General features: G+C 31.9%; 5 protein-coding genes and 1 pseudogene across 8 annotated transcripts in view; 4 read left to right on the forward strand and 2 right to left on the reverse strand.

Annotated features, from left to right (window-relative positions):
• Positions 1–3871, forward strand: part of LOC134724914 (suppressor of SWI4 1 homolog) — an 11731-nt gene extending 7860 nt beyond the window's left edge. The window contains exons 7-10 of the mRNA XM_063588271.1: positions 1–78; positions 704–858; positions 1587–1643; positions 3495–3871. The exon at positions 1–78 is cut by the window's left edge and continues 66 nt beyond it. Of these exons, the coding sequence (XP_063444341.1) occupies positions 1–78; positions 704–858; positions 1587–1643; positions 3495–3856 (652 nt within the window). The 3' untranslated portion in view covers positions 3857–3871. The remainder of the gene's footprint in view (positions 79–703; positions 859–1586; positions 1644–3494) is intronic.
• Positions 3872–12581: 8710 nt separating this feature from the next.
• On the reverse strand, positions 12582–16947 carry LOC134724915 (uncharacterized). Its single transcript, XM_063588272.1, has 2 exons — positions 16797–16947; positions 12582–15519 (listed from the first exon to the last, which is right to left on the reverse strand). The coding sequence occupies exon 2, from the start codon at positions 15509–15511 to the stop codon at positions 13934–13936; it is 1578 nt and encodes a 525-aa protein (XP_063444342.1). The 5' UTR covers positions 15512–15519; positions 16797–16947; the 3' UTR covers positions 12582–13933.
• Positions 16948–37832: 20885 nt separating this feature from the next.
• LOC134724916 (annexin A7-like) lies at positions 37833–59896 on the reverse strand. 2 transcript variants are annotated; one of them, XM_063588273.1, is made up of 16 exons: positions 59744–59896; positions 56203–56218; positions 55292–55520; positions 54900–54979; positions 54428–54523; positions 53943–53993; positions 49877–49981; positions 46017–46269; positions 44543–44637; positions 43199–43312; positions 42464–42554; positions 41752–41852; positions 41165–41416; positions 40600–40675; positions 39704–39816; positions 37833–38429 (listed from the first exon to the last, which is right to left on the reverse strand). In XM_063588273.1, exons 2-16 carry the CDS (start codon positions 56215–56217, stop codon positions 38304–38306), a joined length of 1797 nt encoding a protein of 598 aa, XP_063444343.1. In that variant the 5' UTR covers position 56218; positions 59744–59896; the 3' UTR covers positions 37833–38303. The 2 variants fall into 2 exon arrangements, with proteins under 2 accessions (XP_063444343.1, XP_063444344.1); XM_063588274.1 differs by lacking the exon at positions 59744–59896 and adding an exon at positions 58538–58600.
• Positions 59897–62852: 2956 nt separating this feature from the next.
• LOC134724917 (annexin A5-like) lies at positions 62853–86448 on the forward strand. Its single transcript, XM_063588275.1, has 15 exons — positions 62853–62936; positions 66596–66635; positions 69040–69127; positions 70059–70126; positions 71153–71242; positions 72377–72511; positions 73496–73766; positions 77214–77308; positions 79547–79660; positions 80827–80914; positions 81334–81434; positions 82185–82454; positions 83249–83324; positions 83966–84078; positions 85334–86448. Exons 2-15 carry the CDS (start codon positions 66606–66608, stop codon positions 85457–85459), a joined length of 1665 nt encoding a protein of 554 aa, XP_063444345.1. The 5' UTR covers positions 62853–62936; positions 66596–66605; the 3' UTR covers positions 85460–86448.
• A 3131-nt stretch (positions 86449–89579) lies between these two features.
• On the forward strand, positions 89580–115583 carry LOC134726342 (annexin A7-like; annotated as a pseudogene).
• Positions 115584–123204: 7621 nt separating this feature from the next.
• LOC134724919 (uncharacterized) lies at positions 123205–135097 on the forward strand. Of its 3 annotated transcripts, none has more exons than XM_063588276.1 (7): positions 123205–123269; positions 126610–126822; positions 128121–128350; positions 129421–129562; positions 130515–130655; positions 132227–132637; positions 134459–135097. In XM_063588276.1, exons 2-7 carry the CDS (start codon positions 126612–126614, stop codon positions 134761–134763), a joined length of 1440 nt encoding a protein of 479 aa, XP_063444346.1. In that variant the 5' UTR covers positions 123205–123269; positions 126610–126611; the 3' UTR covers positions 134764–135097. The 3 variants fall into 3 exon arrangements, with proteins under 3 accessions (XP_063444346.1, XP_063444348.1, XP_063444347.1); XM_063588278.1 differs by having other exon boundaries at positions 130521–130655; XM_063588277.1 differs by having other exon boundaries at positions 123243–123290.
• Positions 135098–144179: the final 9082 nt, after the last annotated feature.

A 144179-nucleotide genomic window follows, 5' to 3' on the forward strand; every position in this document is an offset into this window, starting at 1 on the left:
AGAAGTTATGTTTCATGAATTTATTGAGAAGACTGGTGATGAGGTTAAACAATTGAAAGCTCTGAGAGAAAAGAAAAGGTTTGTTTTGACGCAGAAACATGTCTAAATCAGAACCATTTAGGCTGAAAATATCAGCTGTGTTAGACAGGTGTTTTGTTAACACTGTTAACTGTTATAGCCATGGACATTTTTTTCCTAGAATTATTTACTATAGATACTCTCATGATCATTTCAAAGAAAATCCTCAGAAACATGCAAAAGAATTTTCTATAAATTTTTTGTGAAGAATGTCATGCTGTGTGGATTCAGTAGAATGTGTCCCTGTGCTTGTAGTGTATGCCCATATATTTTTACAGTTAGGGTTTTTTTGCTTGTGAGAGAGCTATCTACTTTTTCTATTATCATTATAAATGTTTTATCTTTTATGCTGTGTTTTTGGTCTCTCGTGGAGAGTTTTCTCAATGGCAATCATACCACATCTTTTTTTTTATATTAGCAATAATTTTTGGGTTAATTTAGTTGCAACTTGAAACTAAATGCATTAAATATATCCTTGTTTAGTAGTGTTACAATGATAACTTAACTAAACTTCATGGCTTCATTGAAATTGTCCTTGGCAAATATTTATTTTTTTAATTCTTGCAGGACAATTTATTACTTGATAACATATTACATTAATGACAGTGCACGATTTATTTTTCAGAAAGTTGAAAGAAATTAGGAAAAAGAAACAAGAAGAAAATGTGAAAAAGAAGCAAGATGAAAAAGAGGCTAATAAGGTGAAATCGTTGGAAGGAATGAAGAAAAGTGATGATGAGGAGGAAAGTACAGACGAGGAGAAGGAGAAAGTTGAAAATGGTATGTATTCTGTATTACGCAATTGACGGCTAGACCACATTTTGTTTCTGACGTCTGTGCTGTCAAGTTGTAGGGAAATTGTTATAAGGTCACATAGGCAACAGAGAATTCGCAAAATGGTCGGTCTTGTCGGTCAAAATGAGGCTCCTACCAGTATTTTGAAAGCTTGTGGCGGTCCCGATGACAGCCGTTGTTTTTGTGAACTCGGACAAGACATATTTCAAAGTTAACTGTTAAGGAGGTGTTGGAGAATTAGTTCATAGTCTTCCTTCAACAAAATGCAAATACATATTTTGGTATGATTGCTAAGAAGACAACTGTCCAATGGAAACACTAATTCAAAATTGAAAACAACAAAAGGTCATTGCTCAAATATGAAAACAATCAAAATACATAGAACAGTATTGGAAAAACAACATAGTTAAATTACTGAGTGACATAAACCCTACTGAAACATGTAAAACTGGGGGTTGTCTTAGGTGCTCCGGAATGGTTAGCTTATTTTGCTCCACTAAGGCACATGTTGTGTAGTTGCTCATGTAAGTACAAACCCAGCAAGTTAAGAAAGAAAAATGCATAGCATACGAAAAAGATAGAAGAGGTAGTATGAGCAAAAAACATGTGTTTGTTTTAGAAAAAATGTTGTCAAACTAATCTGAAAACCAATTTAGTCAGCATGTTAAGTTTATAAATTTGCAGTTATAAGACATAATTTTTTATATTTTTAGACCGTGATGATGATAGAGAGTACTACAAACAGGAAGTAGGTGTGGAACCTGATGCAGGTATGATAATCAACAAAAAAACATATTCGTTTATCGCTATTTTATGAAAATTTCTGTTGATCTTACTTGATAATTTCCTTTTTCACCACAGTAGAGTGATGTGAAAAGTAATTGCTAGATACTAAGGGCATATATGTGGATTTGTCAATGAAATTTTCAATGTCGTCAAGGTTTAAAATAGCGAATACTCTGTACCAGCTCAAGCTAGAAAATTAATCTTGATGCGATGACTAATGGCAATCCATAAAATATATCAATTTCAATTGTATATCAGGTTATCTTTGGATCAGTTTTTGGCAGATTGTTAAATAAAAAAGAGGTACTTACCTTTTAGTTGTGTTCAGTGGCCATGTTTTGTGACCTTTTACGTCGCAATTAAATGGACCGTGAAATGATAGAGAGCAGTAACTTTCTTCACATTCCCAATTTTGGGTACTGTCGATTCAAAAATTTCTTTGTGGACAGAACAATTTTTAAAATTTCATGAAATACTTTGTACAAATTATAATATATGGATAAGAAATATGAGTTTCAGTTTTTACATAAAAAATCATTTTCTATTCATTCCAATTTAATGGAAAGGGAAACAATCGCAACAAATCTGAATTAAACAGTTTAGATACTTTTTTGTTTTAAATGACTGACTACATTTGAGACAAAGAGCCCACAGAACCAAATACAAAAATACATCTGCTACTATCGAAAACCAAAACAGCTGTGCTCTTGGTCAGTAAATGTTACTCAGTACTTGGAATACAAAATTTTGGTTGAATTCTGAGTCTTCAGTACTATAATTGTACTGGAAACTTTTATCACCATAACCATAAGGCCTTATCAAAGGCTTAGCTTATTACAACCTAATTACAGGAGAATAAGATATAACAAATTTCTGACATGACTTCTACATCTGTCTTACATGATTTAGCTCTTAGATTAATGGAAATAAATATGTTTCATCTATGTTATACATGTTATAAAGTGTCTTTCACCATTTCAGATTGTAAAATAGCAGAACACTAATAAAAATATACAATTTTTATTAAAAAAATAAATTAATCATTCATATTACTTTTTATCTAGGGAAGGATATTATAAGTTTTAACTGTTTAAAAAAGATACACAATATCCTGAATATTTTAGGATTAATTTATGTCAGCTTTGCCATACAAGGAGAGATTACTCAGATAAATTTTCCTTCATTAATTTACCTTCTGTAGCAAGAAAATCAGTCCCTTGACCGTAATTTGAAATTCTATTTTCTGAAATATTACAGAATTATTTTCTCATATTTTATCTTAAAAATCTGTGGTTTGGTTTTCTTTCTATTATACAAAATTGGTTTTTCAATCTATAATATATGCTAAAAAGTAAAATGACAAAAATAATGAACTTCAAGGAAAATTCAAAACAGAAAGTCCCTAATCAAATGGCAAAATCAAAAGCTCAAACACATCAAACGAACGAACAACAACTATCATATTCCTGACTTGGTACAGGCATTTTCTTTGTGAGATGATGGTGGATTGAACATGGACAGTCGTATCATAATCCATTATAGATTGTACAACAATAAAAGGATTCCTTATTTTTATTATTATGAAATTTTTATAATAGGAATTACTTACCATATCAGAGAATCTGAATTTATCAATGATTGTAAAGGTTTTATTGTTATACATTTAGTATGGTGATTAATGCTTTTGTGATGTGCTGTTTGTCTTTTCATCTTGGTCATTCCCAAGTCAATTACTGCTAACTATCATCTTATGCTTTTAGGCCATTCCTAATTAAAGGTGAAATTAGTTGATTATATATAAGATATTCTGATCATTTCTTTTATAATACTTTCAGAGTTGTTTCCAAAAGCACGAGCCCAAAAGAGAAATAGATCTCATTCAAGACCTAATGATAAAACTAAAAGATTCAAGAAAGATACAGAAAAAGATTTTACAAATCGTAAAGAGAAAGATTTTACCAATCGAAAAGGGAAAGATTTTAATAATCGCAAAGAGAAGGATTTTGATAATCGTAAAGACATAAAATCAAATTTCAAAGGAAACAAGTTTTCTAAAGGAAATTCAAAGGACAAATTGAAATCTGGGAAAGGTTTTTCAAAGGACAAAATGTATGGAAAGGACAAGAAATTTTCAAACAAAGGTTCATTTGCAGGGAGGGGCAAAGAGAAAAAGACAGGTTTTCGAAAGAAAAAATAAAGTTTTGATGATGTATTATTTACTTTTTCTTGTAAAGAATTCTACAATCCATCATTTGATAATGCTGCAGTAAATTCATAAATATTGCAAGGTTTTTATTAGTGCAAATAATGCAACTGGATGAATATGCCAATATAATAAAAACTTAAGTGCAAAATCTAAAGCTCAAAAACACATCAAACAAATGGATAACAACTGTCATATTCCTTACTTGGCACAGGCATTTTCTTATGTAGAAAATAGTGGATTGAACCTGGTTTTATAGCTAGAAAAACTTCTCACTTGTAAGACAGTCACATTAAAGTTTCATATTTTGACAACAATGTGTGAACAAAACAAATACAGCAGTCAACATTGTGTTATAATCTTTAATTACCTAAAAAAAAATATATGTAACACAGAAGCACAAAATTGCATAAGTAACAAGCATATTAGAAAAAATTAAAGACAAGAATACACAAATTTACCATAGTACAATAACACAATGACGGGATGTATAAGTACAGAGCCAAGTCATATATGTAACAAAGAAATATTAAAAGGCATATAGACAAAGCACATAGCAAAAATGAAAGATAAGCAACAAAAATGTTTTACAAAAGCACAATAACATAATGTATAAGAACAGAGCCATGCTATGTGTATCAAAGTAACACTAAAAGGCATATATAGACAAAGCACATAAGCAAAAATAAAAGACAAGAATACGAGAATATCATAAAAAATAAAGACAGGATGTACAAGTACCACAAGTATCTTAATCACAATAAAAACAAACAAATTTTCAACAAAGTAGTAAATTTCATTATGTATTCTACTTCTTTCTTCAATATAAATTTGGTAGTGATTTAGCAAAAGAAGACCACAATAAATACTTAAGATACAGTTCACAAACAAGAATGTATCCATAATACACGGATGCGCCCCTCACACTATCATTTTCCATGTTCAGTGAACCGTGAAATTGGGGTCAAAATTTTAATTTCGCATTTAAATTTGACAGACCATGTCATAGGGAACATATGTACTTAGTTTCAAGTTGATTGGACTTCAACTTCATCAAAAACTACCTTGACAAAAACTTTAATCTGAACTTCACACTATATGTACCATTTTCTATGTTCAGTGGACCATGAAATTGGGGTAAACACTTCAATTTGGCACTAAAATTAGAAAGATCATACCATAAGGAACATATGTACTAAGTTAAAAGTTGATTGGACTTCAACTTCATCAAAAACTACCTTGACTAAAAACTTTAACCTGAATCCAGACGAACGGACATACAGAGGGACGGATGGACGTACTGACCAGAAAACAAATGCCCTTCTACTAATGTAGGTGGGGCATAAAAAGCATGCAATATGAATATTTCTGAACGATGACGTCTTTCGGGTGAAATTTCAACTGATTCACTCTTGATGTAGTAATGATGCAGAATCACAATTCATAAAGCTCCTCACTTTTACCTTCAGTTTCTGTTTAGTAGTTCGAAAAGGTGATTTCATTTTTAAGCCATATTCAAATATGAATATCAATGATGATAAGGAATAAACTGAACTCATTGGATCTAAGCATTATCTTGCTAAATCATTAAAAATGTCTTAAAGGTGCTACCAATGTATTGCTTGGACATTTATAGTAATAATATTCAAAGCTTGAGCTATTTGATAATAGATTGTACACATCCATTGAATGGTAAGTAAGTTTCAAATATGTACTTTCAGAAGAAATATATAAAACCCATCTTTACAAAATGAAATTAAATTGATGTGATGTAAATTAAACAACATGACCAACACTTGTTTTGATGCAAGATAATGAGAGATAGATAGTTCACAAGTCAGATCTTTGGCGCTCTAAAACCAGTTTCAATTCACCATTTTCTACATTTTAAAATGCCTGTGGCAAGTCAGGAATATGACAGTTGTCCATTCGTTTGAAGTGTTTTATCCGGTTTCAATTTTCATTGGAGTTCAGTATTTTTATGATTTTACTTGTTAAAATTTCGATAAAGCACACATCTTAAATAAAACAAACAAACATTTAGGATTCAGTGACTTAACAACAGAGTCTTGACTAGTGTTAGAAATAAGCTGATTCCTATATCTTTCTATGACCCATATTGCTAGGCTAGCTACAATACGAACAAAAGGTGGGTAATATTCTGGGATCTTTTAATTATTTTGCGGAATATTCCTGCCAATAAACATTAGCACAACAACAATAGTAACAAGACTTAATACAATAATTAATCCAGAAATGTTACAAAATTGCACCCCACTTGATCTTGCTATTATGACTGCATAATGACTTGATATAGTTCATTTTATAATCCAATAATTAAATTTCATTATGTATTCTATTTCTTTCTTCGATATAAATCTGTTAGTGATTTAGCAAAAGAACACAACAATAAATACTTAATGGTGTTTTAACATTAAGAACACAGAAGATACTGTCCTATAGCAAAATGATTATAAGGTGGACTGACCGGAAGCAAGATATAGTGTGCGTTTAATTTGTTGAGGTGTTATACACAAACATTTCGTTCGAAATTAAAATTTCACATGAGACATCTAGTGTGTAAGCTGTCCTTTTTTAGTTTATCTTCACTAGGACTCCACAACTACCAAATAAAACCAAAATACAAATACTTACGACACTGATTTGATAAAACATATAACTAAAATGCTAACAATGTATGGTACATATGGAGTTTTAATTGACCGAGGGTATCACCAGCCCAGTAGTCAACGCTTCTGTGCTGACATATAATCATTGATATTGTCATATTTATAGATTAACTGTTAACAAAACTTTTTAATTTTTAAAATACCAAGGCTTTTTCTATCTCAGGAAAAGATTATCTTATAAGTTGTATTTGGTAAAACTTTTAATAATTTTGGTCCTCAACGCTCTTCAACTTCGTACTTCATTTGGTCTATTTATTTGTTTTTGGTTTTTGAATTCGAGCGGCATTGGTGAGTCTGTGTAGATGAAACGCACGTCTGTCGTGAATACAAAGTTTAATCCTTGTATCTATGATGAGTTTGTCAACAGCAACTCCTGAAATGTGAATGGTTGCAATCCTTGATGATAGGCAGCACTCATTACCTGAACTGCCACAACATCATAAGAAAGATCAAGGTATCTTTTTAACCCAAAGAATATTTCATTGCACATAAATCACTCGGTCATGTTGGTTTCATGGAATTGTCAATGAAGGTTAAACTTTAGAAGGTCTAGTTAGTGTTAACAAATTGATAGTGTTAAGGGCAAACTAACTTAACTTTATTGGCTCTGTTTATTTATCTTATAGAAAGTATTTTTGAATGCAGATGTAAGTCCAAAGCACTATTCATCAGTTGCGCTCACATAAAAAAAAACAATGAAAGCCAAGGATATTTAACTACCTGAATGATTTAGGACCTTATTGACCGCTCATGACACACAAAGAATCTCAACATCCTCCTAGGGTCAACTTTGCATGAACTTGGAACCTTTGGTTTCTAAATACTTCATATATTTATCCTATATGATGGCGTGAGTCAAATATTTTAAATGAACTTTTGAATTTTCATCGGAGTTCAGTATTTTTGTGATTTTACTTTTTGATACGAAATTGCTTATTTCGTTTGTGTTGTAGTAATTGTTGTATCATAATCTATAAACAAACAAAATTGATAAAATAAGAAGACTAATCTGGGGTTCGATGGTATTTTGGATAAATAATTCTTCAATTGCTTGCCAAAATCAGACTTAAAGATTGCAGCTTGAATAAAAAAATTCCCGAGGCACATACGCATAATGGGAATGGATTGTCTTCTTGCACATGTGTAATAAATGTACGTGTAGGCGTAGGAATTTTTGGCGCCAAATAATTAGGTTGTTAAGTGACTGTTTTATATAGTTAATTCTAGCCTGTACTTCGTACTGTGATCGCAGAATGAATTTCTATATAAGTTGGACACTTTATTTACTACTAAATTTCAAGTTTGTGACCAACAACAGAAAGAATTTGGGACGCACAGTTCAACAATATTCACAATGATCAACAGACAGTTACAAATTTCAGAGGAAATGTTGTGAAATCAATATAAATTCAACCAGTAAGTGTCTGTCGTGTTGAAAGAAGCAGAATTAAGCTGTAATCTAGCCAAAAGACCCATCTGCCGCGAGGGCTAAACAGAAGACATCTGAAGATATTGAACTTTTAACATGTTTAAATTATCGAAAAAAATAGTAAAGATGGCAGACTCTTCAGGAGGTGGGTGGAAATTGGTCTAGGAGTATATCGTAAATCGAGTTTGGCGGACAATTCAGAAGATGACAGAACAATATTTCGAGCACAAAACAGAGCGGAAAGGAAGATCAAAGCAGACAGAGTACAGAGGAGATCCAGCGCTGACCCTTATGTAAATCCAGCGAGATCCAGTGGAAGCAGAGATAGACAGACAGTATTAAGGAAGCCTGGTGTTTGTTATAATTGTTACAAGCCTGGTCATTGGCAAAATGAGTGTCCTGAAAAGAAACGACCAAAGTGTTGTAATTTAGCTTTGGGTTTGATATAAAATCAAATTTTAAGTTAGAACGGGGAAGTCGTTTATTGAATTTGAATTCTGCTCACAAAGAGGTAAACGAAACCATGGTCAATTGTGTTAACGGTTCGGTCAGTTATGCAGTCCTGGAGCTAGTCAACAACAGAAGTTTGTGTTGTGTTTTTCTTTAAATAGTTTACTTTATATGTTTAAAGTGGAAAGAAGACTAGTCGATTCAAAAAATATGTAATGATTTTATTATATCTTCAGAAACGACTTATATACCTATATGGAGTTATTTTCTTTCAGAACTTCAGGTCATTCTTTTTCAGAATCAACCCGGACGATACCATGTTTCAATGGTATATGCTCCAAGGCATAAAATGATGACCTGTGTAAGGTCATTATTTTCCTGGATTAACATGCAATCTATGATTTACTTCAACATTTTATTCGTCTTATAGTTTTTTGGTGCCGATTTGGATATTTATTTTCTAAAGTTCAACCGATGATAGATGTAAAAGAAACCGTCATTGGAGACCCGCAATTTAATTTTAGAAACAAATAACGTGAAGTTTTGTTGATTTATCGCTATAATAATTATAAAGAAACATTATCATATAGGTCAGATGAATTTTAATGTCGACTTTCATAAAATAAATCCAGATTTAACATATTCGTGTGTAAGATTTTGAAAATCTTATTGAGTCAAACTGAATAGGTTGATTGCTTAACGTCCAGTGGCAAATATTTCATGCATGTTCAGAACGATACACACTGAATAGGAAATCATACTGTGACCTACATGTATTTATATTCGTCTTCGTGTCAGTTCGTAACTTTTTTAAATTTATGTATACCTTTTACTCTATCAAATGATCAACTAATAAAATAATCTTATATTCTATTGAATAACACGAATGGGTCGGCGCGGAGGGTATATACTTGTATCCTGATTATCTTTTAATAAAATGTATTGCTGTTCGAAAGACAATCTTTCTGAATTTTTCATTCGATTCAAGTAAAATGGTTAAATAAATAACAACTTTTCCGCGATAGAAATAACATAACAAAACGAGAAAAAAACACATACCCCTCCCCATTTTCCATAAGCTAAGTGATACAATAAATAACTTACAATGTGTCTTGTATTTGTCATACACCGTTATCGGATGGTAACAATACATTTGTGTCTTACTTCATGCAGTTACAGTAATATTTTTATTGTGTATGGATAATAATTTTTAAAAGGTTTATATCTAGAGTTTTATTTCACATTTTAAATGAGCCGTAGGGCGTATTAAATCTGAACGCATTAGAAAGGAATATCCCACTTTAGTGTTGTCGGTAAAAAAGGATACTTAATTTTACAAATCTTTATAAAATTAATATTTTTTGACGGCATATAAGTCAGATAATGCATATTTTAAGGTTTTTCTTGTCGTAGAACACACCTCGGGGTGTCAGGATTGTTCAAAGAAAGACCTCCCTCCGGTCGGTCTTTCATTTGATCAATCCTGTCACCCCTCGGTGTGTTCTACGACAAGAAAAACCTTAAAATATGCATTATCTATAACATAATGTTGTCAGAACACAAAACATATAGATTAAAATGAATAGCTGTAAATGTAGATAAATTTGAGAATATTATCATGATGTCAAATATCAAAATTAAAGTGAAAACTTGGTTCACAGTTTTCATGGTTACTATGGCGAACTGCTTTCGAATAACAACCAGTAGCCACTTCCGACAACTCCGTTTTGAAGGATTTCTAAATCATTTACGAAAATTTAATTATCTAGATAAATCGATGATGTTTTTGCGTTCATGGTCCAATTCAATTGCGAGTGATTGTTGTGACGTCATGCTGCTTTGCTAAATTCAGGAACGTTTCTGTCTTTATATACACAGAGACAGAATATGGTATTGTATGCCTCTGGTAAAGACCACGAACATCACTCAAACTGACCTTTAAATTGTTTTACATTTGTCATTACGGGACCTTTCAAGCTGACAAGCGGTATGAGCTTTGCTCTTCGTTCATGGCCTTACGGTGACTTATATAGTTGTTAATACTGTGGCATACACAAAATTTAGAAGATAGTAATCAAAATGGTAAAACATACTATAAAGAGTAACAATTGATCATTATGCTGAAGTTTTGAACGGTCAGTTCCTTATTGACATCATAAATAGTTGCTGATTTTTGAGTTTTTTTAAACAAATTATCGGCAATCTTATTGGAACGAACTGTGCGCCCTTTCTTGCCGACTATTTCCTTTTTTCATATGAGTCAGAGTTTTTCATAGTATCAAAGAAGTCAGATCATATACATTCACATTAATAATGTTCTTTCCATTAACAATCAAATCATCTCTGATTAGGTTGCATTAGTATACTGTTTCCTCAAAAACTACAAATTATAAAGAAACCGCAGTCACGGCTGCATCCGCCTTTTTTTTTATAGACCTATACCTCTAATTTGACATGAGCGGTCATCTCAGTACTAAATCTATGACAAAAAAACTAATGATGAGTAGAAGGTTGATGAACTGCTCTGTCTATATAATGTACCTTTTTGTTTTTCTTTGTTGACATTTGTTTGTTTTATGGAGAATAAGATTTTAACAATGTGGACTGCTGCACCCTTATATTTTGTCTGTTAGTTTTGTTCACACATTGCTGTCAATACAAAGGAATGTCATACATCTGACATACAAGTGAGAGGTTTGGCTAGCTATGAGACCAGGTTTAAATCTACCATTTTCTACATGAGGAAAAGCATATACTAAGTCAGCAGGAATATAATATCAAAAAGAAAAAGTGATAAGATTGCCAATGAGACAACTCTCCACAATAGACCAACACGACACAGAAATTAACAACTAAAGGTCACCGTACGGCCTTCATCAATGAGCAAAGCCCATACCACATAGTGATATGAGTTCGTTTCCAGTAGTTTGGTATGATGTAGCTTTTCATTGTGCCATTTAAGAAGGAACTTTCTAATTTGAATTTTCCTTGGAGTATTTTTTATCAGAAGAAACACCAGCAGTTTGATCAGAAGAAACACCCGCATAGCTAGATAATACAATTAATCATCTAATTACTACTACAATTTAATATTAATCAGTATTATAATTTTCACTGTTATTAATATAAGTTAGATAAATCATACAAATCTAATCTTGAATTTCATCCGAATTCTTTCTTAATTTTCGGAACACGTTTTAGAAATTTAAATGTTACGTCACTTTGGGCGTTGCATTGACAATGGCTAACAAGGTTGTGATTTTGTAATGTTTTCGTTTTAATTCTTAAGCTAGTCACCACTTCAGTTATTTCATGTATGTCTATTATTTGGTCATTTCATAAAATTTATTGTTTGCAGAACTATGTGTTATTCTTGATAATAATGATGTTTTTTGTCCAAGGCGGATAACCCTGGCCTCACAACTTTTTAAAATTTTTGTTCCTCAGCGATCTTCAACCTTGTAGTTGTTAGGGCTTTCAATGTTTTTACATCTGAACATAGTTTTGTGTGGACGTAGCACCCGTTTGGCGTATGAAAATATGTTTTAACCTGTAACTTTTTGGTGGCTTTTATTCGTTTGTTTCTCTGTCCTACATTTTCTCCCATTTATCTGTTTATTTATTGTAACCCTGTCGTGTAATGTTGTCATTTTAAAGTTATTATTAACACTGCCATTGAAACGGGAGGTTTGGCTTGCCACAAAACCAGGTTCAACCCAGATTTTTTTCATAAAATACCCTGAACCAAGTCAGGAAAATGGCCATCGTTATATTTTCGTGTATGTGTGTGTTACATTTCGGTGTTGTGTCTCTGTTGTGTTGTAGTTCTCTTATATTTGATGCGTTTCTCTCAGTTTTAGTTTATAACCCGGATTTTTTGTTCTCTATTGATTAATGAATTTTGAACAGAGGTATACTACTGTAGCCTTTATTTGTCCTTTAATTTTTAACATCCTTTGTTTCCAAATATTCGACATAGAGCGTTCCTGAGGATATTAAAACAAGAATAGCTATTCGGACGCATGAAATTCATAAAGTGTTGTTTCAAATTTTAATACATAATTCTTCATATTTAAGAAAATGCTATCAATTCTTGGGCCTACTTGGTCCAAAACCATACTTTATGTCTTTAAAATAAATAAATAAATAAATAAGTAAAAAAATTACAAAGTATACCAAGATTCGTGAATAAAATCAGGAATAGATAATTTTTGATAAGATCTCATTTTCAGGATGATTATGAGTTCACAATAAGTGCATTTATTTAAAAACATAAACAAAGGATGTTTCAGATAACTGTTTCCTTATATAGAAACATCATTTAAAAAATAAGCTTCCTTTTACATAGAATAACAAAAAGCGTTATGGTTTCAATTTATATATCAAGCATAACAATTTCCGCCTTGATAGGCCAAATGTGCGGTACAGTTGATTCTAAACAGTTAGTAAATAAACTCATCATAGACATAGGACCGAAATTTGGGTTTTTCTACCTCAGAAATACATTACCTTAGCTGTTTTTGGCAAAAATGTTTAAAAATTTTTGGTCCTCAATGCTCTACAACATCGTTTTTTTTTTCTTTTTTAATAAGCATTTATTCCTGCGTCACTGATGAGTCTTTTGTAGACAAAACGCGTGTCTGGCACAAACATCAAATATAAATTTCAATCCTGGTATCTATGATGCGTTTATTTAATTGCAATATTGTGTTTCATTTTTCTTTTGACAATTGTATAACAATTGAACGGGAAGTATTCAACAGTGATATAATATCGCAAGAATAAAACGACAAAATTCTTAGTAATTCAGTTGACAAATACATGACATTTAATACATGTTATAATATTGATAGGTTGCAATTTGTAAATACAGCTGTTTCATAAACCATGCCTCTTTTGGGGAGATATATAATATTCAAAGGAATTTTGTATCTTTTTACGTACTGGTTCCCAGATATGATCTCTACGTTTCATCTCAAAGAGACATAACTTGGGGAATGTTATCAGTATAAATGTACGTGAAAGGCGGTGGAATTAAATTATGAGTAGGACATAAAGTGTAGGGAGGAGTAGTACAGAATTTTATTATAAGTTTTAAATCTTAAAAGTTCGGGGCATATAGTTGTTAGAAGTATGCCACACAGCCATATGTTTTCACCTTTGAATAATAAAGAAGTGCATATTAACCTTCCATTCTAGAATATAATTGTTTACGAAACTTCTTAGTAGAAGTGCATGACACAGTTTGAGTCTCAAATGGAGTTCGTTTTAGGAATTGCACTGTCTACATTTACAGAAATGCAACCTAATAATTCATATCTATTGCAATGAACGAACACAAAAATGTAACGTGTTATATCTTTTGCCTTTTCACATGGAATGTCCATACTGTTTGCACGATAATGAACTGTCTGTAGAATCGCTTCCAATCATTTAAGTTGAAAAATGGAAATAAAGATAAAACATTTCGTGTGACGAGATTCCTTTAGTCACTATTAACATTTACCCAGATTTATAAAGACCATACAATGAAATAAAACATTCAAATTTGAAAAATATTACAAAAGGAAACCAGAATTGTCGTACTTTTTGAATATTCGCATACAAAACTGTATTGTAAAGACTGTTTTTGTATAGGAACTGTGCAACGAAAAATGTATCTGAAAACCAGAAACCTAGATGCACAAGACTTAAAAACAGGCACATAAAACGAATAGATGTTTTTCCATTGACAGATATTATTCTATATTTTTTCATTTGCAAAATGTATACAGTTTGAAAGTAGTATGCCACTATGCGTATTAAACCTTTGATAGTCAAAATAATTCGATAACTCGTAACCAATGCGAAAATATGAGCCATCAAATGCATCGCGTAATACCCAACGGTTGCAAGAAAACTTAATATCAACATAATATCTCCTACAGAACAGGAATCATCCGAACTTCTGGGCTTACACTGATTTGACATAATATGAAAACATCGGACTACAACAATGATTAATAGTGCGTGTTCTGCAATGTTCACCAAAATTGACAAAAGCACAAAATCCAACTTGATAAGAGCAACTGTTTCCATAAATTCTAATACCAATCGAGGAGATATAAACAATGCTCCTAAAGCTATTGTACTGTACTTTGTCCTGGCACTGGAAACTAAAGTCCTTGACATTGTCGTGACCTGTTGTTGATCTCCACTTTGTAATAAAGGTGTTAACTCAGTATTGACATACAGCTCGTCATTATCATCGTCGTCAAGATTTCTGAATACATGTGATCGCATTTGTGGCCACATTTCAGAAATGAAAATTAACGATAAGAGAGAGTATTCTAAACGCATTGGATCTAAGAACGGATTTGCTAAATCAGGGTAATCTTCAAGTGATGTCTCTGACTTTCTATGATGGCACCGAGAAATATTGGAATGGCTATGAGAGCTAGAGTTGTTAGATAAAAAGTCGTAACCATGCGCAGAATGATAAATCCAATTGGAGAAGTTAGCTACTACAAGCATGATAAGCCCATAAAATGTGAATAGTGAACGCCTGAACTCTTGCTTTGAAAAAAGATATATAAAAAATAATTGTACCGTATGAAACATCACTGATGCGAAATCAAATAAAACTGCCTGTCCGACACTATCATTTGGACGTAAATATACTTTACATTTGACATGTACCGCTAATTTTATAATTCGATAAATGACACACCCGAAGCAAAATAAACATAAAAACTTCAGTCGAAGAGATTTTGTAGCATTTGCTACACTGCTGTTGATATTTTGTCGACTTCTTTGTTTCTCTCTACATCCTACTGCAAGGCATGACACAATGCCACAGAAATTTAAAACGATAAGAAATGGGCGTGCTACATCTAAAGCCCTTTCGTTATTTTGTTGAATACCGACGGCTGTGAGCATAATCTCTGCTACAATTATAACAGAACTTGATAAAATGGTCAAACCGGAAATCCTTCCGTCATGCATGAGCTTTCCATTTGATCTCCCTGCTACAACGTTTCCTGCAGTTAAAGGAAGCACAAAGGCAGCTCTAAATATGGATTTTATGGCATCCATTTTCATTTGCTCTCCTTAAAAGAAAATAACATTTAATTTAACTGATGATTAGTTATAAACAATATGATTTGTATATACCTGTTTTAACCAATTTAATGACACTTTTGTCACAGTGCTACAGGTTCAAAAGAGGACCATTAGCGGATCTCAACCTGTGTCCCTGCATGCAATTGATATAATTCACATGTTTATGAAGAATTTGGTATAACAGATCATTCCCCTTCATTGAATCCAAAACAACTTTAAAGAAACTGTTCCTTGTACAATGAGTTAATGAGCGAAACTTCGAATTTTCGGCTTAAACGACAGTTGCTGCACATTAGATGTTAAATTGCTTACTGCTCAACATAATGAGATTGAAAAACCAAATTTAAAATATTCCCTACCATGACAGCAAAGACATAAGTTCTCTACACAAGGTCTTTCCTGCATACTGGCGGTCGTCTTCGAGCGGTAAATAAACTTGCTTTCGCTTTTTGGAACGCCAGTAATTATTTAATTTCTCTGCTTGAAGCTAATTTTCAAAAAACATTTGTTAAATTGCCACGATTAATAATTTCATAGCGGATTGCCTGCACAATTAACAAAAAAAGTTTCGATGTAGTATTTCGTCAAGCATGAATTAAAGGAGATAGCAGGTTCAAAAAACCTTAAGGGTTGATACCCAAGAAAGTAAAGATGTGGAAAGACACGTGTTTCGTCTACAAAATAGGTACAAAAGATACCAAAGGGACAGTCAAACTCATAAATCGAAAATAAACTGACAACGTCATTGCTAAAAAAAAGTTCATCGGTAATGTTATAAATTAACAAACAAACCTGACATCTCAAAACAAATAAAAATATTCATAAAAAGAATCATATAGGCACATCATGTGTAAATCTTGTACATTAATTTTTGAACATTTTACATGAAAACTTCCGTTTATCATATATTAAATAGTTATCAAAGGTACCAGGATTGCAATTTAATACGTCAGACGTGCGGTTTGTCTACATAAGACCCATCAGTGACGCTCAGAGCAAAACACTGGAACCGCTTTGGCATTTAGGCCCCTTACCGAGGTACGGGCGTACACGTAAAATTGATCTAGCTACGCCACTGCTGATCGTTTTCTTTGGATAAACTGTAACTTAATTATATATTTTGACATTGACCTGCCAAAACAATAAATAATTTTCACATAATATTATTTAATAAATCTATCAAATACAATGTATTGATAAATTATGTTGATGATGTAAAATGAAAGTTGAAACAAAATCATGCAATAAAAAAGGCAACACTTACAACCACTGTTCCTATAGTCAAGTGTAGCTGGTAAGCCAGACCTATGTATATTGCATCTTAAGAATAAAACACTTTTAAACTGTTTAAAGTCGTTTATCGTTTCGGTTATATCTTCCTTGTAAAAACCAGAGGCGTTTATTAACAGTTTTGATGTATTAGCTTACACACTAAATTTATTCAAGTTCATACGAGGAAATAATATAAAACATTAAACCTGAAAATCTGTTCATGTATCTAACATGTCTAAGGTATATAAGATTTATTTTTCTTCTCTTCTATAATCAATAGAATTGACTGCGTTATATCATGAATAGAAATACAAAATACTCTTAGGATTACTTTAATTTAAACTGAATTATTAGAAATAAAAATAAGATTTCGTAGATTTGAATAGTTTTTCGGGATGTGCTTTCATCGGGAACGCCCAAAAACAACTAGTAAGGATAGATAGTTTAACAAGTCAGGAGTTATGATATTACCAAACAAGTTCGGTAATGAAAACCCGAATCCAGCTACACAGATTCATGGTGTTGGAATTGTTGTTATTCAAGTAAAATAAGACAAACATATGGTGTACCTGAACTTGATAATATAAGAAGTGCATTTCTCAAATGTATCTAACTTTACTATGAGATGTTGTATATGAAAATTTTATAAATTAACATGAATGAAAATGTTTTGTCGCAATATCACGAAATTAAGTCTTATTATTGAAGATTGAAAAAGTATTTTGACCTATAAATAGAAGACTCATAAAAATACCAGGCTTGTAATTGTACTAGAACACACCCGCGAAATCGCGGGCATTCAGAGCGTATTTGAAAGGATGTAAAGTGTTGTAGGAAGAATTTTGTAAAAGAGTTAATGACTTGAGAATTTTTAACCCTCCTCCTTTATTTCCAAAATTCCCATTTTTTGTTTTCTATTAATTTCATTATTCTCATATTACATTTAGTGTACATGTATTATGAACATTCCAGTCAGGAGCCTGTAATTCAGTGGTTCAGTGATATTTGTTTTTCGTTCATTTTTTTAACATAAATAAGGCTGTTAGTTTTCTCATTTGAATTGTTTTACATTGTCATTTCGGGGCCTTTTATATCAGACTATGCAGTATCGGCTTTTGCTTATTATCGAAGGCCGTAAGGTGACCTTTAAATGTTAATTTCGGTGTCATTTTGGTCTCTTATGGAGAGCTGTCTCATTGGCATTCATACCACATTTTTTTTTTTGTAAAACATTTAGCGACTTGAGAATTCAGAAAAAGTATCAAAAGTCATAGGTAATTTGGGACAGGATAATTGTTTTTCTAGCCCGGCTCCTCCTTTTGTCGAGCCTTCGACTTTAGTCGAAAAAGCGAGACTAAGCGATCCTACTTTCCGTCGTCGTCGGCGTCGTCGTCGGCGGCGTCCACAAATATTCACTCTGTGGTTAAAGTTTTTGAAATTTTAATAACTTTCTTAAACTGTACTGGATTTCTACCAAACTTGGACAGAAGCTTGTTTATGATTATAAGATAGTATCCAGAAGTAAATTTTGTGAAAATAAAATTCCATTTTTTCCATATTTTCTTATAAATGGACTTAGTTTTTTTCTGCGGAGAAACATTATATTCAGTCTGTGGTTTAAGTTTTTAAAATTTTAATAACTTTCTTAAACTATCCTGGGTTTGTACCAAACTTAGACAGAAGCTTATTTATGATCATAAGATAGTATCCAGAAGTAAATTTTGTAAAAAAATAAATCCATTTTTTCCGTATATTATTTTTAAATGGACTTAGTTTTTCTGCGGGGAAACATTACATTCACTCTGTGGTTAATTTTTTTTAAATTTTAATAACTTTCTTTAACTATCCTGGGTTTGTACCAAACTTGGACAGAAGCTTATTTATGATCATAAGATAGTATCCAGAAGTAAATTTTGTAAAAAAATCCATTTTTTCCGTATTTTACTTTTAAATGGACTTAGTTTTTCTTCCAGTTAACATTACAATGTACATACAGTCTGCAGTTAAAGTTTTCAAAACATTTATTAGATTCATTAACTATCCTAGATTTTTACCAAACATGGACAGAAGCTTCTTACTAGTTTCAAGAGGAATATTTTTATTGATTTTTTTCCTCAAATTTTGTTGAGCCTGCGATTTACAGCAAAAGTAGGCGAGACACTGGGTTCCGCGGAACCCTTACAAATTTTTTCACAAAAAAATCCTTTGTTTTTTGTTTGTTCTCTACTAATTTCAATGACACATAAATAATTTTAGCGCTTATCTGTATATTATGAACATTCATTAAAGGCCGGGTCGGGGCAGAGGCGGATTTAGGGGGCCCGCCCCCCTCCCCTTTTCTGGAAAATAATTGCTTATATAGGGAATCACTGAAGCATGACCGGTGCGGGCCCCCTCTTAGGCAGTCAACTGGTCCCTTCTGGATCCGCCACTGCGGAGGGGCCCTGATCCCAATATCCCGGGCTTAAAAACATGAAATCCCGAGGTTCTGAATTTATTATACAAATTAAATATCTCGACATCCCGAAATTTGAAAAAAAGAAATCCCGGATCCCGAAATGGTCAATCCTGAAATTTCGATCTTAAAAACACCCGTTCCAGACGTCCTGAAAGTGTATTTTCTTTTTACAGTCAATTCTCAGTTTAATAATTGATCCACAGCGGTCATTGATATATTATTCAGACCCTCTCTATTAAATAAACCCTAGCTGTGACTGCCGTGGATAGTAAACTTGAAAATGATGTCAGACAGAAAATACACTTTATTCGTAGTATATGTATTTGTTTCAAAGTAAAAAGAAAAACGCAAACCGGAAGTCTTATCTGACTTTAATTTCGTCCAATGAAGGATATAAGACAGAAAATACACTGTATTCGTTCAAAGTATACAGAAAAACGCAAACCGGAAGTCTAATTTGACTTAAAATTTCGCCCAATGACGGAAACATATCCGGACGTATTTTTTCTCGTTTTTCACCCAAAATAACTCAATCTGAATAATCATATGAATGGATGACAAATGCGATTATGCACTGTACCCATAGGACACAGAGGCATGATGATTAATTTATTGTGGAAAGAAGAGATGAGGTCTTCTCGTTTAATAGTATAGATTCGCCATAACCGGCGTCATTTCGTATAAAAAAAAGTCTTAACATCTGCACTCGACAAATAAAAGTAAAGGTCAAATAAAGCAAACATTTAAAGAGCGTTTAGAACCTAATTATCCTTATATTCTCCCTCACTACGTTCGTCCGAATATAAAGTAATTAATATTCTATGGCCTTAACAAAGAACAAACGACATAAAGTAGGTGTGCTACTCGCTATAACCTTTAATTCTATATAATACAACAATGTATGTACCACATACAAACATTATAACAATAATATCATAATTCCAATTACAAATTCACATAAAATCAACCGTGAATACACGTGTCTACTTTAGGCTATAGCGAGAGTCGATGGTCAGAAAGATGACCGCACGGGTTTTAAGTGCGGACAAATGGTCACATGTCATGAATATTCATGAACTACTTACGTACGACGAACTAAATTTTATTAAAGATTTGGACAAAAAATGTTCTGTCTAACAATTAAAATATTAAAACCAGTTAATTTATAAATATGTTTGATTCTTATCAAAGATTACCTTCTTCAACGTCAATTAAAGTGACTACTACTTGGCCAGTAATACCCTTTATAATACCTTCAAAGGCAGTGGCATCGACCCGTTGGTGGTTAAAAAATACTGATCAAAGATGTCAAACTTATAATTCTGAACGCTATAGACGCACGTTTGGTTAACAACAGACTCAATAGGGAAAAAGGTTTAAGAGCACTGTGGACCAAAAATTACCAATGGTTTTGACAAATAGAGCAAAAGTAAACTATTCCTGGTGTACACAATCATTAGTATTTTGAATAACTCACGTAAACAGAGATAACGATTTTTTAAATTTGATTTTGTTTATGTTTCTGTTGGGTTCTTTTTTGGTCAGTTTGTTGCTTTGTCATTGTAATTTGACGTTTACTCCATGAAGTTTATTAAGATTTTCTTACCTGAAAACAAATCAAATGATTAAATCCCATATTGTAAGAAACAGTAGTTGTACATTGAAAATTTAAAAATTAGGCATAGCTGGTGTTGAAAATTAAGTGAACATCTAGTATTAATTCGATTTATGCTTAGTCTGTCCTAGATACAAAATATATCAATCAAGTAAAAAATGATAATTACTTCAATTAGAAATATTCGTGTCATCGGTAACACAATTATTCCATGATAGTTTCACTTAGTACATTTTCTAATGATGAATTTCTTACTCAGAAACAATAAATAGTTGTCAAAGGTACCAGGATTATAGTTTTATACGCCAGACACACGTTTCGTTTATATAAGACTTATCATTGACGCTCAAATCAAATTAAATAGTTTTAAAGCCGGTTGAAGAGCATTGAGGACCCAAAATTCCATATAGTTGTGCCAAATAATGCATAGGTTATATATGTCTGGGATAAGAAAATCCTATGTTTTTCGAAACAATCGAGATTTTGTAAACAGAAATTTTAAAAAAATTACAATATAAACTTCCCTATAAATTATAGCATAAGAAAAACAAAATATTTAATCTTGTTTTAGCTGGGAGATATACACACTATATGTAGGTGCTACAGGGAAGATGCTACATAGCAATGTAACATTTGTTTTCAAAGCAACTGACCTCGTTGTCAATTTCTAAATGCATGTCAATATACCCTACTGTATATTTGATATTCTTTATTTAAAATTACGTAGGATGGAAAATGCAATCGACATAAGTCATCAAACCTCAAAAACAGTGACAGAACATCATCTTTATAACAAATAGAAAAGTAATAGGAGTATGCTAGTTTCTTTTCATTCTTCCTGAGAGACTCATGAGAGCAGCCTTCTTCATAAGCATAAAGGTTAGTCATCAAGTCCTCGGGAATTGTTTTTATTTATAAATAACAAGAATGTGTCCACAGTACACGGATGCCCCACTCGCACTATCATTTTCTATGTTTACCTTGGAATAAATTCTCTTATTTGGCATTACAATTAGAATGATCTTATCAAAGGGAGCATATATACTAAGTTTCAAGTTGATTGGACTTCAACTTCATCAAAATACCTCGACTTTAACCTGAAGTGTAACAGACGGACGAACGAACAGACGAACGGACGCACAGACCAGAAAACATAATGCCCCTCTACTATCGTAGGTGGGGCATAAAAACAACCTTCCTTGAATAATTTGATTTGCAGAAAGTTTTGTATGAATCTAAATTGTCTTTACACATTCTCATATACCATTTTTATCACTTTCAAGAGAACATATTCATTAAACCTAACCGGTCTCTAGACGCAACCAGTTGGGTTCAATTATATAAGTTGATGCTGGCTTATTTTACTTTTTCCATTTATTTTTACTACTAGTGACAATCATTTAGAAAGCCCAAATCAGTCAAATTCACACATGTGAAATCATACAAAGCCAATGTTTTTCAGAGGTACGGTCCAAAAAATTATAAATTTCCATAGATTTCCTATCACTTAAAATAGGACCACTTTATCATTACTTATTTTGATGAAAATAAATTTCATTTTAACCCTACCGCAAATAAAGGACCGATTTTGGCCTCAAATTTCAGGTTCATATGACGAAAGATTATGACCACTTCTTAAACACTTTTAAAGTGTCTATTCCATTTGAATCAATTAGTTTATGTGAAAGATTTTAACTGATTTTGTCATTAAAAACGACTTGATTCACGCTCAAATATGAAAAATCTACAAAATATGCCGAAAAATTACACTTTTCAGATGGTTTTCGTCAAAAATGAAAGTGGCCGCATCCGTGTTCATCCTCAATCTTTATATATGTTTTATATTATTATAAAATAAAACTTACATTTTAATATTTAAGGATGAACATGAATGCGGCCACTTTGTGAAACGAAAACTGTCTTAATGGTCCTAGTACCTGATATATGTGCATTGTATTGTCCAAAACAGCCCATATTTATGTAGCAGAAGCATCTGACTGTACAATAAATAACTAAAAGTTTACATCTTAACAATTTTGTAAAACTGCTATATTTTGGGGCCAAAAATGGGTCTAACTTGACCTACAATTTTTGCTAATTTTACAAAACTAGGATTGAAAAAAGTCGGGCAAAGATGATCTATGTGGGTCTTTAGTAACGTTTTCAAGGTCCAAAACCTTTCCAATTATACATTGAACAGCATAATTTCCTACTACATTGAATGCAGCAATAATTTCTGACACTAAACACTAAACTCCAAAACACACAAATGAACTAAAATAAAACAAACAAGGCTAGTCAAGTACTAAAGGCTCCTGTCTTGAGACAGGCCCACAAATGCAGCAGGGTTAATATAAAAAAGAAAATGTGGTATGATTGCCAATGAGACAACTACTTACACAAGACCAAAATGACACAGACATTACCAACTATAGGTCACTGTACGGCCTTCAACAATGAGCAAAGCCCATACCCCTTTGTCAGCTATAAAAGACCTTAATAAGACAATGTAAAACAATTCAAACGAGAAAACTGATGACCTTATTTATGTAAAAAAATGTGTAAGGGTTCCGCGGAACCCAGTGTCACGCCTACTTTTGCTGTAACTCTAAGGCTCAACAACAATGAGGAAGAAAATCAATAAAAATATTCCTCTTGATACTATCTTTTGATTGTAAGAAGCTTCTGTCCAAGTTTGGTAAAAATTTCAGGATAAATTTTGAATCGAATAAATGTTTTAAAAACTTTAACTGCAGACTGTATGTAATGTTAACTGGAAGAAAAACTAAGTCCATTTATAAGTAAAATACAGATACACAGGTACCAAATATTAACAAAATTTCCTTTCTAGATACTAGCTTTTGATCATAAACAAGCTTCTGTCCAAGTTTGGTACAAATTTAAAATAGTATAAGAAAGTCATTAAATTTTTAAATTTTTTAACCACAGAGTGAATGTGTTGTTTGCTGGCAGAAAACCTAAGTCCATTTAAAAGTATATTACAGATTTTTTTTTACTTCTGGATACTATCTTATGATCATAAACAAGCTTTGGTACAAACCCAGGATAGTTAAAGAAAGTTATTAAAATATTAAAAACTTTAACCACAGAGTGAACGTAATGTTTCCCCGCAGAAAAACTAAGTCCATTTATAAATAAAATACAGAAAAAATGGAATTTTATTTTTACAAAATTTACTTCTAGGTACTATCTTATGATCTTAAACAAGCTTCTGTCTAAGTTTGGTTGAAATCCAGTATACTTTGAGAAAGATATTCAAATTTTAAAAACTTTAACCACAGAGTGAATGTAATGTTTCCCCGCAGAAAAACTAAGTCCATTTATAAATAAAATACAGAAAAAATGGAATTTTATTTTTACAAAATTTACTTCTGGATACTATCTTATGATCCTAAACAAGCTTCTGTCAAAGTTTGGAGGAAATCCAGCATAGTTTAAGAAAGTTATTAAAATTTCAAAAACTTTAACCACAGAGTGAATATTTGTGGATGCCGCCGACGACGACGGAATGTAGGATCGCTTAGTCTCGCTTTTTCGACTAAAGTCGAAGGCTCGACAAAAATGAACAAAAAACAAATATGTAACTCATAAACAAACGACAACAACTGAATTATAGGCTCCTGACTTGGGGCAGGCACATACATATATAATGTGGCGGGGTTAAACATGTTGGGAGGATCGCAACCCTCCCCTAACCTGGGACAGTAGTATAATAGTACAACATAAGAACGAACTATAAAAATTTGTTGAAAAAGGCTTAAGTCATCAGATGGACAAAAATACAAGTAACCTTTAAATTTATAGTTTGCTATGTGGTATTGGGTTGTTTTTCATTTGTTGAAGACCTTACAGTGAACTAGAGATGCTAACCTTTTACATTGTTAGTGGTGCAGAATTGGTTCTCATTGGGAATCATACCGCGTCTTTTTATTTTTATATTAATACACTCTTTTGTTATTTAAGCAAGGAATATACGAACAACTAAAACAATGTTAAGATCTATTTTATTAAGTCAATTGTAGAATAATTTTCAAACTTCATTCATAAATCAAGAAATTGTAAAAAACAAATCAGTTCTCAAATGAATCAATGTACCCTTTGTTAAATGCAATATACCAAATTATGAAATTGTCTAGCATGCATAAGAGTCTAAATTTGACATTTCATATAAAGAGTAATTTGGACAATTGATATATTTTACTATTGCTAGTAAAAGTGAAGTGAAAATTTATAAAATATGTTTATACTTCTTTTTCAAATTAATTCATTATAGACCTACACCAATCTGATACAAGACAACATGAAATAAGAGGGTTAGTAAAATAAAGAAAATATTGCTACTTTTTATATCACAAAAAAGGTGTTAAAAATATAATGCAATTATTTATATCACAAAAATGTATCACAGTTTAACATATCACATAAACTAACCTAAATAAAGGAATAATATTATGACAAACAGGAAATACAATATTCCATTGAGGTATAATTACGTGTTAAGGATCATAGCCGTTAAGGGAAGATAAATCAATTAAATGCTATAAAATCATAGTACACATGGACGGAATGTATAAATACAGAAAGTATACTGTGTATCCGTATATTTATGTCACCCGATCGACAATGTCGGGTGACATATTGCTTTTCCTCTGTTTCTTTTTCTGTATTATTATTATTATTATACTTCCACCTATTTTGTCCGGTAGGTTTTTTGGAGTGAAATGGAACCAATCTTAATGATAGTTCACTATAAGGTGGAACACAAAATTTCGGATTGCAGTAGGGTCTAAGACCATAAAAAATGGCTGCCGTTACCATGGAAACGGAACAATTGTGAAAAATTCCAGTTTTTGTTTTTGGTGAATAATTTGGAGATGCTTAAACTCAGAATCATTATATTTTAATACAATGGAGCTGCCAGCCATATCCTGGTTTTGGATGATTTTGGCAATCATTGGAACTACTATGTTGCCATGGAAACTACACCAAAAATTTCAAAAATATGAAAATGCTCCAATTGTTTTGAAACTTTAACATAACGATGAGCAACTTTGATAGACAAGGAATTTGGCTTTGGAATTTCCAAAATGGCTGCCGTAACCATGGAAACAATGCAAAAAGGTCAAAATGCTCCAAAAATGTCTGGGTTTGGGGAATAACTTTGATATGCTTGAACTTAAAATCATAAAATTTCTATACAATGTAGTTGTCCACTATATACAGGTTTTGAATGATTTTTACAATCATTGGAACTACTATGTTACCATGGATACAGGATCAAATATTTCAAAAATTTCAAAATGCTTCAAAATTGATGAAACTTAATATGATTGGTGACTGGCAAGTCTGGATGAGACTTTTGGAGTTGGAATTTTCAAAATGGCCACCGTTGCCTTGGAAACTGCAAAAATGTCAAATATTTTCAAAATGCTCCAAACTTAATGAAACTTAATATTATTGTTGACTGGCATGTATAGATGAGACTTTTGACTTTGGAATTTTCAAAATGGCTGCTGTTGCCATGGAACCAGAAGAAATGTGAAACTTTTGACATTGCTCAAAATGAACTGAACAGTTACAGAAAGATATATTGTAATGCGTTGATCTGCATTCACTGTTAAATTGTTTTCAAAAGGATGCCGCTTAGTGGCAATAGGGGAAGGGTGACATCCGCTATTGCTTGCAATGGCAATTCTAGTTATGTCACCCGATCGACAATGTCGGGTGACATATTGTTATTCCTCCGTTTCTTTGTTATTATGTCACCCGATCGACAATGTCGGGTGACATATTGCTTTTCCTCTGTTTCTTTTTCTGTATTATTATTATTATTATTATTATACTTCCACCTATTTTGTCCGGCATGTTTTTTGGAGTGAAATGGAACCAATCTTAATGATAGTCCACTATAAGGTGGAACACAAAATTTCGGATTGCTGTAGGGTCTAAAACCATAAAAAATGGCTGCCGTTTCCATGGAAACATAACAATTGTGAAAAATTCCAATTTTTGGTTTTGGTGAATATTTTGGAGATGCTTGAACTCGGAATCATAATATTTTAATACAATGGAGGTGCCGGCCATATACTGGTTTTGGATGATTTTGGCAATCATTGGAACTACTATGTTGCCATGGAAACCACACCAAAAATTTCAAAAATATGAAAATGCTCCAATTGTTTTGAAACTTTAACATAACGATGAGCAACTTTGATAGATAAGGAATTTGGCGTTGGAATTTCCAAAATGGCTGCCGTTACCATGGAAACAATGCAAAAAGGTCAAAATGCTCCAAAAACGTCTGGGTTTGGTGAATAACTTTGTTATCCTTGAACCTAAAATCATAAAATTTCTATGCAATGTAGTTGTCCACTATATACAGGTTTTGTATGATTTTGACAATCATTGGAACTACTATGTTACCATGGATACAGGATCAAAAATTTCAAAAATTGTAAAATGGTCCAAAATTGATGAAACTTAATAGGATTGTCGACTGGCAAGTCTGGATGAGACTTTTGGAGTTGGAATTTCCAAAATGGCCACCGTTGCCATGGAAACTGCAGAAATGTCAAATATTTTCAAAATCCTCCGAACTTAATGAAACTTAATATTATTGTTAACTAACATGTACAGATGAGACTTTCGACTTTGGAATTTTCAAAATGGCTGCCGTTGCCATGGAAACAGTAGAAATATGAAACTTTTAACAATGCTCTAAATGTACTGAAAATTTACAGAAAAGATATATTGCAATTTATAGATCTGCTTAATTTACTGTTAAATTGTTTTGAGATGGCTGCCGCTTAGGGGCAATAAGGGAAGGGTGACATCCGCTATTGCTTGCAATGGCAATTCTAGTTATGGCACCCTCAACGGAGTTGGGGTGACATATTGTTATTGTTCCGTTCTTTTTGTTCTTATTTTTATTTTTATTCTTCCACACATTTTGTCCATACTATTTCTCGGAATTGGTCAAACCCATGTTGATGGAACTATACCATAATATGAACCGCCATGTGAAGTTGTGCAAGAGACATTGGAATGGTAAAAAATGGCCGCCGTTACCATGGAAACTGAACAAATGTGAAAAAATCCAGTTTTTTGTTTTGGTGAACTATTTGGATACTATTTAACTCAGAATCATTATATTTTAATACAATGTAGGTGCCCACTATATACAGGTGTTGGATGATTTTGGCACTCATTGGAACTACTATGTTGCCATGGAAACTACTCCAAAAAATTCAAAAATCTCAAAATGTTCCAAACTTAATGAAACTTCACAGTAATGATGAGCAACATTGGAAGATGTGGAATTTGGCGTTGGAATTTCAAAAATCGCTGCTGTTACCATGGAAACAATGCAAAAAGGTCAAAACTTTGAATTTTCACAGAACATTCTAGAACATCAATGTTTAATTTATTCTAGAGACATTAAATGGTATATGATTGTGGAGGGAAGAAATTGCAGCGGGGGTTTGACTTTGGAATATTCAAAATGGCCGCCGTTACCATGGAAACAGCAAAAATACAAAAAACTTCAAAATGCTTCAAATTTATTGAAACTTATAACAAATGTTCCTCAGCTAATGTAGACTTGACTTTTGAGTTTGGAATTTCCAAAATGGCCGCCGTAACCATGGCTACCACTCAACTGGCAATAGGGAAAGGGTGCCATCCGCTATTGCTTGCAATCGCAAATCTAGTTATGTCACCCGATCGACAATGTCGGGTGACATATTGTTATTCCTCCGTTTCTTTGTTATTATTATTCTTATTCTTCCAATGATTTTTGTCCGGCAGCTTTTTTGGAGACAATGGAACCTGACTCTTGATGATAGTTAACTATAATGAGGAACAAAAAATTTCGGGTTGCAGTGGGTCTTAAGACCAAAAAAAATGGCTGCCGTTACCATGGAAACGGAACAATTGTGAAAAATTCCAGTTTTTGTTTTTGGTGAATAATTTGGAGATACTTAAACTCAGAATCATTATATTTTGATACAATGAAGGTGCCAGGCATATACTGGTTTTGGGTGATTTTGGTCATTATTGGAACTACTATGTTGCCATGGAAACTACACCAAAAATTTCAAAAATATGAAAATGCTCCAATTCATTTGAAACTTTAGTATAACGATGAGCAACTTTAGTAGATGTGGAAATTGGCGTTGGAATTTCAAAAATGTCTGCCGTTTCCATGGAAACAGGGCAAAAATGGTAAAAACGCTTTAAAAACCATTAAAAGTTGCATTTACTTCCTTAAAATGGTAGGTCAAATCCATTGAAACTCTGATGGTATGTTCCCTCCCATGTACCAATGTGGTATCTGCCATTAGAAATTTGGAATGGTATCTGTTACCATAGAAACCAGCCAAAATGTCAAAAATTTTAAAAATTTCAAAATGCTCAAAAAGTAATGAAACTTAAAAGGATTGTTGACTTTCAAGTCTGCATCCAACTTTTGAAGTTGGAATTTCCAAAATGGCCACCGTTGCCTATCTGCCATTAGAAATTTGGAATGGTATCTGTTACCATAGAAACCAGCCAAAATGTCAAAAATTTTAAAAATTTCAAAATGCTCAAAAAGTAATGAAACTTAAAAGGATTGTTGACTTTCAAGTCTGCATCCAACTTTTGAAGTTGGAATTTCCAAAATGGCCACCGTTGCCATGGAAACTGCAGAAATGTCAAAAATGTTCAAAATGCTCCAAACTTAATGAAACTTAATATTATTGTCAACTGACATGTATAGATGAGACTTTTGACTTTAGAATTTTCAAAATGGCTGCCGTTGCCATGGAAACAGCAGAAATGTGACACTTTTGTCAACGCACTTATTGTACTGAAAATTTACAGAAAGATATATCGCAATTCATAGATCTGCATTCACTGTTTAGATGTTTCAAAATGGCTGCCACTTAGTTGCAATGGGGGGAAGGGTGACATCCGCTATTGCTTGCAATGGCAATTCTAGTTATTATTCTTATTCTTCCAATGATTTTTGTCCGGCAGCTTTTTTGGAGACAATGAAACCTGACTCTTGATGATAGTGAACTATAATGAGGAACAAAAAATTTCGGGTTGCAGTGGGTCTGAAGACCATTAAAAATGGCTGCCGTTACCATGGAAACGGAACAAATGTGAAAAATTCCACTTTTTGGTTTTGGTTAATTATTTGGAGATGCTTATACTTAGAATCATTATATTTTGATACATTGTAGGTGCCCACTATATACTTCTTTTGGATGATTTTTGGCACTCATTGGAACAACTATGTTGCCATGGAAACCACACCAAAAATTTCCAAAATATCAAAATGCTCCAAATTTTATGAAACTTCACAGTAATGATGAGCAACATGGGAAGAGGTGAAATTTGGCGTTGGAATTTCGAAAATGTCTACCGTTACCATGGAAACAATGCAAAAATGGTAAAAATGCTTCAAAAACCTTAAAAAGTGGCAATTACTCTCTTAAAATGGTAGGTCAAATCCATTGAAACTCTGATGGTATCTTCCTTCCCATGAACCAATGTGGTATCTGCCACTAAAATTTTGGAAAAGTCTTTGTTACCATAGTAACCAACCAAAATGTCAAAAATTTCCAAAATTTCAAAATGCTCCAAAATTGATGAAACCTAATATGATTGTTGACTGTCAGGTCTGCATGAGATTTTTGAAGTTGGAATTTCCAAAATGGCTACCGTTGCCATGGAAACTGCAGATATGTCAAATATTTCACAAATTTCAAAATGCTCCAAAATTGATGAAATTTAATATGATTGGTAAATGGCAAGTCTGGATGAGACTTTTGGAGTTGGAATTTCCAAAATGGCCACCGTTGCCATGGAAACTGCAGAAATGTCAAAAATTTTCAAAATCCTCCAAACTTAATGAAACTTGATATTTGTGTTAACTGGCAGGTAAAGATGAGACTTTTGACTTTGAAATTTTCAAAATGGCTGCCGTTGCCATGGAAACAGCAGAATTTGAAATGATTCAAAATGCTCTGAATGTACTGAAAATTTACATAAACGTGTATTGCCATGAATATATATGCATTCACTGTTCAACAATTTTGAAATGGCTGCCGCTTAGTGGCAATTAGGGGAAGGGTGACATCCGCTATTGCTTGCAATGGCAATTCTAGTTATGTCACCCGATCGACAATGTCGGGTGACATATTGCTTTTCTTATGTTTCTTTGTTATGGCACCCTCAACGGAGTTGGGGTGACGTATTGTTATTCTACGTTTCTTTTTTTCTTATTATGTCACCCGATCGACAATGTCGGGTGACATGTTGTTATTCCTCCGTTTCTTTGTTATTATGGCACCCTCAACGGAGTTGGGGTGACATATTGTTATTGTTCGTTTCTTTTTTTTCTTATTATTTTTATTATTTTTATTCTTCCACACTTTTTGTCCAAGACAGTTCTCGGAATTGGATGGACCAATCTTGATGGAACTATGCTATAATGTTGTCCACCATGTGAAGTTGTGCACCTGACTTTGGAATGTGCAAGATGGCCGCGGTTACCATGGAAACTCAAAAAATGTAAAAAAAAATAAAAATTCCAACTCTTTCGTTATAAGAGCCAACCTTATGAAACTTTTTGCAAATGTTGGTGGTGGGGCCCCGAGGTTCCAACAATACTTAGAAATTCCGAAATGGCTGCCATTGCCATGGAAACAGGCGAAATGTTTAACATAGAACATTCCAGAACATCTACGTTAAATTTATTCCAGAGACATTTTATGTTAAATGATGGTATATAATTATGGTGAGAACAAATTGCAGGAACAGGTTGACTTTGGAATTTTCAAAATGGCCGCCGTTACCATGGAAACAGCCAAAATACGAAAAACTTCAAAATGCTTCAAATTTATTGAAACTTATAACAAATGTTGCTTAGCTAATGTAGACTTGACTTTTGAGTTTGGAATTTCCAAAATGGCCGCCGTTACCATGGCAACCGCTCACCTGGCAATAAGGAAAGGGTGCCATCCGCTATTGCTTGCAATCGCAAATCTAGTTATTATTATATTTATTCTTCCACACTTTTTTGTCCATACTATTTCTCCGAATTAGCTTCAAAAATATTGATGAAACTATACCATAATGTAGACCACCACATTCTATAGTGCAGTGGGGTATGGCACCATCAAGATGGCTACCGTTGCCATGGAAACGAAACAAATGTGAAAAAATCCCGTTTTTTGTTTTGGTGAACTATTTGGATAGGCTTTAACTCAGAATCATTATATTTTAATACAATGTAGGTGCCCACTATATACAGGTGTTGGATGATTTTGGCACTCATTGGAACTACTATGTTGCCATGGAAACAACACCAAAAATTTCAAAAATCTCAAAATGTTCCAAACTTAATGAAACTTCACAGTAACGATGAGCAACATTGGAAGATGTGGAATTTGGCGTTGGAATTTCCAAAATATCTGTTGTTACCATGGAAACAATGCAAAAAGGTCAAAACTTTGAATTTTCACAGAACATTCCAGAACATCAATGTTAAATTTGTTCTAGAGACATTAAATGATATATTGGTATGCCTACATGTTATGACCATATTAGGAAATTCCAAAATGGCCGCCATTGCCATGGAAACTGGACAAAAGTTTAACATTGACCCTACGGGAAAATACACTTAAGCTGCATTTTTTAAAAAAAATATAACAACAATTCCACGTAATCAGGAGTATGTGCACGTAATGCTGTACTGCTAACATGTACTAGAATATGCTAGAATAAAAATATGTATTTTATTTAACGTGCTTCTTTTCTATACAAAAATCGCGCTTTTCAGAGAAAATCGCCACCGAGATAACGAGAAACACTCAGAGTACAAATTACTGACATTTCTGCACTTGCGTTAAAGTACATATCCGTGAATGACACACCTGTTAAAATCTACACATTAGCTGAAATCAATCGATAAACATGTATTTTAATTGTACACGATAAGTTACATGTATTGTGTGATACGCGAGCTATTGAAGAATAAATTGAACAGTTAGTACGCCGCTCCGTCAATATATACACGTGTTGTCTGTCCAAGGTCCCCTCTAGAAAGAATATTAATATGCTAAGTCCACGATAATATACTTCAGTATCACGTGACACCACCTTCCTACTTGCGCGCGTGTCTAATTTTAGATTTAAAAGGATTCCCAAACTATGTATAGAACTGAAATGTATTCTACGGAAGAGAAAAAAAAAAGGGGGGGGGGGTGTAAAGAAATTGTCATGTATAACAGATATGTCATTTGACTTTTGTACACTCATAAGTGTTGATGCTACTGTGACAATGTGCAGTACGGGGTGCCATCCTCAGCTATTGCTAGCAATAGCAAATCTAGTTATTATTCTTATTCTTCCAATGATTTTTGTCCGGCAGCTTTTTTGGAGACAATGAAACCTGACTCTTGATTATAGTAAACTATAATGAGGAACAAAAAATTTCGAGTTGCAGTGGGTCTGAAGACCATTAAAAATGGCTGCCGTTACCATGGAAACGGAACAAATGTGAAAAATTCCACTTTTTGGTTTTGGTTAATTATTTGGAGATGCTTATACTTAGAATCATTATATTTTAATACAATGTAGGTGGCGGCCATAGACTGCATTTGGAGGATTTTGGCAATCATTGGAACTACTATGTTGCCATGGAAACTACACCAAAAATGTCAAAAATATGAAAATGCTCCAATTCTTTTGAAACTTTAGCATAACGATGAGCAACTTTAGTAGATGTGGAAATTGGCGTTGGAATTTCCAAAATATCTGCCGTTTCCATGGAAACAGGGCAAAAATAGTAAAAACGCTTTAAAAACCATTAAAAATGGCATTTACTTCCTTAAAATGGTAGGTCAAATCCATTGAAACTCTGATGGTATGGTCCCTCCCATGTACCAATGTGGTATCTGCCATTAGAAATTTGGAATGGTATCTGTTACCATAGAAACCAGCCAAAATGTAAAAAAATTCAAAAATTTCAAAATGCTCAAAAAGTATTGAAACTTAATAGGATTGTTGACTGGCAAGTCTGGATGAGACTTTTGAAGTCGGAATTTCCAAAATGGCCACCGTTGCCATGGAAACAGCAGAAATGTGAAATTTTTCAAAACGCACTGAATGTACTGAAAATTTTCAAAAAAAGGTATTGCCATGAATATATGTGCATTCACTGTTTAACAATTTCGAAATGGCTGCTGCTTAGTGGCAATTGGGGGAAGGGTGACATCCGCTATTGCTTGCAATGGCAATTCTAGTTATGGCACCCTCAACGGAGTTGGGGTGACATATTGTTATTGTTCCGTTCTTTTTGTTCTTATTTTTATTTTTATTCTTCCACACATTTTGTCCATACTATTTCTCGGAATTGGTCAAACCCATGTTGATGGAACTATACCATAATATGAACCGCCATGTGAAGTTGTGCAAGAGACATTGGAATGGTAAAAAATGGCCGCCGTTACCATGGAAACTGAACAAATGTGAAAAAATCCAGTTTTTTGTTTTGGTGAACTATTTGGATACTATTTAACTCAGAATCATTATATTTTAATACAATGTAGGTGCCCACTATATACAGGTGTTGGATGATTTTGGCACTCATTGGAACTACTATGTTGCCATGGAAACTACTCCAAAAAATTCAAAAATCTCAAAATGTTCCAAACTTAATGAAACTTCACAGTAATGATGAGCAACATTGGAAGATGTGGAATTTGGCGTTGGAATTTCAAAAATCGCTGCTGTTACCATGGAAACAATGCAAAAAGGTCAAAACTTTGAATTTTCACAGAACATTCTAGAACATCAATGTTTAATTTATTCTAGAGACATTAAATGGTATATGATTGTGGAGGGAAGAAATTGCAGCGGGGGTTTGACTTTGGAATATTCAAAATGGCCGCCGTTACCATGGAAACAGCAAAAATACAAAAAACTTCAAAATGCTTCAAATTTATTGAAACTTATAACAAATGTTCCTCAGCTAATGTAGACTTGACTTTTGAGTTTGGAATTTCCAAAATGGCCGCCGTAACCATGGCTACCACTCAACTGGCAATAGGGAAAGGGTGCCATCCGCTATTGCTTGCAATCGCAAATCTAGTTATTTTTATTTTTCTTCCACGCTTTTTGTCCAGTCCATATCTTGGCACTGTATGCTCCAATGGTGATGGAACTATACCATAATGTTACCCAGCATACGAAGTTTTGCGAACTGGGTATGGCACCGTCAAGATGGCTGCCGTTACCATGGAAACGAAACAAATGTGAAAAAATCCAGTTTTTTGTTTTGGTGAACTATTTCAATACTATTTAACTCAGAATCATTATATTTTAAAACAATGTAGGTGCCCACTATATACAGGTGTTGTATGATTTTGGCACTCATTGGAACTACTATGTTGCCATGGAAACAACTCCAAAAAATTCAAAAATCTCAAAATGTTCCAAACTTAATGAAACTTCACAGTAACGATGAGCAACATTGGAAGATGTGGAATTTGGCGTTGGAATTTCCAAAATCGCTCTTGTTACCATGGAAACAATGCAAAAAGGTCAAAACTTTGAATTTTCACAGAACATTCTAGAACATCAATGTTTAATTTATTCTAGAGACATTAAATGGTATATGATTGTGGAGGGAAAAAATTGCAGCGGGGGTTTGACTTTGGAATATTCAAAATGGCCGCCGTTACCATGGAAACAGCAAAAATACAAAAAACTTCAAAATGCTTCAAATTTATTGAAACTTATAACAAATGTTGCTCAGCTAATGTTAACTTGACTTTTGAGTTTGGAATTTCCAAAATGGCCACCGTTACCATGGCTACCGCTCACCTGGCAATAGGGGAAGGGTGCCATCCGCTATTGCTTGCAATGGCAAATCTAGTTATTATTATTATTCTTCCACCTTTTTTTGTCCGTCAGCTTTTTTGGAGTAAAATAGAACCAATCTTAATGATAGTTCACCATAGGGTGGAACTAAAAATTTCGGGTTGCAGGTGGGTCTAAGACCATAAAAAATGGCTGCCGTTTCCATGGAAACAGAACAATTGTGAAAAATTCCAGTTTTTGGTTTTTGTGAATAATTTGGAGATGCTTGAACTCAGAATCATCATATTTTAATACAATGGAGGTGCCAGCCATACACTGGTTTTGGATGATTTTGGCAATCATTGGAACCACTATGTTGCCATGGAAACTACTCCAAAAATTTCAAAAATATGAAAATGCTCCAATTTTTTGGAAACTGTAGCATAACGATGAGCAACTTTGGTAGATGTGGAATTTGGCGTTGGAATTTTCAAAATGTCTGCCGTTTCCATGGAAACAATGCAAAAAGGTCAAAATGCTCCAAAAACTTCCAGGTTTGGTAAATAACTTTGGTATGCTTGAACATGAAAGAATAAAATTTTTACACAATATAGTTGTCTACTATATACAGGTTTTGTATGATTTTGACAATCATTGGAACTACTATGTTACCATGGATACAGGATCAAAAATTTCAAAAATTTCAAAATGCTTCAAAATTGATGAAACTTAATATGATTGGTGACTGGCAAGTCTGGATGAGACTTTTGGAGTTGGAATTTTCAAAATGGCCACCGTTGCCATGGAAACTGCAAAAATGTCAAATATTTTCAAAATGCTCCAAACTTAATGAAACTTAATATTATTGTTGACTGGCATGTATAGATGAGACTTTTGACTTTGGAATTTTCAAAATGGCTGCTGTTGCCATGGAAACAGAAGAAATGTGAAACTTTTGACATTGCTCAAAATGAACTGAACAGTTACAGAAAGATATATTGTAATGCGTTGATCTGCATTCACTGTTAAATTGTTTTCAAAAGGATGCCGCTTAGTGGCAATAGGGGAAGGGTGACATCCGCTATTGCTTGCAATGGCAATTCTAGTTATTATTCTTATTCTTCCAATGATTTTTGTCCGGCAGCTTTTTTGGAGACAATGAAACCTGACTCTTGATGATAGTGAACTATAATGAGGAACAAAAAATTTCGGGTTGCAGTGGGTCTGAAGACCATTAAAAATGGCTGCCGTTACCATGGAAACGGAACAAATGTGAAAAATTCCACTTTTTGGTTTTGGTTAATTATTTGGAGATGCTTATACTTAGAATCATTATATTTTGATACATTGTAGGTGCCCACTATATACTTCTTTTGGATGATTTTTGGCACTCATTGGAACTACTATGTTGCCATGGAAACCACACCAAAAATTTCCAAAATATCAAAATGCTCCAAATTTTATGAAACTTCACAGTAATGATGAGCAACATGGGAAGAGGTGAAATTTGGCGTTGGAATTTCAAAAATGTCTACCGTTACCATGGAAACAATGCAAAAATGGTAAAAATGCTTCAAAAACCTTAAAAAGTGGCATTTACTCTCTTAAAATGGTAGGTCAAATCCATTGAAACTCTGATGGTATATTCCCTCCCATGAACCAATGTGGTATCTGCCACTAAAATTTTGGAAAAGTCTTTGTTACCATAGAAACCAACCAAAATGTCAAAAATTTCTAAAATTTCAAAATGCTCCAAAATTGATCAAACCTAATAGGATTGTTGACTGTTAGGTCTGCATGAGATTTTTGAAGTTGGAATTTCCAAAATGGCTACCGTTGCCATGGAAACTGCAGAAATGTCAAATATTTTCAAAATACTCAAAACTTAATGAAATTTAGTATTATTGTTAACTGGCATGTACAGATGAGACTTAAATGAACTCAAAATTTACAAAAAGATATATCGCAATTCATAGATCTGTATTCACTGTTTTATTATTTTGAAATGGCTACCGCTTAGTGGCAATGGGGGAAGGGTGACATCCGCTATTGCTTGCAATGGCAATTCTAGTTATTATTTCTTTTTCTTATCACAGATGCATGGAGGGAATATTTAACAATAGCAACATGGACAGGATAGCAAACAACAATTTTAAAGCAAATATGACAGAAAAAATAACCTTTTCTATCTTATTGCACAGAAATCATTGTACAACATGAATACACTAAATGTGTATGCTCTTGACAAAAAAGATGCAGATACTTGCACATATGCATATCTGCAATATAAATTCAAGTACCCTACATCCAATAAAAAAAATTGGAATGCTGTATTTAGGCCAAGCAAAATCGGTTAGATCTTAGATTCAACGAATGCTCTTTTTCAAAATTCACTACTAAAAATTATATATTGGTTTAAAAAATTGTTTACCAGGAAATAAAAGTCAATAAATAAAAATTCTAATATGCAACAGAGCAGATACAGTGTTGAATAAGTGTCAAGAAAATAGTTAAGAACACAACAGAATATGTCTTTTAGCTAACATTTAGTATTAATCTTTGCCAACAACAGCCTGCAGTAATTTTCTGTAGTCTCCAGAGCAATCATCCTGCAACCATTTCCATAAAGTCTGTTTGTTATTTTCCAAGAAATGCTTTTTGATCTGAACCATATCAATCTGAAAAGATATAGTTTATATAAAGGATAATAATAGGATTAAATTACATTGTTAAATATGAAAATTACTTTTTAAAAAAAATTATTTTGTACAAAATGATAAGAACAAGCTATTTCAGCAAAAGTGACATTGTAATTTATTATCTATTGCAAACTTATTTATATAAACAGCTGTCTAAAAAACTCTTGGCACTAGACAAATGTAACCAAATGTGTAGACTGTATTTCTAGCAATGCATTTATATTACTGTTGATCATGTTTGTGGAAAGTAAGGATACTATTCCTGAGAATGACAGAAATAAATCAAAAATTTGTCCTTGGGACACAGATGATGCCCCTACATGCATGTAATGTCAATAATGGTAAGTGATGACAACCAAATTCTAACTTAACCTGAGTTATGTAATAATTTGTGCTACACATAGTTTTCATAACATTTAATTTGATTGAGGCAAATTTAAGTTAAAGAACAGAAACAAATATTCAGCAGTGTTTTCTGTTTGTAAAGGGCATAACTCTAGAACAGTAAAAGTAATGCAGCCCAAATCAGAACTGTGTCTGTGCTTTGTGGTAATAAGCATTGTGTTCATATTGCTTAAAACACCCTCTGGTGATAGCAGGAGCATGAAAAAGCTATATTATCTCCATTTGGAAACTCTTTATTCACTCTCAAAGGGAATTATAACTAAATTTGGTCATATAAACTCTGATAAAACCAAGAACTAGTCATTGTTTATTGTTATACTGTAGATTTATTCAATTTTGTGGGAACTGATTTCCATGGATTGAGCAAACAAAAATCAGTTTACATGGATACTTGATGTGGTGGTGCCAGTCTTCAAACAAGACTATAACCATTATGTACTTCAAATACTTATAAATCCACAAACTCGATGAAATTTGGTTACCAACAAAAAATTACAATCTACAGTATGTAATTCTTTTCTATTAAATTGACAGTTTTATGGTTTGGTCATGTGATAATATTTTAAAATAAGACACATTTCATAAGATAATTTTTTAAATGCATTGTCCAAAAACAGTCTTCGGCCATTTTGATTTGTTTTCTAAATTTGCAAAAGGAATTGTCATTTCAGCATTTTATCTATATGCTTTCCATTCCTTTATTATGATCAAAACGACCATGATTATGGCTGAAATGTGGAAATCTTTGGCTGCAGTATTTAATTCTACTGCCCAAAGATCATTGTATCTACCATTAGTACTATTGGTTCCATAGAAGAAATATTAGCAACTTTTACCCCTGTACTTACCTCACTTCTGGATGTAATAATTCTGATCAGACGGTTGTCCTTGGTTCCTAGACCTTTCATTGAAGATGTTAATTCATCTGCAAAGAACCTTGGACGACACTTAATATTTTTCACTGAAATTAGAAACAAAAGATGAATAAGAATTTCAACACAAACAGTAAAACCAGTCTTAATTTGACTCGCTGCATCAGAACTACTTCTAGCCATGTTTTCTTCCAAAGCGTCTGTTTTGTCTTTTTTGTGATAAGTGCAGATCTAATGAGTGCAGCCTTTTAATACTGATTTTGAGTTTGTTCTAAATTGTGCAGTAATTGCCCTTTTCAAATTTAGGCGGAGGATTTAACCCCAGCACATTCTTTATGTGCTTGTCAAAAGCCAGCACTTGTAATCCAATAGTGGTTGGTTTAGGTTTTCCATTATTCTTTTCTGTTCCTTGGTATTTATTGAAGCAAGGCATATAGACATGACTTTTGAATTAATTCATTTTTCACTAGTCAGGGGTCATTATAAGGTTAAAATTATCTATGCAACTGTCATATAAGTTAGAGGTTTAGCTAGCTATAAAACCAGGTTTAATCCACCATTTTTTGGTCATAAGAAAATACCTGTAGCAAGTCATGAATATGACAGTCGTTTTCCATTAGTTTGATTTGTTTGAGCTTTGGATTTTGGCAATTGATTACAGACTTCTTGTTTTGAATTTTCTGGAGTCTGGTATTTTTGTTATTCAATTTTTAGGTTTCAGATTTGTTAAATGACTGTCCTACGATGACCTGTCAATGATTCTTTTTCTATTGTGGATTTACGGATTTAAACCTAAATTGACAAATTTTCACATAGCCTGAAAAATAATGCTTCTTATATTCATACTTAAATAATGTAATACTATATCATACCAATAGATAGAAGTCCTCTTTCAAAGTCCCCAGATGTTTCACGGCTGACAGAATTTTCAATATCTCTCTGAGTAATCTGAAACAAAATGGTAATGATACAATTAAACTATGGGTAAATTTAAGTAGTTTAATACTGTGGATTTTTTTGTGACAATCAAAACTTCATATTTTCATACCAAAAAGAAAACATCTACTTGAAAATATGAGCTGGCGTTGAAAACATGCACATTTTATGTAAATAGAACACAAATTAAAACTATCAAGGTTTCTGCCCCAACACATAAATGAAATTGAGAAAGGAAACAGAAAATGTGTATCTTTGGTTAGCTTACTTGTTAGCTGAACCGTCAAATCATTATTAGGTAAGGTATACTACCCTCCTTTTGAAGTAGTCTTGTCCTACAAACAGAAAGATTGGTTATCTGTCTGACTAGTCTACTCTCAAAGGAGGGTAGTTTTTCCTAACCTAATAATGACTTCACAGTTCAGCTAGTATGCAAGCTAACCAAAAATATTACCTTTACCTACACACTCTGAATGCAATTGGCTGTAAAACATTAAATACCTTCACATATTCATTGTATGTAGCCCTAAGCTGGTAATAATCTCTACAGGCAAAGATCCGAACAAAAGTTTCCTCGTCAGTACCCCATCTGTCTTCTCCTGCTTTGAAGAGGTTTTTAGCATCAGCTTTGGCTCTTTTGATGTCACACAACTTATCAAAGTTGACCTCAAACATTCCTGTTGGAGTACCATCAGACATTATTTCTTCTACTGCATCCCTTAGTTTCTCTTCTGAAATGTGAGATCTGTTACCCTACAATGGAATTAATAAATAAATTAGATACTTCTTATCGTGGTATACGACCTACATGAATACTTCTTTTTTCACCTACCTTTGGATATGTAAACATCTTATTTCTATAATAACTTGTCTAGATATATTCAAATTATGAAAAAAGAATTTTCAATTTTATTGATGTCACAGTGTTGTCTAATGATAATCATTCAAGCATTTTCTTAACTAAATAACTGATGTACAGAGACTAAAAATAAACAAATGATTTAATGCAAAATTAGAAGTATTGCAACCAAAGCTTGCAAAAAAAGTGTTCCATACTTCAACAGCAGACCCCACACTTTTTTTCTTACCTGAGCAGCAGACACTAAAAGTCTTTTGAAGTCTCCACTGCAGTCATTTTCAATATCTTTATCAATCAGACCTTTAGCTTTCTTTGAGTTTGGACTGGCAACTATAAAAACAAACACAGCATATAAGTACATTACCATAAAAAATATTTATGAAATATAAGTAAAACTCTGATGGTAAAGCCTTTAATGATCTCATAGATTTTTTTCTAGGAACAGCACTGGATTTGATACTAATGAATTACTCTCTATGGTTTTTGGATATGAAATATTTCAATTTTTAAAAGACATATGATATAAAATATTTTCAAACGAGTAAAATCCCTTATTTGGCATATGGCCAGAGAAGACAGTTATTTTGTAGTGCATTCCTTTTAGACAATAAACTCAAATTGAGAAAATTGAAATTACTCTATCTGAAAAAAGTTTTTTTTACAGTGAAGTGTACTACTTTTGGGACAAATAATATCAAAATTATAGAAAGGTCTACCAGTTCAAACTAAAAATTCGTTTTGGCAGCTTCAGACATACTAATCGTTGACCTTTTTCTAACTGGACCAAATCACTATACTTAACATTAATTTTTTCAACATGTAATTTCATCTCCACTCTTAATCATTATTCTAAGCTTGGTCACTGCTTGCAAGTGCTGATCGAGATTTGAAGTTAACCAAGTTTGTTATTTTCAATTTATAACATATTAACAGTATCCTACCATCATTATAACAATCTCTGATTGCCTTTATCTGTGGGTTAGTTCTGGTCAAAAGTATTTCCATCAGAGCTCTTTCATCTGTACCTGGTCCCTATCAAAATATACACAATAATGTATGTATTGACAGAAAATACACATGCACATCATAGTGGGTGTCACTAGTAACAGGAACATAATCTGCTTATTCTTCTATCGCACTTGAGATCATTGTCAGTTTTAAGCTGCTTAAATTTAGCTTTTAACAAATAAAAGGACCATGTGTAACATGTCAATGTTGTCTCTAATAACAGAGGAACACAAACTGCTTACCAATCTGTAGCACCTGAGATCATTGCCAAGTTATGGCCATTTAATTTTAGTTGACATTATGTCATTTTTGTTTTGGGGTGGTCTATTTTTTTTTTTATTGTTCTATTCATTATCTTCATATTCTTTGAATGACAACTTTGCACTATAAAAAGCCAAAATTGCAATTGAATTTCAAATATCAAATGTGTATGTGTCATTGAAAATATGCTTCTTCCATTCTAAGTACTTCATGGTTTATTGCCTGCAGGTAATACAAGCTAATCTTCATTTCATCATACTGAACCAAATAAATATATCTTAAAAAGCCCTGATACATCTATACAATGAAACCTATGTATTTATCGATCAGTCACCAATGTATGTAAAAATCATGTGTAATATTGACTTTGACTCCTATCAGAAACCATACAGAAAGCTGCCACTTACATAAATAGCTTCCTTAATTGCCCAAGCATCGTACTCTGCAGGTGGGACAAACAAGGCTAACACTGCTGTCTCAAAGTTAAATGATAAATCTCCTTTCAAATCTTTAATCAAATCCTACAAAAAATATAAAAAATATGAAAAACTGCTTTCAAAAAATCTGGTTCATGTCATAAAAGGGAATGTATGTGTGGAATTATTAAGAAACTAATATTTCACCCCGATCTGGCAAAGTAGATATTGACTCTTTTTTCATATAATTTTAAAAAAAATTATACATCCCTGGGTTAAAAAAGTTTGGGTTTGAAGGTTCCTGATAAATTAAATCCAACAAGAATGTGTCCATAGTACACGGATGCCCCACTCACACTATCATTTTCCACGTTCAGTGAACCATGAAATTGGGGTCAAAACTTTAATTTGGAATTAAAATTAGAAAGATGAAATCATAGGGAACATGTGTACTAAGTTTCAAGTTGATTGGACTTCAACTTCATCATAAACTACCTTGACCAAAAACTTTAACCTTAAGCAGGACGAACAGACGGACGGACGAACAGATGCACAGACCAGAAAACACAATGCTCTACTATTGTAGGTGTGGCATAAAAATACACTTCAACATCACAGAATTTATAGAAAGTGCTTTATTCATTGATCATGATGATGTTGTCAGCATATCTTAGAAAGTCTATAACACAATGTTGACTGCTGTAACGCAATTTTGAAAATTTTACCTATTGTGTCTGTTTATTTTTCTCACACATTATTTTTAATCATGTTAATATATAAATGTCATACAAGTGAGAGGTTTAGCTAGCTATAAAACAGGTTTAATCCACATTTTACTACATAAGGAAATGCCTGTACAAAGTCAGGAATATATGGCAGTTGTTTTGCCATTCATTGATGTGAATGAGCTTTTGATTTTGACATTTGATAAAGGACTTTTGGTTTTGAATTTTTCTAGGAATTAAGTATTTTTGCTATTTTACTTTTTGATTGTTTTCACAAATGTATAACAGAGTAAAGATACTCTAGCTGTGGTACACATCTAATCTTATCAAAGTTTTGTAGAAATGAAACTTTTTGAAATATATGTCAATCCAACTCAGTACTTAAATTTCAATAGTGCCACATGTGGAGCAGGATCTGCTTACCCTTCTGGAGCAACTGAGATCACCCCCAGTTTGTGATGGGGTTCCTGTTGCTTAGTATTTAGTTTTCTATATTGTGTTTTGTGTACTATTGTTTGTTTGTTTGTCTTTTTCTTTTTAGCCATTGTCAGCTAGTTTATTTTTAACTTTTGTGTTTGAATGTCCTTCTGGTATCTTTTGCTTATCTTACCCTTCCATAAGCTGTTTTGAAATTTTTCTTCAGTTCTTGTCTCTGAACATTACATCTGGTTGCAATAACATGGATGATAGCGTCTTCATTTGTACCTGTTAAATATTAATATTTCAAATTCAATGTTTTGCCTGCCAACAGCTTCACAGCAAAACACAAGAATGTGTCCATAGTAAACAAATGCCTCAATCGCACTTTCTATGTATAGTGGACCATGAAATTTTGGTCAAAACTCTAATTTGGCATTTAAATTAGAGAGATCATATCATATGGAACAATGTGTACTAAGTTTCAAGTTGATTGGACTTCAACTTCATCAAACACAGATGAACGGACACACAAACAGACCAGAAAACATAATGCCCATAAATGGGAGCCTGTGTCGCTCACCTTGGTCTATGTGAATATTCAACAAAGGACACAGATGGATTCGTGACAAAATTGTGTTTTGGTGATGGTGATGTGTTTGAAGATCTTACTTTACTGAACATTCTTGCTGTGTACAATTATCCCTATCTATAATGATTGGCCCAGTAGTTTCAGTGGAAAATGTTAGTAAAAATTTACTAATTTTATGAAAATTGTTAAAAATTGACTATAAAGGGCAATAACTCCTAAAGGGGTCAACTGACCATTTTGGTCCTGTTGACTTATTTGTAAATCTTACTTTGCTGAACATTTTTGCTGTTTACAGTTTATCTCTATCTATAATAATATTCAAGATAATAACCAAAAACAGCAAAATTTCCTTAAAATTACCAATTCAGGGGCAGCAACCTAACAACCAGTTGTCCAATCCATCTGAAAATTTCAGGGCAGATAAATCTTGACCTGATAAACGGTTTTTGAGTTATAAACCAAAAACTGCGTTTTACCCCTATGTTCTATTTATAGCCATGACGGCCATCTTGGTTGGTTGGCAGGGTCACCAGACACAATTTTCAAACTAGATACCCCAATGATGATTGTGGCCAAGTTTGATTTTATTTGGCACAGTAGTTTCAGAGGAGAAGATTTTTGTAAAAGTTAACGACGACGGACGACAGACGACGGACGCTAAGTGATGAGAAAAGCTCACTTGGCCCTTCGGGCCAGGTGAGCTTAAAATAGATGGCAGCTGATTGGGGAAATATAGTTTACAATTGTAAGTAACAGTTTTATTAATATTTAGTAGTAATTAAAATGTATACACTTCTATTTAATATATAGGATTAAATCCCCTTTAAGTCTTTGATAAAATGCAAGACAAATTAACAACCCTAACTAGTCCCAGGATTGAGGATTGATTTTTGGTGTTTGAATGCCACTATCAGTACAATTGGCTATTTGGAAACCAGAATGCCTGGAGAGAACCACACCCTTAGATTAACAGGCTAGTGGAACAGTAGTTTAGCTTCTTGGACAGTTCAGACACATATCCTTCCCCTGTTCCAGAAGGATTCAAATTTACTACTTGAAAATAAAAAAATCGTACCCCATCCTTTGAGGGCATCTCTCAAATATTCACAATCAAGCTCTGGGTCCCATTTTAGTGGTTCATCTTTATTGAATTCATATCCGTTTTTTTCTGTGTTAAATTGTAACACTGGATCATCTTCTGTATAGAATGGATATCCTACGACTGTTCCACTTGTGACGTCTAAGGTACCAGATCTATCAATACGTCTCAATAACTCAGCTATATAGATAGCCTTAACTCTCTCCTTAATCTCCTCTTCAGTGGGTCCCTATAACATAAAAGACTGTGTTTATTAACAGTTGAAAAAAAAAATCAAAAATTTATGCTCATTATATATCTTTTATCTTTAATGCAGAAAAATGGCTGTATTCTGTTTGTAAATCAAAGAAAATATACAAATGGTGTTGATTCTAGATATTTGAGGCAGCAAGTTTAATATCTTGAAATTGTGAAAGATCCATTTTTAAGGAATTAAATCTAACATCATTCAATTCCTTATTAATTTTACTACATGAATATGTAACTTTTATTCATTAGCTGTTCAGGGTCAGGCAAGGTTTCGTGTTGAAGGCCGTACTTTGACCTATAATAGTTTACTTTAATAAAATTTAGATTTGACAGTTTACATTGATGAATATATACAGAGCCAGTAAATAAACAATAAAATTCATGAATTTTTAATTACCAAAAATGCATAATACTCAACATTTAAACTTTATAACAAAATCAAGAACTGTTGTGTATAACAATGAAACTTAACATTCAACAAACTCAAGAAAGTTATAAATACCCTGGTTTTAGCTACGTGCCTGGCATAAAACTTAAAAACAAACACCATCATATTTATTCTATATTAAAAGTTGACAGAAAATAATACAGAAAAGAGAAATCTTTAAATATTTCATTAATAAAAGCGATGCTTAGTAATAGGAATAACTAAAGATTAAAATACAATATTAATGGTAAACCTTTTAGTAGAAAATGTAACCTTAAAAAAAGCTGTGCTGTTTGTAAGCTTTAGTGTCAATTTCAAGTTGTTCATTTCCTTCATTCGAAGTCGAAGACTATGGAAGTAAATCCAGAAAGAAAATCCGGGTAGATGGAACTCTTAAGCTCATGCAGTCGTCTAAGGGATGGAAAACCCCTACAGAATAACCCGACCCTTCACGTAGAAGGTTTTGCTTGGGGTTAAGGACCCTAACAAATAAAAAACTTAACAGCAACGAAGAATGCTGCCCCACACGCCAATGGGCGTAATGGGCAGTAAGTAAGTAAGTATTTCCTTCATTCACTCACAGGACATTGATTATGAAAGATAATACTATTTGATCATAAAAGCAATAAATATCATTTATATGTAATGGCATAAATATTAAAATCAACTGAGTTTTTTCAAATTATCTGGAAAATCCTCAATGTTCTAAATCAATTTTGAAAAAAAAAATAAACAAAAATGTGTCTTAAGAACACGGATGCCCCATCCGCACTATCATTTTCTATGTTCAGTGGACCGTGAAAATGGGATAAAATCTTTAATTTGGCATTTAAATTAGAAAGATCATATCATAGGAAACATGTGTACTATTAAAGTTTCAAGTTGATTGGACTTCAACATAATCAAAACTACCTTGACCAAAAACTTTGACCTTAAGTGGGACAGACAAACGAACGGACAGACAAATGGACGAACAAACAATTGACCAGAAAAAATAATGCCAATAAATGGGGCATAAACATGAAAAAAAAATCCTGATTTTTTTTTAGGGTGAATTTTTTCCATGCAGGTATTAGTAACTAATCCAAGATACTGGCACAGAGCATTTCATTCATAAAACATTATTCAGTACATTATTTGTGCTAAAAACAGACAATCTAGAATTTCCAATGGTTGATTTCTGAGTCTGAGTTATCGAGTATGATGATTGTACTCTAATGTTTATTGACTGTAAGCTCTGATCTTAACTATGAGCTAAATTTGAGCAGCTATATATATAAATACATGCATTCAGCTAGAAGATTAATATTCTTAAACTTTCCTTTTTATGAATTTTATGGTAAAGTAAACATATATACTGTGGATTCATTAATATTTGTGGGATACCAATTTTCAGGGATTTCGTGGTTAAATGTGAACCACAAATTTAAATGTTCAACGAGGTACAAAACTTCAATAGGCTTGTATGCAGACTTTGGAAAAGCCAGGAAATCTAACTCAAACCAGGAAAATTGTTGTCCACGAAAATAAATGAATCCACAGTACACTAAGAAGTAGTCACACATCTTCCTACACTTAAGGAAAAGAAGTAGTCACACATCTTCTTACACTTAATGAAAAGAAGTAGTCACACATCTTCTTACACTTAAGGAAAAGTTGCAAAAAGTAGTTCCTTGTCTAAATAGGGTTTAATAAAGCCATGAAAGAGTTATTGGATCATTAGGTCTGGATTTTTTTTTAAATTGAGAGAGGAGGCTTAAAGTGCCCAGAAATATTGTCCCTACACTTACATGACTTATCTTATTTTAAATAATTTGATATAATAAGTTAGCGGTCATGACTACAACAACTGGTATTTGGAATTGTTTACAGTGAATAAATCCTAATATAATTAAAAACATCAGATATAGAAACCCGATACACAAAATTTTGTTGTTGCCTAATATTTGGATATTCATATTCTTGTTGTTGCCTTATGTGGATATTCATAACTATTTTGTGTCTTCCAATATGAGGGAAACATATGAGAAGAATAATCTGCTAGCTGAAGTTCTATATTGTACAATACATGCTATACTTACTGATCTTCCCTGGAAACCAATCAATAAATAATTAAATATTGTGTCTAAATAAAACTTAAATAAAACTTTAGTTACTGCAAGTAAAAAAAAAATCAGGGTGTGTAACATCAAGATCCTTGCTTATAGTCAAATACAAACATATATTGTTCTAGAATTATCTTAATCTGATTTGTAGTTAACTCAGTTTTTCTAACTTCCCAGGACCAAATCAAATATGTGCACAACTGATGCTGAAGAAGAATCTCAGGCCACGTTTTTTTTAATTTGTTGGTTTACAGATTTTACAGATGAAAAAGTCGGGTCGGTCAGTCGGGGAAAAAAGAAATAAAATATCCTTCAAGACGGAAAAATATCCAAATAAATATATATTTCATCTTTCTAACAATATGTTTGTTATGCTATTTTAACATCATTTCTTAGATTTTAGTAAAAACGTCGTACGAAAATAAGTTTCAACACACGTGTCAAAAACCTAATAGACTCGTCCACTGAAAAAATGAGAATATTGGGTTAATCTGTTGTCATTCATTCCCGTTTTTTATCCAAATGGATATATTTTTATTATCTATGAAACAAGAAAATTCCAAATGATTATTCAATATTCAGTACTTTAACTTGATGTCTTTCTGAACATGATCCACCTGTCCACATTTGGACAAGTCTATTTCTATCAGATGATACATCTTACAGAATGATGACAAATACGGGAAACGAACTTATTGTGTAATTGGTTTTAAACACAGGTTTCGTTTCGCAAAACTTTTTGCGCAAACGACATTTCAAGGTCAGTCATAATTGATTTGTCTATTTTTAGAAATGTAAGCTGGAAGTTTATTTTTCACTACAGAAATGTTATCAATTCTGTTAGTGATTACTGCATTTCATTTCATAAAAAAAAGAATATTTTAATTATTTTTTAGGGATAATGCATTTGTAAGGGTCGGCGGAAATCAAAAAAAGCATGGAAAGTTCATTTTATTTTTATTCTGGTAATCGGCAAAATCAGGTTGGCAGATCCATAAACCAACAAATTAAAAAATCATGGCCTCACATATTAATATAATTCAGATTTGACTTACACTATTTCCTTCTTCTTCATCCTCTTCTTCTTCATCATCTTCCTCCTCCTCCTCTTCCTCTTCCTCATCATCATCGTCCCTCCTTTTCCTCCTCCTCCTTCTTCCCTTTTAAATAAAGTTATTATATAACTGTATAATGCAGACAATATCATCTTTTTTTCTTCCCATAACCTCTTACTGCTCTTACTAACTTAAATGAAATTTTCATTCTATTTATTTCCAGATTAACACGTCCTTGTATTTTTACCTTTACCTTGTTTTATTTTTCTTTTAAATTTGTCAAGGATATTTATAAGCTAATAATAATACTTTACTGTGCCTATCCAATAAGCTTTGTGGTAGTGAATTACCTATTGCCTGACCAGTTTAAAAAATTGTCAATACAATTTGTCCATTTAAATTGTACAATAGGTATTGTGAGAGCTATAATCAACAGGTGGTCATTTAACTACCTGTAGATTTATTTACCTGGTTTGTTTTTGACAGAGCTAATTTAAATGAATGATACATGTAGCTAGCTTGCTTTCCTCATGTTTAATGTCCTGAATGAACTATTCTATTTAGGTATGGGACATTTTACATTAAATAATTACATTAGATGTAAGTTTCATTATAATACGCTATTCTGATTGGCTAACATGTTATTCCGTAAACAATTGCATCAGACAATAACATTTATCATGCATGATGACACGAGGTCCCACAAAAAAGTGCACAGGTGATTTAAATAAAAATGGATAAAAATCGTGTTTTCACGATTTTAGCTAAAAAAATGTAATTATAAGTATTGAATACTTCTTTTTGAAACTTTATAGGGTTGTAAAAGCGTTGACCGTGCGTACATTTTTAGAATGAAGCGCTTCCGCGCTTCATACAAAATGTACTTCGGTCAACGCTTTTACCACCCAATAAATTTACAAAAAGAAGCATTCAATTCTTAAATACAATATTTGTTCTTTTTAATAAAGATATTTATTGTAAATTTATTCATTTTGCTTACAATCACAAATAAATCATTGCTGGTATATCCCACTTTCATAATGAAGAATAAAGCATTGAAATTTCTATTCACTAAGCCATTTGTACTTTTTTTGATGTATTGAAAATAAATTTTTAACAGTTATTCCAATTGAAGTAGATCCTGAATATTAAATGAAACTCAGCATCACTACTATTCCATTTCAGGAATCTTACTGTCATTATCCCATCACCTTTGAGGTATTTAAATACCTATTGCCTGACCAGAATACAAAATTGTCAACACAACTTGTCCATTTAAATTGTACTATAGGTATTGTGAGAGCTCATCAACAGGTGGTCATTTAACTACCCAGTAAAAAAATCTTCACTATTTCTAAAAGGTAAAATTTATATGACCGATAGCTAGCTTGCTTTCCTCATGCATCATGACCAATGTCCTGAATAGACTATATATAGAAAATATATCCCATTAGAAAACACTACGCCACACATAATTCATCTTGTAGAATTATTCACAAATAGATGGGCTTATATCCAAAAAAGTCCATTTCACAAACACTTTAATTCCATTCAGGAATCAAAAACTTAAAATACATCCCACATTAAAAACACCATGAAGCAAACATATATCTCCTTTTTTATAAACTAAATCCACTGATTGAAATTTCCATCTTGACTATTTAGAGACACAAAAAGAAATTGCTTAAAATGTCCCATATCTAAATAGAATAGTCTATTCAGGACATTGGTCATGATGCATGAGGAAAGCAAGCTAGCTATCGGTCATATAAATTTTACCTTTTAGAAATAGTGAAGATTTTTTTACTGGGTAGTTAAATGACCACCTGTTGATGAGCTCTCACAATACCTATTGTACAATTTAAATGGACAAATTGTGTTGACAATTTTTTATTCTGGTCAGGCAATAGGTATTTAAATACCTCAAAGGTGATGGGATAATGACAGTAATAAGATATCATGTCCATACTTTACAAAGTTTACCCAGATGATAAAGCCAGAACCAAAGTTTTGACATATTATGCTAAACATTTTTGTATCGCATGAAAATTGAATATTAACATGAACATAGTTATTTTCCCACTCTTATTGGTTTTTATTTTAAAAGAATTCCAAATGATTTTTTCTCTAGTAGCCAGATGATAAAGATATAAAATTCAAAGTAATTTTTGTTGATTATGAGATACTAAACCCCTAACGGGAAGGATTGTGCCTGATGTTCATATGATAAAATCATAATCTTTTAGTCAGTTTAATTGAAGTCTGGAGATGGCATGTCAGTTAACTGCTAGTAGTTTGTTGTTATTTATGTATTATTGTCATTTTGTTTATTTTCTTTGGTTACATTTTCAGACATCAGACTCGGACTTCTCTTGATATGAATTTTAATGTGCGTATTGTTATGCGTTTACTTTTCTACATTGGTTAGAGGTATAGGGGGAGGGTTGAGATCTCACAAACATGTTTAACCCCGCCGCATTTTTGCGCCTGTCCCAAGTCAGGAGCCTCTGGCCTTTGTTAGTCTTGTATTATTTTAATTTTAGTTTCTTGTGTACAATTTGGAAATTAGTATGGCGTTCATTATCACTGAACTAGTATATATTTGTTTAGGGTCCAGCTGAAGGACGCCTCCGGGTACGGGAATTTCTCGCTTCATTGAAGACCTGTTGGTGACCTTCTGCTGTTGTTTTTCTATTTGGTTGGGTTGTTGTCTCTTTGACACATTCCCCATTTCCATTCTCAATTTTATCTTAATTCAATTCGTTGAGATTTGCACGTTTATTTCATTTTCTTCCCATTTACAATTGCTTACTTGATACAGGCAAAATTGTTATTTACAGGAACTAATTAATATACACTTTTCATTTTTATTTCATTTGTATGAGGCACTGCATTTTATTTTTGTTAATATCCAAAATTCACTTCATATGTTATTTGGCCTTCTTAACCTATTTCATTTGGGTGTCAGTGATGAGTCATTTTCATAGATGCGTGTCTGATGTACAAATTATTATATACTCCTTGTATCTTTGATGATTTGATTTATGTTACAGTGACTTGACTGTTAGCGTTGCTCTCCACCAATTGCAACTAATTCAAAATTTTAACCAAATTGCAATTTGTTTTATTAAACTAAATTGTTCAACTAGTCAGAATATTGAACAAATTGTTCAGTCAAAATGTGAAAGTGTAAGGTGATAAAATAAAATATACTTACAATCCTATAAGACTTTAACTCCACTTTAATGATATTGTGACAAAATTAGTTTACCAGTTTGTATGGTTATATTATAGTCATTTCCATGCTGAAGGGGAACTGTTTATTTTGAATTGCTATAAAATTGTCCAAACTAAGTTTTTATATAGTTTTTCTTTCTAAAAGTATTCTATATTCATAAGAACCAGATATCATTTTAAATAAAACATCATAAATTCAGTAAAATATGTGTGAAATAACAATATGCTATTGATAAGTTTTCATGGGGAGATAACCTAAAATATCATTCTTTTGAATAAAGACTTTTTTGAAAGAAAAGTTATTATCTCCCCAATGGAAACATCCTACAAACATATATTGCAATTTTACACATATTTTACTGAATATGAAATGTTTTAATTCACATAATGTCTGATTCTTATAAAAATAGAATACTTTAAGAAAGAAAAACTACATGAAAGCTTAGTTTGGACAATTTAATAGCAATTCAAAATAAACAGTTCCCCTTCAGCATGGAAATGACTATAATATAACTATACAAACTGATAAACAAATTTTGTCACAACATCATTAAAGTGGAGTTAAAGTCTTATAGGATTGTAAGTATGATTTATTTTATCACATTGCACTTTCGTGACTTGGCTGTGGTTTTCTACAGCAGTTGGGTCGAATTTCTGACCAGTTGAACAATTTGATTTTATAAAACAATTTGCAATTTGATCAAAATTTTAAATGAGTTGCAATTGGTGGAACACTAACAGTCTAGTCACTGTAATGAAGATAAGCACTTTTTTTCTTCTCTTCCCTTTAAAGATTTCTCTTAGCAATGCCGGGTTTCAATATACTCACCTTTTTTCCTTTCCTTCCCTTCTTTGGGACACCATACTGCATTTCTACTTGCTAAAATGGGAAAATATATTGATCTAATAATTGGTTTTTACATTTTCAGTTAAACATTATAATTGAATAATATTTCCCACTTTAAGACAGCATTTTTTGTCAGAGATCTAAAATATTAAAGAATAGATGACATTCCTTATTCTAACACGTCAAAATAAAATACAGATGACCAAAATTCAAAAATCTAATTTTTCTGGACAAGTCTGGAATCAAATAAATAAAATAGTTATATAAGATAAGGTATGAATTTGCAATGGTATAGGTCTTGCAAAAATAAAAATCCTTATTTAAAATTTTTATCACATCATTTTTTTGCAGCAATTAACAGCATATACAGATATTGCAACAGTAATTTATCCCTAGTTAGCCCATTCTTCAAAAAATATAAAAAAAATAAAATCACCAAAATTTTCCTAATTAACAATAAAACTTACTTGTCTCATCATCTGCTGCATCTGTTGGTGCATAGTTGCCATTTGTGAGTCAATCCCATTTTGGTAAACACTGGGAGGAGCTGGAGGCGGAGCTACCTATTTAATGAAAAAAAACTCCATCAGTATTTTGTTTTGATATACAATTGGCCTTATAAGGCATGCAAAACTAACCATTTTACTTAATTTCTTAGTAAATTTAATCAAATTTGTATTATTTTTCTTCACATCAAATTTTAAATTTGCCTTTACATTAAAGCTGAAAAAAATGTTAATAACCAGTCACATGACTGTTTGAAATTCAGGTCCACAAGATAGTTGCTTTTGATGCCCAAGAGAGGCGAAGTGACAGAATTTGCCTTCAAGTGAAATTAGCCTTTGAATTTCAATGATATTTTTTGAAATTGCATTTTGACTATGCTTGTGAAAATATTACCCAGAATGCTTCCCTGGTTCCAAGTAACAAATATTTTACCTGTTGATGACCAGCATACATTGACTGGCAGTTTGATGCAGCTGTGAAATTACCATATCCATTGCTATTGGTATAACCACCTGTAAAAATACATAAGCATTTAAATGAGTATTTTTTAGCTTTGAGCAGAAAAGGATTCAAATGGATTCTGATTGCAACTCATTTCAGCATGTTCAGTGTCTACTTTATTAAAATTAAACTTAATTACTTCGAATTCATGTCAGCCATTTTGAAAAAAATGAAAATGTATCCAAAAGATACAGATTGTGATAAACATGATAAAGCATAACTATTATCATAAGGATATGAGATTGTCTAATTTTTCACTGAAATGCTCCTTGGTTCTGATATATCTTTTCAAAATTTGGACGCTGCGGTCTTTGCATTCTTACTTTGATAACCATGTTGTCCTCCAGGGGGTGGTGCAGATCCAGTTTGGTACCCTCCTCCATATCCACCATACGGGGAAGCGTTGACATTATAGGCATTTCCATACCCCCCACCATATCCTCCTCCGGGGTAGGCTGGTTGACCATATCCTCCTCCTGGTGGTGGTGGGGGTCCTCCTCCGAAGCCACCCCCACCAAAACCAAAACCACCACCTCCTCCTGGGTAATTACTCTAAAATACACAATGAATTATTACTGCTATCTGTGGTTCCTTAATAAAATGTATGTGTTGGATACCCTTTTTTGTGGATTTTGTGGGTACAGATGAAACATGAATTTAAATGTTATACAAATTTTCTGAAGACTCATAAAATGCAACGAATTTGGCAAAACTACAAAATCATATATCCACAAAATGCAAACTTTACTTTATCCACAGAAATTGGTACACACTTAAAAAAAGATCTACAGTCAGAGAGACACTTTGGTTTGAAGGACAGCTTTTCATAAACATTCACATTCAATTAATCATCTTCTGCAATATTACACTATATTGTACATGTTGTATCATGACTATTACTATGTAAATGTACTATAACTATAAGACCCAGAAATGCTGTTTACTGTATCCTACATGTACATGTATATTGCTGTGGAGTACTTGTGCCTGCTACTGGATCCTTATTGTGTAAATCTTTTATTAAAGTAAATCACCAAGTTCATGTGGTGCCGTAATTTAGTTGAATCTAACTAATTTCTCTGCCTTTTTTATTTTTCTTGATATATTTGGAAAACCTTTCATTTTGGACATTTAGATATTAACTTGTTAAATTACCATTCACACCATTTTAACATGACTAATAATTTGCACAAATTTTTTCAGTCTACAATTAATTTCTTTAAATATAACTTACCTGATAAAATGCCATTCTGAAAAGAATAAATAAAGTATGTTTATTATCATGATTATTATAAGTCAAAAACTTTATCTTTAGCTAAGATATAATATCTAACTCAGACATCGTGGCATCAAATTTGCTGCAAGGTTTTGTTTATTGACATCAATTTTAAATACAGTACAAATTTCGCGAAAGCCATCCCATTAAACTCCAAACACCAAGTTTTTTCCTGGTGTCACACCAGGAAAATCGGACATCCCTCCCTAAATTCTCGGAGAAATTTGGGAGGATTCCCTCTGACTTCTGTTACCTTAAAACTCAGGTGACCTTTCTGGATAACCGTGGGAAAATTCATTCAGGGTTTAAATTTGCTTTGGAATGAATGACATTTGTATGACTTAAGTTTGAGGCTCTTGAAGGTCCTTTTACAATTGATTAACCGAGTCTAAAATATAATCCTTTTATGTTTTATGAATAAACGAACAGCAGCCTTTTATTTTTACGTCTCTCAGTCAACACAGGACATAAACCTGGGCATTATTTATACTTCCATACATCATGTACATGTAGTCAACAATATACATTAATGGTAAATGAAAACAGGGTGCATGTCGTTCAGTTCCTGATGGGGGTTGGTAAAGATTTAGATCCTCTATGAAAATGTGTATAGATTGTGAAATTCCAATCCACATTTTTTGTTACATATTTTTTTCTGATATTTTCTTGTAAAACACGATATAATTTCATTTTATTATTATAGTATAAATTGTTGAAAAACTTCTTTTTTTATTTTGACAAGGACTTTTAACGGGCAGTTAAATACAGATTGGGCCAATCTAATCCAATTTTATTTAAAAAAATAAGAGATATTAACAGATAAACATTACACATGATTTGTTTTTCTTCATATAATTAAATTAGCGAAAAACTATATGAATTAAGTTTTCTATCTTAGTACATTAAACTTTTGATGTTGTCCCTTATTTCTTACTCGTTAAATAAGGGGGATGCTGATTGTGTACGTCATCATAAAAGCATGTATTCGACTTTTTTAAACTTTTCTCTTTCAAATGTCTGTAACTGGATTAGAATTTATTTTTTAACCAAATTTCCAATTGTCATGGAGATCTCTGCAGTATATATGTCAAATGAATTCATACTATGCATGTTTTTTCAATGAAAATGTGACATCATAATCTATTCTTAATACATGTAGCACAAAAATTCACAGATCCAGGATAATTTTTGAGAAGTCCAGTAATAATATTTAAAATCACTGAACATGCTGAAGACGTCTTGAGATTTGAAAGGCTACATGTATTTTCATGATTTTATTTTTGTAAAACAATGGCTTTATCGTTATGAAAGTGCAGGACGATGTCAAAGTAAAAAACTAAATTAGCCTTTCAAGAGTATAATGAGTCCATATTCATCAGGGACACAATTTCGCTGTTTTATGATTTAAATGGTGTAAAAACTTCAAAGGATGCATGGCTGGAATGGAAGACATATACCGGTAAATGAAATTATATATAAAATAATGATAATTTTTTTAAAACTAAGACAAAACTGCGGCACCTACTGAAAAAGACTGAAAATGGACAACGATTTTCAGCCAATTTCCTGAGGAAAAAACAAGAATTCAAAGAAGTATTTCTGAGTAATTCTTAGACTGAATGCCCTAAATTTCAGTTCTTAAAACAACTTTGAAATGTCTGCTATTCATCTATAATGAAATTGATTTGATCAATGTTGTTTAAAGTTGTGGTTATTTGGTTTTAAATAGGTGTGTAAAAACGACGAATATGTGTCCCCCATTGACAAAAAATCAGTAAATTTGAAACACCCTTTAATCTAACTTTTCAGATGATTTATACTCAAACAAACACGTTTTCAAGCTTAAGAATATTTTGCTTTTGAAGTTATCTTCATATAGAAATATCAGTATACTTCAAAAACATTAAAACCTGAACATGAACTGTTAGAAAACATGAAAAGATGTAACGAAAATGAGCACTCCACTCTACATGTAATAATTTGGACAATTTTGAGTAATTTGAGATCTATAAAAATGCAGCTGTTTTAGCCAAAAGAATTCCCTAGTCCAAATAATTATGACATCTGACTCCGTAGGAAGGCGTCCCAGAAAAAGACAGTAGCCTTTAAAAATACCAGACTCATGATTAATAAATTATAAATATTGGACTAAGCAGTCTATAAAGGCCTTTTTGGACTGACAGAAGCTAGCATCGCTTAAACAGAAATACGAATAAACTGATGCAATTATTTAAAAAAAAAAAAGTTATGTGAGAATGTTATTCATGACGATAAATATTGAATATCAGCTTACATAGGATTTGGCCGGTCTACAGGTGCGAGTGTTCTTGGAAACCAGTAAACACAGGAAGTGACGGTTGAAGTCTTAATCTATTATGCGCTTAAATTAAAACATTCTAAAAAAAGAGTCGTTACCTCGAAATCGGATTGTTTCGATAATCAATGACATATTTATTTAGTATATTTACAAGTATCGTTTATATAAATATACAAAGTTGATGTCTATGCTTTGGCGCAAACTTTGGAAAAAATTGATATGTCTAGTTCATGTCTTCAGTGGCAGCATCTTTCTTGTGCAAAATTGATGAAAGAAAGCACCAAAAGCAAAGCCTGGTTTTGAAATACTGGACAAAAAATTTGATGTATTTGAATGTAAATTTTTATTGCAAAATTATAATAGGATATTTATGTTTGAAGATTTATGTCGATTTTTTAAATGGGTTTTGCATATTTTGCTATTGTGTATTATATATATATTCATTGGCGGATCCAAAACGGAACCCCCCTTTTTGTTTGGCCAATGCATTTGAATGGGGACATATAGCTGGAACCCCCTTTGTCCTTGGTTGGGAACCCCCTTTTTTAAATGGCTGGATCCGCCCCATATATTTTAAATATCTATTTTAATAATTATATAGACAATAGACAATATTTTATTCGCACAGCTTGGCACATTTACATTAAATGGTTATGGCATACAAAATTAAGACAATAAACTGACAACAAGTTTAATTGATTATAATTATCTTAGAGTGACAGTGGTATTCACAGCGAAGAAGACAAAGGCTATAAATATCAACAGTAAACACATTATTAATGTTCATAAACAATTAAAAAAGAACACAAACAAAAATTAGGTTGCATGTTAAATTATATTTATGCCTTGTAAAGGTTTTCGACCAACGGAAAATAAAACATATTTTTAAAAGACATTCCTGCAAACAAAATATTTTGAATGAGAGAATAAACATTCTGTACGTATTCAATTGATATTGAACCGGCAATGCATACATAGAGACTAATGATACATTGTAACAAGACTAATAATACATTGTAACAAGACAAATGCACTCAGCTGCATAATCTACAAATTGGAAGGGGCCTATTTTCAAATTTATTTACAAAATAGATATTGGAAGATGTGGTGTGATTGCCCAAGAGACAACTTTTTATCCAAATAACAATTTAAAAAACGGATAAAAGACAAAAATCTGCTTACATGTTTGCTGTGCAAGGCTGCCAAACTTCTCTGAACGAATTTTAACACAACAATAAATGCAGCTAATTTAAATAACTTTAGTACAATTGACCCTGTTCTTAGACGGATATAGACATGTCATTACAATAAAAGATTAAATGACCTAGTCGAGCACAAACTAGTCTCATATACCATTTCGAAATAAACCCAGTTCTGTATTGCGTCAATTTACTTATGTTTATGTTGCGTCACGCCGCAACAAGAATGTCTCTAGATCTATATGACGTATTGATTTCTTTAAATAGCCAGTCTTATTGTGTTAAAAAGAAATTTTAAATAATGCACTAAAGAGTGTATTTGGGGAAGTAATAACTTTAAGTTGGGGCCCAAAAGAAAGGATTTTAATTGAAAAATTCTATCACAATTAAGTTGGGCTAAGATTGTTAAACTCAAATGTTTTTCTAATACTGAGGCATGCACCTGTCTCTATTCAGTGGACTTCTCTCCTCAGTTTTGACATTTATTTGGTTCTGTAACTTTCCGTTTAAGACCAAGACGTATATTCTATTTTGTATGCCCCATCTACGATAATAGAAGGTCATTATGTTTTCTGGTCTGTGCGTCTGTTCGTTCGTTCGTCCGTCCGTATGTCCTGCTTCAGGTCACAGTAAAGTTTTTGGTCAAGGTATTTTTTGATGACGTTGCTGTCTGAACAACTTGAAACTTAGTACAGATGTTCACTATGATATAATCTTTCAAAGGCGAATTTGTTACAGAAAAACTGGTTTTAGTTTTAGGTTTTAGTTTAAAACTGGTTTTGATTGGTTTTGGTTTGGGTTTCAAAACTGGTTTTGGTTGAGATATATTTTAACAAATGTAAAGTTTATCTAAAAAACATTATGTAATAACTACTTGGGCATAGTCGAGTTCAAACTGCGTTGGTCTCTTCTGTACATCTCCAGAATTTCTTTTGGTGAAGAATAAAAAAAATGAATTTGGACCTCTTCTGAAGATATTCTACAGAAGATCAATAAAATATAAATTTTGTTATGTTCGATGACATGAAACTGAGACAAGTGCCTGGGACAAGTGCCTGTGAAAATGACTGATCAAAAACTGAGGTCATCTTAGTTAATCCATATTTTTTCAAGTAACTGAAGTGATTATTTTTGTATAAAGCAAAGATCTCAGAAAGTTCTCAAAATCATTTTTCCCTGATGGTACTAGAAGAAAATATTCTAGCCTAACTATTATTTCTTATACAAAAAATAGATGGTCAAAACCTTTGCACTACGACTTTTGAAAGTCTTTTATTGTATATGAATGTATATGTAAGGATATAACGTACAGCAGACGCTTCAGTCAGGGGGAACAATATTTATTTCAGTACCACTTGCAGCTAGCTTTGAACAAACTTCTAATAATTTCAAATATTTTTAGTTGCATGCGTTGAGTCTATTGTCTTAATGTTAGTTGGTCGGTTTCGTTTCTTTTTGTAACTACTGTTTCACTTTTAGGGAAGATTGAGTGCTTTGTACATGTTTAAACCTGCCAATTCTGTATATATGTGCCTGTCCAAAGTCAGGAGCCTGTGAGTCAGTGGTTGTCGTTTGTTACTGTGTTCGTTCACTTTATTTTGTACATTAATTGGGGTTTTAGTTTTCTCCTTTGAATGATTTTACATTTGTGATTTCTGATTATGTTATAGCCGACTATGTGGTATGAGCTTTGCTTATTGTTGAGGGCTGTATGGTGACCTATGCTGTGTCATTTGGTCTCTTTACAAACTTGTCTCCTTGTTCACTTTATTTTGTACATTAATTGGGCTTTTAGTTTTCTCCTTTGAATGATTTTACATTTGTGATTTCTGATTATGTTATAGCCGACTATGTGGTATGAGCTTTGCTTATTGTTGAGGGCTGTATGGTGACCTATGCTGTGTCATTTGGTCTCTTTAAAGACTTGTCTCCTTGGCAATCATACAACATCTTCGTTATAAAATCAACCCCTGCCATATTCTTTATGAACCTGTTTAGTGGTTGTCGTTGGTTCATGTCTCAACTCATATTTGATATTTTGTAAATTGTTTTGTTTTGTATTGTTAGGCCGTTAGATTTTTCATTTGAATGTTTCTTTTTCATGGCCTTTTATAGACGACTTTTAAAAACAGTATCTGGTTTTGTCATTGTTGAAGGCCTTATATCCCCCGAGGGTATCATCAGCTCAGTAGTCAGTGCTTCGGTACTGCCATGATTTAACAATCTTTACTAAATACTAATTTCTAAATACTAATTTCAATACCAAAAAAAAAGATTTTTATCCCAATTTCACGGTCCATTGAACATAGAAAACGGTAGTGCGAGTGGGGCATTCGTGTACCATGGACACATTCTTGTTTATCTTAGTTTATGGTTTATTTTTAATGATACTAATTAGAATCAAATTCAAGATTAACATGGTTCCATACAAAGGCACAAGTTTGTCTCTCAATTATATACATTTATATAAAGTATAAAGGTATTATTTTTTTAAAGACAAGCCGAGCCCGTGGTTCCATTTGGCAGTGGCAATTTTATATCATCTGTGGTTTTAAAAGTGTTACAGACATTGTAATGATTTGTTTGACCGTAGATTAATTACCACTGATATGCGTCAGTTTTCGTAGATGATCTTTTATTCGATTTTTCCATTTTTGTGTTGACATGAATTATCCAAATGATATGGTCTTTACAAAAACTTTGAATATTTCGAAATAATTGGAATGTGTTCCCCTAACAAAATATATTACCGTAACTGTATTTGGCTAACCTTTCAGAATTTCGGGTTTCGATGCTCTTTAGCTCCGAATTTCATAAGAATTTGACATTTTTGACTCTTTTTTTTCAGATTGCTTATGCTTATAATCAGAGACATATACGTATTATGTGTATATGAACGCGTACGTGTTCTGTAAAAATATTGAGTATATTTGAACAATAATTAGTTATATATTTGCCAAAGATTTACATCACAATACAAATCCTTGTATTTACCAAGGTAGAATTTTTCTTCATGTAAATAATAATTTCTATCAAAATACTTTTGATATCGCCCCTCCAAAGACATCGTAGGTTTTGAGTCGGCCTTTGCCCAGCTGTTTGATTCTAAATCTGGTTCACTTGGACGCATTACTTTAGACCGACCACAACTGTTTGGCAACATTTTCCATCAAAAGGTAATTTTTTCAAAATTTCAGGGAATCGACAATTTTTCCTACGTGTCTTATAGATTGGTATTTATTCTGCTATCATATCACATTAAAGACACACTAAAAGAGCCTAAAGTCCAAGGCTGCCAGGATAAATTTTAGCGTGTTGCTAAGGACTCTTCACCGAAGACAAGTGCTTCCAACTTATTTTTGTTAAGGTTTATAACCTCTTTTGTAGCAATACCAATTGGAAACTTCATGCAAAAACAATATAGATTATTGTTTAGATTCATTGCATTCAATAAGAAAGGGGATTTTGTAGCAAATGAAACGAATTTAACAAAATCCAGACTGTAATAAAGAAATTTTTGTTATAATTTTTTTAACAGATTACTCAATCAATGCTTTTCTAACATCTGTTTAATTTTCATACCTATATTTGTTTTAACCAATATCTTATTATACAAACTTGTTTTAACTCTGATTTAAGCAAAATTGCAAAAAATGAGAGTATAAGCTTAAAGGGAAAGATTCTGGAGTTTCCTTTTTTTTAGCATTGAATTAACAAAAGGGTACATAATCCTTAACATTGCATGACCAAAATATACCCAAATATAATTATGAAAAAATGTAAAATGTAACTTACTTTCAGATAAATAGCTCATTAATTTTATCGCTGTATTGACATGATTGAAGACCTGTTGGTCATGCATGTTGGTGGCCTTCGGCTGTTTTCTGCTATAGCCGAAAGACTGTTTTATATTAGGCAGTGGCTATTTGACCGGCACCGTTTTTTAAAAAAAAACTTGATAATAATTTAAAATCATTTTATCACAATTAGTTAAAAGCATTAAAAATACAGTACAATCAAAAATCAAATATTGAAGATGTTCATAAATAAATAATTTATAATTTTATAATATTAATTAAAAGCATGAAAACACATTTGTATATATAAATTAATAAATATATTTTTTTCTCAAATAATTATAAAAAAGTTGATGTCCAAATCTGCGTAAAATCTATGGTTTAAATATCCTGCCATGGGTTAAAAATCGTGTTATGTAAAACTACGTACATCACAAAAAAGACAATATTAAAAGTTGTTTGCTACAAATTTCAAAAAGACACATGATTTAACATTTGCAATTGTTAAAAAAAACAATTATTTGCCTTAATTGGAAGTTGTTTTAATCCAGCACAAGATATATAAATGTTACAACTTGGCTCCAAACTGGAACTACATATAATTTGACATTACACTGGCTTCTTTGAATCTACATCATGTGCATATGCACATATGTAGATAGGGTTCTTTTTCTTTTCTTTATATATGCTCTTACAATGTAATAGTTTCCCATGTATCTTTTTGACAATACTTTTTGATTAAATCAATGTTTACAATTGAGTCCAAACAAGAGGCAGTTAAAAGTTGAGGTCTTGCTTCAACTTGTTCCTCGGTTATTAAAATGTTGTTATTAAATTTTAAAAAGCATTTCTTGCCAATCGCTTCCAACAAACCAGTCTAATAAAAGGAATCCGATTTCTTTGGAACTTTTCTTATGAAATGGTAAACAATTGTTTTTTTGGCTATGCTTTTCTGGAAGACCGATGACAGTTTGGATCAGACATTTTGGCCTTCCATGTTTTTTCATATTTGGTGGAAGTAATACATGTATATGCGAAACATGCTCGACATTTTATAGTTTTAAAGGTACGTGCATATCCCGGCCTTTTCCACAGCTGAACAAAATGTTCCTTTTCACAATTTTCAACAACCAATGCAAACACTTTGTAGGAATTGAGTTGTGCATTACACTCAATTTTGTAGGTGTTGTATCATCCATTATCACACTTTATATACTGACCAACTATTTAGAATAAAAAGTACTCACGGACACCCATATTCAGTTCAGATGCTTTGGTTTGTAATATTTTTCTAATTACATAAAATTTGCCCTAAGTCAGATACAAATGTACAGGTACATGATAGTGTTTTTTTTCTAAAGGAGAGTTGTATTTTGATTTTTAGAATATATTTAATTTGCCGGATACATAAAAGTTTAAGTGTTTATATGAGTAACAGTAACAAAAGTTTTGAAAAATAAAATTTTGATATTTAATTATTATTCTTTCATTTAAATTCCAGTGATGTACAATTTATTCAGAGCCGGCTAAATAGCAAATTTGCTATTTTGCCGGTGCCTGTCAAATAGCCACTGCCTTTAAATTATCCAGACAAGATTATACTGTACTTCATGAACTTACAGTTACAGATCAAGTTTATACACATCTGGTCTGCTATATTTTATGGGAATTATAGGCTTAGTAATTTGTCCATTTCTGTCATTCAGACACATTTTTATTAGTTTTAAAGATTTTGTCTGTCTCTCTTTAACTTATGACCTTTTGATTTTTATACGCTCATCAAAATTTTGACGGGACGTATTATGGTATACAAATGTCCGGTGTCCGTCTGTCTGTCTGTCCGTCCGTCTGTCTGTCCGGCGTAAACATGTCGCACCGTAACTTGAGAACGACTTATCCAAATTTCATGAAACTTAACATAGTTGTTTCTTATGATGGTCAAATGATCTGTATACTTTTTGGTGAAAATAAGATTAGAACTTTTTGAGTTACGGCACTTTGTAACTAAAACAGGGGGGTGTTTTTTTTCACATGTCGCACCGTATCTCAAAAACGATTCTTGATTATGACTTAAAACACTTCTTAGTTATGTTAATCTTAATATCTGTATACTTTTTGGTGATGATTCAAAATTTTATTTTTGAGTTATTGAGTATTTTGTAAAAAAGGGGGAGGGTTTTTTTACATGTCGCAACATATCTCAAAAACGATTTATGATTATTGCTTAAAACTTTACACATGTCTTTGTTATATTAATCTGAAGATCTGTATACTTTTTGGTGATGATTAAAAATTTTATTTTTGAGTTATTGAGTATTTTGTAAAAAAAGGGGGAGTTTTTTTTTACATGTTGTGCCGTATCTCAAAAACAATTTATGATTAATGCTTAAAACTTTACACTCTTCTTTGTTATATTAATCTAAAGATCTGTATACTTTTTGGTTTTGATTCAAAATTTTATTTTAGTGATATTTAGTTTTTTGTAAAAAAAAAACAGGGTTGGGGTTTCACATGTCCCGCCGTGTCTCAAAAACAATATATGGTTATTGCTTAAAACTTTCTCAGAAACTATTTATGATTATTGCATAAAACTTCCACACAAGACGTCGGGCGTATCATGCGCTCATGGCGCAGCTGTTTATTCCTTATGGAGTCTTCTGCTTCTTTTTTTACCCCATATATCTTAGTATGGACATTTGTACTAGTTTTCTGTCTGACTGAGATACAGCCTTCTTATTGAAAGAAATCATTTTTGTTATTTATTCATCATGTCTATATATATGAAAAGGATAGTTACCCATCATAAATTACTTAATTTACTACTTTAATACCATGCTTACTATTGCACACACATTTGTCAAATGTTTGTAAAATAATAAATGAAATTGTAATTGTTTTGTTTACATTGTAGGTTCTTAATGTGTGTCAAAAATTATTGACAAGTCTGTTTCAAAGTCTTACCAATCATGTTATACAAACATATTATAACTTTTAAGTCAACATTAAAGATTGAATTGATTGATAATTTTATTTTTTAGAACTAACAAGATGATGGCTTATCCTCCTCCAGGTGGTGGTGTAAGTACTTATATTAAGACAGTGCAGGGTTCTCACTATGACTAAGATGAGTGCATGAGTCCTGGACTCATGAAAGTCTGTCTGGACTGACCAATTTTCATAAATTTAAACTGAGTTCCGGAACTTCTTGTGGCATATTATAATGCCAAATAAGATAAAACAAGTAAAAAAAAAACCCATCAAACAATATGAAAACCCGTCGAAATAAATGAGCCAACAAACAAACTGAAAAACAGTGAAACAGACAACAACAAATCAACAAAGATGTGTAAATGGCAGATTTTAGGAGTTATGGCTATAAAAAGTTAAATCACAAAAATATTGAACTCAGAGGAAGATTCTAAATCGAAAGTCACTAACTAATCCAATTGCACAAACACGATTGGACTACAACTGTCATATTCCTGACTTGCTACAGACATTTTCCTATGTAGCATCGTGGCCTAGTGGGACTGCGGTATTAGATATTTGATTTCATGGTTTTGAGAACTATACATCACAAATATAGCGGCATATAGCCTCACATGCAATATATATATATATATATATACATGTAGTTTGTAAACACTTGATGCAACTATACCTCGAGGGTATTAGATCTTTATGTCATAAAAACCTAAAATGTTCATGCTTCAAACTTTAAAGCATTAGGGACATTATTTAGGGTATCAAATTGTTTCTACATCATGATATAAAACTAAACCTGTTAAATATTAAATAAATGAAACATTTTATCAAATACCAAAAAAAACCAACAAATTATGTCTCCAATGATACTCTGTGTTTGACATTCTGCACATTGGGCAAAAACTTTTTAATGCAATTGAGCCACCTTAAACTTATGGTTCACTCCATGGCCAGTCCAAATAACCAAGTAAAATGATTTGATCAGAATACAAATAATTTGTCCAAAATTGATGTGACCGCTGAAAGTTTTACTTTCTGATTTATAAATATTTTGGCATATAAATGTATTAATTTATTGCAGTGATTTACATTTTCAATTACTGGCAAGAACTTTTTTTAGCTCAGCAGGCCCGAAGGGCCAAGTGAGCTTTTCTCATCACTTGGCGTCCGTTGTCTGTCGTCTGTCGTCCGGCGTTAACTTTTACAAAAATCTTCTCCTCTGAAACTACTGGGCCAAATTTAACCAAACTTGGCCACAATCATCATTGATGTATCTAGTTTAGATATTTGTGTTTTTTTACCCTGCCAATCAACCAAGATGGCCGCCATGGCTAAAAATAGAACATAGGGGTAAAATGCAGTTTTTGGCTTATAACTCAAAAACCAAAGCATTTAGAGCAAATCTGACATGGTGTAAAATTGTTTATCAGGTCAAGATCTATCTGCTCTGAAATTTTCAGATGACTCAGACAACCCATTGTTGGGTTGCTGCCCCTAAATTAGTAATTTTAAGGAAATTTTACTGTTTTTGGTTATTATCTTGAATATTATTATAGATGGAGATAAACTGTAAACAGCAATAATGTTCAGCAAAGTAAGATTTACAAATAAGTCAACAGGACCAAAATGGTCAGTTAACCCCTTTGAGAGTTATTGCCCTTTATAGTCAATTTTTAACCATTTTTCATAAATCTCCATGATCTTTTACAAAATCTTCTCCTCTGAAACTACTGGGCCAAATTAATCCAAACTTGGCCACAATCATCATTGATGTATCTAGTTTAAAATTTGTGTTTTTTTGACCTGGCCAACCAACCAAGATGGCCGCCATGGCTAAAAATAGAACATGGAGGTTAAATGCAGTTTTTGGTTTTTACTCAAAAACCAAAGCATTAAGAGCAAATCTGACTAGGGTAAAATTGTTCATCAGGTCTAGATCTATCTGCCCTGAAATTTTAAGATGAATTGGACAACCGGTTGTTGGGTTGCTGCCCCTGAATTGGTAATTTTAAGGAAATTTTGCTGTTTTGGGTTATTATCTTGAATATTATTATAGATAGAGATAAACTGTAAACAGCAATAATGTACAGCAATTTAAGACTCAAAAATAAGTCAAAATGACCAAAATAGTCAATTGACCCCCTTAGAAGTTATTGTCCTTTATAATCAATTTTTAACAATTTTCATAAAATTTGTAAATTTTTACTAACATTTTCCACTGAAACTACACGGACAAGTTCATTATAGATAGAGATAATTGTGAGCAGCAAGAATGTTCAGTAAAGTAAGATGTACAAACACATCACAATCACCTAAACATAATTTTGTCATGAACTGTCTGCTTCCTTTGTTTAATTCACATATGCCAAGGTGAGCGACACAGGCTCTTTAGAGCCTCTAGTTGTGTGATGCTGTAAATAGGCAAACAAAAAGTAAAATGAAGTGTTGTCAATATTCTTGTAAGTAACGAATGTGATTTGTATTTTAAATATTTCAGGGTTATGGGTATGGAAATCAGTATCAACAGCCCTATGGTGGTGGTGGTGGTTATACATACAATAACTCAGCTTACAATGTCAACTACGGTAAGATTTTATAAGCTATTCATACACATATACCACATCCTGGACGTTTGAATTTAATTACTATAACCTGATTTTTTTTAGTTGACCACATGATTTTTGATAAAAAAAACCAACCGTCTTGAGCTGTGACATCAAATGATATATATATTCTGTTCAAATGAAAAAAATGTGACACATGAAAGTCAAATTTGTAAGCGTGAAAATGGGAAACGAATTTTGGTGAAACATGGGAAATATTTTATCATTACAATGATAAAACAGATACAGGAATTGGACAAAACAGTTTTTGTCATTAAAAAAAAGGTGAGTTTGATGAACGATTACTTCATATCAATGAAACGAAAATGTATTTATCAACAACAACATACAATTTTTTTTTAGACAAATCTAGGCTCTGGTTTTAGAAGATTCATTATTTCAAAATAGTTTTCAAACGGCTTTTCAGCAATTTTTTAAGTGCTAAATCTAAAATAACTTCTATACAAATATTGTTATAAATAAGTTTTGAAAAGAATGAAAAATCTATAATAATGATAAAATTTTATTGATGCATTTTTTTAAACAAAAACAAATTGTGTTAATCACAAGGAAAGATTGTTGATAATATAATATATACATTTTTTATCGTAACACATATATATATATAGTAAACAAGTCCAAATAACAATTTATTGTGGGTCTAAGTGTGAAGCGGGATTGCTGATTTTTTATAAGCATGACATGTGAAAATCAAATTATTGTATTGTGAAAACAGGAATTAAATTTTAGCGTGACACACAAAATTACTAAAAAATGAGAATTGTTTTAAGTACATAGTGTAAGCGAGATACAGGAATCTGACAAACCATTAAGTGGGATCTGGGTTCAGAACCCCCCAATGAGACCCCCTCTGTTGTGAGTACTGATTAAAATGTGTATATATATTTTGTAGCTCAGCCAGCAAATCCGATGGGAATGATGGGTAATATGATGGGAGGTATGATGGGAGGTATGATGGGGGTAAGTTGTTATGCCCCATTGATGGGCATTATCTTTTCTGGTCTGTGCGTCCATATTTCTTTCCTCAGTCTGTCCTGCTTCAGGTTAAAGTTTTTGGTCATGGTAGTATTTGATGAAGTTGGAAGTCCAATCAACTTGAAACTCAGTACATAATTGTTCCCTATGATATGATTTTAAATTTTAAAGCCAAAGTAGAGATTTTTTACACATTTTCAAGGTCCTTTGAGCATAGAAAATGATAGTGTGGAGGGGCATATATAGTTATCAAAATTACCAGGATTATAATTTTATACGCCAGACGCGCGTTTCGTCTACATACGACTCATCAGTGACGCTCAGATCAAAATAGTTAAAAAGCCAAATAAATACAAAGTCAAAGAGCATTGAGGATCCAAAATTCAAAAAACTTTAGACACATTCTTCATTTTAATTATTGCAGAAGTATAATAAATATTAATACTGTGGATTCATTGCTATTTGTCGAATAACATTTTTGTGGATCCTGTCAGTACAGGTAAACCATAAAATTAAATGTTCAATAAATGACAAATTTTCTATAGGCTTGTATCAAGACTTTGGCAGAACCAAGAAATTAAATATGTACGATTTCCTTAATCCTCAAAAATTGATACTGGTGAAAATAAATGAATCATTAGTAAGAAGATGGGGTATGTGTGCTAATGAATCAACTCCATCCAAGTCACAGTGTATAAAAAGTTAACAATTATAGGTCATAGTTTGGTCAAATGGCTCTTACCAAACAGCAAGCTACAAGGGGCCCCAAAATGACTAGTTTAAAACAATCTAAACAGGAAAATCAAAGGGTAATCTATATAAAAAAACATGAGAAAAGGGAAATACTTATGAACCACACCAACAAACTACAACTTGAACCACAGAACAAAAAGCTCCTGACTGAGAACAGGTGCATAAAATGATTTGTAAAATAATATTATTTCACAGTTTTAAAATTAAACCTTTTAAGAAAACTTGACATAGTCGCATGGTTTGTATTCTGTATTTCAGATGATGATGCAACAAGCGCCACCATCTCAACAGACAAATATTACATATAATATGATGTTTAGTAGTGATACTGCTTTCCAGGATTCTGCTGTAAGTATTGAAACTATTTATTTCAGCAAGAATTATCTCCCTTCGTGTACAAAATCTTTCTGATTTTAGTTGTCTCCCCTGATGTTAGTGATCATTATGAATTGCCTCCCTTATTGTTGCTTTTTAACTGTTGATTATACTCTTCTGGTTTGAGCTTTCCATCTTAGTTTGATAATTTCTATCTTTTCTTTTTATTCAGTTATATCTTGCCTTTTATTTATAATTCAAAAATAAAGAGACAACAGCAGAAGGACAAGCATATAAATAAGTGTTCTTTCTTTATATTATGACATTCTTTATATTATGACAAATAACCTTTCATGTCTTAACTTAATGAGTCTTTATTCCTTTGCTCTATGGTTGTATCATTAATGAAACATAATCCAAAATCGTCAATAATTAAGAATTAGCTCTGGATTTACCTATCTTGATCAACATCAGCTTTTAGTTCTAGCTGTCACCCCGAGTGCAACAATTAAAATTCCTTGATTCACGATGGGTTTTTTTCTTTTCATATTTAACAGTTTTAAGAGTTCAGGTCCTTAAGAGTTTTAAAAAGTCAATCACAGGGAGGGACTCATGAATTTTTCTGGCTATAAAATGTACCTGAGCTTATAAGATTTCCATTTTAATTCTCAGTAGTTGTTGATGGATTTCAGTGTTCTCCCAAGGGCATTTTAGCATCATAGTTATGTGATGCTATCTGATTGATCGATTGTTGGTTGCTTTATGTCCAGTGGTAAATTGATACTATCTGAAGTGTTTTTGCCTCGCTTGACTGGAGTCGAAAAGCGAGACATAGGTATGCTGTTTCTGGAGATGACGGCAGCGGCGTCAACAATGTATAAGTTTTTGATAAGGTCTAGTTTGTGGTGAACCACAAGTAGTAGGTCAATTATTATTTGTATGCATTTGAATAAGCATTAGCACATCTCATTTCCATGGAGACTATTAGGTGCTGCCCTCTTGTCATGCTCTTATGACTTTGAAACTTTTGCTAAGTTTACAAGTATTAGTTTGAGATAAGGTCAGTTGTTGGGGAACAACTAGTAGAAGGTCAATAATATTTGGTATGCAGTTGTTTAAGCGTTTGAATATTTTCTTTTGATTTTAAAGCGTTTTAATATTTTTCAGGCTTCAGCTTTAGGAATGGAGGCTGAAGATATGGAGGTGTCTGATGACGATTACGAAGAAGAGGAAGAAGAGGAGGAGGAGGAAGAGGTCAAGGAAAAAAAGAAGAAGTTCAAGAAGAAATGCAAGAGGCGCCAGGTATTTTATCTATCTTGCATATACAGGAATCAAAACAAATTGAATAATTTAATTGAAAAATGTGCAAACAGAAAGTGTATAATTTCCAGTTCACTTATTATTAAGTATTTAGAGGCAAATTTGAAAAAGCTTTGTTCTTTATCATTATTTCGTTACAATTCATTAACCCTTTCACCGATTGCTGCCCAGACAGGGGCTACTCTGAGACGATGGCTTCCCTGGCTACTATTACTCAAGTGGGAGATATTCATAATAAATGTCAATAAAAACTTGTTTATAGTTATTTGTGTATTTATTTTATTCACTAACACCATGTTCACAGTTTTGTTCATGATTTGACAATTTTTTCTTCATAAAATATTAAAATTTTCAAATTTTTCGGCAATTTCTAGGTAAAATTCTCAAATTCGACTCTTTCACCCCAAATCGTAATTTTTTTAACCTAAAACGGCAAAATTTTGAAAAATTTTATGAGGCTGTACAAATTACTCACACTGATCGATGTCCATTCCAACTGTTTTGTACATAAAACGACATTTTTGTGTCAAAAAAGAATACTAGTTTGGCTTCAATTCTTTTATAATCTTTCAAAAAAAATGTTCCCTCATTTCAAATTCTTGTAAATTCCGTAAATTTCCTCTGATTCTGACACGGTTTTCAACAAACGGAACCGCCATGTTTACACTTTCATCCGGGTTATTCATTAAAAGAAAGATAACCCATGTTTGCACTGTTTGAGCGGGAAACATAAAAGAGGTATTCCGATCCTGGTAAAACAGGACTCATCGTCAGCTGTCTGAAGCGTGAATCCCGGTAAACCCGGACTCGTCGGCGAAAGGGTTAAGTAGGACAAATTTGTATAATTTCAAGTTTAATAATGAAAATACAATTAAGGAAAAAGAATAACGTTACAATTTTTTTTATTTTTCATATCTTAATGTGCATTTCAAAATTGTAATTGGATTGTTTATTTTAAACATACAGAAACTGGCCCAGAAAGTTGCTGAGAAATGTCAAGAAGATGATAGTTTCTTGGAAAAAGTACGCCAAAACTACATTGCTCGTCTAAGAACACATTTGTTAAAGGATGGTACAATTGATCCAACTGAAGGCACCATTAAATATTATGCTAAATACAAAGCTGATGATCCACTGGTACCCTTCATGGCTGAATATGATGGAACGGAATTAGTGGGAGAAAAATGGGATGCAGAATGGGACTGCATGTACCTGAAAGAAGCATGTGATGGCGCAGGTTGGTTTCTTAATTATGAATAAATAAATTTGATTTAAAAAATATTCATATTTAACGCCACATTTTTAAGTGCCAAGGTACGGTAGTTAAAAAAATATTTTTATGAGTGCTACTTTTGCCATCTTCATACAAGAACTCAAATATTTATAATCTTCATTTAAATATTTGTGCACTTTTGTTTGACATTTTTGGCTAATAGCTATTTATCTTTTTTTAATAATCTCCATAAAGGCAAGGAAATTCTTTGATTTTTAAAAATATTAAATCATATGATAAATGGTTAACCTTTGACTTGGCTTGCTATATACCAAATCCGCCGTGCTTTTTTTAAAAGCTAAAAATATATGATTTTTAATGCATTGCTTTTATTTAATTATTTGTAAATTTGTAATGTCTGAATATATTGGACCAACTCTTGATGGTGTTGCAATATATAGGGGTAAATTTCTGTTTTTGGTTATTATAAATGGACAAAATAAAACTGTGAATGGAAATGGGGAATGTGTCAAAGAGACAACAGCCAAAGGTCACCAATAGATCTTCAATGCAGCGAGAAACTCCCTTCTCAGAGGCGTTCTTCAGCTGGCCCCTAAACAAATATATATATACTAGTTCAGTGATAATGGACGTCATATTAAACTCTGAATCATACACAAGAAACTAAAATTAAAAACAAGTTGCTTTCTTTAAAAAAAGAAAAGCAATACATGAACCTAAGACCACTGACTGCCGGATCACCAAAAGATTGTTGCTGAATTTGTGTTTGCTTTTGAATTGAAATAATTGACTGTGAATGGAAGAAGCCAGTTGAAAGTATATATTTACAGCTTCTATTTGAATAGTTATTTCAAAGATCAACAATTTTATTTATTACTTGGGAATGTACATTATATAATGTTTCCGATTATAACTCTTTGGCAAATCCTAATTTCTATTAACCGGATGATTTATGCAAATTGCACAAACCTATCGCAATATAAATTTATACACTCGGTTTGCTTTATAATCTAGAATTCTGGATGCATTTATTTTATCTATCATGTCTTTATATTGTTTTTCTCATGGTAGATATTGCATGCAGTGAAATTTATTGTTCAAAGAGACTTTTTTGGTCTCATAAAACATCTCAAATTTTAAGGATTACCTGATTTTACTTTAATCAATTCAAACATTATACAGGGAAACTTAGTTTTGCTGAAGAATTTCTTAATTCAGATGGTTTCTTATATATTTACACACTTTCAAAATAACCAATTTATTTAAAAAGGTATGTAGATATAAAAAGATACCAGAATTGAAATGATGTTCGCGAGACAAGAGTTAAGTCTACAAGAAAAGCATCAGTGCCGCTCGAATGAAAAAAGTTAAAAGGTTGAATACATGTACATTACACAAATAAGGAATCTATTCTTTGGCTAGACATATAGAGGGAGGGTTGAGATCTCATAAACATCTTTAACCCTGCCGCATTTTTGCGCATTTTATGTCCCAAGTCAGGAGCCTCTGGGGTTTGTTAGTCTTGTATTATTTTAATTTTAGTTTCTTGTGTACAATTTGGAAATTAGTATCGCATTCATTATCACTGAACTAGTATATATTTATTTAGGGGCCAGCTGAAGGACGCCTCCGGGTGCAGGAATTTCTCGTTACATTTGAAAACCTGTTAGTGACCTTCTGCTGTTGTTTTTCTATGGTCGGGTTGTTGTCTTTTTGATACATTCCCAATTTCCATTCTAAATTTTAATCCTTAGCTTTTCGAACAGGTCAAAGTTTATAATCAAACAGTGACTCAAAAAAGAAATAATAGAACAGTGACTCAAAAAAGAAATAAAATAGAAACAACTCAAGGTCAGAATACCGTTACTAATGATGACCGTGCTTGAAAGTCACATGTTAAGCTCTTTCTGCCCCTGTCCCGTATTTAGATAACAAAAACGAACATAAGCTTTCACGAGTGAATTTAATAGTATTGCATGCAAGTAGTATTTTAGCGCACGAAATAGTAAATAGAAAGCACTCATTGATACTCAGGAAAATTTAATAGTGTCTATGTGAATATATTAGTTTTTTACTATGCAAAATATAAGCAAAGGCTTCTAATACTAAAACAGTATAAAATAATCAACATTATGGTTGTAATTAAATTTTGTTGTGATTGTGATAGCTGCAAGGATTTAAAATCATGCTGTATGAATTGAAAACACACAAGTATTTTTATTCACGACCATTTAAAATTTGAATATTTAATAAATTTATCATACTTTTTGTTTTTATGGATATATAATAATACAAAAAAAAATAAAAAATAATTACTCATAAAACCCAAATAACAAAATAGTATGAAATAAATAACGTAGAAATATAAGGATTATTGTTTTTAATTTTTTTTTTCTTGTATGATGCCAGAATTTAATTTTTATGTTTCCTGTACAAATGAATATTTTAAAATACCAAAGCAGAGTATATTTGTCATATAAAATGCTTATTTCTTAATTGCAACTCTGAAAGCATTTTGATTTCAATCATTGTTATTTTCTTCAGAAACGTAAATACAGTATATATATATTTCTTTGATTCGGATTGAATAAAATAAATTTGATAAGAATATTATCTTTCTGTTTTCCGATCTAATATTTATATCATAACCAGAATGTTCTCTCTCGTAAATCTAGTATGATGAAATACACAGTATCCCGTGGTTCAACCTTCAAACATAATTAGTTCACATGTTATCGAGACTACCAAGTTATAATTGACCTAGATTTACACAGTGTACAGTGGTCGTTTTAAAACATTTAATTGCATCGTCAAGGGCCATCAAGGGACCACATCAAAGACTTGATAACACCTGTTAAGACCTGTATAAATAACCGAAACTTTCGAAACGTTCCGAGAAATTTATTCTGACTTCTGGCCGAGAGATATCGAGTGGCCCATAGACACATCCAAAACTCACCAATATATAAGCATGAACCCCTCAGGGGGTTCATGCAATCATACAAGACTAACAAAGACTAGAGACTTCATTTAAATGGAGAAAACCTATTTAAGATTTGAATATAAACTAATGAGGCTGGAAATTCAATTTCTAAGTTGGTCAATTAAGAATGAAACAAAAGTTCTTGCAACAATTACCTTTAAATACTGTACAAAGTTATTAATCCTTGACCTGATTAAAGAGTAAGAAAAAACTATGCATTTCTCGCTTATTATGAAAACATGTTCTAAACTGACCATGGTATACATTTGCTATCATAAATTTCTATGTATTGTTTAACTTCTTTGTTAGAATCATGCTTTGTAAGCATGAGTTACACTGGTCACTTCCTATCTGCATTCTATTTTACATTGTACAAACAGTTCTAAAATCAGTTTTTGGATTATTGTAAGCATATTAGCATGGGAAGATGTAGATTTGTAATTTCACCTTTAATCCAATTATTTCAGGAACCAATGAAGAAGCCATTATCTACATCTGTACTACAAGAAATAATGAACAAAGACAGATTCTGAAAAAGCAGTTTAAGACAAATTTTGGAGAGGTAAAGCTATTGATCAATACACATCTGTATTTTTGCCTACAGTATTATTAAGTTGAATTTGTAATGGTCTAGTGGTTGGACATAAATATTTGTAAATTGATATTTTTACTATGTAATGTTTATACATTTACATGTACAGTCAACTCTTGTTTTCTCAAAGTCAGCCGGACCGGAGATATATTTCGAGATACACTTAGTTCTTTTCAAAACAAAACCAGAAGTTTGGCAGAACAAGGGACACAACTCTTGCTTAGCTTGGTAAAGCTAAAATAAATCCGGGTGAATATGGGAAGGGGACCAATAATCTGGTATCAGATCGATGTATTTGTATGTCATTTATGAGCATTATGTTTTCTGGTCTGTGTGTCCGTCCATCCGTGTGTCTCGCTTCAGGTTAAAGTTTTGGTTGAGGTTTTTGGTCAGTAGTTTTTGATGAAATTGAAGTCCAATCAACTTGAAACTTAGTACACATGTTCCCTTTGATATGATCTTTCCAATTTACAGCCAAATTAGAGATTGGCCCCTATTTACATGGTCCACTTAACATAGAAAATGAAAGTGTGGATGGGGCATCCATGTACTAGGGACACATTCTTGTTTTTACTTATTTCAATTTGAGCCAAATAAAAAATAATTGTCAATGTTGACAATTTGTACATAAGAAAAATTAAGTGAAGACACAACTTCAAAAGTAAAAAAAAAATTAAGAATTTACATACACAATTCTGCCTTTTTCATTTTTCTTGTTTGTTAAAATCCAAAGACATATATGTCATGGAAAAAACGGAGATTTTATATGAAATATATTGAAAAATAATGTTTTAATGAGGATGATAGATATAAGAAGATGTGGTATGAGTGCCAATAAGACACCTCTCTATCGAAGTCACAATTTGTTCAAGTAAACCATGATGTATACCTATGTCCATAGTACTCCATACACAATAGTTAATTTAAAAAAAGCTTTCTACTTACTTAATATTAGCTAAGGGTAATTTTCTGAAAAACACCCATTATAATTGAGTTTCCTTTTTTAGCTCACCTGGTCCAAAGGGCCAAGTGAGCTTTTCTCATCACTTTGTGTCTGGCGTCTGTTGTCATTGTCGTAGTCGTCGTCCTTTGTCATTAACTTTTACAAAAAATTTATCCTCTGAAAATACTGGGCCAAATTTAATTAAACTTGGCCACAATTATCATTGGGGAATCTAGTTTAAAAAATGTGTGGCATGACCCAGCCAACCAACCAGGATGGCTGCCATGGCTAAAAATAGAACATAGGGGTTAAATGCAGATTTTGGCTTTGAAACCAAAGCATTTAGAGCAAATCTGATATGGTGTTAAATTATCTATAAGGTCAAGATCTATCTGCCCTGAAATTTTCAGACAAATTAAGCAACACCTTGTTGAGTTTCTGCCCCCAAATTAGTAATTTTGAATAAAATTTGCAGTTTTTGGTTATTATCTTGAATATAATAATAGATAGAGATAAACTGTTAACAGCAGTAATGTTCAGCAAAGAAAGATCTATAATTAGGTCAAACATAATCAAAATTTTCAAATGACCCCTTAAGGAGGTATTGCCCTTTATAGTCAATTTTTAACAATTTTCATAAATTTTTGTAAATTTTGTAAATTTTTAGAATTTTTTTCCCACTGTAATTACTGGGCCAAGTTCATTATAGATATAGATAATTGTAGCAACAAGAATGTTCAATATAGTCAGATCTACAAACACATCACCAAAACACAATTTGTCATGAATTTATCTGTGTCCAGTTTTTAATATGCACATAGACCAAGGTGAGCGACACAGGCTCTTGAGAGCCTCTAGTTTTATTAAAGAATTGAATGCTTCTTTTTGTAACTTCATTGAGGTGTAAAAGCGCTGACCAAAGTACATTTTTAAAATGTGGGCACTGTCAACGCTTTTGTAACCCTATGAAGTTACAAAAAGAAGCATTCAATACTTATAATTACATTTTTTAGCTAGGATCATGAAAACACAATTTTTATCAAGTTTTTATTTAATTTACCTGTTCACTTTATTGTGGGACCTCATGTCATCATGAATGATAAATTTTATTGTGTAATGCAATTGCTTAAGTAATAACATGAGATCACAGTGCAGCCAATCAGAATAAATAAGTATTATAATGAAACATACAACTTATGTAATTATTATGCATTATAAATTAATATTAATTGATAATCATCAGAATGTTCTATGTTACATTTCAGGATCTGATGGAGACTTTGGACAGTGAGACAAGTTTTAAATTTAAAGAGGTGATCTTGGCATTGTTTGTACCTCCACCTTTGTTTGATGCTTTGAATATCAAAAAAGCAATCCAGGTAATTATAATGTCTGATTTAGAGGATTTATATGCCTTGCTCACAAGTACATTTAACTTAAATTGAATGTGAATCAAATTCCCGTTCACACACTCTTCTTTTTTAATCTGAATTGATTCAAATTGACTAATTCAATGTATTTAATTTGCATAAAAAATTAGGCTTTTGTTAATACGAATTAAAAGTTAACGACATTTGGACAGTTTCTCAAATTTGATGCGCATTGCAATTCAAATTAGAATTGACGTTAGGACGTTTCGAAAGCAAATTAAACTAATACGAATAAGTTAATGCGAATCAAAATCGAATTAGGTGTGAACTTTGCAATAGATTCTTACATTGATTCCAGTTGATTTTTGGATTAATCTAATCATGATAGTTAAAATCGATCATTTAACTATTCAGATTGGATTATTCAAATAATCCACAAGTAACATAGTATGAATCTGTTCCTCGAATGATTGATAAATGCATTTTCATTTTTTTATAAAAGAAAATTCCCTTCAAGTGACTTCCACATGTCACAAAATTATTGGTTGTGGTAGGACTTTAGTAGTCACTTTTATTTCAATGGCCAAACAGAGCAATTTGGACTTTTAATTGCTTGTTCTTTGGGTATAGCCAAAAAACTCGCATACATTGTCTTAAATAAACTGACAATGTCATGACTTAAAAAAGCTAAAGACTAAGTAATACCAACCCCATCAAAAACTGGGGATGATCTGAAAGTGTAAGCACATGAAGTACAAACCAGGTGGAAATATGGGGAAAATCAAATTTTATTCAAGTCTAACAGATGCAAAATATAAAGATTGTCCAACCTAACCAGACAAAGTGATGTATAAACTAGATGTTTAATATACGTTATACCCTTTAATAATATATCTCTGAAAAAGTGCAAATATTTTTTTTAATTTTTGAACTGTATCAAAATTCTTACAGTACTTTAATTGTATAGTATGCTACATAAATTATACAGTGAAACTCGAGACCACTCAAGGGAGATAAAAAAATGTGGTGGCAGGTGGTCTATTATTACACGTTCAATCTATATGAAATGTACTACAGATGGATCTAAAATTACTGTAAAGACCTTATAACACAGCTTTTTGCTTAATACTGGTGGTCTCTTAAGCAGGTTTGACTGTACTTTATTTGTTTTTCAGGGACTTGGAACCGATGAATCTGCTTTAATTGAGATTTTACTGTCCAGGACAAATGCACAGATTGAGGAAATAAAAGCTGTCTATGGAGGTACTTCTGTTTTCTTACTACATGTATACTCAAGGGGCCATCTGAAGGACGCCTCCGGGTGCGGGAATTTCTCTCTACATTGAAGACCTGTTGGTGACCTTCTGCTGTTGTTTTTTTTATTTGGTCGGGTTGTTGTCTCTATGACACATTCCCCATTTCCATTCTCAATTATATCAATACTTTCTCATTGTTTTGACTGATAAAAATAAAAAAGTAGCCCAAAAAAATTGTCAAAAGTGTCTACTAGTATCTTCTCTAAAGTTCAGGCTAGATATACGTCTTCATTTCTGCCTAGAGAATAAATTCTACAACAGTTTGATAGATTTCGTCAATTGGAGTGTAAAACTCTATAAGTTTTATTACAATTAATTATATGTGATCATTATTTGAATAATATTTTTTTTTAAATTTTTTTACAGATATTAACCCAGATGATTGTGCCACTGACAAAGACTTGGAGTGTAACATTGAGGATGATACCAGTGGGGATCTTAAAAGAATTCTCATATCTTCTGCACAGGTAGGAATCACTTATTTTGTTTTGAGATTGGTTTGATGGTTTCTAAGACAAGGGCTGCTGTATAGGACTAATCTTTACCAGTAACCAAAATGAGAGTTTTATGAAAGAGCGTCATCATTGTCAATTACGGATAAGTTGGTCACAGTTTAAGGGATTTTTTTATTTTTTTTTATGCCAAAAAAAATTTCTTTTTTTTATTTTATGCCCAAAAATTGTTTTTTTTCCATCAAAGGAGGAAATGCACCCTATACCCTACCTAAAACTGATTCAACTTTTATTTATATAATTGTGATCACTTATTGCGAACCAAATGAAAGTTTACCACAGAGTCGTTTTCTCTCGACCAAGGTATTTTAACTTTTGCAAGTTTACCTGTCCCTTTGAATCAATACAATAGCTATTGATCTCTGTGAAGGTTATTCACTTGGACATTTAAATTTCTTCAAGGAGAAATCTATCACTCATTGATTAAACTAAACAGAGAACAATAGCTATTGTATTTGTTAGATGGGACAATAGAACTTACAAAAGTTTAAATGGACAGGTAACTTGCAGTTGAATCTGTGGAAAACTATGATAGGGTTTGCAATAAAAGTGCTGAAAGAACATTCATAAAAAAATACCTTCCATTTTTTCTTGTAAATTATAAAAAATAAAGTACTGGTAAACTATGCTCAAATCAAGTCTGATGTATACTGCTCAACGCTATTAGTAAAATTTCAAAATTTGATACCATTAACATTTTTGTAGGGTGGTCGAGCAGAGCTGGACCCAGAAAAGATAGATGAAGCTGTGGTACCAGTTATGTTTCATGATGAGGAAACAGATGAAGATAAACCAACTGGTTCCTTCACCATTGACATGGAAAAGCTTGTTGACATGAAGAGAGCTAAGCAGGATGCCAACAATTTGTTTGAAGCAGGAGAGGACTGTTTTGGAACAGATGAGGACACTTTCATCAGGATCTTTGCATGCAGAGAGACCTACCAGCTAAGAGCAATTTATGGTGAATATGTGAAGGTAGGTCTTGGATAGGAAACAAAAGAAGATACAGTTAAAAACTAGTAGTAATAAAAAGAATAACATTATAGCCAAAAAAAATGAGTTGAAGATTACAGTACAGGCTCAGCTATACAGATAACTAAAATTTGAGCAAAGCTTAAAAAAACTGTAGATTAACTCATTTCCTCTAGAAGAGGTCCTGTTCTTGCTTCACTATTGGCAGCTGTTGTATTTGGCCTAGGCAAGGAGGATTAACTCATGTGGTCTGGAAGGATAGGCCATTGTTGTTGCTCCATTTTTGGAACCTGTTTGTATTTGCCCCACTCAAGGGAGTGAAATTATGTACTTGTGTGAAGATTTCCCTGTTCTTGTCCACTGTTGGCACCTGTATTTTACCCTTTATCGCTATTTGTAAATCTATCATGCTTGACCTGAGAATCTATCCCAGCTCGAACTTTTGACATCTATTAACAATCACTTTTCCATTTTGGTGTCAGACTATTCTATTATGACATCAAAATTTTATTGGAACTTTTATGATTGCCAGTAAAGGCAGACAAATAACGATGAGGTGTATTTCCCCATGACAAATAACAGTTGGTGATAAGTCTTTTCCGTTGAATGTCTTTTAAACAATGAACCTCATGCTCTAAAAACTTGCAATATCTGAATTCAGCTTTTTGACATAATATGGAAATTTCAATATTTATTTGGTATAAATAAGATTGAAAAAAAGTAGGTAAATATTTACACTTGTTAATATTATGTATTCACAGCAACATACATTAATGTGTTGATGATTTATTTTGTAGTTGACACAAAGAGATGTTGAAAACACTATTGACAGAGAATTCTCCAGTGATTCAGAGAAAGCCTTGCTCACATTGGGTAGGTTTCATATTCCATATACTCTGGATTCAGTTATTTCCATGGGTGCAAACTTTCATTTATCAAGAAAGATTTTTTGTAGATTATTAATTTTATTGGTTTTGGCAGTCTAAAACAAAAACCTACCGTACCTATAAAAAATTTGTGTTTGGTTGAAATCATAAACTTGTGGCTCATCAATGCCCAAAAAAACATAAGAAATCCACATTGCTGCATTGAAAGCAGATGTTAATAAAGTATTTTTTTTATGATTTTGTGCTTTCTGCTTAAAAAGTTATTAAAAAGAAATTAAAAAAGAAGTTAGGTGAAATGTTTATGTTGCTTACATGATCACTAGTTGAAGAGGACTGAAGATAACTTAGAACATCGATTCCCTGTCTGAGATATATATTTGTTAAAAAGGAATCTTTCTGGTTTTATAGCATGAATGAATGTATTATTAGGGAAAACAATATGTTAAAAATTCTCAGTCAGTATAGACCTTGACAAACAAAATATTCCAAGACCAGCAATAACAAGATGTATGCACATGTATTTTTAGAATGCAGGCAATGATTCATGGTGCATGGAGAGTGTCTATTTGTCTATATTAGAAATCCTTATGATGCAATAGAATTAAAACTCATGTAATTTAATTTCAGTGATGTCAATAAAATGTAGACCAAAGTACTTTGCTGAGAGATTGACCTGGACAATGAAGGGACTTGGTACAAAGGACAGTGATTTAATCAGAATTATTGTCAGCAGAGCTGAGGTATATATAGTTTTATTGTTATTTTTATGAAATTTTCCTTTGATCTTACTGACTGATAATTTCCTTTTTGAGCATTGTAGAGTGATATGAAAAAAATATCGCTAGAAACTAAGGGCAAACATGTCCTGTGTCAATGAAATTAACATCCCAATTATAGGTAAAATAGCGATAAACAAATTATCATTGGTCATCTCAACTCGATTGCTTTTCTCACTTTTGCTGTTAGGCTCAAGAGAGAAAATTAATCATGCTGAGATGACCAACGATAATCTATAAACATCAAATATGGGGTTATGGAGAAACGAGAATGATAGGCTGATACTACAAAAAAAAAAAATAGGCCAAAAATTAAGAATAGAGAAAAATGGACCAAAAAATAAAGAAGAGGAAATAATGTGGTGCTAAAAGATACAGAATATAGACCAGACAAGATACATAAAGAATATAGAAATATGGTCTAAGAAGTTTAAGTAAACAGGAATGAAGGATCCTCCATCTGCTGAAAAATTACATTCCTTATCCACCCTCACTAAGGCCAAACCAAGCAAAATAAAATATTTTAACCAATTTCTATTCAGATTTTATTATTAAAATAAGCATCAATTGCTTTATCATTATCTTTTCTGAGGGCCACAAATTTTACTGTCAGATACAATATGTTATGAGAGTAAGATCTTTCAAAATGGTTATTTCTCTAGCAGTATCATCAGCTTAGTGTTTCGCCACTATTCCATAGAGAAAAACGATGCAAAATCCATGTCATATGTCGTATCATCCCGAGACATCAATATCAGCCCAAGGGCCTTTAGGCCCTGAGGGATGATATTAGTCAAGGGTGATACGGCATGTGATACGGATTTTGCCATGTATTATACGCTTTATCATATATTATTTGTGTGTTTTGTATTTTTTATAGTTGCCTTTAGTGTGCCAAAAACTTTTTTTTTTTAAAGTAGGGGTGTGAAAGGGTATGCGATAAAGGGTGCACATCAAAGTTGTGCGATATGGATTAAACAACAGGCTATTTATCAATTATGCAAAACTACTGTATTTACTACAAAACATATGATAAATGAATATAGCAAACATTTCTTTCTGAATACTTTCTTAATCAAATAAGATAAATCCAGAAAAGCATTTTCCATGCATAAAATTTACTCAGTGTTACATGTATTTTTATTTTTATTAAAAAAAAAACTTATTTGGGAAAAGTCTTCTTTTTTTCAACAATTAACATTATGTGATATATTTCCAGATTGACATGGTACAAATTAAAGAGACTTTCCTGGCACAGAACAAAAAGACTTTATGGAAGTGGATTGAAGAAGATTGCTCTGGAGATTACAGAGAAATGTTGCAAAGGATTGTGGGAAGAGATTAAAGCTGTTTCAAGAGCCCAAACAAGGAGATTGAAGCTTTTTAATGACATTGATTTTTCAACTTAACTTTTCTTTACTGTTCTATTAAGTGTTTTGCATAATAACAAAAATGTGCAATTTATAGCAAGTTTTTTGTTTTTCTAAAATCAATGTTTAAATACTGAAAATTTGGTACTTGAGATCTTTTCTTATTGTTGTTTCTTCTTTTATTGTGTTTTTTTTTGTCTACTTATTATATAATTTATTTATACATATTGTACATTCATGTATTCATGATTTGATATTGCTTTTGTTAGATCTTATTTTATTTTACATCTCCCAACTGTGATATAAACATTTTACATGAGAAATCTAAGTTACAAGTTTTATTTGATTATTTCTAACAAGATTCCGATTGACTATTTTGCATAAAATTGCCTTTTTTTCAGTGTTACAAGATAAAGAATAAATTTTACAAGATGAATTCTACAAACAGATTATTTGATTATACTTTGACCTATGATAATCTACATTTACAAATTGTGACTTGGATGGAGAGTTGTCTCATTGGCACTTGTATCATATCTTATTATATAACTATCAGTTCTCTCCTTTTGACTTATGACCTTGCTTTTGACTTGAAGCTTAAACAACATTGATTATACCACATGCAGTATTGTCTTATCCTCACTATCTCATATCATTAATTACCTCATAAAATATTGACAATCATTTGCAATAGATTTTTTTTTTCTAAGGCTGTAAGTCCTTAGTCAGTCATAAGAAAGCAAAATATTTCACAGCATTCCAGTTTAGTTTGTTTTGTTAATTTGGTTAAGCATGAATGTTAAATTGAAACAGAATGCAATCCTTTTTGTTAGGATTTTTTATTATTGTAACCGGCTGATGTAAAGGATATTAACTTCGGGGACAAAAATTGTAAGACTTTTGAATAAATGATTTATTGTAAAAAAAAAATGGCTGCTATTTATCTGGAGGAAAAGATTTTAAATTTTTTTTTAAGGTAGTACCTAACACTACAGGGAGATAACTCTGTAAAATCAGTTGAAACGTTTTTAAGGAAATTTTTAGCTTCTCAATGATCAAAATAAGTGTCTGTCAAACTGCTATGTAACCAGAGTAATTTTTCTGTTAAATGGTTGGTTCAAATTTTTTGAAATTTTTATATTTTTGTCAAAGGGTCAAAATAAATATTATGTCAAAATTTTGTGAAAATTAAACAAGCCAAATTATTATTAGTGAAAGTATTGGGTACCACCTTAATCAGTTAAGAAATGACATAAAGTATATATGGTAGATGTGATATTAATGAATGTTTATTTTCAGAATTTCTGGTATGATGCTTTAAGATTGATAGGTTGTTCAACTGAAAATTATAAAAAAATTATGTTTATTCTAATAAATGGAATGCTGTAATGTGTGTGTTTAAATGGTGAATTAAGACAATCAAACTGCTCTAACAAACAGAAGCAAATCTCGCATAAACATAAAGATTAATTCAATTATAAGAGCCTTTCTTTATCACAACAGATTAACACCAGTCTTCATAATCAAGGCATCCCAGAAAAAAATCAAAATAGCCTTGCCAGACATCATAATTATTTGGACAAGCTTCACAAACATCAAACCAGTTTGCCAAAATATATCAACAGTTTAACTTAAGGAAGCTGGCTTGTCATGTTTTAGATGTTTTGTCAGATTTTCGGAATCCTCTGTTTTTATCCATTTGAATGCATTAAAAAAATCAGCCCGGTGACCCCCATTTTTCTTTTTATAAATCTTTTACATGTATAATGATAAACCATCTGTAAAAGTCTTATAAGATTTTAATTACTTTTTAACAGTTTTTGAGAACTTCAACTTGTCAATGATAAAGCTATGAAAAGTCAAGAGAGAATATTTTCCCGCCCAAAATTTCAATGGCTTTTATCTCGAAAACAAGCACATTGACCTATATATTTTTATTGCTCTTTGGATTCCTTTATTAATACCCTCTCTTTATAAACTAGTGTTTTGAAAAGTTAATTACTTTGAAACTAGTTGACATGTTTTATATCATAAATTTTGACTAATTATTATCCTCAACTTGATGAAGAAATATGTATGGCAATATTCGTTCACTTTAGAATCATGAATATTCAAGTACAATCATTTTATTCATTTAAGGCTTTTCTCAATTGCAAAACTCTTACTGCACTTCCTAACAACAATGAAAACAAATAGGACCCTACATTAAAATGCATTTTCCTTAAGTCAACCGACAAGAGTCTTTCACTCACTCAGGATTTATCACAAATTTTGTCCAGTCTATATCTTAAGCACGGACTTGGGGTTCATTACAAGTAATGACATTAAAAATATAAAAGTATAATAAAATTCTGTGAATTCTTACAAACTTATTTCAAACAAATGTGTGCACATAGACATAATAATCAAACAGAAAGGGCTTGGGCCAATGCTAACCAGGGTACAAACTAACATGTGTTTAAGAAAAGCAACTGCAAGTGATTTATACACTAAAAAACAGGTTTATTTAAGCAGAAACAGTAAATAATCATGCTCTAGTACCCTAAAAAAAACCACCACCACCAATTTTGCTCCTGGTACAATTTCTATTTATTTTAAATTTAGAAATGTATGTGTGCATTCAATATTGCAAAAGTTGAGCAAATAAAATGTGAGATTAGTTAATGCAATGTAATGAAATGCTTCATAAGAACAATGCATAAATTATTAATTCATGCAAAACTTCTGAATTGACAGAAAATGAGAATGAAAATGTTTCCTCTTCTAAATTTTACTAGAGTTATCTCCCATCTATTACAAGTCATTTTGTCTTCAAAATTATACTTGCACACAGAAATTGTGAATGATTGTTTTTAAAACGAATTCAATTTAATTTATATGATAAACATACTTCAAATTAGTCTCCAGTTATTTTCTTAACTTTAGATGCATCAAAAGGGAAAAAAATAAAGTTGGTTTTGATATTGAAACATTTTGAATTTCTCAGTTTTATGTCCATTTCGATCTTATTATATTTCATGAGATTTCATTTGCAAGGTTCTCAAAAACAAGTGCAAGTAACTATTGTTCCATGTTGTATACATTATTACCTCTATACCAGAGTACTGTAGCAATGTATACTGACAAGGCCTTTAATAAACAAATATCCATAGACAATCAGTCATGAATACATCAACTTTCATTCATAAGGATTGACACTTTTCTTTCAGGTTGAAAGTAGTTCTCTCCATTTACTCTGGCTTTCTCCACTATGAAAAACTGGCCACCATGTTGTAGCCAAGGTTGCTGAAAGTGGTGTTGAATACAAACAATTAAAGGAAAATATATTGATCAGTATTATTTGTAGTCTTGAATTCAATTTTGTTTATATAGATTAGACCGTTGGTTTTCCCGTTTGAATGGTTTTACACTAGTAATTTTGGGGCCCTTTATAGCTTGTTGTTCGGTGTGAGCCAAGGCTCCGTGTCGAAGGCCGTACTTTAACCTATAATGGTTTAATTTTTAAATTGTTATTTGGATGGAGAGTTGTCTCATTGGCACTCACACCACATCTTCCTATATCTATTGAACAATGGACAGTTATTTGTTTGGTTAGTGTTGCTCAATTTGTCAGTATTCGTGCAGTGTGATCTTTTTTATTTGTTAATTTACATCAAATTTTAAGTTCTGTGTTTTGGGAACATGCTATATAATGTTTTAATATTTAGACAATATCAATAAAAAATTTCTTCCATTTTGTCAGAAGAAATTGTGATATTGTATGGACATCAAAGTCTTTATTTTTATGTGGTTGTTTTGCTGTTAAATTGAAGTATATTGTCTACCTTTCATCTTTTATTTATAAAAATTTAGTTTTGACTATTAGACAAAATCTTGTATATTATAATCTAGAACGACCTTGTTGTAAGTGAATGATTTTTAAATCAATCATTTTTATTACATTTTCTTCCTTTTAATCAAGATATTGGTAAAACATCTGAAAGGATAAACATAAAAACTTTCTGATTTAAAAAGCTGCTATTGATCGATAAAGTCACACAGTGCATCTTGTGTATTTTAAACATCTTGAGACTTACCCTTTTTATTTATCTTCTACCTGGAGGCATTCCCCTTGGATGAACAGACAAAACTGGGTTGTTTACATGCTTACATAACAGCCCATCTTTTTTTCACCTGGTTTCCAGTGTAAGCAAGGACTAAAAGGTAATTAGCTTAAAACAGTGAATTTTTTTATATAAATTAATGACAGCTTATGATGAGAATTATTTGTTGGTAAATAAAGTAATTTGTCAATACAAAGAATTTTCTAAATGAAATCTTCATCATTTATATGGGTTGCTAAGGACTCGTGTTGAAGATACAGACTTGATGTAAGCTTACCTAATTGATTTCTATGTATTTTGCATTAAGAAAACTGAATTTAAACTATAATGCCAACCAACTGAATGCACAATTATTATAAAATAAATGAAATCAGTGAATGATTTTGTTCAATAAAGATGACAAATTAAATGTGTTCTTGTACCAAAGTCAATTGTCATAGTGATGTTTACAAATATTTTAAGTGCTAAATATTTGTGTAAAGTAGGTGATTTTCTTTCAAATAGTCTATAAATATTGAGTTGAATTTAGATTTTTTTCTTTTCTTTTTTGTTCAATGAGACAGTCTTAGCTAGGAGCCAAAAGAGAAGGTTAATTGGTGTTGATACAAAACATTGTTTAAATATGATACAAAATTTTAAATGTTTTGATTTATGTGGATAAACTTAAAGTTCACCATAAATTATCAGATTAAACACAAAATTACTTTGAGTTAAACTAAAATGCCTTTATAATCATAGACTGGTTTAATTTACGATGTTAAAAAGTGTTCTGCATTTAAACTTTGTTTAAACTTGGGTTACATAAATTGTTCATCCAATAAGGTTTTAGTAAATCTATGCGTTTTTTTAAATTTTAGGAATTAATTTTAGTTAAATTGGTCAAAACATTAATATGAATTTAACATTTTTTTTAATTTGAATTATCATTAAATTTATAAACTTATTTCAATCTGAATAAATTAAAGTCCAGCCTGTTAAGATACTCTGAAATTAAACTAAGAACAATAATTTTCTGAACATTATATTGTACAATGTAACCAAAGATCATCAGAAGAATAAAAAATGCTGTTTATTATGTATGCTTCAAATTTCGAATATATATAACATTTCATTTTCATTCGTTTGACCATGGAAGTATTAAATAAGCAATATAATACTTCCATGGTTTGATTAAGGTAACACGATACGGAATGACGTTACGCCACGAGTTATCGTTCCTGACGTTATCGAATAACGTTCACACATTCAAGCCAATGCATCAGTATTTGCAATCACAAAGTGATAAAATTAAAAAAAAATATTGGGTATTTATGTCACATTTTTAATGGTAACTTTTTCTGGATACTTGATGGAGCAAAGACTTATGGCCTGACCGATGAGGAAAATGTTAATAACTTTTTTTATTATTGCTCATTGTTTTAAAATCTTAAAAAATGTATTACTTTACTTTTAAATATTCTGTTTCTTTAAAATTTATGCATCTGAACGATTATCTACATATAATAGACTGAGTTTTATCACAAGTCTTTATTCTTGGTATATATTTGCAATAAATACTTTTTCTTGATCATGATGAACCATGAAATTTTGTTTTGAAAGTAGAAATCTAATCTATAGAAACTTAGGATGATGTGTAAAAAAACACGGGGAATTGTTGGTACATCTATTAATTCTTGTTAAAATGGTCATCTAAAACACCGCTCTGGAAAAATGGAAAAAGGAAATTTATCTGGATGACAATACGGATAGAATTAGTCGATAATGCACAATACAAACAGACTTTGAAAGCTAGCTGATACTAAAATTTATGATAAAAGGGATGGTTTTTCATTTCCTATCGTTAATTATCCGTTTTTAGATGGTGACGTTCCCTTGTCTTTTACTAAATTTTATCATCGGTATAAAGACATCATTCGTAAATATAGCTCAACATGCAGACTTTTTATACGTTCAGGTATTTCACATCCAATTTTTTATTTTTTATATTGTTGGCATGACACGGGTTATGTTCTTCTCATATATGTTATGATGGTATGATACTAAACCCCTAACGGGGAGGATTGTGCCTGATGTTCATATGATGAAATCATAATCTTTCAGTCAGTTTAATTGAAGTCTGGAGCTGGCATGTCAGTTAACTACTAGTAGTCTGTCGTTATTTATGTATTATTGTCATTTTGTTTATTTTCTTTGGTTACATCTTCTGACATCAGACTCGGACTTCTCTTGAACTGAATTTTAATGTGCGTATTGTTATGCGTTTATTTTTCTACATTGGTTAGAGGTATAGGGGGAGGGTTGAGATCTCACAAACATGTTTAACCCCGCCGCATTTTTGCGCCTGTCCCAAGTCAGGAGCCTCTGGCCTTTGTTAGTCTTGTATTATTTTTATATTAGTTTCTTGTGTACAATTTGGAAATTAGTATGGCGTTCATTTTCACTGAACTAGTATATATTTGTTTAGGGGCCAGCTGAAGGACGCCTCCGGGTGCGGGAATTTCTCGCTACATTGAAGACCTGTTGGTGACCTTCTGCTGTTGTTTTTGATTTGGTCGGGTTGTTGTCTCTTTGACACATTCCCCATTTCCATTCTCAATTTTATTTGCAACTCATACAAAAATAGTTTGTTTGTATGGATTGTTAAGAAAGGGGTTTACTTGGTTATTTTGCCGAATATATATCTTTCTCTATGTCCCAGTATAAAAGGTCTCTGAAATTCATTATTCTGTACAGAGTAGATCCAATATCGTTTCGGAATTATTATGAAAATAAAGTGCTAGATTTGTAATGCTATAGACCAAGTCTACACAGGATATACAGCAACATCGGAATTAAGCCTGAAAAAGTTAGCGTAGGCTGAGAAATACATGGGAACTTGATTTGGCAAAAATATAATGAAAAAAGCAGGTCCCGTTACAGTATGATTAAAGCCATCCCCAAGTTGCTACTTGCGCCAATAAACGCAAGTTGATAGTCGGGACTGGCTATAGTCAGACTGGTTTCGTTACAATTTTTTTTCTCTCCAAATTTACAATCAAACGACTGACTAATTATTATTCAAACGGAAAAAAGAGACTGAAATAGCTAGATCTTGAAATCCTTTAGATTTCATTTTCGTGTTAATAACGCTTGCATGGGTATTTGGTGGTATTTTTTTTATTTTTTTTGTGATTTGAGGTGGAAATAATGTACATGTACAAGTTTGGAGACAACCCGATTGAAAGAGAATTAACATAGTTGCCTTTTTAGGCCCTGAGGGACATATTGCTCACATACTTAGGTAGCAACCATTTGATTTTCTGGGGGAGGGGGGGGGGCTATGGATTTTTGTCTAAACAAACTTCTTTTATCGGCTTTGGCGAAAGACAATCTATTTTTTTGGCGACAAGTCGAAAACAATTTTTTTCTTTCAATTTTAGCATTACATATAGTTGCAGCTGAGGGTGAAACAAACATTTTTTTCTCAGGGTCAACCCATTATTTTAATTTTAGTAACTTGTGTACAATTTGGAAATTAGTATGGCGTTCATTATCACTGAACTAGTAAATATTTGTTTAGGGGCCAGCTGAAGGACGCCTCCGGGTGCGGGAATTTCTCGCTACATTGAAGACCTGTTGGTGACCTTCTGCTGTTGGTTTTTTTATTTGGTCGGGTTGTTGTCTCTTTGACACATTCCCCATTTCCATTCTCAATTTTATATAAAAAAAATCATATACATGTATGTATATTGTAATACTAGTATAAAATGTATTAGCATGAGTTTTAGAAACACGATGGAAAGCGAGACTCGCCGAGCTTTCCACTTGTTTCGTAGCGAGTGACAATGTATACTGTACATAATTTTATATTTTGTTTATATCCTACAATTTACACCCAAGGCCTAGGGTGAATAGGGATAAAAATATGGTCACTTGGTCTTCTTCCGACCGGCAGTAAAATGCTTCCAAAGTGAGGCGTCCATTTGGCTGTGAGGGATGTATTATTTATTGTAAACTGCGTCTTGAACATGCATAAAATAGTTGCCACTGGACGTAAAGTTACCAGCAATCAATCCTAAAATTCAAAATCGCCACTTGAAATTAATAGAGCACGCAACATCATATTGTTTCATCTGTGTAAATTCGACCGTCAATCCCACACTTGATAGTCTTTTTGCTTCATGTTTAAATTGTGCACCTATTTTTTAAAGGTACGCATACCGTTTGGATTTTCTTATTTTTTGTTTGTTCATGACAGGTTGCCTGATTAGGCATTTTGATAGATTATAAAGGCCCGCCCAGTACAGACTCCGGATAACATCTCCTGCATGTGGAATTTCAAGCTTGAGCTTTTATGTTTCGCAGTTTGTTTTACTTATAAAGAATGCATATATGATCTCAAGATTTGTTTTTATAAAATAATTTTCACAAATGCCAGACTGTTGAACTAATAGTGAAATTTTGCATACAGTTTGCAATGTTTGTCCGACTTGCTTAGCAAGCAACTCGCACATTTAAACTACGCAAAGTACACTATACAAATGTACGTAGCAAGTCAAGAATGAAAGTTTTGAATTTTTCTTTGAGTTTTTTTATTTTATTTATCATGCATGAACTATTTGCCACTGAACGTTTAACAACCATCCAAAACAGAGCAATTATATCAATGTCAACTGAATCGAATTTTTAAAGTACTATTTTTCTACATGGATGAAGCAATGACAACACCATTGTCATAAAAGATGGAGTTACAAATGAATCACACGTAAAACATTTTATGTTATTTTCACTCGAATTTTACAAAAATATGAAGGTATTTAATATGCTCGTTAAGTGTAAAAATCAGACGAGATTAATGTTAAATTCATGTTAGTGAAATTTCTATGTGTATGACGAAATAAATTATATCAGTAGAATCTCATCACTATGAAATTTACGGAAACCTGACAGGGGAAACGAAAATAAAATAAACACCCTTCAGATCCCGACACATTTTGTGTTTTCCATTTCTCTGGAGAATAACGTTACATTCTGTATTCAATAACGTCACACGTTTTAGGTCAAATTCTAAGGGTATCAATCAATTTTGAAGCCATTTATTTCAAAAACAAGGATGGTGACATATGATTTTCTATACATGTATGAATTCAGTTTGTAATTCTGAATATTATGTTAGTTTTTTGTTGTTCTCCGTATATAAGAACATAGCCATCCATTGGAAAATCTAAAAAGGTTAGCCGAAAAACAGGCATTTCCCCTATATACCTAAGTAAATTTGTCGCCCAAATCGACGTTTTCCAATGAAAATACCAAGAAAACAAAAATGGTGACCCCCATTTTTTATTACATATTTCGATGTAACTCGGTGCAAAGAACGCGTATGCCAAAAAGTTTGGAAATCGGGAGATATGCCATTCGGTATCGTGTTACCTTAATTCAATACAGCTCCCACATACTTTAAGTAGACTGCATGCCTAGTTCAGCTCTCAATTTTATGTCTTTTTGTAGTCTAGCTGAATTTGAGTAGAACATTAGTTTTGTGCTAAGGTATTTTTATTGTGCAAACTGTATTGCATATCAATGTGTTTTAAACATGTATGTGTTTTTATATTTCATTTCTACCTTTCAGAAACAAATTCAAAATAATGGCCTATCCTCCACCAGTGGTAAGTTCTTACTGATAAATTAGAATCTTGGTATAGTTGGAAAAGTGATAGAAATATTCATTGTGTCTGCAAGTTGAAACAAATATAAATCAAGATTCAATTTTTATTATCACATTATTAATTTTTAGTAAAAATATTTGCCCTGCATTTGAGAATATTTGCTGACACGATTTTATACTCATACACTTCCTTTATGATGGGGTAAGATATCAATGTCAGTGCAGGATTGAGACAATAACCAAACAATATATGTATGACAAATACAAAATACAGTAATATTTTTTTTTACTGTGCTTATCCAGTGACCTTTGTGGTATCACATTAGCAAAGACCAAAACAGTTTACCAAATTGCAGTCAGATTTCTACTCCAAATAACTGATCAACTGGTTAAATATTTTAGCAGATTGCTCAAGTGAATTGTTGTTAGTTTGAAGTGAGTGCTGTAAAATAAAAAAGTTATACTTACCATCCAGATCCAGTCAGTTGATACCTTTGTCAATCATTTCTAACACAAATAATATCTTACTATAGTATGAGTCACTGAATAAAATGGTCTAATTTTAACATGGAAACTTCTATTATAAATAAATATTATAAATGAATAGTTCAAAACATTGTTTTGTAGGTGTATATTCTATAGCTTTGTCTTCTAAGATGAAGTTATTGTGCAATTGTGATTCGAATAACATTTTTTATCGCTATTTTGTGCATTTTTTCTTTGATCTTTTTTTTGTGATAATTTTCATATCATGCTACTCGCTTGAGATGGAAAAATTATCGCTAGAAACTAAGGACGCCACGTGCGTTGTTAACGAAATTGACATTGAAATTGACAACGTCGTCATAGGTAAAATAGCGATAAACAGATTATCATTGGTCATCTCAACTCGATTGCTTTTCTCACTTTCGCTGTTCCAGCTCAAGCGAGAAAATCATTCTTGTTGAGATAATCAACGATAATCTATAAGTATACAAATTACTGATCTGCTGGCAATAAAGGGAAATAATTTACATTACAAATAATCAGCAAAATTTTGTTCTGTCTGACAAATATCAAATTTCCCCATTTAATTTGTTGTAACATTATTTCTGTTATTATTTAACTTTTATCCTCTGTTCTAAAACGAACAATGAAACTTATTTAATGATGAAAGACGATTAACAGCTGTTTTGCAAAATGTTGAATTGTTCAAAGTATAAAGGATTGTCTACCAAGGAGTACAAGATATCTTATAAGCAGTATTTTGCAAAACTTTCTAATTTGTGTTTTACATGCCGTTCAATTTCATACTAATTTTGCATTTCATTTTTTTTTTATGAATCTTTTGTAGGCAAAATCATAAGCCTCGTATCATTGATTAAATTTTATGTGTACATTTGAACTCAATATAAATTATTTCCCTTTAATGACAGCAGATCAGTAATTTGCATAGAAAATGTTATTCGAATCATAATTGCACAATAACTTCATCTTAGAAGACAAAGCTATAAAATATACACCTACAAAACAATGTTTTGAACTATTCATTTATAATATTTATTTATAATAGAAGTTTCCATGTTAAAATTAGACCATTTTATTCAGTGACTCATACTATAGTAAGATATTATTTGTGTTAGAAATGATTGACAAAGGTATCAACTGACTGGATCTGGATGGTAAGTATAACTTTTTTATTTTACAGCACTCACTTCAAACTAACAACATTTCACTTGAGCAATCTGCTAAAATATTTAATTTGGTAAACTGTTTTGGTCTTTGCAAATGTGATACCCCAAAGGTCACTGGATAAGCACTGAAAATTAAAAAAAATATATAGAGAGATAATAATTGTTTTTATTCTTTTACTTTTATCAGTAATGTAAATTGATGGATTTTTTTAGTATATTAGCTCAGACTATGATTTTTCCAAAATCAACATTTATATATATTGAGTTCTAAGAATCTAAATATAATGTACAAGGACCAGTAATCTTAAACATTCTATTTTACATTTAGGGTTACAATCCCTATGCTTACCAGAATCCTTACCAACAGAACCCATACTGTGGAGGTTATACATATTCAAACTCTGCCTACAACGTTAATTATGGTATGTTCTTTTATGTATGTATTTTAGTGTATATAAGTACCTAGGAGAGCCTAGATGCCTTATATATGGTATTTTATACAACCGCTTTGAAAAAGTGGGGTTGTACTGTTTTAACCTCTGTCTGTGTATCTCTCAGACTCTCAGTCCATCAATCCATCTTTCAGTCCATCCATCTGTCCGTCCATCAATCCCATGTTTTTTTTCGTCAAATATTTTTTCTGGAAGTACATTACAAACTCAGGATTTCTGGGTTAATATGAGTCAGCTATACCGTGTAATACATTTTCAGATTCATAACTCAACACTTACATCATTTTACACATGACATCCGAGACTTACAGCTATACTGTAATATGCGCCTTGTTGATTTTTTTTAAACTCACTAATCCTACTTAGAAAAATTAAAATGAAAATAAATAAGCAACATCACAATGAAATGATAATGAATCAAAATGTATAGTCCCAAATCAATGTTTTTGTATAAATTGTTTTATTTTATTTTTCAGGTCAGCAACAACAAGCATACAACCAATATTATTCTCAAGTAAGTGCTCAGATTAGAAAAAAAAGTAAATACAATTTCAAAATAGTTGGTAGATTTATGAAATTATCAGAATATCAGTTATCTTTGTTGTTTATTAACTCACAACTTAAGTGCTAATTTGACAATGCCCTCATGGTGAAAAGTAAAATAATTATGACTGAACTCCATAAAAAAATATGAAAACCTTCTGTCATGTTCAATATAAACTTCTGATGGTTATTAAAGTTCTGTGGTATCATGAATATGTTGTGATTTGTATAAAATTTGTGACATAATTATATTCATGCAACAATTGATATAAAATTATATATATCATATGTATGAGTGTATGTTAGTTTTTTGTTCAGTTTGTCACGAACATATTTTTTTTTTTATATGACAATAAAGATTATTATATTTTTTTATTTTGAAATCAAATATTCATTCTAACTACCGGTGATGAATGAAATGAGTTATCTGTTTATTCACCAGGTTGAAGATGTTACAATTGGTTTATGAACTGTTAAATTAGAGGATGCTGATAAAACTGATGAAAAGCTGCACCCTATCACCAGAATTTCAACAAGGTTGACATAAAAGCAGCACATAATCAGTAACAATAAAGACTGCTAACTTGTAAAACTTTATGAAAATGACAATGCAACAACAAGGAACCAGCTACATAAAGACATGCAAAATAACCTAATATATCTTTTAAAAACACCTCAGAGTCTGTCTTTATTTGAATTTGGTGACTAGTAGCAAGTTCTTATGATGTTTTGATTTAAAACAAAATATTACAATGTGTTAAAATGTTTCTCATTAATTTTAGCCACAGATGCAGCAAGCACCACCATCACAGCAAACAAATATTGTGTATAACATGATGTTTAACAGTGATGCAGCTTTTCAGCAAGCTGGTGTAAGTTTTTTTAATAAATTGCTGTACATTCAGAAATTATTGCGATGTTTTTATTATTGTGAAAAATGGGACAGGTTATAATCACAATCATTGGAACTGACGTTTTGATTTTTATACATGAATTCAACAAGGTTTTTCTGAATGTCATAAAATTAAAATTGCATTTGTCTAAAATGACAAAATCGCACTAATAAATGCACACAATAATTAATTTCCGAATTTACAGTACATTGATGTATTATAAAATGGAACTCCTTTCAGGATTTAAAAAAGATAACTGATTTTTTGTCGAGCCTGCGGATCGACATAGGGATAGTGATCCGGCCGCGGCAGCAGCATTAGCTAACTTCAAAAAATCTTTATATTTTAGAAGGAAGAAGACCTGGATGCTTCATACTTTGTATATAAATGCCTTATGTTACGAACTTTCCGTCAGTCACATTTCCAATGTCCTTGACCTCATTTTCATGGTTCAGTGACTACTTGAAAAAAAAGTTAAAATGTTTTTGTAATGTTAAATTCTCTCTTGTTTTAAGTAATTGGATAACTATATTTGGTATGTGTATACCTTGCAAGGTCCTCATGCCTGTCAGACAGTTTTCACTTGACCTCGACCTCATTTCATGGATCAGTAAACAAGGTTAAGTTTTGGTGGTTAAGTCCATATCTCAGATACTATAAGCATTAAGTTTAGTATATTTGGCGTAAGGAAGGACTGTAAGGTGTACATTTCCAACTGGCAGATGTCATCTGACCTTGACCTCATTTTCATGGCTCAGTGGTTATAGTTAAGTTTTGTTAGTTTTGGTCTGTTTTTCAAATACTTTATGCATTAGGTCAACTATAATTGGTGTATGGAAATATATCATGACTTATATGTCTGTTACACAGGTTTTATTTGACCTTGACCTCATTTTCACGGTCCATTGCTAAGTGTTAAATGTTTGTGTTTTGGTCTGTTTTTATACGACTGCAAAAATTTAAATTTTTTTGTTGTATATTGGTATCACATTGGCGTCATCGTCATTGTCGTCGTCCGAATACTTTTGGTTTTCGCACTATAACTTTAGTTTAAGTAAATAGAAATCTATGAAATTTAAACACAAGGTTTATGACCATAATTATAATAATAGGAATGTTGGGATTGATTTTGTAAGTTTTGGTCCTAACAGTTTAGGAATTAGGGGCCAAAAAAAACCCAAATAAGCATTTTCTTGGTTTTCGCACTATAACTTTAGTTTAAGTAAATAGAAATCTATGAAATTTAAACACAAGGTTTATGACCATAATTATAATAATAGGAATGTTGGGATTGATTTTGTAAGTTTTGGTCCTAACAGTTTAGGAATTAGGGGCCAAAAAAACCCCAAATAAGCATTTTCTTGGTTTTCGCACTATAACTTTAGTTTAAGTAAATAGAAATCTATGAAATTTTGACACAAGGTTTATGACCACAAAAGCAGGTTGGGATTAATTTTGGGAGTGTTGGTTCTAACTGTTTAGGAATTAGGGTCCAAAAAAGGGCCCAAATAAGCATTATTCTTGGTTTTTGCACAATAACTTTAGTATAAGTAAATAGAAATCAATGAAATTTAAAGAAAAGGTTTATGAACACACAAGAAAGGTCGGGATTGATTTTGGGAGTTGAGATCTCAACAGTTTAGGAATTAGGGGCCAAAAAGGGGCCCAAATAAGCATTTTTCTTGGTTTTTGCACCATAACTTTAGTATGAGTAAATAGAAATCTATAATATTTAAACACAAGGTTTATGACCATTTAAGGAAGGTTGGGATTGATTTTGGGAGTTTTGGTCCCAACAGTTTGGGAATAAGGGGCCCAAAGGGTCCAAAACTAAACTTTGTTGATTTCATCAAAAAATGAATAATTGGGGTTCTTTGGTATGCCAAATCTAACTGTGTATGTAGATCCTTAATTTTTGGTCTTGTTTTCAAATTGGTCTACATTAAGGTCCAAAGGGTCCAAAATTAAACTTAGTTTGATTTTAACAAAAATTGAATCCTTGGGGTTCTTTGATATGCTGAATCAAAAATGTACTCAGATTTATGATTATTGACCCAGTTTTCAAGTTGGTCCAAATCGGGGTCCAAAATTTAACTTTGTTTGATTTTGTCAAAAATTGGATAATTGGGGTTCTTTGATATGCCAAATCTAACTGTGTATGTAGATTCTTAATTTTGGTCCTGTTTTCAAATTGGTCTACATTAAGGTCCAAAGGGTCCAAAATTAAACTAAGTTTGATTTTAACAAAATTTAAATTCTTTGGCTTCTATAATATGCTGAATCTAAACATGAACTTAGATTTTTGATTATGGGCCCAGTTTTCAAGTTGGTCCAAATCAGGATTCAAAATTATTATGTTAAGTATTGTGCAATAGCAAGAAATTTTCAATTGCACAGTATTCAGCAATAGCAAGAAATCTTCAATTGTACAGTATTGTGCAATAGCAAGAAATTTTCAATTGCACAGTATTGTTTAAAAGCAAGAAATCTTCAATTGCACAGTATTTTCAATTGCACAGTAATTGCGCAATAGCAAGAAATATCTAATTGCACAATATTGTGCAATAGCAAGAAATTTTCAATTGGAGTTATCTTTCTTTGCCCAGAATAGTAGTTGAATCAACTTAAATCATTGTTTTATGCAATATACAATGTATTTTCACTTAAACTACCAACTGATAAATTAAAACAATCTTTACCATTCAGTGATAACAAGCACTTTTTTTTACATTTTAATATATTATGATGTATTTAAATGAGCAGTTATTGTTGCAAACTCCATTAGAAATTTGAATTGAGATCAGTTTTGGAATAAGGGAAAGGGGGATGTGAAAAAAAAAATGAGGGGAAGGGGTCAATTTTTCTCATTTCAGATTTCATAAATAAAAAGAAAATTTCTTCAAACATTTTTTTGAGAGGATTAATATTCAACAGCATAGTGAATTGCTCAAAGGCAAACAAAAATTTTTAAGCTCAATAGACGACATTCATTCTGTGTCACAAACCTATGCTGTGTCAACTATTTAATCACAATCCAAATTTAGAGCTGAATACAGCTTGAATGTTGTGTCCATACTTGCCCCAACCATTCAGAGTTCAACCTCTGCGGTCGTTTAAAGCTGCGCTCTGCGGAGCATCTGGTTCTTAATCTATAAGCAATAAGTCAACTATATTTGTTCTATTGAAGAATTGATAGCTGTACATGTCTGCCTGGCATGATTCATCTGACCTTGACCTCATTTTCATGGTTCATTGGTCAATGTTTCGTTTTCTTGGTTAATGTTGAGTTTATGTGACAGTTGTAATAAAGCTTTATATTTAGGTCTATCAAGATAATATTAATGATCAGTAAAGAAGGCGAGACATTTCAGTGTGTGCACTCTTGTTTAAATGTTGTATGATTTATAGTGTTTAAGTTATTTTTCTCTCAAATCTTAAGGCCTTATAGATAACCTAGAACATCATAAAATAATAACAATTCAACTATTGGTCACCATATGCCCTACACCAATGAGCAAAAGCTATACCTCTTTTAAAGGATAAGTTTAACTGTACCAGTGTAGATCAGGTGTACAGGGGTTTGTGTTCACTGTTGACAGAGTTATTTCTATGGTTTTCTTGTTTCTATCTATAGGCTGAATGTTTAGGAATGGATTTAGACGATGTTGAGGTCTCTGATGTAGAGGACGAGGAAGAGGAAGAAGATGAGGATGATGATGTCAAAGAAACTAGGAAGACTTTCAAGAAGAAGTGCAAAAAAAGACAGGTACTTAAGTGTAAAGTCATAAATTATTCTTGAGGTTTTTATTAATGCAAATAATGTGACTCAGAGCACTTAGTATTGCAATAATAAGAACTTACATTATGATATCTTATCATAGTATCTGTATTAATCTTGTCGTCCTTTTAAAAATGAAAAAAAATACCGAAATGAAACGGTTGCATCAGATCAGTTGTTAAAGCTGAAAGAAAATGTGGTATGATTGCCATAGAGACAGCTCTCCACAAGAGACCAACATGACACAGAAATTAACAACTATAGGTCACTGTACGGCTTTCAAAAATAAGCAAAGCCCATACTGCATAGTCAGCTATAAAAGGCCTCGAAAAGACAATGTAAAACAATTCAAATGAGAAAACTAAAGGCCTAATTTATGTAAAGAATTGAACAAAAAACAATTATGTAACTTATAAACAAAAGACAACTACTGAATTACAGTCTTCTGACTTGCAACAGGCACATACATGGAGAATGTGGCGTGGTTAAACATTGTTAGAGGGATCCTAACCCTTGCCTAACGTGGGACAGGTGTATAACAGTACACCATAAGAACGAACTACAAAAATCAGATAAAAAAGGCTTAACTTACATCAGAAGAATAAGAATACAAGTGAACGTGGATAAGACTGTATTTATAGTTAAAAAGATTAAGTTCAACTATAAAGTTTATTATCTTAACAATTGTCAAATAGGGCATTTAAGAAAAATTGACACTTTTTAAAAATGTTTTTACTGAATTTGACAGAAAATTGCACAGAAAATAGCAGAAAAATGTGCTGAAGAAGATGATTTCCTAGAAAGAGTCCGAGCATCATACATAGGACGCTTGGCTGGTCATTTAGCTAAGGATGGTACTATTGACCCTACAGAAGGAACTGTTAAACCGTATAAGACATACGATGCTGAAGACCCAGTTGTAGCCTTCATTAATGAAAAAGAAGGATTAGATATAACAGGCAATGAATGATTGGGATGCTGAGAGAGATTGCATGTATTTTGATGAAGCTATGCAAGGATTAGGTAATGTTTAGACATTTTATAATTATTGATTGGTTTCATGTGCAAATATATTATGTTATTTTGCTGATTAAAACTCATTTGCCTTTTCAATTACTTTTTCTAAATTCAAACCATATCCTATTTTTATTTTACACAAATTTTATTATTAACTTATATTTCTAGGAACAAATGAGGAAGCTATTATACATATCTGTGCAACAAGATGTAACAGTCAACGTCAGGAGTTAAAGAAAATGTTTAAAACAGCATTTGGAAAGGTACATCTATCACATATTTCTTACGTTTTATATCCTGAAGCAGCGATTTACTCTAAGAGAAGTACAGTTGAATATGGATTATTCCTCTATTGGGACTATTATTTTTGTTCACAGCTGTAAAGGAGACTAAGGCAGATCTAGGGGGCCCCCTTTCGTGTGAATAATTTGGTTGATTATAAAGGGAATCACTGAAACTATAAAGGGCCCTAAAAATTAGGTGTAAAACCATTCAAACATGAAAACTTGGGGTTTAATCTATATAAAAAGTGTAAATAAAAGAAACAGATATATTTTTGGTTTCACTCACATTAGAAGCAACATTTAATTACCATGTTTTATTACTAGATCTCTATCTAGCATTTGTATTTGTAGGATTTAATTGAAACTTTGGATGGTGAAGTGAGTGGTGATTTCAGTGAAGTTTTATTTGCCCTGTTTGAACCACCAGCTTTGTATGATGCCCTGAACATTAAGAAAGCAATACAGGTAAGCTATTCTGTTCGTGTTACTTTATGATACCCTGAACATTAAGAAGGCAATACAGGTAAGCTATTCTGTTCCTGTAACTTTATGATACCCTGAACATTAAGATGGCAATATAGGTAAGCTATTCTATTCCTGTTACTTTATGATACCCTGAACATTAAGAAGGCAATACAGGTAAGCTATTCTGTTCGTGCTACTTTATGATACCCTGAACATTAAGAAGGCAATACAGGTTAGCTATTCTGTTCGTGTTACTTTATGATACCCTGAACATTAAGAAGGCAATACAGGTAAGCTATTCTGTTCCTGTTACTTTATGATACCCTGAACATTAAGAAGGCAATACAGGTAAGCTATTCTGTTCCTGTTACTTTATGATACCCTGAACATTAAGAAGGCAATACAGGTAAGCTATTCTGTTCGTGTTACTTTATGATACCCTGATCATTAAGAAAGCAATACAGGTTAGCTATTCTGTTCCTGTTACTTTATGATACCCTGAACATTAAGAAGGCAATCTGGTAAGCTATTCTGTTCCTGTTATTTTATGATACCCTGAACATTAAGAAGGCAATACAGGTAAGCTATTCTGTTCCTGTTACTTTATGATACCCTGAACATTAAGAAGGCAATACAGGTAAGCTATTCTGTTCGTGTTACTTTATGATACCCTGAACATTAAGAAGGCAATATAGGTAAGCTATTCTATTCCTGTTACTTTATGATACCCTGAACATTAAGAAGGCAATCTGGTAAGCTATTCTGTTCCTGTTACTTTATGATACCCTGAACATTAAGAAGGCAATACAGGTAAGCTATTCTGTTCCTGTTACTTTATGATACCCTGAACATTAAGAAGGCAATACAGGTAAGCTATTCTGTTCCTGTTACTTTATGATACCCTGATCATTAAGAAAGCAATACAGGTTAGCTATTCTGTTCCTGTTACTTTATGATACCCTGAACATTAAGAAGGCAATACAGGTAAGCTATTCTGTTCCTGTTACTTTATGATACCCTGAACATTAAGAAGGCAATACATGTAAGCTATTCTGTTCGTGTTACTTTATGATACCCTGAACATTAAGAAGGCAATACAGGTAAGCTATTCTGTTCCTGTTACTTTATGATACCCTGAACATTAAGAAGGCAATATAGGTAAGCTATTCTATTCCTGTTACTTTATGATACCCTGAACATTAAGAAGGCAATATAGGTAAGCTATTCTATTCCTGTTACTTTATGATACCCTGAACATTAAGAAGGCAATATAGGTAAGCTATTCTATTCCTGTTACTTTATGATACCCTGAACATTAAGAAGGCAATACAGGTAAGCTATTCTGTTCCTGTTACTTTATGATACCCTGAACATTAAGAAGGCAATACAGGTAAGCTATTCTATTCCTGTTACTTTATGATACCCTGAACATTAAGAAGGCAATATAGGTAAGCTATTCTATTCCTGTTACTTTATGATACCCTGAACATTAAGAAGGCAATACAGGTAAGCTATTATGTTCCTGTTACTTTATGATACCCTGAACATTAAGAAGGCAATACAGGTAAGCTATTCTGTTCGTGTTACTTTATGATACCCTGAACATTAAGAAGGCAATATAGGTAAGCTATTCTATTCCTGTTACTTTATGATACCCTGAACATTAAGAAGGCAATACAGGTAAGCTATTCTGTTCCTGTTACTTTATGATACCCTGAACATTAAGAAGGCAATACAGGTAAGCTATTCTGTTCGTGTAACTTTATGATACCCTGAGCATTAAGAAAGCAATACAGGTAAGCTATTCTGTTCCTGTTACTTTATGATACCCTGAACATTAAGAAAGCAATACAGGTAAGCTATTCTGTTCCTGTTACTTTATGATACCCTGAACATTAAGAAGGCAATACAGGTAAGCTATTCTGTTCCTGTTACTTTATGATACCCTGAACATTAAGAAAGCAATACAGGTAAGCTATTCTGTTCGTGTTACTTTATGATGCCCTGAACATTAAGAAGGCAATACAGGTAAGCTATTCTGTTCCTGTTACTTTATGATACCCTGAACATTAAGAAGGCAATACAGGTAAGCTATTCTGTTCGTGTTACTTTATGATACCCTGAGCATTAAGAAGGCAATACAGGTAAGCTATTCTGTTCCTGTTACTTTATGATACCCTGAACATTAAGAAGGCAATACAGGTAAGCTATTCTGTTCGTGTTACTTTATGATACCCTGAACATTAAGAAGGCAATACAGGTAAGCTATTCTGTTCGTGTTACTTTATGATACCCTGAACATTAAGAAGGCAATACAGGTAAGCTATTCTGTTCCTGTTACTTTATGATGCCCTGAACATTAAGAAGGCAATACAGGTAAGCTATTCTGTTCCTGGTACTTTATGATACCCTGAACATTAAGAAGGCAATACAGGTAAGTTATTCTGTTCGTGTTACTTTATGATACCCTGAACATTAAGAAGGCAATACAGGTAAGCTATTCTGTTCCTGTTACTTTAAAGAATACTTTATTGATGTAATGTAAATTCAAAAATTAATGCGATGTTTTTTATTATTGTGAAAAATGCGACAAAGTTGTAAACGTAATAATTTAAACTCGCAATTTGAAATATTTTATATGAATTTAACAGGATTCTCCTCAAAATCGTAAAAATTAAAATCGCATTTAAGTCTAGAATGACAAAATCACAATAATTTCTGAATTAATAGTATTCATTCATGGGTAGATCCATTTTAAGCAATGTATATTTACATTATTATGTAAAATCATTAAAATTTACATAGATTGTTTAGCAAATTGAGTAGCATGAAATTATTTCAATCTATTCCCAATTTCAGAATCAAAAGAACTATATTGGTATTTCCTTTGTCAAATCATAGATTATTAGTAGAAGTTATATTTTTAGGAAGTTGTTGGCTGCATGGGCAATCACAATGTTTTGATTTGACTGTGACATAAAAATATTTTGAAGATTTTGAAAGTCGGGCGCGACTCAGTTTATTAAAAACAATAGATAATTGTGTATTCTTTTTAAAAGTATACAAGTCAGGAAACCAGTAGACTAAATCTTAAAACTTGAAAATTTAACTGTTGGGGCTGTATAGACTTATATGATATTATTTTTCAGGGACTTGGAACTGATGAATCTGTTTTGATTGAGATTCTACTAACCAGGACAAATGCACAGATTGAGGAAATGAAATCGGTTTATGGATGTAAGTCAAACTTTTTTCTAGGAATTACCATAAATATTGAACAGTAAGATAGACCACAATAACCTGACTTAACCACAAAACTTAAGAAAAGACATATTAAACAACAATAACAAAAAATGGTCTAGATAAACAGACTAAATGATTCAGACAGGATGTGGTGGAATTAAGGTGGCTCAGGTCTATTCCAAGTTTCTATCAGAAGTGCCGTATTTTTTGTTGTTTTAATCTTTATAGAGAGTGAATCAATTTGGTCCAAAAAAAATAGGGGTTCCGGACCATTTAATCTCAAAATATTACTTTTAAAGAGGTATGTAAAAGGGACCTTCTTTCAATGAAATGATAGGGAAAATAGAGGTGTTGACAAATTTTTATCGGAATATAAAAAAACATTCTATGACACTTGGTTCAATACTGTAGCATAAAAAGCTGAAATATTGCTTCAAAGAATGAGCATATGAAAAACATAGGTCACCGTTAAGGAAAAAAAATAATTTGGCCTTAAACACAAAATTTGGCAGGAAAATGGTGAAAATGGGTGAAATGTCATTTTGAGTCTTTCACAGATACACATAATAACGATAATAATTTGCAAGTGACAAAAGTACAATAACTTAACATTTTTAATCAATCAAAATATTTAAAAAAAATAGAAGTGAATTTACCACACAAACTTTTTGGGTGCATGGTAATTCATGCGTGAAATTTTGTGCAGTCCAATAGTCCTGAGTCACCTTAAACCTGTTCTATGTGTTAAAAATCTTCTCCTTTGTACATCCAGACCATATGTCATAAAAGTAAAATGCATGATAAGAAAACCTGAATTTGCCTAATTTAAAGAATAAGCCAATGTATGTCTATAAAAATTGTTAAGAATTCACCACTCTACTCTATTGAAATTTATCTAATGAAATTCTTTTAAAATGTTTAAATTGAAGCTATAAACCCTGATGACTGTGCCACAGATAAGGATTTGGAGTGCAACATCGAGGATGATACAAGTGGAGACCTAAAGAGAATTCTCATTTCTGCTGCACAGGTAAAACAATAGAGTTATCTCCCCTTAAACAAGTTAAACAAAAATATGAATAAGAATATCCTTTTGATATTTAAGATTTAAATTATATTTAGTCAACAAAAGGATAAATGAATAAATATATATCTTCATTCACATAAACATGTTGAAATTGACATTTTTAACCTGATAAGGCTGATTTTCTACAAATTAATACTTTTCGTACCTAAAATAGATAACAACAACAACAACAGTACTTTATTTTAAGAGGGTTACACAGTTAGCTATATAACTAATCTTCCCTCAGGCCCTCATCATGAGAAATCAAACAAAACAAACATATACATTGCATACATTAGTATAAAAGTCAAGTATGTCATTGATGGGGCATCATTTTTAATGCACTTAAATGTCATCACTAACTTATGATATTTTATTCTCTGTTCAACTGTCATCCAGTTAAAGAGTTTGAATAAGGGTGCAGAAGGAGCGAATGGGTCTGTTTCTAGTATTAATCTAGCAGCTCTCTTTTGTAATTGTAATATCCTATTTAAACCCTCACTGCTACAACTACACCACCCTATACAACAATAATCAATAAGTGGCAAGATATAACCATTATAGAATAATTTTCTGCAGTCTAGATTTAGATTTTTTTAATCTTTGATAGTAGATACAAGGTCTTTCCTCAAATAAAGTATTTTACAGACAATAACAAATTTGTAAAATAAATATTGTAACACAATATCTTTTTGGATAAAACCTTGGCATATATAAAAATTTTGGTCTAGAAATAAGTTTATTTAAAAAATTAGTATGTATGAGAACTAATTGAACGGCTATTGCAAGCTGAATCTTTGCATGATGGATATCAAGTTTCCATGGTAACAAGGGAGTAATTTGAGACACACGAGTTTTCAAGCATAGATTTTCTATTTATCTGAGTCTTTATACTGGACAATATTACATTGTTTATATTGTAATATGAAAGTTATTGGTGTGGTCATATTTATGCCATTTGGGTCTAATAATTGGAAATGAAATATCTTCTTCTTCCATTGTAGGGTAATAGAGCTGAAGTTAAAGAAGATAAGTTAAATGATGCTGTAGTACCAGTCATGTTCCATGATGAGGAAACAGATGAAGATTTACCTACTGGTGCCTTTACGATTGACATGGAGAAACTGATTGATCCTGATAGAGCTCAGGCAGATGCTGAAGTCCTGTTTAATGCAGGTGTTGATAGCTTTGGTACAGATGAGGATGATTTTATCAGAATATTTGCCCTAAGGGATACCTATCAGCTGAGGGAAACTTACAATAGATATGTTAAGGTATTTACCAATAGATATGTTAAGGTATAACCAATAGATATGTTAAGGTATTTACCAATAGATATGTTAAGGTATAACCAATAGATATGTTAAGGTATTTACCAATAGATATGTTAAGGTATAACCAATAGATATGTTAAGGTATTTACCAATAGATATGTTAAGGTATTTACCAATAGATATGTTAAGGTATAACCAATAGATATGTTAAGGTATTTACCAATAGATATGTTAAGGTAGTTACCAATAGATATGTTAAGGTATTTACCAATAGATATGTTAAGGTATTTACCAATAGATATGTTAAGGTATTACCAATAGATATGTTAAGGGATTACCAATAGATATGTTAAGGTATTTACCAATAGATATGTTAAGGTATAACCAATAGATATGTTAAGGTATTTACCAATAGATATGTTAAGGTATAACCGATAGATATGTTAAGGTATTTACCAATAGATATGTTAAGGTATAACCAATAGATATGTTAAGGTATTTACCAATAGATATGTTAAGGTATTTACCAATAGATATGTTAAGGTAGTTACCAATAGATATGTTAAGGTAGTTACCAATAGATATGTTAAGGTATTTACCAATAGATATGTTAAGGTATAACCAATAGATATGTTAAGGTATTTACCAATAGATATGTTAAGGTATTTATCAATAGATATGTTAAGGTATTTACCAATAGATATTTGAAGGTATTTACCAATAGATATGTTAAGGTATTTACCAATAGATATGTTAAGGTATTTACCAATAGATATTTAAAGGTATTTACCAATAGATATGTTTATGTATTTACCAATAGATATTTGAAGGTATTTACCAATAGATATGTTAAGGAATTTACCAATAGATATGTTAAGGTATTTACCAATAGATATGTTATGATATTCACCAATAGATATGTTGAGGTATTTACCAATAGATATGTTTAGGTATTTACCAATAGATATGTTAAGGTTTTACCAATAGATATGTTAAGGTACTTACCAATAGATATGTTAAGGTATTTACCAATAGATATGTTAAGGTATTTACACCATAGTTATAAATCATAGGTATATAAAACATATATTAAATAATTTTTTATGGTTGGAAAGTTAGGAGGATGAGGATCTGTAATTATACATATAGTTTTAATTTTAATAGTCATTCACATTTGATTAAGAAACCCTTTATTTCTTAAGATAATTGGAAAATGCTATATTTATTGTTTTTTTCAAAATGTGTACTCCCCCCCCCTAACTTAAAATTTGAAATGGAAATTTTTGTTTGTGTTACTATCAAAATTTTGATTTTAAGTATCATTTAATATTTAGATATTTTGCTATTGCCAATTTACCATTTTGACAACATAATGAAACAAAACAGATATTTGAAAAAAAATAGCATGTATAACATATAGTATATTTTTTGTCTTGATTTTAGCTGACACAATGTGACATTGAAAATTCAGTGGAGGGGGAATTTTCTAGCCACTCACAGATGGCACTGATGACTTTGAGTAAGTTAAAAAGAATTAAAACCTAGTGAAGTAAATCATAATTATACATGTTTGATACAAAATTCATGCTTTGGTACAGATGAGGATGATTTTATCAGAATATTTGCCATTAGGGATACCTATCAGCTGAGGGAAACTTACAATAGATATGTTAAGGTATTTACCAATAGATATGTTAAGGTATAACCAATAGATATGTTAAGGTATTTACCAATAGATATGTTAAGGTATAACCAATAGATATGTTAAGGTATTTACCAATAGATATGTTAAGGTATAACCAATAGATATGTTAAGGTATTTACCAATAGATTGTTAAGGTATTTACCAATAGATATGTTAAGGTATTTACCAATAGATATGTTAAGGTATTTACCAATAGATATGTTAAGGTAGTTACCAATAGATATGTTAAGGTATTTACCAATAGATATGTTAAGGTATTTACCAATAGATATGTTAAGGTATTACCAATAGATATGTTAAGGGATTACCAATAGATATGTTAAGGTATTTACCAATAGATATGTTAAGGTATAACCAATAGATATGTTAAGGTATTTACCAATAGATATGTTAAGGTATAACCAATAGATATGTTAAGGTATTTACCAATAGATATGTTAAGGTATAACCAATAGATATGTTAAGGTATTTACCAATAGATATGTTAAGGTATTTACCAATAGATATGTTAAGGTATTTACCAATAGATATGTTAAGGTAGTTACCAATAGATATGTTAAGGTATAACCAATAGATATGTTAAGGTATTTACCAATAGATATGTTAAGGTATTTACCAATAGATATGTTAAGGTATTTACCAATAGATATTTGAAGGTATTTACCAATAGATGTGTTAAGGTATTTACCAATAGATATGTTAAGGTATTTACCAATAGATATTTAAAGGTATTTACCAATAGATATGTTTATGTATTTACCAATAGATATTTGAAGGTATTTACCAATAGATATGTTAAGGAATTTACCAATAGATATGTTAAGGTATTTACCAATAGATATGTTATGATATTCACCAATAGATATGTTGAGGTATTTACCAATAGATATGTTTAGGTATTTACCAATAGATATGTTAAGGTTTTACCAATAGATATGTTAAGGTACTTACCAATAGATATGTTAAGGTATTTACCAATAGATATGTTAAGGTATTTACACCATAGTTATAAATCATAGGTATATAAAACATATATTAAATAATTTTTTATGGTTGGAAAGTTAGGAGGATGAGGATCTGTAATTATACATATAGTTTTAATTTTAATAGTCATTCACATTTGATTAAGAAACCCTTTATTTCTTAAGATAATTGGAAAATGCTATATTTATTGTTTTTTTCAAAATGTGTACTCCCCCCCCCCCCCCCCCCCCCCTAACTTAAAATTTGAAATGGAAATTTTTGTTTGTGTTACTATCAAAATTTTGATTTTAAGTATCATTTAATATTTAGATATTTTGCTATTGCCAATTTACCATTTTGACAACATAATGAAACAAAACAGATATTTGAAAAAAAATAGCATGTATAACATATAGTATATTTTTTGTCTTGATTTTAGCTGACACAATGTGACATTGAAAATTCAGTGGAGGGGGAATTTTCTAGCCACTCACAGATGGCACTGATGACTTTGAGTAAGTTAAAAAGAATTAAAACATCTAGTGAAGTAAATCATAATTATACATGTTTGATACAAAATTCATGTTAGTATCATCTTCTAAAACATGACAACAAATGGACTTGTTGGAGACAAGTGGGAGTATCTTCTTTTAAAAAATGGCAACAAACAAATGTGGTGTTTTTGATTTAGTGTTAAGTTTTATATGGAAGAATTTTATCTGACTGTATTCTATCTGCTTTGATTTTTTAATGCCTTCTTGACATTTATGGCCATATGATGACTTATAGTTGTTAAGGTCTATGTCATTTAGTCTTTGGTAGAGAATTGTCTCGTTGACAATTATACCACAAATTATTTTTTTTATGAGGTACCATTTAATGGACAATTTGAGAGCTTATGACTAATTGTCAGTAACAAATCTACATATGTTACTAAAATTTCATGATATCATGGATATAGTATAATATGAAGAGTATGAGTGTCCATGAGACAAATGTCCATCCATTAGTCACAAATTGTTGAAGAAAACCCTTCAGGCCATAAGACTTAAATTTTTCAAAGAATGATTTTCATTGTACTTTATACAAATAGTTTAATAGTTCAGAACAATAATCATTCCAAGTACGGGTACATTTCTTGAAATATTCATTGATTAGAGGTTAAAGATGAATATATTTTTCTTGAATTAAAAAAAATCTTGAATTTCATAAATTTTTTATGACTCTTTCGCAAGTATGTATATGAAGCTATCAAGTACTATTGGAATTCATATAATGCTTAAAATAAACAATTCATATTCAGTAGATTTTATTTATTATTTATTTAAGTTTAATGTCTGAATGATTTACTAGTAAGTAGTATCTTCAACAATTAGAATAATATAATTGCAGAAATTAAAATAATTTTTCAACTCTTGCAAGAGTGGAATTTAATCAATGAATTATGTTAGTCTGACATATTTTATGTTCCTGTGTGTATAATTTTAGTTAAGAGCATAAAATGCAGGCCAAAATACTTTGCTGAGAGACTAACATGGACTATGGAAGGGTTAGGGACCAAGGACAAAGATCTTATCAGGATTATAGTGGGCAGATCTGAGGTAACCATTATCGTCTTCTTATTGATTTTTTCTTCTTTTTATAACAATATTGAAATTTCTTTTTCTTTTGTTTTTACAATATATTGAAATTTCTTTTTCTTTTTTTACAATATATTGAAATTTCTTTTTTTTTCAAAATATTGAAATTGAGTTTTGCATGACGGGTACCGCATGAAGAACAGGACGAGTAATTGATTTTTTGTTTGTTTTTAATTCACTTTAACTGTTAAATTGATTGGATTCTAGTTCTAGACATTAGCCTCATTTTGATAAAACACATGTCTAGCCTCCTAGTATTAAGATATCAAATAGGGGGGGGGGGGGAAACAGGAAGTGAAATATCAAACATTTTTTTGATTTTCAGATTGATATGGTGCAGATAAAAGAAATTTTCCTTGAAAAGAACAAGCAAACTTTATGGAACTGGATTAAAGATGACTGTTCAGGAGATTATAAGGCTTTGTTACAAAGGATTGTGGGAAAAAATTAATAGAAGGAACCAAGAGCAGACGTTTTTTACAATGGGACATTATTTTTGTTTGTATTATTGGTAGTTAATGTTTTGTAACACATGTATTTCACAAGGTGCAACTCAGTGTAATTTTTTATTATCAATAGTAAATGTTTTGTAACACATCTATATTACTAAGCCCAACTCAGTGGTATGTAAGGGGGTAGACAGGGTACCTATTTTAAGACCAGGAGAACAAAGATGACAGAAAGAGGGGGGGATAAAAATAATGGTACCAAAAAGATGGGGAAATTAAATTCCCTGTCCATCCTCTGTTAAATTCTGTTTAAATGTTGACACATCATTTTTTTGGTTGAAAGCGTTAAGAAACTTTTGGTTTATTTTAATATTAACTCCACTTTGCGAATACCTTAAAGAAATGTTTCCTCAAGCCAATATTATGGCTAGTGTCATCAGTTCAAGAAATCTTGAAAATACATTTTAGCAATTCAGAAAAAAATATGTCCGCAAATAAAGTTAATTACATAGTAAAAAATTAATGATAATCATGTGTAGTGTAGTATTATCAGAAGATATTTTTAGATGTGTTTTTTTACTGTTTATCTGTGATATTGTATGTTTAAACTATGTCATATTTTATAGAATTTTATTTCTATGTTTTATTTTGATATATAGAGCCATTTTGTTCGAAAATATATATAAAGTATTTATGAAAGAAACATTTTGTTCTCATGTCATGAAAGTTGTTACTTACTTGTATTGCTGTTTTTAGTATAGTTTATAGAATAAGGAAACAAATTATCTGTGTGAAGTTTTATTGTGGAAATAAATATAATAAATTTTAGGAAAAAGATCAAACATACAGCTGATTCTAGATCAAAAATTTTTAAATAAATCTGAGATTTGAGAATCATGAAAATATATTATGGTATAAAAAAGAACTTAAAATAACAATCTCAGATGGGAGATAACTCAGTTATTACAAAATTTCCAAGATTAAGAGAAGTGAATAACAATGAGTGAATTTAATAATGAAAATTCCTTAGATGTATCCAAATTGATTCTCAAATTATATAAGACACTTTTTGTCAGGGCCAAAGGGATTAGCTCTTCCTTACATCCCCATAAAATGTATCAATTTCTAGAACATTTATTTGATTTTTTGACTGGTGAGCTTGTAATAGCTTTTTTCCTGTGAAACTCACTTTTTGTTGTTTGATAATCCTGGATAAACCACTGAATATGGATTTCAATGTGCCATATTATTTCTAATGGAAGAGCCTTATTTTCATAGAGTTTAACGATCTTATGAATTGCAAGATTTTAGATGTATGCTGATAATATTTGGAATTTTTATTTTTATGCCCCACAATAGAAGAGGGGCATTATGTTTTCTGGTCTGTGGCTCTGTTCGTCCGTCCTTCTATCGGTGCTTATGATATTGTCTTTCTAATTTTAAAGCCAAATTAGACTTTTGACCCCATATTCAAGGTCCACTAAACATAGAAAATGACAGCGGAGTTTCAGGTTAAAGTTTTGGGTCAAGATAGTTTTTGATGAAATTGAAGTCCAATCAACTGGAAACTTCGTACATATGTTCCCTATAGTATAATCTTTCTAATCTTAATGCCAAATTAGATTTTTACCAAATTTCACGGTATATGGAACATGGAAAATGATAGTGTGAGTGGGGCATCGGTGTACTTTGGACAAATTCTTATTATATATTAATTTGTGCCATATTTTACATTATTTTTATTATTTGCTTCAGTTGTGATAGATAATATTGTATTCACAGTGCCATTAATATAGATGTATACGCTTTTTTAAATGCATTGGCAATTTACAATAAAATTGTGTTTGCAACTATATAACTTTATGAAAGAGAAACATATAATGCATATGCAATGGACTTTTCAGATCATGGTGCATGGTTGTCAAGGAATCTTGCCAGAAAAAAAGTGTTTGGATGTCTATGCAGAAATATTTTTTTATAACATCTGCCAAATGCATTTATATGTTTCCATGTTGTTTTTTTCCTTCAAGAAAACATAATGTTGTAATTGTTTAAATTTTAAGGTAGAAAATGAATGAAAAATAAAAAGAGGAAGGAATTGTCAATTTCACTCAAATAAATACTTAAAAGTTAGAATGATCCTGATTTATATATTTAACATCTAAAATCTCAGAATTTGAAGTGGGAGTGGAAAACACATGAATTCATGAATGTGCATGCATAGCACATGAGTTAAATTTCATGTTGTTTTGTCAAGAGTTGTAAAATTTGCAATATGTGTATTTTAATAGATTACTTATTCGTTTTTATTACATTGGCTTTTGATGTTAATAAAGTAAAATAAAAATGCACAGAACTTGATCTTTTTCTATGTATTCTGAGTCTTCTTTTTATTGCAACATTGTTGACCAAGTTTTGAAAATATCTGAATTGTTGAATGTTAAGAAGTCAGTTAAAATACAGAATATAATTCACATGTGAAATTTTGGTTTTAGGTCGACTTATTGCAAGAAAATTGATAGATTAAAGTTCATACTATGAGTTACCAATTTAATTGTATACTTTGTGTGGTTATTGCAGTTCATGTGCACAAGTCAATATGAACAGTATATATTGAAACCTAAACCATGTAAAGGGCAGTGCAAGTATTTTGTGAAAGCATTTTTCCCTACACCATTTATGTGGTTTTGAAGTCATGCTAAATGCAATTTAAAAAATATATTATGGTTTAACATCTAAAATATGTTTCTGAGAATACAATACATGTCTAACAAACTTCTGTCTTGATATTTTATTGTTTTAGGTCAATAGTTTGAATCTCAACTTTGTTGATAATGTTTGTTTAATAATTTTGATTTTGTTATGATGTTAAAGGTTAAATAATGGCATTAATATTAAACTTCATACTTTTATTCAGAAATGTTCTTTTACAATGAAAACCAGCATTCTGGGATTTCTTTTTTTACTTGTTTTTGGTGGTGCACATTATTATTGTTAAATATATAGTACAGGGATTGACTTTTGTAAGAACCATGCATCATTGTGTATTTGTATTCCAACTTTTCTCAATGATTTACGTTTAGAATGCAATTTCACTGGAGAACTCTATGATCAAAATGTTGAGGAAACACAAGTGCATGTAAATGCATGCACTTTGTATTCACTAATTTGGCGTTAAGATTAGAAACACACATATCATAGGGAACATCAAGTTGATAGTACACTGATTTTTTTCAGTTTTGAATACATTTTTTTTATATCTACAAGCCTCTAAATGATTAAAAGCACAGGTCAGCTATAACTGAGTTCATTGTTTTTAATTATAATACCCCACCTTATAGGGGCATTATGTTTTTTCGGTCACTGTTTCTGCTTCTTTGTTTGTCCATCTGTTCTTAGTCTGTTGGTTCATCCAACTGTCTGTCCCCCTTCAGGTTAAAGTTTTTGGTCATGGTAGTTTTTGATGAAGTTGAACTCAAATCAACTTGAAACTTAGTACACATGTTCTGTTCCCTATGATATATGCTTTTTACTAATTTTAACGCCAAATTAGTGTTTTGACCCTTATTTCACGGTCCACTGAACATAGAAAAGGATAGTGTGAGTGAGGCATCCATGTACTATGGACACATTCTGGTTCTAAATAACTTGTTACTGAGGCCTAATGACTTGGTGCAAGTATGGTGCTTATAGTAAGGAAATAGAATGGTTTAGTAAGGTTCTTCACTAATAAAATATAAAAGGGGTGAAAAGGCAAAGGGGGAGTGAAAAGCTATAATTAGAAGAAAGACAATACAACACAACACTATGACCAATTGAAAATGACAGTTAGACACACAACACTCCAAAACTTCTATAAAAAAAAAAATTAACAAAAACTAACACATAGAAAAAAAAAATGAATCAGAAAGTCCTTTATCATGTTTATTACTAGTACATTGTATATGGCAAAATCAAAAGGTAAAACATATCAAACCACATTAAAATCAGACATTTAAGGTGGGAGCTTTGGTACAATCTTCACTCTTCAAAGGATATAAGTCACATTCAATGATGTCAACAACACAAGTCATTGGGGACTTGGTTGTGTTTATGACAAGTAAACATATTGGTGGTCATACACTTATATGGTCAAATGGTCAAACCAATTTTGATGATGTCGGTAAAACATTTTCAGAAATTACTTCAACTTTCACATTAAGATCAATTAATTCAACCAATTTATTTGTCTGTAGGACTAGGCTACTTCTACGGAGAGAAGTATACCTCATCTTATAATGACTTCATCGTTCAGCTAGCAAGCAAGCTAACCAAATGGAATTGGCTGTTAACAAATATATAGGAGTCAAGGATTTGATAAATGCATTATCAATCCTGCTTACTGTATATCAAAAGAAAAATGAGTTGTTATTTTTGATATTGTTAGAAAGGTGACCCCTATAGCCTTGGTGATTTACAAGTATGGTTTACGTAGCACCAGTCAACTATCCTCACAAAGCTAACAAAATTTGGTATTAAACTCAAAGTTAAACTGTCATTCTGAACCATATTGATTGCATATATCAATCCCCAAAGAAACTTCAATTACCTGCTTGACAACACATTTATTGCATTAGGAGGACTTGTTTTTCAACAAACAATTTGCCCTCTCATGGGAACCAAATGTGCTCCTCTTCTTTGCCGACTTGTTCCTTTATTCATATAATGTTGCCTTCATACAGGAACTTCTTATGAAAAAAGATGTTAGCAGTATCCTTAACATTCATTTTCCGCTACATAGATGATGGTCTCTAACTAAATAATCCCCAATTTGGTGACTGCTGAACGTATCTATCTTATCATATCTGAAATAAGGAATGCATCATATAAAGTTAAGTCTGTTACCGTATCTTGACTTTCATTTAGAAGCTGACAATTGGGGTCAATCTTTAAGACAAAAGAGATGATTATCGTGAGTTTTAATTTTGTGAACTTTTCTTTTTTAAATGTACAAAATTTAGCATCATTCCAACAGTGCTTGCGTATGGTGTTAATATCTCCTAGGTGATAATAAATTCCAGGGCTTGTATTTTCTATCAGGATTTTCATGGTAGTGGGTTGCTGTTCACAAAGAAGCTATTAAACCAATAGTTCCAAGTGGAAGCTGAAATCAACTCTTCGTACATTTTACTGACACTATCACGAGTTTGCCGCAAAACGGTTATCAAATGATCATCAAATATCTGTTTAACAGATGACAAAGGATATGTTCGAATAGTCGTAACTACAATTTTGCTCCCTTTTCTCCAAATTTGACCTACCGAATTATACGTACCCCAATGTTGCATGCACTAACATGAGGAACATGACGGGAAAAAAATGAGTAGCAGCCGTCTATTTATATAAATCATGTTAACCTTCCGGAAAAAATGAGATCACCACTACACGCTAATTGTTTTGGTGTGTTCATGTTGCTCGGTATTTAGTTTTTTATGTCTCGTACTGTTGTTTGACTGTTGGTCTTCATTTCTAGCCATGGTATTGTCGGTTTATTTTCTACTTACGAGTATACATGTCACTTTTGTATCTTTCAACTCTCTATTACTGACGAAGAAACATCTCAAGATGGTTATTTTACCAAATGATTTATTTTTGCTCACCTTCTGGCTTGTTTGATTTGCCATCTAAGATCTGTCAGTTGTTGGTCATACTAAACATCATAAATTGAGTGGGATAATATCAGAATGCCCTAGCTAGTTAAATTTCCGCGGCAAAATTATCAAATTTCAGTACCTAAAATTTTTTTTTTCTTATACCTCGAATTTGACATAAGCGGTCATCTCAGTACCAGAATCTATTAAGAGACGATTTTAATTTAGAATGATCAATTTCCACGAGTTAGTATCAATATCATACTCAACATGCATATGGGATTGAGAACCAACTAATTCTGTATTCAAGAGCTTTATAAAACATCACCAGTGTTGAGAAGAAAGTTGATCAACCTTGCAAAGTTATGTCAAAGAACGTGTCGTCCTTTATCTAAAATAGTTCATTTGAAGATACCAAGACTTCGTTAATAAATATTCATTGAAAGTCATTGATTGCTTTTTCATCATTTATTAGCTTTTCGAAAATCTCCTCTGAAACTACCAGATCTTGAAGTATAGATACTATGTACTGACGTATTTTATCATCTTAAATTAATTGTTAGTGTGTTCTTTTATTTGTCTTTGTAAATTATTACCTTTATTGTTTATAGTCCCTATAAGGTGATATCCTTAGTCGTGACTCGGTACATATATATCTCGTCATTGTGTTATATTTCATATTTTGCAATTTGGAAATTTCAAAATATTTCTTAAATATATTTCCAATTTACAAAATAGGAAATATAACTATCTTGTGTTATTGTGTTATGGTAAATTGTATTTTTTCTTATATTTTTGCTTATGTGCACTTTCTATATATGCCATTAGGATTTTCTTTGTTGGCATTTTTGCTTGTTTTGTCGTAATTAAGATTATATCACAATATAAAAGAACATGTGGCATGATTGCAAATGAGACAGCTCTCCACAATGTTTACTGTTGTGCTCCTGTTTTTTTTTTACATGTTTACCTATTATAAATTTTGTTCACACATTGTTGTCAATATAAGGAGTTTTATGAGACTGTCATGCAAGTCAGGCCTGTAGCCAGGAATTTCAAAAGGGGGGTTCGTTTGACTCACAAACTCGACTTTAACAGTCACAATTCGAACAGAACATCGACTTTAATAGTGCTTATTTGTTTTCAAAAGGGGGGGGGGGGGGGGGGGGGGTCGCTACGGCTACGGGTATGCAAGTTAGAGGTTGAGTTAGTTATAAAACCAAGTATAATTTCAGTAAGTTAAAGGAATATGACAGTTGTTTTTCATTCGTATGATGTGTTTGATTACACCTGTCCTATTAAGTTAGGCATTTGGTATCCAATAGTTGTCGTTAGTTAATGTGGTTCATAAGTTTCTCGTTATTTTTATATAGAACAGACCGTTGGTTTCCCGTTTGAATGGTTTTACACTTGTAATTTTTTGGTGCCCTATATAACTTGTTGTTCGGTGTGAGCCAAGGCTCCGTGTTGAAGGCTGTACTTTGACCTAAAATGGTTTACTCGTTTTATAAATTGTGACTTGGATGGAGAGTTGTCTCATTAATGGCACTCACACCACATCTTCTTTAACTATTGAGCTTTGGATTTTGCCATTTGATAAGGGACTTTCCGTTTAGAATTTTCCTTTGTGTTCGGTAAATTTTATTTGACCTTTTTTCGTATAAGCATATCAATATATCTCGAAAACATCTTATATGCATATTAATATCTTCCAAAAACATCTTATAATCAGATATATATATTTCTCTAATTCTATGGAAATTTATCCCTTTTCGAACCCATTGTATAAAAAAATTTAATCAACGTGTGGTTGCTGGTGATCTCAGAAGATCATTGGATGATTTTAAGGGTCATGACCTTTTTGGCTGACTGGATGAACCAAAATATGATAACAGGTGTTAATGAAATCGACAACTTCGTGCAATGTGAAAGGCACTCGAAGGGGATTTTCGGTAAACAAAAAAAGAAAATTTCTTTTTAATCATTAGAGAAACAGATTCTTACATAGTTACTCGTGGATTATCGGATTTATCCAATCTCGATAGTTAAATTATAAATTTTAAAGTACTCGCCGAGGCGGCTCGAACTTTAAAATTGATAATTTAACTATCTCGATTGGATAAATCCGATAATCCACTGGTATCAATGTAAGAATCTATATGTAACACTACTCATTCAGTTACGATGAGAATGAGAAAGAATGCTATAATTTTTAAAACAAAATAGTTACTACACATAAGCCGGTGACACCATGTGAAATCATTTTTTGGGGACAAATCAATTTGTCCTTGGGATATTAATTTGTTCTTGTAATCCTCGGGAAATCGTACGTGGTACCCCTTTTCCTGCCAGACTTCTTATTTCTGGATAAAATCTTCTTTTTTTTTTAATAATATGTCATTTATATACCAGTGAAAAATATGTATAATTTTAAAAAGGGGACAGAAAATTAATGAAATACTATAAAACATTTGCACAAATATGGATATTTTATCCAATCAGATTTGTGACTTGTTTCATACTCTTTTATACATCACGGTATCAAATCGCGGCGACTTTTCTATGAGTTTTCTTCCTGTGACCTTTTTCCTGTATTTCCCCCCCCGTTTGTCTATTACTTGGTGGTTTATAAGATATAAAAAAAAATAATTAGCTGTTGAATGTTTTAAAAAAAGATTCCATTTTCCCTTTACACAAAAAAAAACACAAATGGAAGTTTTTAACGACTTTGACCGGCTATACAGCCCGTGCACGGTCGGTACTAAAAAAAAATAAAAAAATAAAAAATAAATAAAAATAAAATAAAAAAAAAATAAAAAAAAATCCACATTAATATTTTTTTAAATGAATTTCACCATGTACAAGATTCCGCATTTTCGCGGTTACTCCTGATTTGTTCTTACCCTTACATTCTACTTTCATTTTGCGTTTGTCTTTTCTGAGAAAATAACTGGATGAACTTGGTCAGTCTTCATTCTGTCTTGGTTTGATATTTGAATACTGCTTTAACATAGCGGAGAAATTATGATTGTGATTTAAAGAAATGCATCCCGTATCTGCGTCTTATAATAAGTGTTGACATCACAGACACTTGTTTCTATCCATGGGAAGACCCACTATCAACGTATAATTATATATAAATATACGTTGATAATGTGTCTTCCATGGATAGAAATAAGTGCATGTGGTTGACATGCTTTTACCATGTTTACACAGGTCAGGAATAACTAGTTCAAATGGCAAATAATTATGATGTCTTGTAAGGTATTTTTTTTCTGGGATCCTAGAACATTTTTTAAATAGCCTGGCAAGTTGTCATAGTTAAATATGGACTAAGCAATAACCTAAAATTAATACATCTTATAACTATTTGTCTGCCATTACCATGATTATCGGCCATCACAAAAGTTCCTGTAAATATAATAAAAAATTCAATGTCAAATTAGAAATATCTGATGCCACAATGGAAAAGTGATTGTTGTATGACGTCCAAAGTTCAAACCTGACAGATTTTCAGGTCAAGCAGGACGGGTTTTATAACGACAGATTTCCAAACAGCAATAAGGTGCATTGGTGGATTTTACATCAAGCCTCAATTCATTTTGCAATTCAGGTATAATCCCCCATACACTAATTCAGTAATTGAGGTATTATGCAGATTTATCCCCAAATTTTCAAGAAATATTGGGATATCTTTTGCATTTTCCATAACATGCTTTGATGTACAGTAGTTGTCTTGTGTTTATGTAATTTATACATGTTTCTCATCTTGTTTTTTATATAGATTAGACTGTTTTTTTCTCGTTTGAATGGTTTTACACTACTAATTTTGGGGCCCTTTATAGCTTTTGTTCAGTGTGAGCCAAGGCTTCGTGTTGAAGGCCGTACATTGACCTATAATGGTTTTACTTTTATAAATTGTTATTTGGATGGAGAGTTGTCTCATTGGCACTCACACCACATCTTCCTATATCTGTTTGATGACCATAAGTTGATCATGATATGCAATTGATTCTGACACTTCATGCTGCAATTTATAACATGTATTATTGTAACTTAAAAAATAACACATCATTATTATTTTTGTGTTGCAGTCTATTCCTGTCAATTTTGATTAACAAATCTTAAAGTTGTAACTGATGCAGACTTAATTGAACATACTTCAATTGAGGTATAAATCTCATTTACAGAAAACACAGCACAGGAAGTTAGACACAATTACATGTCACCATGATTAAAACTGCATTAGGTCCCAGACCACAATTATTTCGTAGTGCATTTCTTTTAGAACATAAATGAAAATAAAAAAAATCCCACCTGCGATTTCTCAAAGAAATTTTTACAGTGTGTTGTACTACTTTTGGGACAAATTATATCAAAATTATAGAAAACTTCATTGGCTCTACCTCAAAATATGGACAATTTTTTTGTTTATGGCGTCTTGAAATCTTTTGACAGCTTCCGAAGTGCTAATTTTTAACCTTTTTCAGCTGGACCAAATCACTACTTTCCTTTAAAATTCTGGACCCAAATTTTTTGAGTGTAATATCACCCCCTACTTGCAATTTGAGGCATTAAACATGGAGAAATAAATTTGGAAGGGGCATAAAAATTAATGGCAAGTAACCCATTGTCAACACTAGGGACTATATTCGTGAACAACGAAAATCAAGGGACGAAAATTGTGGTCTCGGACCATTATACCTCAATTGGTCTATCTCACTTGTCTCAGAAGTTTTTTTCCCCTATATACTTTATGTTAAGAGTGGGTTGTAATGGGGTCACCTTCATGACGAATAACGGAAAATTAAACTGCCAATTGACATTAACAGTAGTTTTTTGTGCATGATAATAAAATGTACCCTTCCTTTACAAGGATAAAATAATAGACTGATTTTGATGAATCACATTAAATTCTTTCCAAAAATAAGGGTAAAGGTGAATTATTTGAGATCTCTGACGAATCACAATATGGATATTTTGATGAATCAAGATAAAATATAAACCAATACAATTTGATTCCACCAGTAGCCGAAAACCACCGATTGACGCCTGACAGTAAAGAGAATTCCTACCCTCTTAATATGGTACCGGAAATTTTAATTCTGAGATAATTGCATGCCTGTTCTTTAAACCACAAAATCTAAGTTGACCATATATATGCAAACCTGAGACATATGTGACTAGATATAGGAAGATGTGGTGTGAGTGCCAGTGAGACAACTCTCCATCCAAATAACAATTTAAAAAAGTAAACCATTATAGGTCAATGTACGGCTTTCAACACAGAGCCTTGGCTCACACCAAACAAAAAGCTATAAAGGGCCCCAAAATTACTAGTGTAAAACCATCCAAACGGGAAAACCAATGATCTAATCTATATAAAAAAAGAGAAACCAGAAACACATATAAATTACATAAACAAACAACAACCACTGTACATCAGATTCCTGACTTACATGACTTAGGACAATGCAAACATTTGCAGCGGGATTAAACATTTTAATGGTACCAAACCTTCTCCCTTTTCTGAATCAATAGCATAACATCACAACATAGAAAAACACACGATAAAATATCAATTGGCAGGCTTAACTCAATCAAAAACCATAAATTAATAGCCCATTTAATAAACATATTTAAAAATTTTGGTATTCAGTTGAATTTTGTCTTCAAATGACTCAGATTAACCTTCTGATGTCAAGCAACAATCACTTTTTAATCATGGCAACACATGTTTTAAATTGTGATGTCAAATTTGGAACTTGTGTTATACCCTTATCTTAAGTAATGGCAAACAATTTGCATACAAGTGTAACTTAACTACGCCTTGAAAGGCTATTTTATATTACTTTGATGCAGCAGGAAGGCCTCAAACTGGCTCAAAGCAATAATTGAAAATAGCCTCCAAGATGTCATAATTATTTGGAGTAAAATGCAGAAGAGTTACCTTGTATCATTACTGGAGAATTTTGAAAATGTTCAGCTTGAGTTTTTCTTCAATATTTTTATCAACATTTTTTATGTTCGTGTTTAGGATTTGTATAATACACAAATATGAAAGTCCAATAAGACTGGATTGCAATCTAGATTGATCAATTTCATCCACTTGAAACTTGCAAGGTTGACATTATTAAATCACACACGTATACTGTGTACTGAAATACAATTTCAAGAGATTGTTCACGGTGCAACCACACATATCTTATTTTCAAATTCAACAATAAGAGCTTATCCTATATATATATTAATGTACATGTTTGTTTATGCCCTATTAATCAATGACATTTTCTTTTCTCATAGGAATGGAAGGTTGCTATAATTTCAATCATAAGGAGAGAGGAATTGCCTTACTGATCCATAATGAATATTTCTTGAGGTCCTCTGAATATAAGGATAGACCTGGTGATAATAGGGATTATAAAAGGATGAAGAAAATCTTTAAAACAATGGGCTTCAAAGTGTGCTCCTTCAGAGATCAAACGGCAAAAGAAATGTTGCAATTAGCTGATGAAGGTTTGTAAGGCTAGAGTGAACAATCACAGTCTAACAACAAAATCATAGTATATTGATAAACTGTCTCATGGAGGTAGTGTGTTGCATCCCTGACTACATGTAGGTCAAACCAAAGACTGCCTGGAACATTTCTACTTCTCTGCTAAACAAGCAGGCTTATAAAATAAGAACAGAAACTGGTCAGCTTGACATGCATGATTGATGTTAGAATAATGTGCTGAGCTTTTTCCGAGTGAAACTTTCAACCAGAACATTGTGATTAAGATCTCTTCAGTCTTATCAGACTTTTTGGTACATCATGTTTCAATTTACTGTGGATTCATTTATTTTCGAGGGTGCCAATTTTCGTGGATTAAGAAAAACTTGCATATTCATGGATATTTAATTTCGTGGTTTTGCTGAAGTCTGCATACAAACCTTCAGAAAAATTATCATTCGTTGAATATTTAATTTTGTGGTTTGACTGTGCCCACGAAATCCACGAAAATTGTTATCCAACGAATAATAATGAATCCACAGTAGTTGGTCAAACAAGAAAATCAAGTGTGTATCCCTCCAAAATGTTGACAAAGGCAGCTTTAATAAGATCATTTGAAACCTATGTATTCATGATCTGTCATCATGATAAAAAAAAACACTGATGCAGTGGCCTGGTGAGGTTTATGTTTGATTTTAAGACACTGTGTGTGATGGGAGGGGACCTATCTTTTTTTTTAAAGTCATATGAAACGAGTGAGTGGTGAAAAATAATGTTTATCCAATTCTTGAACCAATGCATGTATATATCATAAACATAGTCCATTTAATCATTATTTTTGCAAATATATCATATAATTGTCATTTTTTTTCTCTCTGTTTGTTTAATTTAACAAATATGGCTGCTCATTAAATTTGTGTTTTGAAGCCGAGCTTTACCTATTGTCACCTTATAGTAAACAAATCACAAAAAGCATGGGTATTGAGCACGTGTTTAACTTGTATAATTAGATATTTGTTTATTTTAATGACAGATCCATGAGTATTGCGATCATCAGATTTTTACGAGGAGGGTTACGCTCGGGTCACTATGCATACGGAAAATATTTCGGCGAATTGCTTCCAGGAAGCAAGCAATTAAAAATAAGTAAACTTCTTCTAAATGTGGACAAATTAAAGAATTTTCCTCAGAAAAAAAGTATATGTACATTAGTTGTATAATGAAAACTATCCATTTAGTTATAAAAAAACATATGCATATTTTTTTTTAATTTGAGGTTTCTTATGACTTTAAAAAAAATTAAGAAAATATTATTTTTCAGTGGCTGGAATGGAGAAAGAACACAGGGAATCTGATTGCTTTATTTGTGTTGTGGCATCACATGGTGTGGAGGCACAGAAGGACACTGGTGTCCACAGTCGATCACATGACAGGGAACATATGATTGTGGGGGTTGATGGGAAAGAAATGAGTACAAGTGATTTTGTGGAAAAATTTGAGGAAGAAAACTGTGAAGGTTTACAAGGCAAACCCAAATTTTTCTTTATTCAGGTTTTTTTCCTATTTATTAAATAGATTATTTGTACTGAAACCACTATAACCAAATCTAACTAATGTGGATGCATTTGACATGTTCAATTTTGTTGGTATTTTTCATTGATATTTGATGCAGTTTTGAATCATACTTTATTCAACTTTCAAGTTTATAAGAATTTTGAACACTAAAGTATTTAATCACCTATATATCAATGTATACTGTATACCAACAAAATCCAGGAATAACAATTAATCCATAGTATTTATTGTATGTAATTTATTTTACCAACAAAAGACAATTATATTAATATGAAATAAAATGTTTTAAGTATGAGTTAAAGATTTTGTAAATTCAAAAACCAAGGAGTCTGAAAATTGGACAAACATTACAAACCTTACCTAAGTACATCCTTAAAAAAAACTAAATAACAGGTGACCGATTCAGGCTCTTGAGAGCCTCTTGTTTTATACTATGGTTTATTGAAGATGGAATTTAAGGGTTTTAAATAAAAAAAAATTGTAATCTAGGATTTTGCTATAGTTTTTTATAAATGAACTTTATCATATACTTAATAGAAAATGAAATAAAAAATGGGGTCACCATTTATTTAATCTCTCAATCTGCCCCCGAAAGAAGCATACATTTTTGTTAATGTCCTTTTTTTCAGTTGAACTAATAGGAGAAATAGAGGTAATATCGAAATAAATAAAGAACTTTTTGTGCCATATCATAAGGTAATAACTAATGGTGCAATAAATATTTTTTGGTTGATTTTTGTGCCATATCATAAGGTAATAATAACTAATAGTGTAATAAATAAAATTTGTGAAGAGAAAACAAATATTTATTTTTTTTCTGAAATTTTTGTACATGCCAGCCTCCTTAAGAGAAAAAAATGTACATTGTAATACACTGATTGTATTTTTTTTTTATTCATTATTGCATATTCAAAGTACAGGTTTGACATTTTGAATGAGTGAGTTTAAGTATAAGTGTCTGTGTGGGTAGCAATTAAACAACATATATATCTATTAACTTTTGACCAAAGTTCAATATAATAACCTCATGTTATTTTCTGTTACAGGCATGCAGAATAGGAAGATATCGAGGCAGTTCTGAAGGAATGGATAAAGGAATGGAGGTTGGAATCACATCAGAGGAAAACATGGAGAAAAAGAAGAAAAAGAAGACAAAAGGCAAACATATGGTAGATGGTTCAGTTCAGGGTAAATAATGAAGAATAATGTTCTTTTAGTCACAGCATTGTAATTTAAAATATACTGTGGATTCATTAAAATTTGTTGGATACCAATTTTTGTAGATTTCATGAATAATGGGGAATCATGATTTCAATATAAAATGTTCAATGAATAACAAATTTCCAAAGGAATGTATGCAGACTATACAAAAACCACTAAATTAAAAATCCACATTATGCAAGTTTTCCTCAAACCAGGAAAATTGGTACCCATGAAAATAAAATTACTTTTGCCTTAGTTTGAGTTCATTTAAAGGTTTTGGCAACTCAATCATCTTAGATAAGAACACAAACACACTACTTTTCCTGCCAATCTTAAGGCTTTTTGTCCCTTGTGTGTTGCACAGAAGGGATATGGTTATGTTTCTTCCATTCTTATTGACAGTTTGATTTGACAAATTTATGTTATTTTTGTTTTAAGGTCCATTAGATGGTAGCAGACAAAATGGTCTGTTTTTTTCTTTCAGTTTTTAATATATTTTTTTTTAAAATTTAGTACAATAATTGTAATTCAAAGATTTAAGACTAATAGTTAAAAAAAAAATTAATTCAAAAATTGTAATTCAAAGATTTACAACTTATAGATTACAAAAATTACATAGATGAATTTATTCTTTCCCCTACCTTTTTTTTAATAATTATTATCAATGAAATAGTTTTGACCCTCACAAAGTAAAAAACTTGTGCAAATGGATCTCTGATTGCATTAGCATTGGCAAATAGTCTTGTATGGATTATCTCTCTTCTCTGACTCTATTCAGATACTCAGTGATTAGTTTTCTATGTTGTTTTTTTGTGTACTGTGGTTTGCCTGTTAGTCTTTTTTTGCCATGGCAGTTTCAGTTTATTTTTAACTTATGAGTTTGAATGGGTTTCTTTCGCCTTTCTTTTACACAACTGTCATTTAATTTTGTTTTTAGAACCAGATACAATTGAGAAGCAAGATTCTGAAGATGGAACATTTGATGTATCAGATGACAGTGAAGTATATGAGGAAGACGTACAGACATCAGATACAGATGATGATGAAGACTTTGCAGAGTTGAGAGCCAAATTGCAAAGTATGTATAAAACAATTTTATCACACTGTGACAAAATTCAAAGCAGGTCACACCTAGCTGTGTCTGGCAGTGATGGCAACAACTAATGTCACCACTTTGGATATAGTCACAGATATGAGACAACATTGGGGTTAACGGTTGCTTCTTCTCAAAACTGTGTCCTAATTTTTGTCGAGCCTGCGACTTTTGTCGCAGAAAGCTCGACATAGGGATAGTGATCCAGTGGCAGCGGCGGCGGCAGCAGTGTTAGCTCACTTCTTGAAAGCTTTATATTTTAGAATGTGGGAGACCTGGATGCTTCATACTTTGTATATGGATGCCTCATGTTACGAAGTTTCTGTCAGTCACATGTCCAATGTCCTTGACCTCATTTTCATGGTTCAGTGACTACTTGAAAAAAAAGTTAAGATTTTTTGTAATGTTAAATTCTCTCTTATTATAAGTAATAGGATGACTATATTTGGTATGTGCATAGCTTGCAAGGTCCTCTTGCCTGTCAGACAGTTTTCACTTGACCTCAACCTCATTTCATGGATCAGTGAACAAGGTTAAGTTTTGGTGGTCAAGTCCATATCTGAGATACTATAAGCAATAGGTCTAGTATATTCGGTGTATAGAAGCACTGTAAGGTGTACATGTCCAGCTGGCAGGTGTCATCTGACCTTGACCTCATTTTCATGGTTCAGTGGTTAGAGTTACGTTTTTGTGTTTTGGTCTGTTTTTCTTATGCTGTATGCAATAGGTCTTCTATATTTTTTGTATGGAATGGTTGTAAGGTGTACAGGTCTACCTGGCAGGTGTCATATGACCTTGACCTCATTTTCATGGTTCAGTGGTCAAAGTTAGGTTTTTGAGTTTTGACCTTTTTTTCTAATACTATATGCAATAGGTCAACTATATTTGGTGTATAGAAATATTTCATGATCTACATGTCAGTCGCGCAGTTTTTTTTTTACCTTGACCTCATTTTTTACGGTTGATTGCGCATGCTCAGTGTTAAGCTTTTGTGTTTTGTTCTGTTTTTCTTAAACTATAAGCAATAAGTCAATTTTATTTGTTGTATGGAAGAATTGTTAGCTGTACATGCCTACCTGGTATGGTTCATCTGACCTTGACCTCATTTTCATGGTTCAAAGGTCAATGTTTAGTTTTCTTGGTTTATGTTAAGTTTATGTGACAGTAGTAATAAAGCTTTATTATTATGACTATCAACATACTATCAATTTCAGTGTGTGCACTCTTGTTAGTTATATATATGCATATGTGAATCTTTTTCATTTGTATCAAAGTTTTTTTTTAAGAAACTTTGGCAGAAGCTTTTTTATAAAATTTGAAAATATATTTCTCTTATTTATTGTATTTTATAGATAAATGGATTTTTTCTTTGGCTTTGTCCTCCAATAAAAACTGACCCCCATGGAATAGCACAATATTGTTAAATGTGGCATAAAACACCAATCAATCAATCAGTTAGTGTTTAGAAGTTAAAATTAAATATAACAGGTAAGATACAAGGTCTCTAAAAATCCTTTTCAAATTTTAAGTAATTGTATTCTATTAATATTAAATAGAAGTTGCTGCAGATTTGTCAAAAGAAAGTCATCCAAAACAGAGATTAGAATCTGAAAAGAGGATACAGAGAAAAAAAAGAGAGGAAGTGGATGCTAAAGGAATAATGCCAGATGAGGACAGTGTTAGTGTCTGTGTAGCTAGTGGTTTTCCCAAGATAGATGTGCCTGTGAATGTTAAAACAGATCAGCAAATTGTTTCTATAGATAAAACAAAACCATCAGCATGTGACAAGTCTTCGTTACAACTTTATGATAAAAAGTTGTTAACAAAAAATGACAGTCAACCATCAAATGACGAAGTAGATGCCAAAGGTTCTAAACCTTCTGTGAGGAGAGTTGATTATGTTGTTCCCATGGTTACAGTAGTACCCTGCCCAGAAGATACACTCATTATGTTTGCTTCAACATCAGGTTTGTATATTTTTATGCATCATTTATGGACTTTATGTTTTCCAGTCTGCTTATTCATTGTCAGTTTTTATGTGACCGTAAACAAATTTTGCGTTCGTATATTGGTATCACATTGCCATCAGCGCAGCGGCATCGAAAGACACTTAATTTCCAGATAATAACTTTAGTTTAAGTGAATGGATCTCTATGAAATTTAAACACAAGGTTTGAAACCACAAAAAGAAGATTGGAATTGGTTTTTGGGGTGATGGTTCCAACTGTTTAGAAACAAGGGACCCAAAAAGGGTCAAAATAAGTATATTTTCTTGTTTCCAGACAGTAACTTGTGTGTAAGTGTATGGATTTTTCTGAAATTGTACCACAAGGTTCCATTCTAAAAAAGGGAGATTGGGATTAATTTTGGGGGTTGTGGCCCAAACTGTTTAGGAATTTAGGTGCCAAAACAATACTTTTCTTATACTTGGTATAAATAGCTTATTTCTTGACCAATTTCAGTAGGGTTTTATTCTTGAATTCTTGTGGTTCTTTAATATGCTTAATTTAACCATGTATTAAGTTTTTGAAATTTAGTCCCCATTTTAAAATTTGGTCTACATGAGGTCCCTAGGGTCCAAACTTAAACTTAGTTTGAACTTAATAAAGATTGAATTCTTGGGGTTTATTGATATGCTGAATCTAAACATGCATTTAGATTTTTGATTATGGGGCCAGTTTTCAAGTTGGTCCAAATTGGTGTCAAAAGGGTCCAAAATAAAAATTTTGTTTATATGAAGTGACACAGCTCATTCTGTATATTTTAATAAATTTCTGTATCAAATTCAGTTGACTAGGATTTCCAAATTCCAGAAGGGTAGTGGTTCTCTCAAACTATGTCAGCTTCCTCAAACAATAAAAACTGGCCTCCATGATAAAACAATATTACTGAAAGTGAAGTAAACCACCAAGAATCAATCAACCAAAGTCATGTTTCTTTGCAAGTTTTCATGTGTTCCTCATACAATTATGCCTCCCCAACTTGGACTTCAGGAAAAAACATTTCCTCTTGGAATTCACTTAAACAGTTAAATGAAATTAACACATGGCAAGAGTAAAATCTCTTTGTTCTTACTGTGCTATAATGTGGATAATGCACAGCAAAGGTGTGCATTAACTACCTCAGATATACTGCACAGTTCAAATCTATTTTTACCTTTAGGCGCGGTTCTTGGATTTGAAAGGGGCATTATTCTATCAAATAAAAAAAATAATCACAGAGTGTAGCGAGAATAAAGACAATATTGATGATTTTAAGCTAAAACTTGATACGTTGTCAAATCCAAGGGTTAACCACCTGTTCGCCCCACCCCCAAATTCGCCATCTGCCTTGAAATTAACCGGGGTTAAACTTTTTGTTGTGATTGTAGTTGCAAGTACAGACACCGCCAGACACGATAATCCGGAAAGACTAAAGACTATCCGAAATTCAATTTCAGGATTTTTTTTGATTTTTTTTTTTGTGAAAAACATGTGCAAGCAAATGATTTTTTGCGTAAAGGCAGCTACGCGCCTGACAGTACAACAGTTTTATATATATATAGTTACCATCATTTACCTAAGGTATTTGCGTTAAATGAATGTCAACCTTTTCAACATCCTGTGTACTATAGACATGATAGATGAATGTTAGAGATATTAATGTAAACCACCAATTTGAAAATATAATGAAATGGAAGGACTGTATAAGCAGCTAGAGACCAAAACCTCTTCCACCAATGTGTCATCATCAACAATCTTGTTTTTAAAATAGCCTATTTTTACTTTGTATAAAATTTATTATTTCAGGAAATTTTGCTGTTCGAAGCCCTGCAGCTGGTAGTTGGTTACTCAACAAGCTTTACCAGCAGCTAAAGGTTTATACAAAAGATCTGGAAAAGTTTCAGAAAATCGACTTCCTAAATATTTTGACAGAGATTTTAACCTGTATGAGTTTGGAAACATATAGCCCTGGAGAAAAGAGTAATACAAAACATTTAGAAGGACAGTTTTCTCCCGGTTGCATCATTCATTGTCTAACAGAACAAGTATTTTTTACAAAAAAGCAATCAAAAAGAACATTTTCATTTTTGAAACTCTTCAAAAGATCTTAATAGTGATAATTTTTGTTGTTCTATATTTGATATTTAGTTGGTTTAAATACTCACTGGTAAATCTGGCTGGTTTTATTTGTAAGTAGATTATTGGGAACTTTAGATAAAATCTTTCAAACCACATCATTTCCATTTAAATTTTATATCCAATGAGTCAATGCATATAAAGTTGACTTGTGGTGATCAGAGTATCATCAGACTCCTTTAAATATTTACCATTAAGTAAACCTATCATATAAGAGGAATTTTATAATCTATCAGACATTCAAATCATCAAAGGCAGGCCCGTAGCCAGGAATTTCCAAGGGGGGTTCGTTGGACTCACAAACTCGTCTTTAACTTATTAATAACAGTCACAATTTGAACAGAACATTGACTTTATCAGTGCTTATTTGTTTTCAAGGGGGGTTCATTCAAACCCCCCAAACCCACCTGGCTACGGGTATGAAAGGATTAGATTAAGATAGTAACAGGCTTTTATTATTTTATTAATAAGAAGTTCCAACCAAAATGATAATCCGATTCTTAATCTTGAAATAAAGAACTGTATGTTATCCTTTCAGTGAAATGAAAAAAATAATACATCTCAGTCTATCATATTTTAATTTTTTTTTTTGAATCTACAGAAAATTCTACATCTGCATTAAAAGCTCTTGGTTCTCCTTCAAGTGAAAACCTATACATCTGTTTGTATGTGATTGGTATGCCCCATCTAGGGGCATTTTGTTTTTCAGTCTGTGCATCCATTTGCTGTTCATTCATTCATCCGTTCATCCTTCTGTCCCACTTCAGGTTAAAGTTTTTGGTCAAGGTAGTTTTTGATGAAGTTGAAGTCCAATCAACTTGAAACTTAATACATATGTTCCCTATAATATAATCTTTCTAATTTTAATGCCAAATAAGAATTTTTACCCCAATTTCACAGTCCATTGAACATAAAAAAATATTGCTAGTGGGGCATCTGTGTACCGGTACTATGCACACATTCTTGTTTTCTTCATGATTTATAGGGGAAAAAGGCAGATGTAAACACTTGATGAGCCTCTTTCAATCAGAAAAATATCATTTTTGGCATAAAAATTGCAAAAAAAAATATTTCTTCTTCCTCTACCAGCCACAACACATGTCAGTGAGGGCACAAGAATGATATAAGCATAAAGTTCCATGACTTAAAAAAAAAAGGATCTCCTATTGAAGATCGTTATCTGTATCTGCATCTGATACTTTTCATTATTTTGTTTAACCATTCTTGTGTTCTAAATCATGTATATTAGGAGTAGGCTTTAAGGTTTATCAAATGTGATAAGAACTTGTGGCATTTTACTTCATATTCAGGTTAATTTACATGGCCAAATAAGCTAAAAGATGTGCATCTTTGAATAGTGTTTGTGATTGCTTAGACAAACCTGCCAACATAGGAGACCTCTTTTATTACTGAAAAAAAATGAAATCGTCCCATTTGTTGTAAAAAATCATCCTACTTTCATTCTTATTATCATTTGAGTAATTTTTCTAGTGCAGTGTATTTTGCCTACCTGACACCTAAGTATTCCAACATCCTGCTTTAACCGACACATTGTCTTGGTTCTAAAATATGCCTATCCTTGCAGAAAAGAGTATTCTGACACCCTCCTTAATCTGACATTTTTTCTTGACCCTCCAGTGTGTCGTATTAGGCAAGTTATGTTGTATGTATTTCCTGTGACTGATTTTCACAATATTGCAAACATTATTCTTCCTGATTTAGTAAAAAGGAAGAATGGACATTGAAATAGCAAAAATAAAGAAAGGACAACCCATTCTTTTGTGTTTGAATATATGAAAATACATTGTCTCCCCTTAGTAAAGATAAAAAAAGCAGATTACCAACTTTATAGAACAAGAAGGTTGGCAGGTATGCTTGAAAATTAGTACAGTTGTACTGGATTTTTTTTGTAGGTTTTTTGATATCAATACAATTTAGTACTGACATCAATCTATTATGAAATTTTTATGAAGTGGGCATTAATTTGTTTATTGTTGTTCTTAGCATTGCACATTTATTTATACTCTTAGAAGAATAGAGAACATACTCTTGAAATATATAATAATGGAAATACTCTTGAAATATATAATAATGGAAATACTCTTGAAATAAATAATAATGGAAATACTCTTGAAATATATAATAAAGGAAATACTCTTGAAATATATAATAATGGAAATATTCTTGAAATATATAATAATGGAAATATTCTTGAAATATATAATAATGGAAATACCCTTGAAATATATAATTATGGAGATACTCTTGAAATATATAATAATGGAAATACTCAAATACTCTTGAAATACATAATAATGGAAATACTCTTGAAATATATAATAATGGAAATATTCATGACATAGTACTGGAAATACTCATGAAAAATTTAGAAAAAACAAAAATTGAGAGTCAATATAAATATTGTAGTGTAAAAAAATCAGTATTATTTTAAGTGATTGTACATGTATTTCTATCACATTAAGCATTACTATTGTTAGATATAAATGGTTATTATTCAAAGTATTATTTTTATAATGTTAGCTTTATATTTATGTGTATATTTTTTTACATAATTTATTTTTGTGGATTGAATAGCTTAACTTAAACGGTTTGATATGCAAAGGATGAAAAAGATCTATCCTGAAATCAAATGTATATCGCAAAGGTTGATTTTGTTATACATTGTTATGTAAAGAAAGCTATTCTCCTGACACATAGTTTATGAAAGTGCTTGGTAGTAGTGAAGGGTAAAGATTTGCATTCATTTCACAATTTCCAATTTAAATTAAACACTGAATTACAAATGGTACATTTTTTTATTTGATTTATCTTCCTTTGCACTTCATTGTAGTAGAACAACATTTGTTAATTTTCAATAAAATAGTATTCTGAACAAGTATGGAAAAACATCAATTTATTATCAAATGCTTATTACGGCATGGATATGTTTTTTATGAAAATTTTCCTGATTGCACTATGCTGTTTTAACACTGATGTTTAAAAGACATGTTGGTAGTGAAAGAAATGAATGAATTTGGTTAACAAAACCCTAAATGTTGAGTTTACCTATTTGTAAATTAGCAAAATCTTGTGTAGGGGCTGGGATGTAATCACAGTAAAACATACATACATATGCAAACATTTTCCCTCATGGAATTGCTTGATGTATTGTTCCCAAGAAATGCTTAATGAAGTGTATTTCTTCTTCTTTAACAATGAACTTAGTATGTTAAAAGAGGGACGATAGATACCAAAGAAACAGTCAAACTCACAAACTGACAACGCCATGGCTAAAAATGAAAAGTACAAACAGAAAAACAATAGTACACATGACACAACATAGAAAACTAAAGAATAAACAACACGAACCCCACCAAAAACTAGGGGTGATCTCAAGTGCTCCGGAAGGGTAAGCAGATCCTGCTCCACATGTTGTACCCGTCGTGATGCTTATGTGATTACAAATCCGGTAAATAGTCTTAATTCGGTAGGTCACATTCATGAAAGGGAAGGGGATTGTAGTTACGACGTAAGGAAGATATCCGATATCCTTTGTGAAAAGGTTATTCCATAACGGTCAACCAACTCGTGATGGCGTCCGTAAAATTTACGAAGGGATGATTTCAACTTCACCATTTGGAACTCTTGGTTTAATAGCTTCCTTGTGAGCAACAGCCCTCTATCAAGAAAATCATGATAGGAAATGCAAGCACGGGAATATTGTATCAATTAGGAGACATATACCCCGTACGCAGGTGCTGCTGGAATGTTGCTACTTAGAAATGGAAAGTTCACAATTGGAAAGCTGAAATCATCTCTTTTGTCGTAACGTTTTGTTTTCAACCGACCCTCATTGTCAATTTCTAGATGTAAGTTGTGATATGAAGCCATCTAGTTCGATGGGATAGATGCGTTCCACGTAGTCACCAAATTTTGAATTGTTTAGTGAAAGAACATCATCGATATAGCGGAAAGTAGAGTTAAAGGATATTGCAAACTTCCTATCTTTCTTCATTAAAAGTTCCTGAATGAAGTCAGCCTCATATTCATAAAGAAACAAGTCGGCAAGTAGAGGGGCACAGTTTGTTTTTATTGGAATGCCGACAGTCCGTTGAAAAACACGTCCTCCGAACGTAACAAATATTTTGTCAATCAAGAAATCAAGCATCTTGATAATATCAGTTTCAGAGAATGTTTTAGTTGTATCAGAGTGATTCTTTACAAAGTAGGATTTATCCCTCCCTAAGACAAGATACTTGTATCTACGTTGGCCATTCTTTTTTATGAAGCAAAGTAATACCAACTCTTTCAATTTGTCTTTTAGTTTTGAATGTGGGATACTTGTGTAAAGAGTAGAAAAGTCAAATGTTTTAATGATGAAAGAGAGTTAGATTGTATGTACTGTAAAAGATCTTTGGAATTTTTAAGTATCCATAACTGATTCACGCCACCTCTAGAATAGGCAGTTTCACAATAACTTTGAAGCCCGTCTTTGATTGCTAATAAAATAGATGTTAAAAATTTAGAAAGAGGTTTTGTGGAGCACTTCGAAGACCCAGCAATATACCGTTGTTTGTAAGGACACTTATGTAGTTTAGGTATCCAATACAGTGATGGAAGATCCAGTTCTTCATCTTTGGTTGAAAACCAAAGGAACATAGAACAGGCCTATGATTATCCGGGATTTCCTTTTTGGTAAGTGTCGTGAGGTCATGGAGGTCGGATAAGTCTTTTGCAACATTTGGGTCTTTAAAGATTGACGTAGCATGGGCATTGATGGACCCATTCAGTTTCTTAATTCTGATTTGTATTAACGACCTCACTGCCTTTAAGATTATATATGAATTTGGGACTTTCCGTTTTGAATTTTCCTGAGAGTTCAGTATTTTTGTGATTTTACGTTTTACCATACACTAATTAGAACAATTAAGCATTAGGTAATGATATTTTTGGTGTAAAGCATGCTTGTAAGGCAACACATCCGATTGATAGTGTTCAGTTGACCTTGATCCATTTTCAGGGATTATTGTTCAAGGTATCTGTAGTTTACCCTTATATTCTTGAAGACAAAAACAATCAACCTTGACTATAGAAATCATGTGAGACTTTTCTTGTTTGCTGCATATCAAATGGAAATATTATTCCTGTAGGGTTATACATCAAGAAGGTCTTAAGTTTTGACCTCAATTGTATTATTTGAAATTAGATTCTAATATGACGACCTATTATCGTCAACCAGTATAATTGCAATATATCTACCTTTAGCGCAAGCGCAGTAATACACAAAAACAGCTGTTCCGCGTTACGACCAACTTATTTATACTACCATCTATTCTCAATTTTCAACATCAAAACCCTCAGTTTACGTAGGTCAAGATTCAATATATTTATCTCTAGTCTACAGCAAAATAAACAAACGTCCATTTCATTTCAATGAATTTTTCATAAAACGAAAATTCCGCGAAATGATGTAATTGTCTTGGCATGGCAACGAAATAAGGTGACGTCACAAGTATGTTTGCGTAAACAAAAATCAAATGTAAATACAGGGCGTTTTAAAGTTTCTTGCACGCCTCAGAACGAATAAAATTACAACGGAGGAAAACATATAAGTGAAAAATGCGATTAAAAAAAATAAAATTGTTGAATATTATAATATTACTAATATTACCAAAATTGGGTAAAACGGAACAGCCAAAATAGTATCGTATGCATAGGGCTTTCAGGGTTAACAAAATTACCGAATTTGTCTTATTAGAATCGAAATAATTCATGGCAGCCGTAGCTATGTTTTCATTTAACGCTCAGGGTAAAATAATTAAATATAAATGCCCAACCCATGGTTAAATGAAAACAAATCTACGGCTGCCATGAATTATTTCTTAATTTTTGTAACGGAGATACAAAATCCACACTATCATTAACAGTATACAAATCGTCGAACAGTACGACAGTGCTAAATCATCCCGAGTTTAGTAAAGGCAATAATTTACTACAGCACCAACAATAATTTGTTTTCTAAATATCATAACAAACAGTACATATGTAGATTTATCAAGTAAAACACTCTCGTTCGGGTGTTGAGTGATTCACTGTGAAATGAAATGACTGCAGCTGATTTAACTCTATCATCTAACAGGTAAGTCTTAAATTACTTGATTTATAATCAATCAGGTCGCCCTGCTTACGTTGCTCGTTATATTGAGCAAGAAGTATCAATATGCATTTGTAAGATTTGATAAGAGTAATCATTTACCGTGACTGTCAGTCGCATTTTCAATGTTAGAAATTTAAGGTGCTCATTGTTGAAGGTCATAATTTTACTGTTGAAATCCTTGTCGTTTATTGGTCTCATTGGCAATCAATGTTATATCTATGTGTCTGATGGATTAAAACTAGTATAATTGTTGATACTTCTGTAGAACTTCTAAATGGGTAAGAAAGAAATAAATGAAATGAATAAAAGACAACCATAAGTCTTCATATTAATTCTGCTATATATTAATAGATTGAGATAATAAAGGTATACACTATTTTGAATTCATAAACGGGGAGTGCTCCTTACGCAGAAACTGCGCCAACGGCAACAGTTATGAGGAGGAAAGAATAAATGGAATTCCGTAAATTTTATGAAAACCTTCAAGAATTGGTTGATCTAAACGATGTGTCTGTCTAAACCAACTAATGCCATTTTTAACACGTCTTAGCTAACGATTTAATATAAATGTCGTCTATCTGTTTAGTACCGAACGTGATCTATTCCCGATTTTTATTGTTATACTGAGTGTCACTTTGCATTGCTATTGGTATTGTACTTCCAACATTCATGTATTTATTTTTGATGTTTCTGTTATGGTTTCGGTTGAATAATGTGTTATTCCTAATCGTTTGTTGTCCCTTTTTTTTTAAATAACCTGTCAAAATCATCATTGTCATATTTCAAATATGACTGTTAAACATTGTGTGCATTTGCATTGCTAATAAAAGAGGAGCGAAAGATACCAGAGTAACATTCAAACGACGTGTTTCGGTATTTTGTACATGAAACATTCAAGTATTTATTTTTGATGTTCGGTTGGATAATCTATTATGGTTTATTATTTTTAGTCCAAATACTTATACAATTGACTTTCTATAACGTCTTTGTCACGTTTTTTTTGGCCGAGTACTGTGAAAAAAATGTACAGTTTGAGTTTGGCATGTTAGTTACGTAAGCGCGTCACTGTTTTTGATATCATGTGGTGTTTGTCGCTGATAGAATATATTCGTTGCTGTTCTGCGGTTTGCATGTTGTTTTGACTATTATTCTGTATTTGTAAGTGCGTATCTCTGTAATGTATGTTCTTGCGTGTGTATTTGCTGTATATCTATCTCGAAATGTTGTCATTTGAGCGTTATTTCACCTTACACCGTAAGTTTAATATTTGTATTATATAACATATCGTAGGAAGTAATTCTTTATATATGTGTATATTTGGAGTTTGAATACCAAGTAAATTTGTTGGTTTTTTTTTTTTGCAACCCAGTGTCTTAAGTTAAATATGATTTTATTTTCCTTCGACCTGACCAATACTCTAGACAGTAATGTATTTGTTTTGGAAAAAATAAACCTTGATATAATTTTTCGGTCTAATGATTAAATATCCCCGAAATAATTCCAGTAATAAATAATCTCCAATCAGGTAGGAACTTTATATACAAAATGTATTATTTTCCCAAGTGTGAATGGGACATGATGCTTCAATAAATGAAAATGATTCTTTACCACATAGTACTAACACTTAGGAGATAACTGTATTGTATTTTAAGCTCCGACGGCATCAATTGGGGATTTGATGGTCGCAAATTAAGTTTACTGGCGACGCGTTAGCGGAGACAGTAAACGGGTATTTGCGACCATCAAATCCCAAATTGATGCAGTCGGAGCTTAAAATACAATATTGTTATCTCCATTCTAATGAAACTGACAGAAAACAGCGTTAAAACATGTATTTAAAATCTGTCATATGCCGTCTGCGCTTGCGCGTACGTCCCATAGCATCAATTAGGAGATAACTGTATTGTATTTTAAGCTCCGACGGCATCAATTGGGGATTTGATGGTCGCAAATAAAGTTTACTGGCGACGCGTTAGCGGAGACAGTAAACGGGTATTTGCGACCATCAAATCCCAAATTGATGCCGTCGGAGCTTAAAATACAATATTGTTATCTCCATTCTCATGAAACTGATAGAAAACAACGTTAAAACATGTATTTAAAATCTGTCATATGCCGTCTGCGCTTGCGCGTTCGTCCCATAGCATCAATTGTCAATTGATGCCATGTAAGAAAGTGACGTTATCCAATCAAAATTAACGTTACAAACGTTGTTGCATTAGAATTGTCAATTGATGCCATGTAAGAAAGTGACGTTATCCAATCAAAATGAACTTCACAAACGTTGTTGCATTAGAATTACATTTACAATGTTTTAAAATGAAAGAGTAATGACCACAATTAATGTCTAGAATAACACATATCTGGTAAAACTGTAGCAAGAGACGTAGAACTGTTCCACATTTGTTAAAACAGCGATCAGAAATAAAACGAAAGGAAATGCAGCGCCTCTTTTTATAGTTTCACAGTATACTCTTCGGTAATTGTCTGAGAAGTTTGATATTAAATGCACATCAATATTCGAAAGATTTAAACAACTATGATATTTTTATGAAATTTTCTTTAAAAGTAGGTCTAGTAAATAATAAATACATAAACTTAAAAACACTGTCGATTAATATTATATCAATTTAACACAGTGATTTGGAAAAAAAATATTTTATCATTTAAAGTATAAATGGGCCCTTGGATTATGTAAACCAGTTCGAAAAACATCATATTAGTTAATCACTTGAAAGGTTAAAAGGTTTCTATTAAATTGATAAACTGGATTTAATACAATACCTTTTGAACTATCTAAAAAAAAGGTGTACATTGAATTCAAAATAAACCTTTTCAAATATAAACAACTCTGTACTTTTACGCACGCGTGTCTGGCGCACATAAAAATTCAATCCTGGGGTGGTGTTCTCGAAAGTATCCTAAGATTCGTCATAGGACACATCTTAGACCAATTTTAGGATGGACTTAGGATCAACTTAGGACACTCTCAAGTTGTGTCTCGAAGCTCTCTCATACGAATCTTATGTTAGGACGTCCTAACCATTTCCTAAGTCGAAATTTTAAATCTTTAAAGTGATTTTTTGATAAAACACTTATTAATGACGAAATTATTTAATAAAATTGTTTACGAATTTTATAATAACATGTACAGAATTAAATGCATAATTACCAATGAAATTATATCAAAAAGGATTGTTATTTAAGCTTGAAAACAATTTGTTTTGAAATTAG

Source organism: Mytilus trossulus, chromosome 7 (assembly GCF_036588685.1).
Source record: "Mytilus trossulus isolate FHL-02 chromosome 7, PNRI_Mtr1.1.1.hap1, whole genome shotgun sequence".
Taxonomy (NCBI): Eukaryota; Metazoa; Mollusca; class Bivalvia; order Mytilida; family Mytilidae; genus Mytilus; species Mytilus trossulus.

Bases quoted from the DNA above. Each gene is read 5' to 3' on its own strand.
- LOC134724916 (XM_063588273.1), bottom strand. The intron at 41,853-42,463 runs GTAGGATACTGT...TTGTTTTTATAG, and splicing joins CAGAGATTGTTATAATGATG to TTGCCAGTCCAAACTCAAAG. The intron at 38,430-39,703 runs GTAAGTACAGGG...ATATCTTTTCAG, and splicing joins TTATTACATCCAGAAGTGAG to ATTGATATGGTTCAGATCAA.
- LOC134724917 (XM_063588275.1), top strand. From the start codon at position 66,606: ATGATGGCTTATCCTCCTCCAGGTGGTGGT. The intron at 73,767-77,213 runs GTTGGTTTCTTA...CAATTATTTCAG, and splicing joins AGAAGCATGTGATGGCGCAG to GAACCAATGAAGAAGCCATT. The intron at 79,661-80,826 runs GTAATTATAATG...TTTGTTTTTCAG, and splicing joins ATATCAAAAAAGCAATCCAG to GGACTTGGAACCGATGAATC.
- LOC134724915 (XM_063588272.1), bottom strand. From the start codon at position 15,511: ATGAAAATGGATGCCATAAAATCCATATTTAGAGCTGCCTTTGTGCTT.
- LOC134724919 (XM_063588276.1), top strand. From the start codon at position 126,612: ATGGAAGGTTGCTATAATTTCAATCATAAGGAGAGAGGAATTGCCTTA. The intron at 126,823-128,120 runs GTTTGTAAGGCT...ATTATTTTTCAG, and splicing joins GTTGCAATTAGCTGATGAAG to TGGCTGGAATGGAGAAAGAA. The intron at 132,638-134,458 runs GTTTGTATATTT...TTATTATTTCAG, and splicing joins TATGTTTGCTTCAACATCAG to GAAATTTTGCTGTTCGAAGC.